This window comes from Anolis sagrei, chromosome 2 (genome assembly GCF_037176765.1).
Source record: "Anolis sagrei isolate rAnoSag1 chromosome 2, rAnoSag1.mat, whole genome shotgun sequence".
Taxonomy (NCBI): Eukaryota; Metazoa; Chordata; class Lepidosauria; order Squamata; family Dactyloidae; genus Anolis; species Anolis sagrei.
Window position 1 is genome coordinate 109,364,663 of NC_090022.1, and position 144,179 is coordinate 109,508,841.

The window sequence follows — 144,179 nt, forward strand, 5'->3', positions numbered from 1 at the left end:
TGGGAAAATAGCTTAGAAAGAAGAAGATGAAGTTAGGAGGAGGGAGGAGAAAAGCAAGGGTCTGGAGGCAGTGGGGCTTGGAAGACTTCATGCAAAAGAGAGGATGCCACTTTATTTCATTCTGGTTTGTTGCCCTTGGAAAACTATAAATACTTAACTATAAATCCATTTTTATTAGAGGCAGGGGTTGTGGTGTTCAACAACAGCCATGCCCAAAAGATAAGACAAATACATTCAAAAAGACAACCTTCTATTTATTTACATTGTACTTTTGTATGCCTTCTAACTGGATGCTGTCAATCTCCCCTGAAAAGTAGAGTATCAATCTAATTAATGTATTGATTAAGGCATTGGGCCAAGAACTCGAATCAACATAATTGCTTGCTCAGTGGCAAATGTCACAATTCCCAGCCTAACCTATCACACAGGATCAGGCTCATAATAAAATGGGCTTAGTTTCAACTATACCACCCTGGGCTTCTTGGAGATACAGCTTATTTTCAGTGGAAAGGCGTCTGACCCATGGTGTACATTCTAGAATATTGTGCTTTGCAACAAAAGCCCTTGCATTTAAAGCAACCTTTCAGCCAAAGTCTTTTTTCAGTAGATCCACTTCTTTGCCAGAACACAATCCAGGCATCACTTAGAGTTTTTTATATTATATTTTTTAAAAGGTGGGAGAGAAGCAGTTGAAACATTTCCTGAGCAAACAAAATGTCAAAATGTAAAGAAAATAGCACTTGAAAGCAACAGGCAATCTTGCTTGATATCTTTGTGTGCTCCACTCTAGCTTCCATAAATCACAATGAAATGGCAGGGGATTTCAGCCCTGTATCACTTAAGCTGTGAGGAACCAGTGACAAGAACCATGCTAAAGCCTGGTTGTTTCCTTTCACTTTCCCGGGACTGCTTCCCCCATCATGGGCCAGAAAGGGCAGAAACAATCGTGATCATTACAGGAAAACAGAGGGAAATTAGATCAACATGTCAACAGTCCATCACAGAGAGGAGGGAATTGTGCAGACAGGAGCAACTCAAGGAAGTAGGAAAAGCTATGTCTGAGTGGAGAGCAACATAGCAAGATTGGCGGGGCCACTCTTTTTTATATATCTTGTGGCTATTTAGATTTATATCTCACCTATCTCTAAATTAAAACTGGGGAGCAAGATAGCTCACATTCAGGGATATAGCTGGGGGAGGAGGAGATGAGCAAAATGCAGCCCCCCTCCCTTCCAACGTTGCAAAGAGTGAGACATTGGAAATCTTTCATCTGTTGTGTTTTTGTCTGTTCTCACTCCTTTGTTCACTTTTTCTTTCTCTAGAAAAAATGCTAGAGATTTGGGAACTGAAAGAAATTTTCCAAGGGGGGGGGGTGGAGGCAGAATTCTTATTGAGGGCATCAAGCTCATTGCTTGCAACTTGTGTCCTCACACACTTATTCAGGGGAACAGAAACTTTTCCCATGCCACATAACTGAAAGCCATGTAATGGTTTCTGTAGCAGCTGCATCTAACCTTTGGATTCATCTCTGTGTGAAAAAGGTGAGCATTTCATAATGTTTAATAAAATAAATCTAATGTATTGTCGAAGGCTTTCATGGCCGGAATCACTGGGTTGTTGTAGGTTTTTTCTGGCTATATGACCATGGTCTAGAGGCATTTTCTCCTGATGTTTCGCCTGCATCTATGGCAAGCATCCTCAGAGGTAGTGAGGTCAACAGACCTCACTACCTCTGAGGATGCTTGCCATAGATGCAGGCGAAACGTCAGGAGAAAATGCCTCTAGACCATGGCCATATAGCCCGAAAAAACCTACAACAACCCAAAATAAATCTACTTTCTGTCAGATGTTCCAGCACCTTTGTCACAATATTCCATACACGTCCCATTTTAATGCCCTAATTGTAATTATTTATTTGTTTTGGCATATGCAACACACTCTACAGATTTTCAAGATTTTCTTATTACATTCATCCATACTGAACCCAGTGGAGTAATGGGTTAAACCCTTGTGCTGATAGGACTGAAGACCAACAGGTTGGAGGTTCAAATACGGGGAGAGCGCAGAAGAGCTCTCTGAGCTCCGGCTCCCCATGTGCAACCATGAGAGAAGTCTCCCACAAGGCTGGTAAAGCATCAAACATCTGGGCACCTCCTGGGCAACATCCTTGCAGACAGCCAATTCTCTCACAGCAGAAATGACTTGCAGTTTCTCAAGTCGCTCCTGACGCACAAAAAAATACTGACTTTGGCCAGCTCTCTAACTCTAAAGCATCAAACATCTGGGCACCTCCTGGGCAACATCCTTGCAGACAGCTAATTCTCTCACAGCAGAAATGACTTGCAGTTTCTCAAGTCACTCCTGACGCACAAAAAAATACTGACTTTGGCCAGCTCTCTAACTCTAAAGACGTGTGAAACGAATGGCCCAGTAATTGGTCCAATGAAATACAGCAGCAACAAAAAAAAGGTGAGGGGGATGGGGGGGGAAAGAGAGTAGACAACTATGAGAGCTACAACTCTCTCTGCTTAATGAAAAGCTGCTTTTTTCATATTTTTGCTGTTTGAGTATAGTGCACAGTTTACACAATTTGCATCCACTCGTGTGTGTCTTGGGCTAAACCTAGCTGTGTTTGGCTATTGATACATGGAGCTAAGCAGCAGCCGAGGACTTCAGCCAAGGGGTCGCAAGCTGTGTGCACACAAAGAAGCTAAATGCATTATCTATGTTGAATTACAGTTCAACCATTCGTTTCCACTTCTCCATTCTGTCAAGATTATCCCAAATATTGTTTCTGTCTTCTTAAGTATTGTTCTCTTGCCCCAGTTTGATCTCATCCACAAATTTGATGACCCAACCCCAATAATTTTGGGCCAAAAATATTTATACATATTAGGCCTGGGTAACAACGGAAAAATTTGTTTCTAAAATCTATTTGTATTTGGGGTTTTTTTTTGTTTCGATATTTAAAATAATTACAAAATTTTCCTTTTAAAAAGTTCGATATTTACGAAATTTCGTAAATGGTAAAAAATTAACGAATCGATTTCCGAAACAATAACGAATCGATTCGTTAATGGCGGACGTGACCGCGAAATACGCTAAAAAACCTCCAAAACCTTCTGAAGCTTCCCTCTCCCTCTGTTGTTGACTGTTGGTGTGATATTATAATTTTTTTTCACTAATTAAACCATAAAACTGGCCCAGACATGCGGAAATAATAACGAAACGACCTCAAAACTATAACGAAACGAATACAATATCGAAATACGAAGCATTTACAAAACGTTTTTGAAAATTCATTTTTTTTAATAATTGCTCCAGAATGGTTCGTTATTGTTTTGTAATTGAAAAAATTAACGAATTATTAACGAATTACGATTTAACGAAACGAAACCGCCCAGCTCTAATACATATGTATAAATCATGCTGGGTCCTGAACAGAATCCATTGCCCTACTGCTCACAGCTTTTCAAGCTAACAATTACCCATTGACGGGCATCAGCTAAAAATCTGCCTAACAGTTGTTTAGTTTAGTTTAGTTTAGTTTAGCAACTTGTCAAAAGAGTATTTTGGGAGCATTATGAGAGCCCTTTCTGAAAGTCTTGCTAAATCCATGTTTCTGACAGTATATGTGGAAGTTCCACTAGTTTCCAAGAATGCAGTTTATTTGGTTTTGAACATTAATTTCTCTAATTTCATCACCTTGCCTATTATGGCATGTAACACATTCCCTTCATCAAAAACAATTTTTTGTTTCCCTTCTCAAGGAAGAGAGAGAAAGTAAATGTTGCTGACTTTGTTTGCTGACTTCTTCTTCTGTGAGTGCTAAGAAAAATATGTGTGATGAGGGTAAATGGTAGCATTTTGTAAAATTCCATTTCTCAGAATGGACACAGATATGAGAATGGCAACAGCAATGGAAAATTAATTGGAGGGGGAGTGTATTATTGGGTTAAATGATGCCAACAAAAATATGCCACGTAGAAAGAATTCAGAAAACAAATATTAGAACAAACTATGTAAGTATTGTCCAGTGCAGACATATTTTAATGCAGATATTTAGTATATTTGCTGGAAAGTCAAACTCTGCCTGAATCAATTTTAGCCCCTTTCATTGTTGCTGTCATTTAAAAATATCTGCAATGCTCAGCAATGATATTCTGTACAAATACAGTTGGTGTCAAATGGGTAATTTATGGATGCAATTGCCATAACACTATAAACAACAAGGGTGAAGTGCAAGGGCTATAAAATATGGACAGATTTCACAAGGAAAAGGCTGAATAAATTTTAGAGGTGCTCACGTAAGCTGCAATTTGCAGTCCAAGAATCCAAAAGGAGCCTTTTTGTTGATTTGAAACCCATTGATTAATTCCTACTTCTCTCTCTGTTTCACTTCTCTAACCTTACTCTTTGTTCACAACAGGTGTTATTTAGGTCATTTTAAGGACTTCTGACATGCATCACAGCGTCACTAAACAAGTAGTAGTGAGAATTGGTCATTACTGCGAGAGTTGTTTCTGTTAATGAAAACAAATGTGATAAAATGAAATAGCTTGAGGCCCCATCTACACTGAAGAAAATAATTTTGCTATGCAGATGATTACATAAGAAGTCCTGGAACTGGTTTGAGGCTCAGATGGTGATTCCACAAAGCACAGAGCATTGGTGCACATTCAGGGCCTTCTTTTGCATGCTTTTGTGAGAGTTTGTTGTCTGGCTGCCACTGTTTGAAGCTCACTTAAATGGTCAGTGTAGATGGGACCCAAGTCAGCCTAGTCTTGAAACAGGAAAAAAATAAGTGTTATCCTTGATTCATGTAAATGAGAAATTCCACATGACTTTCAGCACAAAAGGAGTCAGAAGGAAACAAAGTCCAGTGTCCATGGGATTTAGGCAATGCACAGATGTATCATAATTATTCCTGGCTCATAATCCTGAAGCTGCAATAGTAAGCTCAACACTGCCATGGTATAGACAGCTGAAAATTGCTGATTCCACTCTGAGCCGTCACACTGCTATTGCCGACTTTACTGCCTGCTCCATCTCTCCTTTGCTGTGGGGTGCCGGAACAGCACACACCAGCTCTGCCATTAACAGGTAAAGGAACAGGATAAAACAACAGTAACTATAGCAACACCAGGGTAGAGTATCTCTTTGTGTATGTACTCAAGAGCCTGCAGATTGTTCAGGATAGAAGAATAACCTTCTTGACACATTAGGAAAAGACTCCCCATGGAGAAATCCAGTTGTCCTCATAAGAATCAGCTAATAAACTCAAAGAGTTCTGTCTCAGCTGAAATTAAACAGTTAAAATGCCCATGGAAATGAATGGCACAAAGTACCACCTGTCACTTCAAACAATTAGACTATAAAATTAGACTATACAAGTTCCAGGATTGGTCATACACTTCATAAATTTGTTAGTATAAAGATAACACTATATAACATTTTTTTTCCTGGATTATAAATGTCATTTCCTAATTGGTTCTATCATAAAAACATGGAAAAGGTTTATTAAACTGCAGCACATTTTGCTATAGTTTTTCAATGAACATCTCATAGAGTCTCAATGAAGTCAACATAGTTTGTGGCAGCAACAAAAACAAAGTTTCTGGGGCATTACAAGTATGTTCAAAGTAAGAACCACACAATTAAAAAGAAAATAACATGTTTAAACCAGGAACAGATTTCCCCCCAAATTTTGTTATAAAGTGTAATATTGTGGGGGCACTGGGTGGTAATATATTTCTCCCTCTTTTGAAACCTCACACGACCTGTTGTTACATACTGTTTTAAAGTAATGTGACAAATGTTCCTTCATTTCAGTTTTTGAAAAGAGGTATTTTGAAGATCACTTGTGTTATTGTCTTTTATGAATGATGTTTAATGAATGACAACTACATGAAGGGAAAATGAGAGATTGCTTCACTTATGAACATTTTCCATTCTCAGATTAATACGGGTTTTTTTTCTCAATCACACTAGCTTCAAGATCAATCTGTACTTTGAAATAAATAAAAACATTGTAATGGGTTTTGATGACAGCAATATATGGATGAAACCCAACTCCGTTACTCCTTTCCACCCCAAGCCAAATAATCTGCCTTGGTCCTAAACCATTACCTGTCATCAGTAATGAACTTGATGAAGGATAACAAATTGAAAATACTGTATATACTCAAATCTAATGTTCACTTTTTGGGCAAAATTACCTTCCAAAAATTAGGGTGTACATCAGATTCATATAATATAGTGATCTTAGTGTTGAGCCAAAACAAAAGAGTACCTGGAACTTCTATTTGAAGGACACCAACTTTAATTTAATTGACATGGCTCAATGCTATGCAATGCTGGGATTTGTAGTTTGGTAAGGCACTAGCATTCTTTGGCAGCCTCCATGATCTCAAACTACAGCCCCATGACCTCATAGAATTGAGACAGGGCAGTTAAAATGGATTCATTCTACAGCATAGATACACCTAAGGTTTTCTTTTCAATTTCTGGAATCTTTGGTACTCTAATACATTTGTTTTTAAAGAAGGAATTATAAGCATGCAACCAGTGTAATGTACACCTTTTTGGCCAAATTACAAAAGAGTGCACTTTTTTTGCCACAGTGCATAATATTTGCCAGCAAATGCGTTTTTTGGTTTCAGGGTTTTGATAATTGAGGTGCAGATTAGATTTGATGGTGCACTAGACTCGAGTAAATATGGGTAAATTGAGATAAGATAGAGGTGTTCCTAGTCAGTTGAAATGCAGATCAGGGAAGAGGCATTCAACTTGTGCAGATCAGGTTACACTCCCTTCTGTTGATGTACTGTATCTTCAACACTTTGGTGTGCTCCTGGATTTAATTCTGAGTCTGGATGCCCAGGTTTCAGTGGTGGCTAGGACTGCAATTCCACATTTAAAGCTTGTGAATCACTTGTACCCGTTCCTTGAGATAATCAGATCTGACTATGGTGATACATGTCTTAGTTATTAGAGGTGTGCAAAATGGCTGAAATCTGATTAGTATTTGTTTCGGCAATTTGTATGGCTCTGCTTCAATTCGTAAAGATTTGGAGGTGTTCTGTTCCAATTCATAATCCAAATCTCAGAGGCTTCACAATTGTTTCATTAAGATTTGTTCCATTAGTGGCAAAATTTTAAGGCTTGTTTCTCCATCATTTTTATGGCTATCAGCATGAAACTTGGAACACTTGTAGGGAACATTTACAACTTTATGAGTGCTGTCATCCACAGATTTTTAAGGTTTTTTTTAAAAAAATTACAGTTTATTTTTTTAAAAAACTACAAAAGGTATCCCCTTGAATTTCTGCACAATGGGACAACAAAAGCAGGGTAGCAATTCTGCAAAGTTTCAGAAAGATTCGTTCATCTAATGATTTTTAGGAATTTTTAAAATTGTTTCAATTAAAAAAATTAATTTAAAAAAACCTGCAAGAGATATCCTTTCACTTTATGGGACAGTGAGACAACATGAGCAGGGCAACAGGCCTGCCAAGTTTCAGAATGATCAGTCCATCCATTGATTTTTTTAAAAAATTTCCAATTTAAACACATGTGATCAACCTACACTGGGACTTTAAAGTGGGCAGCCCCATTCTTCTGGTGCAGAATTCTAGGAAATGTACTTTTGAATACTATGTTACAAAGGTCCTTGCCTTCCCAAACAACATTTCCCAGAATTCTGCTTGCACCAGAAGAACCGGGCTGCAGTTTGTGGTTGGATATAATTTCCAAAAAGGAAGGTTATAGACTGAATGAAGGAACAGAAAGAAACAGAATTCTCAAAAAGCTACTATAACTTTAGGTTTTAAGAAACACAGAAAAACAGAACACACCTCCAAAGAACATGTCTTTATCTCTCTCCTGCAGACTCCACAAAGACACAGAGACACTGAGAGGAGTTGACCAGCTTTGCAGAAAGACATGTGATTTGGCTTTCTTCTTCTGATTGGCTGGCAAGAGAAAAAAAATAACATGCAGCTGCCTACCCCCTCTCACCCCAGTCCCTTCCCACCACAGATAATTTTGGGCAACAGAGTGCTACATTTAAAAAAAAGCTTCAAAACAATAAATCTTTACAAATCTTTCTGAAAGTTTTGGAGGCTTGTGTTTTGATTTGTAAATGTTTTGGAGTGGTCTTTTCTGATTAGTAATTCAGGAAATTTTATTTATGAATCATCCAAATCTCTGAATTACTAAATGGTGTTCCAAAGCTTTGCACACCCCTATTAGTTACACCCCAATTACTGCAATGCACTCTGTGTAGGGCTACTTTTGAAGAGCTCTCAGAAACCTCAGCTGCTCTAAAGTACTGCTGCCAGGTTGCTAACTAGGGCTGGCTATACAACACCTTTGTTGCCAAAGCTTTACTGGCTGCTGGTCTGTTCCTGGGCATAATTGAAAGCGGTACCTTTGACCTATAAAGCCCTATACATGACAGGTACAAGTTATTTGAAGGACCTAATTCTTCCTTAAGAATCAGCCCAAACTTCTGCTGGGGAGCCCTTCTCTTTGTCTCACCATTCTCAGAGCTATATCTGGTGGGAACCTAGGAGATGGCCTTCTTAGTGGCTGCTCTTGGCTCTAGATCTATCTTTCCTAGAGTGTTCCCTTCTTACTTTCTTCTTTAATGTTAATGTGTGTGTATATATATATATATATATATATATATATATATATATAATTTGTTGTTTGTGAATAACAAAAAATGATGTTGTTTGGTAAGCACTGTGTTGTTTTTAAAGCATCTTAAATATTATTATTTTTTAAAAACTAAATTTTCCCAAATATCTTTCAAAATATTTTATAGTGGTGAATAACCATTATATGATAATGCAAAAGTCTGATAATACTAATCAATATTACATTATTGTTTTAGTAACATTACTTTAAATCATAGTTCTTGTTATACATTGCGTCTGAACAAATATGTATATATCTGTCTGTGTTATTAATAGCAGGAACTGTCAACAAAAATCTGTTTTCTCTGTTTGTTTCCTACTGTTTACACCTGGATAAAAGGAATTTGTGCTGCTTTTTGCTTGCAGTTTGTTATTCTTCCTTTCCAACTAATCTCTCTTTTCAAAGGAATAAAGTGTGAAGGGCCTCTGGCCAAGAGCATGAGTATCTGCAAGGATTTTAAAGTAGGTAAAGGGAAGTATGTATATCCAAAATAACACACCCATTTACCATCAGATTGACTTTCACTTACTGATAATTCAGTCCTATTAAGAGAGACCACCAAGACACTCCGTTATTAATACCGTATATTCCGGCATATAAGACGACTGGGCGTATAAGACGACCCCCAATTTTTCCAGTTAAAATATAGAGTTTGGGATATACTCGCCGTATAAGACCACCCCTCTTCCAATGCACACCAAATAATTTTTTAAAAAAATCAGATTTGAATTCAATATGGTAATTTGAATTCAAATGCTTCTGACATGCAGGTTCCTATGAAAGGGACATTGTACCTTACATTGGACATTATAGTTGCTCTTCCTCCCTTGAATTTCATTTACGCTCTGGGTCGTTTCCATCATGCTGGCAAGTATGAAAGCAGGCTTTAAATGGTTCAGATTACATGTATGTTGGCATAGAAGCTTGCATGCAAATAGAAGTCAGGCTTTGTACGATGAGTACTGAGGTGAAGGCAAAGCATTTGTAGAATTTTTATCTATAAGCAGTCTTTATAAATCAGGACCTCCTATCAGAAGAGAGGGGCAGATTGGACCTCATCCTTCAGAAATGTAGCATTTGGCATGGCACATGTTTACTGGGTCACATCTTGACATGTCTTCATCCTTAAATCACCGTGACAGCTTGAATTGTTTTAGAGTTTCTCAAGAACATAGCCAGGTGATGTTTAATTGTTAGAAGGGGAAAAGAGATCAGAAAAGAGGAAAGGGGACCCTGGGTCAATAAGAGCTTTCCAGTTTGACTTCTGTCAAAAATGAAATGCAAAGATACAGGATGGGGGACGCGTGGCTCGAGAGCGGTATGTGTGAAAAAGATCTTGGGGTCCTCGTGGACAACAAGTTAAACATGAGCCAACAATGTCATGCGGTGGCAAAACAAACAAAAAACAAAAAAAAACCAATTGGATTTTGGCCTGCATCAATAGGAGCATAGTGTCTAGATCCAGGGAAGTCATGCTCCCCATGCTCTATTCTGCCGTGGTTAGACCAAACCTGGAATTACATTGTGTCCAATTCTGGGCACCACAACTGAAGGGAGATGTTGATAAGCTGGAATGTGTCCAGAGGAAGAGGGTGACTAAAATGATCAAGGGTCTGGAGAACAAGCCCTATGAGGAGCGGCTTAAAGAGCTGGGTATATTTAGTCTGAAGAAGAGAAGGCTGAGAGGAGACATGATGAGAGCCATGTATAAATATGTGAGAAGAAGTCATAGGGAGGAGAGAGCAGATCAAGGGTCTGGAGAACAAGCCCTATGAGGAGTGGCTTAAAGAGCTGAGTATGTTTAGCCTGAAGAAGAGAAGGCTGAGAGGATACATGATGAGAGCCATGTATAAATATGTGAGAGAAGTCATAGGGAGGAGAGAGCAGGTCAAGGGTCTGGAGATCAAGCCCTATGAGGAGTGGATTAAAGAGCTGGGCATGTTTAGCCTGAAGAAGAGAAGGCTGAGAGGATACATGATGAGAGCCATGTATAAATATGTGAGAAGAAGTCATAGGGAGGAGAGAGCAGGCCAAGGGTCTGGAGATCAAGCCCTATGAGGAGTGGCTTAAAGAGCTGGGCATGTTTAGCCTGGAGAAGGCTGAGAGGAGACATGATGAGACCCTATGTAAATATGTGAGAGGAAGTCATAGGGGGGGCACAGGGAGGGAGGGGGCGAGGAGGAGCAGCGGCAGGCTTCGCTACCAAGCTGGCAGCATGGTAGCCTACTGGGCTGTCTTCACCTTCACAGGCATTGAGTTGGGTCCGCTTCCGCCCTCCATCTCAGTGTAGCTGCTGCAGGAGGGAGCCAAAGCCATAGGGGCGGGGCCTCTCGCTGCTCCGCCCCGCCCCACCCCCGCAGATGGCCCCGCCCCCGGTTCCGCCCCCCCGCTCCGTCTTCAACTCCTGCTGCTTTACCAGGCCGGCGAGGGTGTTTGCATGCAAAGCTAGCAGCAGACCAGTGGCGGAGGGGACAGCACAGCATGCAAACACCTCGCCGGTCTGGTAAAGCAGCAGGAGTTGAAGCCAGAGCGAGGGGGGCGGGGCGGGGGCGGAACCGGGGGCGGGGCCATCTGCGGGGGCGGGGCGGAGCAGCGAGAGGCCCCACCCCTCTGGCTTTGGCTCCCTCCTGCAGCAGCTACACTGAGATGGAGGGCAGAGGCGGACCCAACTCAATGCCGGCGAGGGTGAAGACAGCCCAGTAGGCTACCATGCTGCCAGCTTGGTAGCGAAGCCTGCCGCTGCTCCTCCTCGCCCCCTCCCCCCCTCCCTCCCTCCCCCCGCCCTCCCTCCTCCTCAGGCTCCACCACGCGGGGATGCCAAGGGCGAGGGACACGAGGGAAAAATGATCCAAAAAAATTTATGCCGGGGTACAAGACGACTCCCCATTTTTGAGATGATTTTTCAGGCTTAGAAAGTCGTCTTGTACCCCGGAATATACGGTAATTTATCTTAGGTCTTGCTAACACAGAGCTATTGGCTTTCTTGATTGTTGCCTTTGTAAGACTGCTTTGAGTCCCCTTGGGGTTGAGAAGGGCAGGGTATAAATACGGTAAATAAATAGATAGGTATCCACAGGTAATGTAGTGTCTCTATTCCTGCCTCCATCCACTTTACTGAGCATTATTATATCTTTCAATAAGCCATGTTCTCTCATGATCAGTCCAAAGTAGGATAACCTAACTTTAGTTGTTTTAGTTTCTAGTGACTTGATTTCCTCTCAAATTCATTTAGTAGTAATTTTAGCAGTCCATTGTATCTGAAGAACTTTCCCTATCCACAACTTTTCAAGTGAATTGATTTAGTTCCTGTCAAAGCTTTTTTTTTTTTACTGCCCATCTTTCATAGTCATACAAAAATAAAAAGAAATACTATGAAATGAATTATTCTGATTTTGGCACTGAGTGATGAATTATCACATTTGAAGAGCTTTTCTAGTTCGTTCATATCTGCCCTTTCACCGGTATGACCTTTTTTCAGTCTCTTGACTATCTTCATTTTTAAATATTAACTGAACCATTGTATAGAAAAGTCTTTAAATTATTTCATTGTCCTTATTATACATTTTAAAGTTCTGTAAATCATCTGTGGTGAGATTTCTTCCATTACTTTTATCAATAATGGTCAAAAATCTTTGCTATTTCCCAGTTTTCACACTGATGTCCTCAGAGTTCAAACCCACTTTCCATATGATATGTTCTGCATAGAAAGTAAATATGAAAGGTGATGAAATGCCTCCTTGCCTGATCCATCTTCCAATCATATTCTGTTTCTTCATATTTTCTCCTGATAGTGATTTCTTGTCAGAAGCGCAGACCAGGATATTTAATGACATGGCACACCCATTTCTTTTAGAACACTTAATTGTTTTTCATTATCTATATAATCAAATTGTTTTCCATAATCTATAAGGGATAGGCTGTTTTTTTCCCTAAAATCCTTTGACATGCTGTATTAGCCAAAGCGCATATGCAGTATGATCTGTCATGCTTCCTCATTTTCAGAACCTATCTTGGATATCTGGTATTTCTTGTTCCATATATGGTACAAGTCTATTTTGTAAAATCATGAGTATACAGAATTTCATATAAACAGAACAAGTTAAATTGAAATGAATGCAACACTGGGAAGATAATGAACAAATTGATAAAAGGAGCAAGAAGGGGCAGTTGATAGCATGGCAGAATGATGTGTAACACATGTAAGCTATCTCTGTTGGCTAGACAAATGCCTTCCTTTTGCCCAGGCCATCCCAAGAGAAACTGACATACTGAATCATCCCAAAAGTATTTAACATTTAAGTGCTTGTTATATCCAATCACATTTTGAAGTTGAATTAAGTTGCTATTTGGTCACTGAAAGACAGCATGGTATTGTGGTTTGCGCATTGCACTAGGGCACTGGGGGACCAGGGTCCAAATCTCCACTCAACCATGGAAACCTACTGGGTAATCTATGGCAAGCCACAGTTCCTTGGCCTCAAAGGAAGGCAAAAGCAAAAACTAATCTGAACAATTCTTGCCAAGAAAATCTCACAACTGGCTCAATGTTTGGTTGTTGTGAAGATCCCTTACCTTGCCAGCCAGGGTGGCAGGGCCCAGGAGAGACAGGCTAGGTAGTTTCAGCTTAGAGGGCCTGGCAGGGAGCGGCAGGAGCCATTTTGGTTTAGGGAAAAAGCTCCAGTTCAGAGAGGGGGAGTGGCCTAGGCCTGGGCCAGCCCTGAAACAGCCATGATTGGTTTGTAGAAGGGGGCGGAGTTAGACTGTTGGAGGGAAAGTGAGAAGCTGCTTTTAGTCAGGGCAGCTCAGTTCTGGTTGATGTTAGAGATAGAGCAGGGTTAGAGAAGCTACTAGGAGTTCGTGATTAGACTAGGCAGTTTGCCTGTAGTTTGCACAGCAAAGTAGGCTGTGGCAGACTGGTTACAGCTATTTTAGAGAAGAAATAGCTGGGTTGTGTATAGGAACTGTAACAAAGATAAAACCATTCTCTCATGCAACCGATACGCTTTTAAGAACAAGAACACTTTAATTGTAACAGCCAAGCCTATTCAACTGCATTCGCTTTATTCTGTAACTTTTATTCAATAAACCTTTCTTGTTATTTTTAAAACTTAAGCCTGAGTCAAGTGCCATTTGTGGATTTAGTCCCTTTTCTTTTAAAATCAACCTCATCTGTTTTCCTACAAAGAAGCCCTTTTAATAGACAGTACTTGGTGGTGTTTTAAACAACCTTTTTAACATCTTAAATAGCTAGAGGGTGCCTGTTCATTTATTCTTATGGTGGCAGCGAAGGATTAAATAAAGGGACATCCCCTCAAGTGTTATCTAAGTGCCAAAGTGGTGTGAATTCCTTATTAAAGGAGGGACAGTTGGTGGGATCTGTTTGCCCCCTGTCCAGTTATATTGTTTGGCCATAAAGACTGCCTTTATGATTTAGTGTAGATGGTGGGATTGATCGTATTGCCATCTGACCGGTTATTATAATTGGTGGGGCAGCGGTGGGATTGCTTTACCCCTGCCCAAATAGCATAAGGGAGATATTATAGTTGTCATAACTCAGAAATGGTTTGAAGACATATAACACCAAAACCTGCCCTCTCCCCAAACAAATTCCACTTCTTTTCAGTCACAAACAATCAGACAAAGATTTCCTACAAGAGACAGCTACGTCTGAATTTGGCCTCTGTAGATTGTGAAGAATTTTAGTTTTTTTTTAATTTAAAAAAGAACTTTCCAGAATTTCCATATTTCATACTAGATATATATATATATATATATATATATATATATATATATATAGCTTATTTGATAAAAAAAATGGTCCAAAACCCGTTTCAGATGTAGGGGGCACTGGTAGTTCGATTTGGAAATTAATTCCAATTTTCATAGAAAAAAATGTTCAAAACTTTTTGAAACTTTCGAGACTTCCGAAACAGCTTCGTTAATGGCAGAGACGCATGTGCAGTTGGGAAAAAAACAGCACTGGCACTGGGGAAACTTCAGGGACTCTTCCACTCCTGACCACGGGACTCTTACACTCCAGGCCTGGCTCGGCTGTCAATGTGGAGGAGGGGGGGAGGAGGAGGCAATCCTCCTCCTCCTGTCATGTAATTCAGATGATCAAAGTAGAGGTAAAGGTTTCCCCTTGACATTCATTCTAGTTCTGTCTTACTCTGGGGAGTGATGCTCATCTCCATTACTAAGCCAAAAAGACACATTGTCCATAGACACCTCCAAGGTCATGTCACCAGCATGACTGTATGTAGCACCATTACCTTCCCGCCGGTGCCTCAAACAGCAAAACCTGATTCAAACTGCTAAATGGATACAAACTGCAGACCTACTGCATTATACATTATGGAGACTCATAGAAGGCAGCTAATCTGCATGATAGAAGTCTACATCACTGAGTATATACATAATGCAGTTTCAAGATGTATTACATGGAAATGTATATGGGGCCTGAGAGCAGATCAGGTATTCCTTCCAGGTGTTGTGGACTTCAACTCCCACCATTCCTCAGGCCCTTTCATTTTCCTCCTCAGCCACTTAAGCAGAGGAAGAGGAGGAAAAGAGTAGGAAGAAGGAGAGGAGAATGGAGAGAAAGAGAAAGGAAGTGGGGGGACATTCACCCAGGCTTTCCAGGGGAGAGGAAGGGAGGGACATTCACCCAGGCTGCTTTCTTAACGCGGCTTCCCTGGCTTGAGCCGAGGCCAGGGAAGAGAAGCGGGGAAACACTGAATTGAATCATTTCTGACTCACTTACTGCTGCATAACAGAAATGGGGGGAAAGGCTTTGAAATGGCAAGGATACTTCCGGGTTCCCAAATAAATTCGAAATTGCTTCAAAAAGCAAATCTTTCTGAATTTATTCCAAATTATGAAGATTTTGAACGAACCCAACCTTGCCTAACACACACACATACACGCATATATATGCACATACACACACACACACACATATACTCAATATAAGAAAAGCCCAGCTAGTACAGACTAGACCTTGCTAGACTTTCATTGAACATCCTCCCTTCCACAGTGATTTGTCAGATACCCCCATAAACCCCCAAAACAGAGCTAGATAGGCTATATAGTAGGAAAGGAGAGAAATAGCTACACAGCATAACTGAAGGAATGTTGTCACTATCCTGTCTAGTGTTAAACCAGAGAAATATAAAGTTCAAGTGGACTGGATGCAGCTGGCTTCTCCAAATAAGGATATCTATCTTCTAAAATACATTTTTAAAGGTTAGCTTTGGTATGCTTTTTGTTCTCCTTTATTCAAGGAGTATCACCTTGATCTACAAAGGTGTCACACATCAAGGGAGACTGTTCTTATTATGTGCAAGAACACAGAATTGAGTTAAAAATTGTTTGCACAAAAGTCCTTGCTAGAAAATAGTGCTTATTTTGAATGTAACCTATTGTTTCTCCATCTTACAGTATCTTGAATACTTTGTAATTTCTTTTGCAATTAGAAATCTGAAGTTGACGAAGAGCCTATAAGGATGCTGTAGTTTACAGTTGACATCTATAAGGCAGGGGTGGAAAACATGTAATTCCATCTGCCCTAGCTATCATTCTCTATGGTGAACAATGACTGGAGTTGATGTTTTGTCTTAAGCAAACAAAGGAACTATGCTAATCAAAGCAAACAGCTCTCTAGGCAAGTATTATGTTCACACAATGCCCAAAGACTTGCTGATAGAAAGACACAAATATGTATAACTACATCCTCTTTTTCCTTTTCTTAAAAAGCCCAGTCATATGTTCTTTAAAAACAACTTGCAGACATTTCCAAGGGAGAGTGTCCATAGCTGCAGACACTACTGAATAATATACACAATTTTCATTTCCTATATGTATCTGCATCCTCGTGCTTTTTCTCCAGCACAAAAAGTACTTTTTAAAAAAAAATCCATGTTGAACCAAAATCAGAGTACTTATATTACCAGATCCAATAATCTAGTGAAGAGAAACCAAGCATTAATGCATCACAATTTGCTAATATTTGCAGACCGCTGGATTGCAAGCAATGAACAAAACGTGATTTCTATGCAATGTGTTTGTAGGCAACATATGCAAATACAGAAAGAGGCTCCACCTAAAAGAAAAGCAATCCCATGAATAAATTATTGTTTGTGCAATATTTGCTAATCCCTTGCTGATACCTGCCCTGAATTGTAAAGTCAAATGCTTGTGAATTCAGATTTAGCAAATCACACTCCCCAAGCTCTGGAATACGCTGGTGCACAGTGCTAGCTTGTGGCAGTTTTGCTCTTTTCCAATTCTCTGTTGTGCATGAAACCGCTTACAAACTGGGCAGGCTGCCAGAGATAGAAAACCGAACATTCAGGGAGAGTGAGTGGCAACATTTATGTAATTGGAATTCATTTAGAGAGCAGTACTGTGCCACTTTCTTCAGTGGGTTACATGAAAATCCAAGAAATGTGTTACACAAGATTTAAGTCAAAGCAAGAAGCCCCCTGTGTGGTTCGCTCACATCTCGGACTTTCAAATTCTTAAATTTGCCCTTTACTGAAAAAAGTCAATGATTTCCCCAAGAAAGTTTGATTAGTTTCTTTTACTTTCTGTAATGAAGTGCCATCCCTTTTTACACTTGAAAGGATCTTTGTAATAATGCAACATTGATCTTTTGAATACAGATGAGCTAACCTAGATAATAGGATTTGGTACCCAAAGATGAGATTCTGGAAACATCTGTAAGGCTCCAGTGCCATCAAGTGGATTTGTGAGATGAAGCAACCATCCAGTCCTTAACAAAGCTTTCCTTTCCCCTCCTCCATTATGTTGGAAGTGATCTTTTCAACTCAAGGAACAGCCATAAGAAAGCAGCTGAAAATGTAATATACAAAACCTGTCAATACTGGGAAAGAGGCTGCCTAATTTATGAAGCCATCAAAAGAAAATTAGTGTATGTTGCATTTCAACTTCTCCCTTCTATTTTATTGAGCCATGTCACCGTTTTTTTAAAAAAACTGCAATGAGAATAACAGCTGAAGAAACAATGGGCCAGCTATATTTTCCAGCTAGTCTATTGGTCTACATATCAGGCAAAAATCTTCTGGGGAAAAAAACCCCAAAAACAAATCATCTTCCCTAATTACATTGCCTTCACATGGGTGGGAAGTCAAATAGGCAGGTAGTCAAATCCAACTATATGTCAATTGCTTTGTTTACATCCACCTTTCTCCCAGACTGGGACTCAAGGCAGTTTATAAAAAGACAAGAAAAGTGTAACATATAACTGTAAAGCATACAAAATTAAATTATGTGTCTCTCCTCTGAAGATCTTAAAGCTTGGACAGGCTCATGTGTGAAGGTACAATCCTTTGTATTGTCTGGGACTGAATTTTGTAAATTGTTATACTGGATGATTATGGTAATGATGAATTATGTTGAATCAACAGTTAGTCCTGATTGTGTTGTAGTTATTGTTTTTCACGCTATACTTTTGTTAGCCACCTTGAATTGCAGTTGTTTTTATAAATATTAATACATTGAAAAATAGAATAACGACCAAGCTAAAATTAATTTATCTCTACTGCTGTGAGCTCTAGGACAATACAAATAGGATCAGAATATTGTCCACCCTCTCAAAAGTGAAATGTGATAAGTAGGCAGCTATTGCTAGATTACAATTCCTATCATCCCTGACCATTGGTTCTCCTGGCAAAGACTGCAGTCCAACCACCTGTGGAAATTGATCTATTGACGACAACTACACCAGCCTCTCTGGAAGCTTAGAAACTGAGTATTATGCCCCTTATTCCTGTTGTTCTTTCTCTTGGTTGGCCAACTGTTGTTGTTAACTGACATCAAGTTGACCTTGGCTTGTAGCAATCCTGTGAATAAGATATATCTTCTGAGAATATTTCAGGCATGATTTACTCTATGACCTACTTGTTGGTCTTTTTTAAGCAATTCATGGTATCTGCAGACATCTCCACATTTCAAATGTAGATTGAAGCAGCTCTATTTGTATGCCATCTGTTCTTGGTGATTTATTTTTCCCAAGTGCTCTGAATGTAGCTTGTGCCTTCTAAAATTGTAAGTTCGTCTTCAAATGGTTCTCCCTTCAACAAATCTGTCATCCTTTCATTTCTTATATATACTTCTTCATTGTATTGACTCCATGATCTTTTTTTTTCTACTTGATGATACAATGTGTCCCCTTCCAGGTAAGAGAACATCTTCGCTCTCCATTTTAAAATTCCCTTTGATTTCTTGGATCTTATGGCATTTTTTCTTATTGTTCCTGTATTATTATTATTTTCTATATCTCTGCATTGATTAGTATATCACTTCTCATTGTCCCTGCACAAATGTGGACAGTAAAAACTAATGTTGTAGTGATTTGCTTACAAGTGACTCTAAGGCAGTTGTTCTCAATCTGTGAATACCCAGATATTTTGGCCTTCAACTCCCAGAATTCTGGGCACGGCAATTTAAGGGAGATGTTGACAGGCTGGAATTTGTCCAAATAAGGGTGACTAAAATGATCAAGGAACTGGAAAACAAGCCCTATGAGGAACGGCTTAAAGAGCTGGGGATGTTTAGGCTGCAGAAGAGAAGACTGAGAGGGGACATGATGGCCCTGTACAAATATGTGAGGGGAGGTCATAGGAAGGAAGTAGCAGGCTTGTTTTCTGCTGCCCTGGAGACTAGAAGCCCTTCCACACAGCCCTATATCCCAGAATATCAAGGTAAAAAATCCCACATTATCTGAGTATGGACTCAGATAACCCAATTCAAAGCAGATATTGTGGGATTTTCTTCCTTGATATTTTGGGATATAGGACTGAGTGGAAGGGCCCTAGGATGTGGAACAGTGGCTTCAAACAACAGATAAGGAGATTCCACCTGAACATTAGGAAGAACTTCCTGACTGTGAGAGCTATTCAGCAGTGGAACTCTCTGCCCCAGAGTGGGGTGGAGACTTCTTCTTTGGAGGCTTTTAAACAGAGGCTGGATGACCATCTGTAGGGCATGCTTTGAATGTGATTTTCCTGCTTCTTTGGCAGGGGGTTGGACTGGATTGCCCACGAGGTCTCTTCCAACTCTAGGATTTTGTGATTCTATGAAAACTATGATGGAGTTTTCTTGGTAAGATTTGTTCAGAGAGGGTTGTCACTGTCTTCCAAGGTAGTGTAACATGCCTAGGTCACTAATTGGATAGTTATGGCTGAGTGGAGATTCAAACCACACTTTCCTGCTCTAGTCCTCAAAGTGCTATGCCACTCTTCCTGTCTAAATATTAGTTGTTAATTATTTTACTAAAACCATCTCAACTACTGGTCCTGTACTCATCTCATTGTGGTGAATTCTGAATAGTGTGTTGCCTGGAGCAGTTTTGTTTATCTGGTCTACATCTATCACCCATAAACTTTGTTAGATAGTCTGAAGTTCTTGTGAGAAGACAGGGAAACTCAGTCCTTATCCTTCAATCCTATTAATAATTTATAAACCTTGTTATATATTCAATTTTCTCAATTGGGAGAAAATTGTACTCTTTCTGCTATTGTTTCTGTAATTCTTCTCCCCTCCCTTCTCCCCCAACACTATGATCCAGAAAGAGTGATCAGAGTGGTATACAGTTGTAATAGGCACATTTTCAAATTCCATACTTAGGGCTGTTCTCTTTTTAACATGCATATCAAGAGAAGCCACAAACACATATTGTAAAGTGCACAAATTTCCCAAGTATGGACTATGAAGATTGGCCATGGGAAGCAGGTTTAACCCTGTGTTTTATATCTTCCTCTGAGGTGCTAAAGTGCCTTTCTTATTCATAGTATGCAAGGAAAAAGATATCTAAGTGATGGCTACAAGTTTTGAAATGCAGTGACATGTTGGATCGCATACTTTACAACTTTTTGACACCAGCATAAGGATATCCTGAATTTGTCCCAATTTAGCAGAAGCAGACCTGATTAGTCTTCTGACATTCTAATTTTTCATATGCTTTAAAGCTAAATAAACTGTGCTCTGGCACCATGAGATGCAGAGCCAACCTTAAGAAATGGGGCCACAAAGTGGAGTCCATGACATGTGAGTGTAGAGAAGAGTAAACCACAGACCACCTATTAAAATGCAGCCAGAGCATGCAAGAAAACTTTTGAAATCAAAAGTTTTCTTGCATGCTGGACTGCATGGCTGAAGAGTGGTGTATGGATTTTTTAAAAAAATTAGAAGTAAACAACATTGTAAAGCCTCCCACGTTTTTCACTGTCAATTGAATTACACAATAAATTGGCAAGTCCCTGGGACATGAATGACAGGGATGGCTAAACAGTGTCCAGCTTCGTTTCCATCCGCTTTGGTGTGCCTATTACTGTGGTGACATTTCTAGCTTTATAACCCCTATTCTGTAATTGCTCTATCAGAGCAGAACTGAGCCCCCTTTTCAGATTCTCAGCATGTGTCAATCCGCCTGGCAAATGAAGATGAATTACCTGTTTTGCCATTTCCATCACTAAATTCCCACAACAAAATAATATGCAATGTAAAAATGGGTATTTAATGACCCATCTTGTTTGACCTGAAAACAAGAAATTCCCTTGCATTTCAATTTATTTGTATACATTGCACCCCCTATCTCTAGCAAATGGTTTGTGGGCTGTGTGCCAGCTGAGTAAAAGAAAGCTGTTTCGTGGGGCAAGGCTGACCTCTTCTGGTGGAGAGAAAAAATACTTCCTAGCATCTATTTTTATTAACATTTATCTTTCAAAATATATAATGCAGCCAAGAAAATAAATGTTAATAATTAAATTAGATTCACACCTAGCCCAACTTAACAAAAGCCCTTTGTCTCACCCTGGTCATTCCACAGATATATAAACCCCTTTTTTCCTAGTTCCAGCAGACCTCACCTCTGAGGATGCTTGCCATAGATGCAGGCGAAACGTCAGGAGAAATGCCTCTAGAACATGGCCATATAGCCTGAAAAAACCCACAAGAACTGGATTAAATTAGACCCCGCTAAAATTTTCTTCATATCTGCAACACTCCTCTTTGGATGCCAGCACAGTTTTTAATACTCAGACACTGCTTCAACAATCAGCTTGATTCAAGGTTGAATCCTTTCCTAGAATTTGCCCACAAATGGTATACTAATCAAGGAATTACTAAACCCACAACATAGAGAGGAAATCTATTTGTAAGATACCTGAATACTAGAGCAGGGATGTAAATGGTGGATGGAGTCTTGACTAGAGTTGCCCATCAGGTGCCTAAGAAGAGCATGAGGTAGTGATGCTAAAGTAACATCTAATGGGTCAATATCATCTGCTTTTCCCGGACAATTCTCAAACCAGGGGGGAAATTGTAAATTTCAAGAGCACATGATGGATCTGATATAGGCACATATTAACAAAGAAAGCAGATCTGAACCAAGACATGTTTCTGCTTGGACTAAGGAATACCTCTTCCCCCAATAGAAGCTCACTATCAGTTGATTTCTACTGGTCACAGATCAGTTTAAAGGAGAACTGCAAAATGTCTACATTTCGATGGATGTAGTAAAATAGTGACATGAACTGCCATTTCACTCTGGTCACTAATATTGGGAAGGACTCAAAGGAAGGTATTTGTGAGCTGATCTTGAAATAAGTTTGGAAGTGAAACTTCTAGTTCTGCAGATGTTGCCAGACATTTGTTCTAGATGGCCACTTAATGCCCATCTGAAAGAATTGTACTGGCTTTCAGTTTGCTTCTGAGTCATTTCAAGGTGCTGGTTTTGACCGGTGGGCACACATGGCAGGGCCTTTTCTGTAGGAGAGACTGACTGGAGCTCCCACCAAAGAAATGCAAGGTGCCTTCTTCCCTTCTGCTTTTCTGGTAAGCAGATATTTCTCTTGTCCTTCAAGCCTTAAAATTTGGAGGTGCTTGCTGCATGTGTTCTGTCTATAGTTTAAAAATTATTTTTTACAGAGAAGCATTGGTCTACTTTTAAAAGTTTTAATTATGTAATTAATGTTTCAAATGTCTTAAATTAAGTGAAAATATCCTAATTGTGTAAATTATCTTTCTCCCTCTCTACCAATAGATTTAATGTTTTTCCACAACTTTCTGAAGCCCTTTGGATTTTCTAAATATAAGGAAACATCTCATTTTAGTAATATGAATCCATTATTTAGTAATAAAAGGGGAGCAGGGAATGATCACTGCTTGAGTCTGGTCACTCAAAAGCTCTTAACAGAATTCATTGCCCTAGTACTATTCTTCAGCAAATGATTGATATTATAATTTCCCAATCCTGAGGGACTAACAAAAACAAGAAGTTGTCTTGCAAAAGTCCTAGGGAACTAGTCTTTATGTTAAGAACCAACTAGAAAATAGAATTTTTGTCTCAAGATACTCTCTCATTTAATCAACTAATAACCTAATTAATTGAACTACTTTTATGTGAAATTTCAACACATCAATCATTTTCAGTTAAAGAGGATTAAATTGAAACTTCTATTTTTTCTAATTGAATTGATAAATTATTCTAATTTGTTGCTCCTGTCACAGCCATTTGAGGCCATAATTAACAAAAAAAAAATGGCCTGGAAACACTGCTCCAGAATCAAAGATTTTCTCCAGACCTTCTCCCTAACACCCTATAACTAGAGATGTCAGAGTTTGAACCTAAAACCTTTTGAGTGCAGGGCATGTCCTCTGCTGCACTCACTGCTGAAGTGTGATATTTCCAAAATACGAAATAATTTCATTTTGAAAAGCAGTTATCCATTTGTGAATTAGGTAAAATTCTTGGCAAGCTTCTCAAACTATTACTTGGCAGCCTGCTTGAACCATTTATTGATAACTTAAAGAAAAACACACTCCTCTTCTCCTTGCAACAAAATGGTTTACAGGCATGCTCCGCATGTAAATGGGAAAACCAAAGCATTGTAAACTTTCCTCCTCCTTCTCCTCTTTTTGTCTCTTTCTTTTCTGGTCCTGTTGTTTCAAGTAGCTCGACAGTTATTATCCTACAAAGAGGGAAATGTTTTCTTCAAAACTCACAAAGTGCCCTTAAACATAGAGAGACATTCCTCTTTCCCTTCAAGCAGAAAAACGTGCAGTGAAACTTAAGTGTGCTGGGGGTCCTGGCTGGCTACAATGTTCTCACAGCCTTAGGAGCTGTAAGTAACTACAATAGTATCTCACTATACAAAAAAGATTTGCTTACGTCTGCACACAATAAAATTATTACTTTGCTATTATTTTCATCCCAGTGTTCTGTGTTCCATGCCCAAGAAAACTGGATTATTGTAAATCACAACCTTACATTACAACACAATTTATATTATAGAGACACCAAAGGAAAATGGGTTCCCCTCCTCTATGAGCTCCACAGAAGAGGCAATTTCAGTAGGTGCTGGTGTGTTTAGTTGAGGTGTGTTTAGTTCCAGTTGATCTAATTGATCTACTCCATTTGGCAAGACAGGTTGAGTATTCCTTATCTGAAATGCTTGGGGCCAGAAATGTTTTGGATTTTGGGTCTTTTCAGATTGTGGAATATTTGCATATGCATTATGCAATAGTATGCAAATGGGACCCAAGTCTAAACAAAACATTCATTTATGTTTCATATCCACCTTACACACTTAGGTAATTTTATACACACCATCTTTAATAATTTCATGCATGAAACAAAGTTTGTGTACAGTAAACCATCAGAAAACATATGTATCACTATCTCAGGTAACCATAACGACAACATTTGAACTTGGGACATTTCAAATTTCTGGATAAGGGATGTTAAATCTGTTGTAAACTGAAGGTAGGCATCTGTCTTAAATGCACACATTCCAGCTTTCCCAATTTGGCAGGAATAGTCCTAAATAATTCTGTGGTCCCGCTTTTTCAGCTGCTTCTAAAATGTCCCAGTTTCCATCTCCTTCTCCCACTATCTCTGTTTGTCTCCAGCTTATTGAAAATAAAAAGTAAATAAACAAACACTTCAGTTGTTGTAAACTTAGCTCAAAGTGCAAAAGCCTTTTGTACTCAGCTCATCAGTGTTGAGAGAAGAGGTGGTAGAGCAAGCACGGTCAAACGTCAGCCCTCCTGGTGTTTTGGGCAAAGTTTGCCATGCCTGGGGTAGAGCCTTGCCCTTCCCACTAGGTTTTAGAAAGAGCAAATGGTTGCAACCACTACCAGCTTATCTGTTTTTCCACATTAACAACTTTTCACATCTTGACTACTCTCTGATGTTGCAAGGCCACAAGTCCAGTTTTCATATTTGAAATGTTGGAATGGTATGTAACCAACAGCAGCCTCAATGAGAAGTAGCATCAGCACTCTCATTTTGCCCTGGCACGGTTTTTGCTGTGGAAAGCGAATTACTCCCTGAATGCCTGTCTCTCATCCAGGCACTGTGAGAAGTGAACTGTAACACAAAAACACAAAACAAAGTTGTTGTGCAGCCAAGTTGAACTTTCCACTTGGTCTTCCCATATGCCAGACCTGGGTCCAAGTTTCTGCAAAGCGAGATATTCAGGAAACAGTCAGCTCTATATAGCAGAGTCAGCTGTAAGTGGTGAAATACTACAGTTACCAGGACCTTGCTTTGAGAAAGGATCTTCAGCTTCTGCCTAACATGGGGATGTGGCACTTTTCTTTATCAACATCGTTGTATGCTTTCAACCTATTTCTGATCCTAAGGTAAATTTTCATTAGGTTTTCCTTGGCAATGTTTGTTGGGGGCATGGGGGGAGGGGGGCAGGCTACTATTGCCTTCAGCTAAGGCTCAGAAAATGGAACTTGCACCCACAAATTCACCCACTGAGTTTCCATGGCTGTGTGGGAATTTGGGCCCTGATTTCCATATTTCTGGATCAACATCCAAACACTATATGACAGTGCTGTTCTTCATTATTACATCCTTCTTTTTGGGTGGAAGATGGCTAGACAAATTCAATGACTGCTACAATCTCCTCCTCTTTGGGTGTACATATGAGGGGGACTTGCTTCACGCTTAAGACTGTGGGATGGCTTGGACCACCCTTGTGAAATCCCTCCCTCCTACAGTTATTTGTAGGAGTAGGGACCTAGGGCTACTTTTTCAAAGGCAGGTTCAGAAAGTTCAAAGACTTAACAGAATGTTTGGCTGGTATATTCTGCATTGATTTGATTTCTGCAAGCTCTGGCTCAGACTGACCAACACAACTCATCTATTTGCCATCATTGTTCTCTGGCCCACAGAGTTGAACAGCAAGAGGCCAAAGCGTTCAAGAGAAGACGCAGCAGGACAGGAGAAGCCATTAAAGGAAACATCCTGTTCAAGACACACAGCTTGGAAATGTTCACTGAATAGTAAATACATGAAAGGCTGCCAAAAGGGAGATAAGAGATAACAAAACTTTGTTCTTAGTAATTGAAGAGGCTTTGCAAGTTACATTTTAGATAGAATTTATTTTCATTCATTCTAGAGTTAGGCAGCGGTGGCGGGGGGGTGGGGGGGTGGGGGTGGAGTAGGGTTGGAAAAACACTACTGTAATTAAAGGTAAGGTTTTCCTCTGATATTAAGTCCATTATTATTACTGCAATTACTTAGTAATATGTTCAAAAACATCTGGATTCTATTACACATTACTCTTTTGTTGGCTGTGATAGGCATTATTTTTCTGCCACTTAAAAAAGTAGCATTATTGATAAGAGGATGACACATTTTTTAAAGTTTGATCCAAAATGCTTCTAAAATCCTATTTAAAAGTAGCCAAGAAACAATATTTGCCAGAGAAAGGTTTGCACAATTGGCACTTGTTCCACTACTTTAGAGGCAGTTTTTCATAACCCCCAAAATTAACGTAAAAAATGATACTTGTGATTTATTACTGTCATGTTCAAAATTGATGGTTCTAGAGAAAATTGGAAATTATTGGGGTTATTAGCATTGTTGATATTTATTTTGAAATGTGTTTCATACTTATGCTTCAATGGGTAAAAACAGAAAGAAAAACAAGATCAATCAGTAAACATACAAAAATGAGAAAATCAACAATGTCCATAAATATAGCTTTAAGGGGAAAAAAACTATTCAGTCAGAAATTGCTGCTCACTTGTCTCTGAAAAAACATTCCCTTTATTCTATAGGTAGCAAACTCTTTCTTGTTGTTGTTGTTCATTCGTTCAGTCGTTTCCGACTCTTCGTGATCTCATGGACCAGTCCACGCCAGAGCTCCCTGTCAGTCGCCACCACCCCCAGCTCCTTCAAGGTCAATCCAATCACTTCAAGGATGCCATCCATCCATCTTGCCCTTGGTCGACCCCTCTTCCTTTTTCCTTCCATTTTCCCCAGCATCATTGTCTTCTCTAAGTTTTCCTTTCTTCTCATGATGTGGCCAAAGTGCTTCATCTTGGCCTCTACTATTCTTCCCTCCAATGAGCAGTCAGGCTTTATTTCTTGAAGTATGGACTGGTTGGATCTTCTCACTGTCAGCACTTTCCTCCAACACTCAGCACTTTCCTCCAACACTACAGTTCAAAAGCACCTATCATCCTTCGCTCAGCCTTCCCTATGGTCCAGCTCTCACATCCATAGGTGACTATGGGAAATACCATTGCTTTAACTATGCAGATCTTTGTTGCCAGTGTAATGTCTCTACTCTTCACTATTTTATTAAGATTGGTCATTGCTCTCCTCCCAAGAAATACACGTCTCCTGATTTCCTGGCTGCAGTCTGCGTCTGCAGTAATCTTTGCACCTAACTCTTTCTTAGGAACTAGCAAATGTAAGGAATCCTTGTTTTCCAAGCTTGGGCTGTGCTGGGTGGCTGATGGGAACTACTGTCCAAAAGATTTGGATGTTCTCCATACTCATCCTGCAAATATGTTGCAGTTTAGAAACAAAAGGCTTTCTGTGCACATTGTAGTTGCACTTACCTTTTAAAAACAAGCAGCATAACAATTCTTCAGAATTCTTTAGTTTAACAACTGCAAACACTGGTTTAGTTTAGTTCAAAAGCTGCATGCTGGTTGCTTCTTTTTTCTATGGGAGCCGCTGTAAGCTATCCTCTGATCGGTTTCACATATATTAAACACTAGTTGGACATGGCATTTAATCCTGGCCTTTAATAGTCCTAATTGCCTGTTGACTCCAGTATAATGTGAAGCCTTTTAACATCTCACTTGTTCTTGTGTGCAGCACGTGACCTCTTTCAGTCAAAATAATGAGTAATAGGCTATCATCCAGGGTTTTAGCAACATCAGCACCATCCATCTTCATCTTTCTCCATTGACTTCCCACTAGCTTTTTGCAGCTTAGATATATACATAAATAACAACAATCTCCGGGCTTCATCTGCCATTTCAACTCACTCACTCTCACAGGAGACATGAAAAGTAATTTTACCTTTAGATATGCCCCCAACTATAATTGAAGGATGCCTCCAGGGATTTCTATAGCCATTTTGTTCAAGAAGTGGAAATCATAAAATGTGGCATAGGTCATGAATTCAGGCTCCCAAGAATCTGAAGTCTCTTGCTTATTTAAGAAGCTTTCTACAGCTTTTGCTATACCTGGTGAGGACAAACAGTATGTAGTAGTAGTTTGAGCCTTAGACTGTCTGACTTCCTTGGGCAATAATGTATCACAAAGATGGTTTCTTGCCATAACTTTCCTGAGTGTTCTTCCCCTTTGGCTGGACAAAACCAAATCTGGATCCCGTTTTTATATGTGGCTTGCCACAAAACTAATGGACTGTCAATATTTCACTTACTTATACCCCGCCCTTCTCACCCTGAGGGGGACTCAGGATGATTTGATGTTTTTATCATCCTTGTGGGAGGCTTCTCTCATCTCCCCACATGAGGAGGTGGAGCTGATAGAGCTCATCTGCCTCTCCCTGGATTCGAACCTGTGACCTGTCGATCTTCAGTCTTGCCGGCACAGGGGTTTAACCCACTGTTACAGATGATACACTCCAACAGAAGATCCAATATACAATATCAACCATTGATTTAGTTTAGTATCATAAACAGGTGAGAGGTAGTATGGTGTAGTTGGACTGGGACTTCGGAAGGTTTCAAATTCCTGCTCAGCCATGAAAACATACTGAGTGACTTTGGGCAAGTCACACTCTCTGAGAGCAATAGCAAGCATTCTCTGAAAAAGGGTCTTGCAGAGCTGCTTTTCCTTATCTCATACTCTTCACTGTCCAAAACTGGCAGGAAATTATGCTATTAACCCTCTGCCATCCCTTTTCCAGTTTTTAAAAAAAAATATCCCAGTATGTGTCTTATCCTCCGATTTTCCACCTTTGTCCTCTGCATACTTCTCTTTCTGCAAACTACTATAAATGCGAAGTGAAAAAGTAATTTATAATCAACTAACTTAATATCCAGGGTGGGAAAACAGATGGAATTGTGTTGACCTTTTCAGTCAGCTTAGGCAAACTCCAACTGTTGCAGCCTCTCCTAGTTGGAGTGTTCTCTGCAATAATTTTACCATATTCAACACACCCTGATGTTGCTTGGCTATGTGTCCTAGCTGGTTGGATCTTCTGTTGGAGTGTATCATCTGTAACAGTGGGTTAAACCCCGGTGCCGGCAAGACTGAAGATTGACAGGTCACAGGTTCGAATCCAGGGAGAGGCAGATGAGCTCTATCAGCTCCACCTCCTCATGTGGGGAGATGAGAGAAGCCTCCCACAAGGATGATAAAAACATCAAATCATCCAGGCGTCCCCTGGACAATGTCCTTGCAGTTGGCCAATTCTCTCACACCAGAAACAACTTGCAGTTTCTCAAGTCGCTCCTGACACAACAAAAAAAAATGAGATCAGAAAACTACCTTGCAAGGATGAAACAAGGTGTCAGGCGGGGGGTGGGTCTTGAAATAATGGTTCATCTGATGGCTTCTTTGTGCCAGATTGCATTCATTATAGTAGCTAATGACGATCGGTGAGGAAAATGAGCATTAATAGTGGCTTGTTCTGCATCAATGAGGCATTACATTTGACATTTTCAACATTTTTTTTAAAAAAACAAACATCCCAAGTTATTGCACATGGTACAAACATATTTGTATGTTCTGAACTTAAGAAAGACCTGCTGACTCTATTGGCATGCATGAAAATTCAAGTTTGAAATCTCAGCTATCTGAAACACAAGCCTGAGAGATTTTTATCACTGCTTCAATAATGCTGCAAAACCCTATTGGATAAGAAAGTGCTCGTACGCTTCAGTGCTTTCTAAAATGGCCAAGAAATGGCCTCAAGTGATTTGATTCTGAACCAGTATTCTTTTTAATATTATTATTGAACTCGCAGGAGACCAGCTTTCTGGGAAATTGCTGGGAGTTATTCGTTCACGGGTTGGAGCTTGAAAGTTCAAGAAGCCTCCTTTTCTTGACATTTTTACACTTTATCAACTCTCTGCTATGAAGTTATTGGAACGCATCCGTCTGGCATAGCTTAGGCCAAAACTTCCATTGCAATGTGACTTCGTTCACAGCTGAAGGGAGCTCTTCAATCTCAGCAATAAAGCGGAGACAATATGCAGTGGTCTTTGAGGGACAAAACGGAAGGACAGTTGTGCCCTGTCTACAAAATGGAAAAACGTGGAAACTTGGCCTCCAGAAGATTATTGGTGCAAACTTGTTTTCCAATAGGGCTTCCTCCATAAAGATGACTGCTTGGCATCCAAATTACTGCTTAGGTGTTAACTGAGGACTTTGTGATTTTATTTCCCTGAGACAGCCTTCACTAATCTAGTGTGTGTCAAATGTTTTGGGATCTTCAATGTCCTTGTTGGGGATGGTGAGAGTTGTATTCAAAAACATCTGGAGGAGATCTGATAAAAGGAGGTTCTTCTAGTAAGTTATACACAAGTACTGGGGGGTATTCGTTGTTCAAGCCTGTTAGAATGCATGTCCTTAATTCTCTTTAGGCTTTCAATTTATTTCCTGAACTATCAGTTTTACTTTAGTCATGAATAGTGTTAAAAACAGATTTTGAGCATTTATATAAATAAAACAAATTTAAGTAGACTGTCTTAAAGTAGAGGCAATGTAGAGTAAACAAAACTCGATTTGACAGGATCCTGTGGCATGCTTTCTGTGAAAGAGACAGACTAATGCAAAACATTAGGGGAATTTCATGAAAGTCACTTCTTTTCCAAAGGAGGTGAAACTGAATTATTTACAGTTAGTGATTCTGCTTGGTCTGATCATTAATCGGTCAGTTTCAGCCACTCTGAAAAATGAGCCACATACTCTCAGCTTCAGAAGAAGGGAAAGGTAAACCCCATTCTGAACAAATCTTGCCAAGAAAACCCCATGATAGGGTCATCATATGGCACATACAACATGAAGGCACACAATTACAGTGATTCCCCTGAGCAATTCTAGGTACAAGTAGTTTTAAATAAAATACAAGTACAAGGCTCCTTTAGTAGAGATGACGCAACAAAGCATCTTGCAGAATCTAAAAAGATTAGCAAGCTTTATCTGGCATTAAGTATGCTTGATCTCTAGTCCAGTTCATCAGATGATACAACAGCTGAATGAAAATGGGAACAAAACTTGAGCTACTATGCTATTTAATGAAGTTATTGTTTATTTCATTTTCACAATCTAGGATTCAACATGAAAAAGACAATGCAAGATGAAAGCGTAGAATCAATGTGCCCCAACAAAAATTGAATTTTTTCACTCTAAAATGATTTAGATTGTACATTGGCAAAGTGCAGGGGTGGTCAAAGCATATCTATCGACAGTGATGAACTACAAATCACGCCATTACTTACCATTGCCTATGCTGGCTAGGGCTGATGCAGTTCAGTGACATCTGGACTGCCACATTTTGCCCATTCCTGTCATAACTAATTTTGTTAATTTGATGACTTGGTACTCCATTCAGATCTGATTAACTAAAAAAAGTCATAGTGAATGCATGAATGAAAGTTCCCTGACTTTCAGTTAATCAGCTTTTACTGTCCAGTTTATGTCTGTTTAGTCTCACATCCTTGCCAGATAAATTGGTATTCCTGGAACATGGAAGAACACACCACACTCAAGTCCCAAGCTATGGAAAGCCAATGAAGTCAAGCAAGTAGCTAGACTACTCCCCAGAGGAATCCTGACAAGAACAAAGCTACAGGTGCATTCATGGCAAGGTTGTGTCACTCTTCCTATGTCAGGAGTTGTCACTCAGATGCTCCTCCTGCATTTTTAAGGTCCTAAAGACCAGATCCAAGATAGAGAATGAAAATAAATCATGACAGAGCAAATATAGCACAGTACTCGATCACACAATTTAAAAGAACCTAATAATCATAGGCTGCCCTGACACTATACTAAACATTTAAATAGGATGCACTTCCTGAGCTTTACTTATGTAAGTAAATTGACCATGATACAAACAGTGCATTTTAGTACAAAAAAATGTGGGAGCTGATACTGCAAAAAGGTGGTCCAAGTCTGACATGGGCATGTTGCCATGCCTTGTTCTACAGAAATGATGGAAATTTCTGTAGAATACATGCAGTCCCTCATACATGGTTGCACCTCAACTCCCAGTATTCTTTACCAAGGCTCTGCTGCTGAGACTGCTAGGACTGGCAGCTCTACAACATCTTGAAGTCCATGAGCCATCTGCATACTTAAAGCAACGATACTGATCTGTCCACAAACCTCATGGTGTTTTCCCAAATACACAAATATACTCATCATCCTATGTACCTGGATTCAGGTTTTATACTACTATAAACACAGGTTTAGGCAGGAAAAAGATGCTTATCTTTAATACTCTGAAATAATAACCTACACTATACTCTCCAAATAATTCATAACTTTTCTGTTCTTGGAACTAACAAAGGAGTTTAAACAGAATACTTACATAAAAAAAATATTTGGTTTTCCATTGAACATTCATAATGGCATGGGCTTTTAATCTCATCAACTTCCTATTAAGAGATGTGATTTTAATGGCCAGATTTCATATTTTTAACTAAAACATAACACATTATGAAAATCAAAACACCTATTTTCAAGCAAGGGACACAACAGGCAAGTGGCAAATATTAAACAGGTTGGTAAGAGAAACGCTCTGACTTCTAAATCAGACCACATTCTAAGACAGCACAGAAGGGAATGTGGACAGATTGAATTATTTTGTGTTACAACATGATGACAGATACCTAACAAGGCAAGATCAACTGATAACAGGAAGAAGCTGAAAAGCACAACCAGGAGAAACACAGATATATGTGTGTATTTATATATGCATGGAGTGTCATCAAGGCTGCATATACTTCACTTAAAAAGCATATCCCATTTCTATTTAGCATTACTGGCATGTAAGGATTGCCATGAATGAAAGTCTTTGCATGAAATTCCTATGTATCTCAGGAGTATGTTAGAACAATTGTGTAGATCACACATTATTATTGCTGTTTTCTTTTTCTTTTGGGGGAGCTTTTAACTGTGCCTTATTTTAACTGTGACTACTTTTTATTCAATATTCTCACAAGTTGAGCCTCCCTTAACTGGAAATCTGAAACTCTCCTAAAGCTGAAAGTTTCTGAGGCCATCTGTCGACTTCTACTCTTAAGGCAGCAGCTTCTGCTCAATCGTCTCCTTTCCTTTAAAAATAATTATCAATATAGCATTGGTAACATATCTCTATTTTTCCAATCAAGATGGAAATTCAGGAGTCTGGGAAATATTTCCTACAGGGAGTGGGGACAAAGGAGGTAGGAGAGACAGAAAAGGAGTGGTGGCAGTCACTTTACAGAAGCATTCTCAGGTGCCTTCTGAAACTGACTAGACTCATCAACTTTCTCTGGATTTGCCATACCCCTGGGAGACAGAAAAATGCAAGAGCTGAAGGAGAAAAGAGAAATGGGCTGTGGGTGGAAATTCCCCTCTGCTCACAGTCTTGGGTGCCATAGACTTTGTTGAGTGTACCCAAACACACACACACACACCTTCTTCTTCTCTCCTGTACTCTCTCTCAAATGGAAAGGGAGGAAAAATTTGCATTATTCTCTGGGCTGATGGTGAGGGATGATAAAGAAGGGGGAATGTTGGTTGAAGCTTACTTTGTTGAAAATCTCAGGTTTCGTAAAAGGGGGGAAAATGCTCATGCACACACCTCTCTTCTTTCCTCCCACCAGCATTACTGAGCACACATTTTTTTTTTCTTTTCAGTGTCTACCAGAAATCCCAAAGGCAAATTAAAAACAATTAAAGCAATATAAACAACAAGCAATAAACAATACACTAAGACGCAATAAAACTGGGCCGGGCCAGAGTAATGGGTACAGGATTATACAATACAATTCTTTATTGATTAGTCAATTTTGACCATATCAAAACATACAAAACATACACATACAGTAAAACCATATATGAATACGAGGCATCATGGCCTACTGGCCTGTCAACCCACTCCTAAATAATTGAGCAACTACGAGATAAAAAGGTTAAAAGATTAAAATTGTTTAATTCCTTAAAATAGGGTTAGAGTGGGGGGCATGGGTAGGTAAAACTAGTGGCGTGTCCATATTAAGTTTTTAAGTTTGAGTTTTGCTGATGGCAGCAAGGTCGCCTCTCTCTGCTTCCATCTTCTCACGGATGGCCAGCGCTTTTTGGATAAAAAGGGTCAATTTTAAAATAGAGTTTTTATCTGAACCCTGAAGAAGGATGTGCAATTTCTCCTTATTCTCTGAATAAGTATGGTTCTCCAGCAGAGGCTCTAGATAGTAAGACCGGATCCTGTTGTAGTAGGGACATTTTAAGAAAAAATGTTCTGAGTCCTCCACTTCTGCATCGGCACCCACAAGTTCTCCTCGTGTAGGGGATATTCTGATGTCGTCCCAACTTGGACTTAATGTCGAGCTGCTCAAATCTAGCCCGGGTAAAAACTTTTCTAAGATAGAGTGGAAGTATAAAAGAGAGGTAAGGTTCCATGCCCACATTACATTTAAATTTGGCCAGGTATGGAGTGGCTCTAGCTTGCGCTATGTTCATTAGATCATTTTGTGCAGCAATGTCGAGAGCTCTTTGGTATACAATTGAGCATACCTTTGCCCCAAAATTTGTTAACTCGTGAGGGGCAAAACCTAACCTACTAACTGTGTGGCCAAATCTGCTAAGCCAAGATGACCACTCTTTGTGGTTTTCTTGTTCTAGAAGGCATAGGGCTGGGAGTCTGTGTGGTTGCATTTGTCTTATTTTGTACCACCAATTGATCTGCCTCTTCAGAATTGTGGTGGAGATTGGGGGTACTCCCGTCTCTGCTCTCACTGCAGCTGACAGGGATGATCTCTCCACACCTAAGCCAATTTTCAGGTGGCGCAGTTGGAATCTCTCTACCAGTAAAGGGTCTTGCTCACCCCATATTTCAGCTCCATACAAAGCGATGGGGAACACCTTTGCCTTAAGAACCTTCAGAAACTGAGCACACAATTGAAAGGGGAGCTTTTTCTAGGCTGGTATGCAGAAGGGCCTTGAAAACAGTGATTGACGCTTTGTGTGGTTATTTCTTCAATTTGGATTGAAAAGGAAGAAACAGAAGTGAGCATGTCAGACAATGATTAAACTCGGCTTTTGCGGTCACAAGTTTGGTCTGCTGCTGTTTGTGGTTTTTTATATGAAACCAACAAGATGTGAGGCTATTTCAAAAACATACTGTATTCCAATATTTATTTATTTATTTAAAAAAAAACCTGAAACACTTCTGGTCTAAAGCATTTCTGAAAAAGGAGGCTCCACCTGTATAAGCCACCTTGAGTCCCATTTTTTTGAGGGAAGTGGCATACAAGTCAATAGAAACACAAATAGAAAAAAATATGTATGTTATGCCAACAGTTCTTTGATGGTTCAAATCAAGGGTAGCACATGACAGAGTTCATGGTTGTGTATCCCCAAAGCCTCAAATCTATTAGAAGGCTGACTGTCACACCATCAGGACCATTTCAAACAATTTCCAAGCAGGCTACATAACAGTACACATTACAGTAATTGAGTAATACAAACATCGCCTTCGGGCTGATATGGGCGGGATAGAAATAATGTAAATAATAAATAAATTTTGAATCTTCTCTGACATGGCAACCTCAAATAATTCTGCTTTGTTGCATCTGAATCTCTTCAAGACTCTATGTGGGGAGAAAAAAAACTTTACAGATACAAGTGAGTGATAATAGTCCTCAAAACAAGTAAACATAATACAAAATCCCAAAAGGGTTGCTAAAAAAGAAATGACAACACAAGATATAGCAATGCATCTTTAATATCATACTTTATTTTTTAACTTATTAAGTGTGCATCAAGGTTTCAGATAAAGACAAAGTTAGAATATGGGAAGAAACTGACAACAAAAGTGGTCTCCAAAAGACAAAAGTGAGGAATGCAAGAAAGTCATCTATAGTTTTTCTGTGAATGTTTTACCTTGAAAAGTCAGGTTATGACAACTTGCAGGAAGGACAAAAAATGAAAATGCATTGCCAAAAGCTGCCTTGAGGGGTTTATTTTGCTTGTTTTGTTTTAAGCAGAAAAACTTTATAACACATACTCCAACACTTCCAACAGAGAAGCGAGAACACAAAATTTACACAACACTAAATTAGAAACTGGATATTCAGAACAGGAAGTATTAAATGTTCCCAATATACACTTTTTTTGTTCTCATAAAGGGGATAAATATAGTATCTAAATCAGCTAACCCACCTGCTTTTATGCTTTGGGGAAGGAACTGCTGATAATACTTCTACTGTTATAGATCTCCTGACTGAAATAAAATATAAAGATTCGTATGTTATATCTGAATTATTCATTTAATGAAGAGACTTAATAATTGTCTGAATTTAGTAGGATCCAAGTATTTAAGGTAAAATTCCAGCCAGCAAAAGGCAAAGAGAACATTCACATTTCATGCTTCCAACAGACCAAAGCGGAAGCCTGATTAAGCTGATTACTGTGTATGCAGAAGCATGCATCTGTGAGAAAGGTCAATAACCTATGTTGCACTAATATTTTTTTAAAAATGCAAGACTTCTCAAGTACAGAACATTGAGAAATTATTTGAAGCATCAAAACTATATATTAGCTGCAAAAATATATTGTTATTTTAATGCATGTTTATGCAATGCAATCTCCAATGCTTTCTATTTCAATTTCAAGCACAAGAAAATAGCTTCCAAAATAAAAGATGAATGCCCTTTGCTTTAACTTTCTTCTTTTTCTTCTTCTTTTTGGCAATTAAGGGAATGTATGTTAAAGGAAATTCTGCATAGCTAATGGAAACACACACACACCTGGACTTTGCAAAAGAGAAGAAACAGATCTTCTTATCAACTATTACTGATCAACTATTACTGATGGCTGCAAAAATTAAACCACGAGATATTTATGTATGGCTAAGCAGAAAGCAATTCCAAACAAGTTTTTTTACTTGCCAGTGCCTCTTACAATTTCACTAGTGCAAGACTATATTTTTACCTGATTGAATTAAATGTCAAACATACAACACTCAATACAAAACTAGTCTTTTTCCCTGCATTTTTTAAAAAAGTGCCTCATCCCATACTTACACTACAATATTTACAAACTAATGGAAGACAGTCTGTCTCCATCTCTTGTCGGTCAGGAAAGGCCAAAGGGATTCCTTAATTCCAACTCGAAAGGGAGTGTGCTGTTCAATGCCCAACATACGAAGTCTGGAGCAATCAAGCTGAGCATTCTTTGGACGGAGCGCACCCACCACTGGGCCATCCATAATCTAAAAACAAGAACAGGCAGCAAGGAAATATGCATATATTTTGTACAGTAAAGAGTTAAGGCATTTTACACTGGAAACACACGCATATCATTGCAAACAATATACCAAATTATTAAGTATTTTCCCATTGTAGTACACACAAGTACTACAATGGGAAACACAATGGGTATTTCAAAAAGATGGACCCAATTTGAAATCACTAATTCTTTGCAACCATGAACCCCCTTAGAATGAAACTCTTATTTCTTGAAAAGGTGGGTCATACGAGTTTCAATATAATTCCTGCTAGATGGCTCTCCCAGAGCACAAACAGCCCCTAGCCTCAGTTATTTGTAAGATGGCAATAGTAGCTATTGTCAAATTGGAGATTATTAGGCTAACAAAACAGGTCAGCATTCGGCTGAATCTTATTTTATTCTAACTGGGTCAACTATTAAACTATTAGTAACTTTTTGTGTAATTGTAACATGTTATGCAATCATTTGAGTTCTGGGATACTAGTATTCCTCCACTCAGGCATGGAAACCAATTGGATGATCTTGGGTGAATCAACTCTGCCTCGGAGGAAGGCAATAGCTAATCCCCTCTGAAAAAATCCTGCCAGGAAAACCAAACAACAATGGAAGCTTTTAGGTGACCCTGAGTCAGAAACAACTTGAACGCACAGAAAGTACATCAACCTAGTGCTTCAATAAAAGCCAGGAATAGAAGGCTAAGGCCCAAAGGGAAAGTACAACCAGAACAAAATTATATCCTTTTCAACATATGGAGAGACTGCCATTTCATTTTAAGCTTTTAGTCAATTATCAGATAGCCTTGAAACTGCAACAATATAGAATCACATCCAAATACAAAAAAGCCTAGCAATTTGATGATTCATTCAGACAAACGGTAAATATTGCACCACAATCCAATATGATAACATTTGATTAAACAGTGTAATTGAACATAGGAATACGGAATAATGGATGATGAGACTGGATTCTGATTTTACTGTTGAGGCGCTAATGATTGTTATACAGATGTTTAATTATTTATGTTACAATGGTTTTTAATTGCCTTATACTTGTCTCGTGATGTTTTGTATTGATGTTGTTCACCGCTTTAAGTCGCCTGAGGGCTGAGAAAAGCGGTATATAAATAAAGTAAATAAATAAATAACAGATTGTTGTTTGACTTTCCAACTTCTGTGCAAGAGGCTTCAGAATAGGGGTGAAAGCCCTGCAAACCTGAAGGCGCTGTTGGACTGCAGATCCCAGCATTCCCACCAGAGGCTATGCTAGATAATTTGTTTTTATTTGCTATATTGATATCCTGCACTCTCTCACCCCAAGGGGGACTCAAAGTGGCTTACAACATGGCAATATTCAATGTTGCATAAAATCAAATAAAAAGCAATACATCATATATAAAATTACAAATAAAAACATAAAATACCACAACATGTAAGACAATAATTTGAGATTTAAACAACATTGACATCTGTGTGACTACATGATTCTCATTTAATTATTACAACAATTTTGACCATTACTTACTGGCCTCAGGTGGCTACTGGGAAGGTTGAATGCATCAGCCATAGCACGGGCCATTTCAAACTTAGTTAACTGCTCATTACCAGACCAGTGGAATGTTCCTTTTATGGAAGGATCCTAAGGAAAGAGACAAGTTTCAAACAGCTGGATTTTCATATATTCTCTTGTACTGAGATGCTGCTGGAGTAAAATTCTAAAAATCTCTTTTAAGGCTGACTAGAAAAGAAAAGAAAAACCCAAACAAACAGCTAATGTGTTTATCAGCATAACTCTTATATCAGGTAAGGCTGCAGACAAGAATTTTGACCCATCTATATATATAAAAATGTTCTGTGCATAATGAGTGCCTTAAAAACAAAAGAAGCAATGAACGAAATCACATGAAATTTGGCAACAAAACATCTCACAACACAAGGAGTGACCATCACTCAAAAAAAATATGTTTTTGTCATTTGGGAGTTGTAGTTGCTGGGATTTATAGTTCAGCTACAATCAAAGAGCATTCTGAACTCCATCAACGATGGAATTGAACCAAACTTGGCACACAGAACTCCCATGACCAACAGAAAATACTGGAAGGGTTTGGTGGGCACTGACCTTGAGTTTGGGAGTTGTAGTTCACCTACATCCAGAGAGCACTATAGACTCAAACAATGATGGATCTGGACCGAACTTGGCACAAGCACTCAATACGCCCAAATATGAACACAGATGGAGTTTGGGGGAAATAGACCTTGACAAACCCTTCACGAGTTTTAGCACCTTAGTCCTTCTTAATCTGTATCATCCAGCTCTAAGTGTGCTAATTATTCGGACGGTGCTAATTCCCCCGTTCTGATTGATTATTATTGCAACCTATGTGTGATCATCTTAAAATGTGCTGATCGTTCCTGATGATTGCTAATTAATTAATCTTGACTCCATGATCAATTGGTTACTTCGTGCACTTTATTAACTGCTGTGATCTTGCACTTTATACCATTAGCACTTTAACTATTTCTGGTGCACTTAGCCACTATAGCACTTTAAATTCGATTGTTACAGCTAGTGCTGAATCAGGCCTCCATGACGCACTTTAATTAATATCTAGGGTCATTTAGCCTTCGCATTTTATTGCTGCTCTACTGTGTTGCTGCTCTATTGTGTTGCTCTGTTGTGTTGCTGCTCTTCATTGCTGCTCTATTGTATTGCAAAAACATCATCTGTACCCCAACAGCACAATTCCTTGTTCCCAACTGTGCTTAATAACTACGACCTATGCTATTACCTACTTCCTGGCACCTGTTAATCTGGTTGCTAATTGTATATGTAGGTAAGAAGGAATGGAATAGCACGAGGGATCCCGAATATGACCTAACGGGACTGAAGAATGCGTGGAGGGCAAAGCTATGGCAAACTGAGACTGTAACATGGCATGTACATCGAAATGATCCCTGGTTTATTAGTATAGGTACCAAATGCGTCATGGAGGAGGGAGAGGCTTCCGTTAACCGAGGAGCCCCCATAGAAGTCGTGGTGGGGAAGGGGAGATACGGGAAAAGGAGACCTTTAATTCGGCCTAGGGAACGTGGAACAACTTTAGTAATCCCAAATCGGTCTCCTGATATGGTAAGTAGGTGTAACCAGGATGGCGGTCCCTCAGGATTGAAAGTGGTGCTGTTGAACGCCAGATCTGTCAATGGCAAAACAACTATCATCCAGGACTTAATCCTGGATGAGCGGGCAGATCTGGCGTGCATCACAGAGACCTGGCTGGACGAAGCTGGAGGTGTAAACTTGACCCAGCTTTGCCCACCCGGGTTCTCTGTGCAGCATCAACCGAGATCCGGAGGGCGGGGAGGCGGGGTTGCGGTAGTCTATAGAGATTCCATTTCTCTGACCAGGACCCCCATCCCACAGTCAACAAATTTTGAATGCGTCCACCTGAGGGTGGGTGACCGGGACAGTTTAGGGATTCTGTTAGTGTACCGTCCACCTCGCTGCACTACAGTCTCCCTACCTGAGCTAGCGGGGGTAGTCTCGGACCTGGCATTGGAGTCCCAACGGCTGCTTGTGCTGGGGGACTTCAATGTCCACACCGAGGCTGCCCTAATGGGAGCGGCTCAGGACTTCATGTCTACCATGGCGACCATGGGTCTGTCCCAACAAGTATCTGGCCCCACCCACAGTGCTGGACATACATTGGACTTGGTTTTCTGTCAGGGATGGGAGGAAGGTGGCGGTGTTGAGGAGTTATCCATCTCTCCGTTGCCATGGACCGACCACCACCTGGTCAGCTTTAGACTTACTGCACCCCCTAACCTCCGCAGAGGTGGAGGACCTATTAAATTGGTCCGCCCTAGGAGGCTTATGGATCCGGAGGGATTCCTGATGGCTCTTGGGGAATTCCCCGCCACCTCGGTTGGTGATCCTGTTGAGGCCCTGGTCGCTCTCTGGAATGGGGAGATGACTAGAGCAATAGACACGATCGCTCCAGAACGTCCCCTCTCAAGTAGCCGAGCTAAACCAGCCCCTTGGTTCACTGAGGAGCTGGCGGTGTTGAAGCGAAAGAAGAGGGAACTAGAGAGCGTGTGGCGTTCGGATCCAAGCGAGCCAAACCGAACACGGTTTGTGGCCTTTTTAAGGTCATATGCCGCGGCAATAAGAGCCGCTAAGAAAACTTTCTTTGCGGCCACTATTGCGTCTGCAAAGAACCGTCCGGCTGAACTGTTCCGAGTTGTCAGAAGCCTTTTAAAACCCACCATTCAGGATGGGTGTCCTGATGACTCGGCTGCTCGCTGTGAAGCTTTTGCTCGGTTCTTTACAGACAAAGTCGCTTTGATCCGCTCTGGACTGGACGCCGCATTAACGGCAGTCTCTGAGGATGTAACACGAGCATCTGCTTGTCCGATTTTGATGGATTCATTTCAATTGGTTCAAACTGAGGATGTGGACAAGGTACTTGGAGGAATGAGAGCTACCACATGCATCCTAGACCCCTGCCCATCCTGGCTTCTAAAGGAGGCCAGAGGGGGATTGGCCGAGTGGGTTAAGGTGGTGGTTAATGCCTCCCTTCGGGAAGGCATTTTTCCAGCCAGCTTAAAGCAAGCTGTGATAAAACCGCTGTTGAAGAAGCCATCACTGGACCCCACTCAATTGGTAAACTATCGGCCTGTTTCCAATCTTCCCTTTTTGGGCAAAGTCATGGAACGTGTGGTGGCCTCACAACTCCAGGCATTCTTGGTAGACACGGATTATCTAGATTCGGCACAGTCTGGTTTTAGGCCGGGACATGGTACCGAGACAGCCTTGGTCGCCTTAGTGGATGATCTCCGTCGGGAGCTCGACAGGGGGAGTGTGTCCCTGTTGGTGCTACTCGACCTCTCAGCGGCCTTCGATACCGTCGACCACGGTATCCTTCTGGGACGCCTCGCGGGAATGGGTCTCGGAGGTACTGCTCTGCAGTGGCTCCGGTCATTCCTCGAGGGTCGGTCTCAGAAGGTGTCACTGGGGGACTCCTGCTCTACCCCACAACCTTTGTCTTGTGGGGTTCCTCAGGGTTCAATCCTATCCCCCATGTTGTTTAACATCTACATGAAGCCGCTGGGCGAGATCATCCGGAGTTTCGGGGTGCGGTGTCATCTGTACGCAGATGATGTCCAACTCTGTCACTCCTTTCCACCTGCTACTAAGGAGGCTGTCGAAGTCCTGAACCGGTGCTTGGCCGCTGTGACGGTCTGGATGGGGGCGAACAAATTGAAATTGAATCCAGACAAGACAGAGGTGCTCCTGGTCAGTCGCAAGGCCGAACAGGGTATAGGGTTACAGCCTGTGTTAGACGGGGTCGCACTCCCCCTGAAGACACAGGTTCGCAGTTTGGGTGTGATCCTGGACTCATCACTGAGCCTGGAGCCCCAGGTTTCGGCGGTGACCAGGGGAGCATTTGCACAGTTAAGACTCGTGCGCCAACTGCGACCGTACCTTGGGAAGTCTGACTTGGCCACGGTAGTCCACGCTCTGGTTACATCCCGTCTTGATTACTGCAACGCTCTCTACGTGGGGTTGCCTTTGAAGACGGCCCGGAAGCTCCAGTTAGTCCAACGGGCGGCAGCCATGGTATTAACAGGGGCTGGGCGCAGGGAGCATACAACTCCCCTGCTGTACCAGCTCCACTGGCTACCGATCAGCTACCGAGCCCAATTCAAAGTGCTGGTTTTGACCTTTAAAGCCCTAAACGGTTCTGGCCCTACATACCTATCCGAACGTATCTCGGCCTATCAGCCCACCAGGACCCTGAGATCTTCAGGAGAAGCCCTTCTCTCTATCCCACCTGCTTCACAGGTGCGGCTTGTGGGAACGAGAGATAGGGCCTTTTCTGTGGTGGCCCCCCGGCTTTGGAATGCCCTCCCTACTGAACTAAGATCAGCCACCTCGCTAATGGCATTTCGGAAGAAACTAAAAACTTGGATGTTTGTGCAAGCCTTCAATTGATTTTTGATGTGATGTTGTTGACCATGGATTAGCAATCAAGGATAACGAATTGGACTACGATTTAAACGATGAGATGTCCTGATCTGTATTGGTGGCCCAATACTATGAATGTTTTGTATGTATTTTTAATTTTAATCTATATGCTTAAAGTGTATTGTATATTTTAACATGCTGTAAACCGCAATGAGTCACCGCATAGGCTGAGATATTGGCGGTATATAAGCGTACCAAATAAAATAAATAAATTTGGGATCATTTGTCACTGGGATTCACAGTTCACCTACAATCAAAGAGCATTCTGAACCCCACAAATGACAGAATTGGGGCAAACTTCCCACACAAAACCTCCCATGACCAACAGAAAATAGTTAAGGCCATCCAATCCAACTCCCTTCATCAGGGCAAGAAAACGTAATCAAAGTTTTCCTGACAAAGAGCCATCCAGCCATAGATAGATAGATAGATAGATAGGTAGATATGATTCACACACAGAGAGATATAGTATCATAGATTTGAAAGGGACCCTTAAAGAAGGACAATGATGTTCCAGGGTGGGCAAACCAGACAATCTCCACATCAACACTGACAAAGAAACTTCAAGAAATACTGTTTACCCACAAGCATAAAGAAATTATATATATTAGAAACCAACACTTTCTCATTACTTATTTTCCAGATCAACAGCAACACATGGCAGGGGACAGTTAGTTAAATATAAAAATTATAATTTCTGACTGGTATGAAGTTTCACTTCCAGTTTATTTATATAGCTTTCTGAAAATCAATTTAGGAATGCAATTCTTGATCTTTTTAATGGATAGAGATTTCCAATACCTACAATTATTTCCTTGACAAGAAACTAGAACCACTTTCTATGAGGCACTAGTGCACAAAGTGCACACAGACCTTCTCTTGCATCATTGTCCAAAAATGCTATAAATCACCCACCAACTGAAGTGATTATGTGAACTGCAATCACTAAATTCTGTAATAGACAAAATATATTGGAAGGGAGCCTATATATCAGTGAGTTACATTTATTTATTTATTTGTTTGGGGTGCTTCTACCCCGCCCTTCTCAACCCCCTAGGGCGGCTTACAAAAGGCACAATTCGATGCCTAACAATTACAACATACAATGCAATATACAATACACAAATTTAACACATAATATCACAGTTATAACTGATTAAAACAATCAGACAATAAACTAGCAGCAATTAAAAATACATCTTGTGATCAGTGTTCACCAAGTCCAAGTCTGTAAACCATTTAGCATTGTCATTGTCCTTTCCTACTCTGGTCATTATTGGTTGTCTTTGTCTTTCTACTATATCTTTTATTTCTTTCATTACTGAACTCTACACTACATAACTAATCATGAACACTGAAGTTCTGAAACAGCATCGGTTCCATAATGTGATGAAAGAAATTCTCCGCCTGTCTTCACTCCCTAGAAAACATCTAAGTGTTCTAAAATCATTTATTAGGAAAGACTGCCCCTTAAACTACTTACTAAATGTTACACAATCAAGATCATTATAATCACTTATGTATAAATAATATCTAGGGCTTGCTTTGTATGCATTTATGCTGGAACTTACACTCTTTGCCAAGACGTCATTTACTGTCAAGGCCAACGGGAGGGAAAAACAAATTTAAGTTCTGGATGCTACTGCCTAATGAAGTAAGTTGTCAATAAATAGCTTTTAGAAAGACAGAAAGAGAGCTGAATAACTATCACAGAGATCTGAAAAAAATGCAATTTTGGAAGATCTCCAAATGTGTCTTTGTTCTTTGTTTCATGACACTGGATTGGGTTTCCTTTGTACTTTCATGACAGAGAAGGATGTTACATTCAGAGAAGGATCCAAAAGAACTATCCTTGCTGATGAAGGGCATAATGTGTTGTAGGAGATAACTGTGCTCTCAAGGAAGTAAGACACCTAAATTGTCCCGGGCTAACACTACCACATTCATTACATTCTACCTGGTACTAGTTCATTTACTTCTCCTCCTGTAATCCTTGTCTCATTCCAATATTCAAGCCCTTATGTATATTCATATTTTTAATGAGAAAAATATCCCATAATCTAATTTACTGGTTTTATTCTGAACAATGCTGTATTTCTCTTGTTACTTATATTAATATGAAAATGTTACAAGCATTACAATACATAGATATTGCTGAAATCTTGAGTATTCAATAAAATGCTAGTATTGCTACAATTTTATAACATAAAGAGCAGCCCTTGAAATCTGGCCTGAAGCTGACTGATATAATTTCTCACCTGCATTCTCTTCTCTGCAAGCTGTCGGCAGATACTGGCTACATCCTTAACATAGGTAGGAAACCTCTGCTGCCAGTGGTCCATGTTGGCTGATTTATTGTTGAATTGTACTTTATCAAACATAACTGTCACAGCACTTTCATCCAATCGCTCAACTTCTCCATATAAAATAGGAATTCTAAGCACAGCAGCATCTAAAAGACGAGAAAAGCTATAAATAAAAATATGTATTTAGATATGATGAACTTCTCAAGCTCAGCTTGTAAAAAAGGGGCACAAAATGCCTTCAAATTATTGTAATACATTTTCCACCTTTAAATTATGCTTATTGTATATACTCGACTATAAGCAGAGTTTTTCAGCCCTTTTTTCAGGCTAAAAAACCTCCCCTCAGCTTATATTTGGGTGAGGGTCCTGGCGGGAGAGTGTAGGACTGAAAGAAGAGTCCTTTCCCCATGCCTTCCCACCAGGCTCCTCACCTCTCCTCCTCCCTCGCCCCCGCGCGCCTTTTCCTCCTCCGAGCCCAGAGGAGAGCAAGGCCATGGACAAGCCCCACAACGATGGCTCCCTCCTCCGCTGAGGAAACCTCACACGGAACGAGGAAGGAGGAGGGAAAGGCGAGCCATCCTTGGCAGCAGAGGATGGAGCCCCAGCGGCAGGCTTTTTGGCGGCCTTGCTCTCCTCACTTGTCCCATGCGTGGCCGCGGTGGCAGCGCTGGGATGAGGTAGAAAAGCCGGACTCTAGGATTCTATGAAAGTAGTCTTAGTCTACCATAAGCGGAACATGAGCCAACAGTGTGATGCCGTAGCTGAAAAGGCCAATGCCATTCTAGGCTGCATCAATAGGAGAAGCCTGACAGAAGGCGAAGGGGAACTGATGATATTTTACCCTGACTATTTTAATTTTTTAATGACAATTATTTAATGCAATTGTTTATTTCAACTTATTGTACAATATTTAGTATTGCCTTTTGTTTAGAATTTTTATGGTTTTCTGTTTATATAGGCACTGAATGTTTGCCTGTTACTATGTTGGAATCTGCCCTGAGTCCCCATGCGGAGATAGGGTGGGATACAAATGAAGTTTTATTATTTAAAAAATTATCGTTGATACCATATTGTTTTTTGTTGATCCTCCTTTTCCACTTACAGAGCTATTTTACCGTTTTTCTTTGAAATATGGTAAATATTCAAAAACATTTCACCTACTGATGCCTCAATTGATGTAATTTATTGATATCTATTTTTAGTTTTGAAATTGACCAGTAGCGGCTGCATTTCTCACCCTCAGCTTATACTCGAGCCAATAAGATTTCCCAGTTTTCTGTGGTAAAATTAGGTGCCTCGGCTTATATTCGGGTCGGCTTATACTCGAGTATATACGGTACTTGTGTGTTATCTTTTAAATAGCGTTAGTAAAAAGCAGAAATGTCAAAACGACAAGACTTTAAATGTTAAGCCACTATTCATGCAAGAAATTCAAAAAATTATACTGAAAAGCACATTGTGATTTATTATAACGACTATATTATACTTTTCATGTAAGGTGCTTAAATTCATAGAATCATAGAATCAAAGAGTTGGAAGAGACCTCATGGGCCATCCAGTCCAACCCCCTGCCAAGAAGCAGGAATATTGCATTCAAATCACCCCTGACGAATGGCTATCCAGCCTCTGCTTAAAAGCTTCCAAAGAAGGAGCCTCCACCACACTCCGGGGCAGAGAGTTCCACTGCTGAACGGCTCTCACAGTCAGGAAATTCTTCCTAATGTTCAGATGGAATCTCCTCTCTTGTAGTTTGAAGCCATTGTTCCGCGTCCTAGTCTCCAAGGAAGCAGAAAACAAGCTTGCTCCCTCCTCCCTGAGGCTTCCTCTCACATATTTATACATGGCTATCATATCTCCTCTCAGCCTTCTCTTCTTCAGGCTAAACATGTCCAGTTCCCTAAGCCGCTCCTCATAGGGCTTGTTCTCCAGACCCTTGATCATTTTAGTCGCCCTCCTCTGGACACATTCCAGCTTGTCAATATCTCTCTTGAATTGTGGTGCCCAGAATTGGACACAATATTCCAGATGTGGTCTAACCAAAGCAGAATAGAGGGGTAGCATTACTTCCTTAGATCTAGACACTAGACTCCTATTGATGCAGGCCAAAATCCCATTGGCTTTTTTTGCCGCCACATCACATTGTTGGCTCATGTTTAACTTGTTGTCCACGAGGACTCCAAGATCTTTTTCACACGTCCTGCTCTCGAGCCAGGCGTCACCCATTCTGTATCTTTGCATTTCATTTTTTCTGCCAAAGTGGAGTATCTTGCATTTGTCACTGTTGAACTTCATTTTGTTAGTTTTGGCCCATCTCTCTAATCTGTCAAGATCATTTTGAATTCTGCTCCTGTCCTCTGGACTATTGGCTATCCCTCCCAACTTGGTGTCATCTGCAAACTTGATGATCATGCCTTCTAGCCCTTCATCTAAGTCATTAATAAAGATGTTGAACAGGACCGGGCCCAGGACGGAACCCCGCGGCACTCCACTTGTCACTTCTTTCCAAGATGAAGAGGAAGCATTAGTCAGCACTCTCTGTGTTCGTCCACTTAACCAATTACAGATCCACCTCACCGTAGTTTTGCCTAGCCCACATTGGACTAGTTTCCTTGCCAGAAGGTCAAGGGGGACCTTGTCGAAGGCCTTACTGAAATTCAGGTACGCTACATCCACGGCATTCCCTTCATCTACCCAGCTTGTAGCTCTATCGAAGAAAGAGATCAGATTAGTCTGGCATGACTTGTTTTTGATAAATCCATGTTGACTATTAGCGATGACTGCATTTCTTTCTAAGTGTTTGCAGACCACTTCCTTAACAATCTTTTCCAGAATCTTGCCCGGTAACGACGTGAGGCTGACCGGACGGTAGTTGTTTGGGTCATCCTTTTTTCCCTTCTTGAAGATTGGGACCACATTGGCCCTCCTCCAATCTGCTGGAACTTCTCCCGTTCTCCAAGAACTCTCAAAGATGGTTGCCAATGGTTCCGAAATGACTTCCGCTAGTTCCTTCAATACTCTGGGGTGTAGTTGATCTGGCCCTGGGGACTTGAACTCATTAAGAGCGGCCAGGTATTCCTGGACGACTTCTTTCCCAATTTAGGGTTGGATGTCCTCCAATCCCTCATCCACTCCATCTTGCTGAGGTTGAAGACTCTCTTTTTGTGAGAAGACCGAGGCAAAGAAGGCATTAAGTAGTTCTGCCTTTTCCCTATCCCCTGTCAGCATTGCCCCATCTTCTCCGCGAAGAGGTCCTATCGCCTCCTTGTTTTTCCTTTTTCTACTGACATAAGAATAGAAGGCCTTTTTATTGTTTTTAATGTCCCTGGCAAGTCTGAGCTCGTTTTTTGCTTTAGCCTTGCGGACCTTTTCCCTACAGGTGTTGGCTATTTGTTTGAATTCTTCTTTGGTGATTTCTCCCTTTTTCCACTTCCTGCGCATGTGTCTTTTGTGTCTTAGCACAGTTAGAAGTTCTTTGGACATCCATTCTGGCTACTTTGCACTTGTCCTATTTTTTCTCTTTGTTGGCATGGTTTGCAATTGCGCCTTGAGTATTTCACTCTTGAGAAATTCCCATCGATCCGTAACTCCCTTGTCTTTTAGTATCTGTGTCCATGGAATGCTGCTCAGCGTTTCCTTCATTTTTTGGAAATCAGCTCTCCTAAAGTCCAAAATGCGGGTTTGACTTGCTTAGTTTCGGCCTTCCTTTGTACCTCAAATTGCAGGAGCACATGGTTGCTTGCCCCTAAGGATCCTACCACTTCGACCGCATCGATCAAGTCCACCGCATTTGTTAGGATGACATCAAGAGTAGCCAATCCCCTTGTTGCCTCGTCTACCTTCTGGACCATGAAACTGTCTGCAAGGCAAGTGAGGAATTTGTTGGACCTTGTACTCTTGGCTGAGTTTGTTTTCCAGCAAATATCGGGATAGTTGAAATCGCCCATGACTACTACATCTCTTCTCTGTGCCTGTTTGGTCAACTGTTGGCAGAAGACTTCATCAAGTTCTTCCTCCTGGCTTGGGGGTCTGTAGTAGACGCCTACAATGACATCTTTTTGAGTCCCAGTTCCCTTGATTCTTATCCAGATGATTTCAAGCTGGTTTCCCAGGTTGCTGTCTTGAATCTCTTCTGCAGCATAAGTTTTTGACATATAAGGCTACTCCGCCTCCTCTCCCCTTTGTTCGGTTTCTGTGAAAGAGGTTATACCCCTCGATATCTACATTCCAGCAATAGGAGTCATCCCACCAGGTTTCAGTGATCCCTATGATATCATATTTGTGGTGTTGTGCTAAAAGTTGGAGTTCGTCTTGTTTATTTCCCATGCTCTGTGCATTAGTGTAAAGACATGTGAGCCCCTGAGATCTTCCCTTGAGCTGTTTAATTGGGATTATTGTGCTTTTGGTACTTGGTCCTTGTTGTGTTTGTGCAGCCCTCCGTTTAGCCTTCTGGCGATTCCCAGACATTATGGGTAAAGTAGTGTTTGCAAGGCTGTTGTCCCCCTCCCCCGGTGGACCTAGTTTAAAGTGCGTCTAATGAGGTTTGCGAGTCTGTGAGCAAAAAGGTGTTTTCCTACTTGTGTGAGATGCACCCTGTAGTAGAATCTACCTTTAAGACGACGAGGCCGAAGCCTGCATGACAGTAGCTGTCATCTTGGAAGGCAGGCAGAGACAGGAGGAGGAGTCAGGCCGATTCCTGATTGGGTATAGCAATTGGGGGAGGAGTCGGTTCAGAGAGGGAAATAAGCTGTCAGCTTTTGACAGAGAGAGAGAAGTGTCTTGACTTCAGACACAGAAGGATGAAATGTTAAGATAGGAAGTTACAGTAGGGATCTGACAGGGAAAGAAAGTTTTAAGTGAGACTTTAGAATAGGAAATAAGCAGCAGACAAGGGCTAAGGTTACTGTATTGATAGGATCAGTAACAGAAAGACTTGTCTGTTTATACTGAGGAGAAGTATAAGAGTGCTTATTCGCCCTGTGGGAGAGTCAGATAGGGATCTGTTCTCAAGTGATACTGTGTCTAAAGATAGAGCAGTGTGTTTAAGGAATCTCACAGTTGATAAAAGCTTTACTGTCAGTGGAACTACTTGTTTAAGTAACTAAGTCTCTACAACTGAATTACGCTTCTGTACCCCTCATGCTATGAGGTGATATTTGTTCCAAGTTCAATAAACTCTTTCTAGTTCACTTTTAACTGGTGTATGCCTCAGTCTATCCATCTCCTCAGAACTAAGTCTGTCAAACTCATTTTAAGGTCCAGTCATCCAGTGAAGAAACAATAGGTGAACCAAGAGCTCAAACACACCTTACCTACAACACATTCACACCTTTGGTTCCTCAGGCCAATAGAAGCTGAGGTGGTGGCAGTCATACCTAACAAGAACATCGGTCATTGACATATTCAACTTATGATCAGCCCCTTTAATTTCCGTTATACACCCCATCCCTTGCCAGTAGGCTATCCTCCTGGAAAAGCAGGCCATGGTCGAGGAAGCCAAAGCGTTCCTCCTGACACCATTTTCTAAGCCAGTTATTGACCTGTACTATTTTTCTGGCTCTTGTGGGTCCGTGTCTTACAACAGGGAGGAGGGATGAAAAGACCACCTGTACATTACATTCTTTTAGCTTTGCTCCTAGAGCTCGAAAATCATTTGTGATCTTTTGAAACGTATGCCTTGCAGTATCATTGGTTCCTACATGAATCAACATGAGGGGAGGATGGTGATAGGGCTTGAGGAGCCTGGTGAGCCTCTGAGTGATATGGTGTATTTTTGCCCCCGGTAGGCAGCATATTTCTCGAGCCATCCCATCCGGTCTGGAAATGACAGCTTCCGTTCCTCTAAGGAGGGAGTTGCCTACTACAAAGACCTGTTTACTTTCAGGAATGACAGGGCCCCTTTTGTGCAATGTAGTGTGTAGGTCTCCAGAAAAGTGATCCTGTTGGTGTGAATTGTGTAGGTGAAAAGTGTTGTCCTCCTCCTCGCCATCCCTGGTGCATTCGTCAAGGACAATCCATTGAGATTCGTCCAAGAGCCTATGGTTCTCCTGTATGTGTTCCTGTTGCACCTGGTCTATGGTTGGGGATGGTACACCTGCACGATTGTGCAAGTGTGAATGTTGTGAAGTGTTGTCTCAGTCAGGGCTATCCCCTGCACACTGATCAAGGATAAGCCACTTATCCTTGATTGATTTGACTTGTGTTATATTATGTTTATTTACTTTAATTCTCATTTAATTTTCGGTTAGTTTTATAAGTTATATTGAGTTCATTTTATTTCACGTTTATATCTTGATTGTTGTTTGTTTTAGGCACTGAATGTTTGCCATTTTTGTTATTCTTTGGAAACCATTCTAAATCCTTTCAGCGAAAGAGGGTGGGTTATAAATAAAGTGTTGTTGTTGTTGCTATTTTAATGTATAATTGATGACAGGAGTAGCCAATAATTTTGATTTAATGAGCAGAAGAGATACAAGATGACAAACACTACTTTGAATGGCCCTCTATCCAAAACCAAACTGCCTGAAAAATCAAGGAATTGAGTATAAGAATATTCTACAATTGCTCTTCAAATGTGGCCCAGGGCAAATTATTATTATTATTATATTAATATATAATTGAAGACAGGAGTAGCCAAATGTGGCCCAGAGCAAATAATGATTTCCAAACCAGCAGACTATGAAAACCCACTGCTAATCCTTCCCACATCATTTAAATAATTGCAATATGCTTGGAAAAAGCGACCCTGATTATGAAGCTCTCTAGCTTGTTAATTCCTACAATGACAATACAAATCCAAAATATGGCAGTACTTTCAGTGATAACCCCAGCTATTGTTTGCAATGATCATCCAAACCCATGAAACCTATTGTCCTGTACAATTATAAAGTAGTGCTTTTGGTCAGCTAAGTTGGTTACTGGGAACCTCTTAGATCAGCTTTCAAGTTCAAAACCCTACCTCTACAGAACACATATACCTAAAGACAGTGGTTATGTATCTTATTTTAAATCAAAATATAGGGTTTGTGGCTTTTTTTTGTCTTCACCAAAGAAAGGTTAACACCTTTTTCAAAAATAAAATTGTCTTTTACACCTTTCTCTGTTCATTATCTCGCTGCTTTTTATGGAGCAAGGCTAGATCTTTCCAAGTCACCAGTCTAAGCTTTATATAGCCTTTGCTACTCTATCACATAGCTTCCTGAAGGAAACTGACTCTCTGCATTCCCTCACATTTTTCCTATGGAAAAATTAACAAAGGTAGTTATGTTGATCTATGAGAAAAGTATATTTTGTTTCTTATAAACACATAAAATGTTTGTATGTTCTTAACACTTCAAAAGCATTTTCTTATGTGTCTTCTCAAAAGCATATGCAAATGAGTGCAACACTTCTTTCTCCCAAGTAAATGTGTACAGAATTTCAACCACCTGGATTTAATTGGCAAGAAAAAAACATGCTAGCTCCATATGTATACTTACCTTTATTGTTCTGTAGAACTGCCTTTTCACCCTCTAATTTAGTTCGGCCATACAGATTTAGAGGATTAGGTACATCGTTCTCCTTATAGGGTGGATCTGTTCCATCAAATACATAGTCTGTACTAATGTAGACCAGAAATGCTCCTACTTGTGCTAGCATAAGGTGGAAAAAACATAAGCAGACTTAATGGTGCACAACACAGCAGTTACTCATCTTTCCACCCCAAAATCTGTCACTAGTCAGCAAGACCCTACTATCAATCTCTTCTATCATTTTTTTTTATTATAACAATTAGAGATACAACTATTTGAGGTCAAGTGGACAGCCCATACCTCTAATTCCATATAAAATAATGATACACCCCAAGAATAAAAGAAAATCTACTTTTTACCTGCTTCTTTTGCTATGTTTCCTGAAGCAATCACATTGAGCTGAGAAGCAGCATCTGGCTGACTGTCCACAACATCTGGCCTTCTCTCAGCAGCACAATGTATTATCACATGAGGCTGGAAATTAAATATCCATATGACTACAGAAGAAAAATGTAGCTCTAACAAATCTACGTTACTCAGATAAGGGGCATAAATGGGCCCACATTTCAGTTTTCAAGTAAACTACATAAGGAGAGCTACAATGGGGATGGGGATGTGTGACAACCCAGATGTTGTTTACATGACCCTTGCTGGGCTGATGGAACTTGCAGTCCAATAACATCTGGAGGCTCACTGCAGTGTTCTGATATTACAAAAAGAGATTCCTCTATCAAATATAGCACAGGATTTACATAACAGAAGAGGAGCAATTTTGTGACTGTTTTCTTCTAATTTTCTAACTTACGTTAGCAGTGCTATTCTAAAGACTAATTCCCAGGTTGGATTCATAAATACAATAAAAGGTAACTAATACAAGGCCATCTCTTCCTACAACATTAGTGTTTCTTCATGTAAAATATTTAAGAAAAATCACAAAAATAATCAAATATAAGACAGGCATCCTTTTTCCTGTTACGTAGGCTATTTTTTTAACATTGGTTTTTAGAGATAGAATAACTATACGTAAAACCAAAGCAGGTTTCTTCTGCGTCATTACAAGTAAACCTCAGTTAACAAAATAGGTATGTTCCTAGGCACTCTTAACAGAAAATTTGGTACCGGAGGCAGAAATACCATGGAGATGAGAGATAGGTTCCTACACCACAAAACAGGAACAGTTCAACATGTTTTAGCAAAGATTTATCTAACTGAACAAAATGCACAAATGAAATGGAACCACCAGATCAGCTTTTTAAATCTATTTTATATCTCGCCTTTCTCTTAGGAACCTTGTATTAGTACCCTATATACACATGTGTAAGCCTAGAAATTTTAGGAAAAATAAAGTCAATCTAAAAAAAACTGAGTCAGTTTATCTGTGGACGAATGTAAGTACTGTACTTTAGTTCTTATATAAAAAAAGGAATAATCCCTTATCCTTGGTGAAAAGCAAAAGCTTAGGCTGTTCTGGGAGAATCTTAAAAAACACCCCTTTCTCTTTGTTGTGGAACTTCTTCTAGTCTTTCTGAATGCTTGGATGAGGAAATGACAGCAGCAGGAGCCAAATGTGATTGGCCCCTTGAGATGGCATTAGTGTTTTCCCCTCTCCACAGAACAATTTATTTATCCATAGGTCACATAAAAATCTGTAATCAAAATCTGCTGTCAATTTATACGCAAGCCTGACTTACACATGAGTAGTTACACATAGCAAGCATTTTGAACTTCTAGATCAGTGGTTCTCAACTTGTGGGTCCACAGGTGTTTTGGCCTACAATTTCCAGAAATCCCAGACAGTTTACCAGCTGTTAGGATTTCTGGGAGTTGGAGGCCAAAACATTTGGGGACCCACAGGTTGAGAACCACTGTTTTAGAGTCTATGTCAGTAGTTCTCAACCTGGTGTCCTCAGATGTTTTTGGCCTTCAACTCCCAGAAATCCTAACAGCTGGTAAACTGGCTGGGATTTCTGGGAGTTGTAGGCTAAAAACATCTGGGGACCCCAGGTTGAGAACCACTGGTCTATGTAAAAACTTCTTCTCCATAAAAAATAATTGTTTACTTCACCTATTGTAAGCAGAAACACACAGCTGTGGTGTGATCAGATAAAGCAGAATCCCATTATTTCTCAACTAAAGCTTTTTATTGTTTTTTGCATCCATACTGCTGCAACCTGGAACTGAAAGATTGCATTTTTCCAGCCTTCCTTCCTCAGGTTACCAAGACTGACACTGCTTAAAAAAAATTCTAGCTAGATAGAAGAAAAGGAGAGTCTGGTGGACGTAAAAGGACTTTTTATGAAATAACGTCTTTGGCAGACACTTTATTAACTGAGATTTAGCTGCATTTTACTGATAAGCCTATTGACCTGAGAGCACCTTCTGAGCAATGGGATGACAACAACTTCCCTCCATTCTTACCTGAAAACCCTGGATTAGGTTATGAACAGCAGTGGCATCCAGAAGATTAACTTGCTCAAACAAGGGACGAGCTCTACTGTACCCACAACCGACGGCATTCCACTGATTCACTTTAAATTCCTTATATACAGCTCTACCAAGGAGCCCAGTGGCCCCTGTAACCAAAACACGTCTGTTGGGGATGTCAACATCCTCCTGTAAAATAAATACACATGCGTTTACTACTGTCAATTACTTTTCACTATAAGCAAGGAACACATTTATCATACCTGTTTGGTTGTGTTTCCTCAAAACAATTCTGACATTGGCATTGTTATCACAGGGTTTTCTTTGCAAGCCTTCCTTCCCCTCAGGCTGAGAGAGTGTGACTTGTCCAAAGTCACCCAATTGGTTTCTGAGGCTGAATGAGATTCAAACCAAGAAGATTCTGTTCTCGCTCTCTCTGCCTCTGTATGTATGTATGCATCTCCAGGGAGGTTTTGCTCCCATAGTAGCATGGTTATGTTTGCAAGAGGAGGCTTTACTGGCTGGCTTGGCTAAGTGATGGGAGTTGCAGTCTGACAACATCTGGAGGACCAGTGTTTTTCTACTGCTACAAATGTTACGTAGATCCTGTGCCAAGAAGCAGGAAAATCGCATTCAAATCACCCTCAATAGATGGCCATTCAGCTACTGTTTAAAAGCCTCGAAAGGAACCACCAACACACTCTGAAAATTCCAAAAGAAAATTTTGAAAATTTTGATATATCTTAACCGAGATATAGATATTTGAGTTTGCAATTGTGTTTGTAACTATACTTGTATTTGTACAAGTGAAACCAAAGAAAAAAGCAAAAACTGTGAAGAAATATCGCAACTGGTTTTGTAATTATAATGATTTAGGAAATGTAAATGTTGCAAGTATTGTAAATACTACAAAACTAAGTATGTCTCATTTGATTGTAATTGTTAACAAATGTGTTTGTAGTATGTATTTATTATAATAAAAATCACTTATAGCCACCACACTCCAGGACAGAGAGTTCCACTGCTGAACAGCTTTCACAGTCAGGAAGTTCTTCCTAATGTTCAGGTGGAATCTCCTTTCCTGTAGTTTGAAGCCATTGTTCCCCGTCCTAGTCTCCAGAGCAGCAGAAAACAAGCCTGCTCCCTCCTCCCTATGACTTCCCCACACATATTTATACATGGCCCTCATCATGTCTCCTCTCAGCCTTCTCTTCTGCAGGCTCAACATACCAAGCTCTTTAAGCCGCTCCTCATAGGGCTTGTTCTGCAGACCCTTGATCATTTTAGTCGCCAATTAATCCAAACTTGTCCAATACAATACACTAGCATTGAATTCGCTGTACCCAATGCTTGTGCTGCTTCGTGTTGTTGTCAGGGTTAAGCCCCTTTAGGGACGACAACTTCTCAATTAGGTCAGAGATGAAAAACATGCCCTCTCCTCCCCAACCGGAAGTCGTAGGACTACAGCTCCCATCGGGCGGTGGATGATGGGAGCTGCAGCCCGACCACCCTGGGGAGCCCGGAAAGCGGGGAGAAGGGGCGCCTGAGGGCCGAGCCCGTCTTCCTCCCGGAAGGGGGCGTGGCCCGGGTTTGTTTACTGAGAGGCCCTGAGGGAAGAGAGAGCTCCGCCCCGCCTCACCTCCTCGAGCCAGCAGCTCCCCGGCTCAAAGTGGATCCGGAGCCCTTTCTCCCAGCCGACCATCCCGCTCGGCCCAGCACAGCAACCGTCTCCTTCTGCGGAAGGCGTCTCGAGTCCACCCGACAGCCTCAGCGACCTCTCCCTCGCCCCCTCCCCCGAGGAGGCGTGGCCTGGTTAGTCCACGCGGCGTTGATTGGCTCCTTCCTCCTGGAAGGCGGGGCTCTGCCGACCTCAGAGCGCTGCTGCTCCGGCGCTTATTGGCTGCACCGGGACATTTCTCCCAGCATCCTCCACGGGCACGAGCCCTTCTGGAGCCGGCCAATGAGGAAGAGGCGCCTCTTGTTGTGAAAGGAGAGGCGGAGGGAAAGGATCCCGGCTGGTGGTTTGCGGGCAGGAGACTCCGGGGAGAGCGCGGATGAGCTCCCTCTTGTCAGCTCCAGCTCCTCATTCGGGGACATGAGAGAAGCCTCACACAAAGGTGGTAAAACATCAAAACATCCAGGCGTCCCCCTGGGCAACGTCCTTGCAGACGGCCAATTCTCTCACACCACAAGCAACTTGCAGTTTCTCAAGTCGCTCCTGGCACGACAAAAAAAAAACATTAAGTGGCAGGAAAACAAGAGGGTGGAAGCCTTATCTAGAGATTATTCAGGATAGAAAAAAAGTACCTGAGCTTGTACCACAGGACTTTTTCTATGCAGTGCAGCTCTCCTATCCACAGATTCTATATCCACAGTCCCAGTTATCTTTCCTCCCAAAAATATTATCCCCCCCCCCCAAAAAAAAAGGGTTTGTGTGCCTCTCCAAATCCAGTGTGAGTCTGTTATGGGATGCTTCCAGCCTTAAGTATCGTCAGAATACAGAGTGCTTTTCTTCACTGCTTCAGATATTATTTTATGTTGGGATCAGGTATGTTGTAATGCATTCCCCTGAGGGTATGGGAATTGTCATGAACTGTATTGTGTTATTCCTGCATACCTTCAAAACCTACACAATTTATGGCAACACTATAAGGGAGTTTTCTTCGATTTGTTCGGGTTTTTTATTATGACAGAGCGAATTGAGAATACCATTGCAACCCACAAAGTTGCAAATTTAGCATTATGCTAAATTTTCTTTGACCAGAAGCGGATCACTTGGAGTGCCTCTGGTGTCACTGTGAGAAGGTCCACTATTGTGCAAGTGGCAGGGCTCAGGTTGCATTGTAGTAAGTGGTCTGTGGTTTGCTCTTCTCCACACTCGCATGTAGCCCCATTTCATAAGGCTGGTTCTGCATCTCATGGTGTCAGAACGCAGTCTGTACAGTGCCGTCCTAGTCGCCCAGTCTTTGTGTGCCCAGGAGTGAGTTTCTCATCCAGTATCAGCCAGTGACTGAGGTTCCAGGTTTTAGCATGCCACTTTTGGATTCTCACTTTTGGATTCTCGCAGCGACCAAGCACCGGTTCAAGGTCTGAACAGCTGTTTCAGTGCCATGTCCCGACCTAAAGCCAGACTGTGCCGGATCTAGATAATCAGTGTCTACCAAGAACCACTGGAGTTGCGAAGCCACCACATGTTCCATGACTTTGCCCAAGTAGGGAAGATTGGAGACTGGCCGATAGTTGATGAATTGAGTGGGGTCAAGTGATGGTTTTTTCAATAGCAGTTTTATGACAGCCTTAGGCTGGCTGGAATCTTGCCCTCCTGTAAGGAGGCATTAACCCCCTCTGGCTTCTTTGATCAGCCAGGATGGGCAGGGGTCTAAGATGCATGTGGTAGGCCTCGCTTCTCCAAGGATCTTGTCCACATCCTGAACCAATTGAAAAGAATCTATTAAAACCGGACAAGCGCAGGTGCTCGTGTTACATCCTCAGATACTGCTGTTAATGTGGCTCCAAAGTCTGAACGGATCAGTGCAACTTTGTCCGCAAAGAATCTAGCAAATGCTTCACAGCAATCTGCCGAGTTGTCAGGGATCTCGCTCTAGGGCGGATTTAATAGTCCTCTGACAACTCGGAACAGCTCAGCCGGACGGTTCTTAGCGGATGCAATATTGGCTGCAAGAAATGTTTTTTGTGCAGCCTTTATTGCCGCGTCATAGCTCCTTTAAAAGGAATCTAGACGTGCTTGGACTGACCAGCTACACTTCCGTCACCACACGTGCTCTAGCCACCTCTTCTTTCGTTTCATCGCTGCCAACTCCTCAGTGAACCAAGGAGCTGGTTGAGCTTGGTTAGTGATTGTGTTTATAGCCCTGGTCATCTCCCTGTCCCAGAGAGAGACCAGAGCCTTGACAGGGTCACTTACTGAGGAGGCGGAAAAATCCCCAAGAGCCGTCAGAAAATCATTTGGATCCATAAGTCTCCTGGGACGGACCATTTTAATGGGTCCACCACCCCTGCAGAGGTAGATAGGCGCAATAAGTCTAAACCTGATCAGGTGGTGGTCGATCCATGGCAATACGTCCTATGCACAATTGTCAACTGATAGTTTTAAAAATACAATAATTAGCTTAATTAGCACCTGCAAAAAAGCACCTCGGATTATTATTATTAAATTCACCAAATGCTTCCCTGCCCCACTAAAAGTAATTGTTATTGTATAAGCATTAAAACAAATAAAACACATAAAATAATTTATAAATATTCATTCAGAATCAAGGCAATAATCTGTTAAAATAATCTGAAAAAATTGCTGTTAGATCAGTGTTCTCTTTAGCTGCTGGATGAAGTCTGCCAGACCTCTCTTTAAGAGTGCTTATAATTTCTTTGTATGAGGACGATTGTCTTTTCAATGCTGGTGAGGGAGTCACTTCCAGTAGACCTTGGTCAATGGACCAAATAACGGCATCTTCATTAACGGTGAAGAGAGATACATTCTGCTTCATCACTATCATCTCTTGCTTTCACTGTAACATAAACAGTCTTTATGGTACTTGCTCTGTTTAATGAATTCTTGATTCAACTGGTGTTCACTTGTTCTCTCTCAACATTTTTTGGGTAATAGTATTCTAAAACTGACTTTTGAACTAGGGTAGGCAGAGTATTAAGAGCAGAGGCTTTGCATATCTGGGTCCGTGTAGAGACCATCATATGGCATTAAAAGTTTAACTATGCCTAAAATCAAAATTGTTTAATACTCCTGGGCTTTGTACAATGATGATACTACTTTTATTTTCAAATTTTATCCTTACAATTTTACAGTTGTTGAAGTTATTAAAAAGCAGGAAAATATGTTCAAGAAATAAGTCTCATATTGAATTTAAAATGTTTGTTTAATATAGTATAATTATAATACAATTAAAATACAGTTTGAAAGGTTATGCTTCACTACTTTATTATATAAACAGAAATCTTAAAATGATAGCTACATTATCCATTTAATTTGAGACAACCCAGATATATTCACAATGTTTCATAGAACAGGTCAATTACTTTCTTCAAAAGCAAAATCCTTGCCTTGAAGCTCCTACATGGAAATTTGTTCCTGATGAGTTGAAAGCAATTTGGTTGTTTTCCTTCCATTACCTGTTATAGAGTAAATAATACAGTAAGTTGCAGAGAAGAAGTTCTATGTTGCCATAGACAGATAAAAATTATTTAAACACTTGAAAAAAAGTCAAGTTTATGAAATATATTTAGAGACACTCACTTTCTTTAAAAGGTGTTTTGGGAGGAACATTTTCCTTGGGAATGTGCTGGAAAGCTTTTGAAGGATCAAATCGTTTCACCCCCTGAATTCGATGCATTTTCTCCTGGAGCTCTTCCTGAACTTGTTTCTCCTTTGCTAGCTGGCAGCGCAACTTTGATACTTCCTGAGAATAAATGAGTATCACAATGCAAAATTAACTCTTATATTGCAAAATGTGACATTAAAAAAATTAGTCCATATTCATAACATCTGAAACCTAGGTCTACTTTATGGATTTGTTTGCCATTATATTAGAACTCTTTCACAAGGGGCAATTCCCTAATTTTTTTCTAACATCATATAGTCACACAAACCTGTTTCAGGTGGGTGTTCTCTTCCTTCAGTTTCATGACATGTTTGATTTTCTGCTTCTGATTTTGATGGCCAAGCAGCTTAGCATATGCATCACTGATTTTGTTCAGTTCTTCTTGGGCAGCACCATGCTCATTCAGAAGGGCATTCTTTTCTGCTTCATATGCATCCAATTGTTGCTGAATGTAACATTTGACACATGTTGAACAACAGTCATCAACACATCATGGCCTCATTCCAACATTTTCTCAGCAAATTAATATCTGCATGTGAACTTGTGGCATACTGAGCCATGCCTAATCCCCTTGAAGCTCCTTTGCGTGGCCATTTTATACTGCATGGTGAGCAACCAAGCTTGGAGAAGCAACTAGCTACATCTACAGACACAGAATTACATCTGTGCTGAGACACTGTGGGTCTCAACTCTGCCCTGGTGCAGGCATCCTCAAACTACGGCCCACCAGCTGTTTGGGCTTCCAACTCACAGAAGCCCTAGTCAGCTTGTTCAATGGTCAGGTATTCTGAGAGTTGAAGGCCCAAATAGCTTGAGGGCCATAGTTTGAGGATGCCTGCCCTGCTAGATCTCTGAGCTGATTTCATGATTTCATGGTTAGGCTATGGGGAGGTAATCCAAATGTTTCTCTGATTCTGCCTGCTTCCAATGAAACATGGAATATCCATGCAAAGCAGCTTTGGGGCTTTATAATTTGGGATGGGAGATTAGATGCTACAGGGGAAGGGAATACTAACTCCTATAGTCCTTTAAAAAAGGACAACTGCAGGTCTAAGGAACATTTAAGCATACATATGTCCATAATGGAATTCTAAACAAATAGGGTTTTTAAAAAATTGGATCCCATTAGTGTTGCTTCACTGGTTAAAAGCTCTTTGGTCCAACAGTGACTTTGGGGAGCAATGTAACATTGGGGTGATGCCATATAGTCTTTCAAGCCCATGCCTCACTACAGCTTACACTGTCTTGGAAAGACCTCCCTACTCCACAAAGCAGATATGAAAGGCACAGGCCATTATAGTAGGAGGAGAAATTGCCATATGTAGATTTCTTCTTCTTCACTGCCGAAGACTGTTAATCAAAAATCTTTTCATTAGCAAGGGAAGAGTTTTGTTCCTATGAGATAAGTAATATAATACAAACACTAACCATAAATATATACTGCATATTAGTAGAGTTAGGTTTCAGGAGCATCTGACAGAAGCATAAACTTTCCAGCTTACATTTAGTAAGTCTGGGGGTGCTGAATCTGTGCTCAAGGACTAACCTGGAAAGGTCTTACTTTATTAGCCAGGGCTTCATATTGAATACGCCAGTATTCTGTGCTCTCTTTATAATCTGCTTCTAATTTTTCTGCAATAGTTTTCCTAAGGAAAAAAGAAGAAGAATATACCGCATATGAACACATCTTTTTAAAAAAACTTCTATTTGTTGAGTCCGTTGACAATCCCAACTCATTTGTCTTCGGATATTTTGATTGGATGACCCAAAACAAGACTAATGGAACATGCCTTTCTATTTCAAGTTGTTTCTTAAAATCTTCACTTTGATCTTCTAATCTTGCTTGTAGATCACCAAGCTGCATTGCACTTGATTCTTTGATTCGTTTTATTTCTGCATCTTTCAATGCTATTTTTGTCTGAGCATCCAATAGCATCCTAGTCATTGGAAAAGAGAAGAAAAACTTTGTATTTTAACATGCAGGTGGACATTAGTATCATCTTAGGCTGAAAAACACAAATAAAACAGTGCATTATTAATTGAATAAATTACTCAAAATAAAAGTAGTTATTTATCAACTACTGAAATTATTGGCTAGACCCCTAAGGCCCAGGTTCAACTTTTACGGACTATTTCCACATTGCAACATGGTGTGAAGGGAAATAGGAATTATGCAACATATATTAAGTATGTATATTTATATTTACTAAAAATGCCCTTATATTTATGTGCAGAACAAATATATTATCACCTGAAACCAAATTCAATTTAAGCTTTGGATAATTTTTGTCAGTATTATGACCTGGCTCAATTAAGAGACAGGTTTCAGTCAGAGGTATAGAACACAAAAGACTATTGTGACATGCCCTCTATTATTATTTTCTTCATCAAAACCACATAGTGCATTGCTTATTGCTGCCCATACCTTGCATATTCTTCCTCTGCCTTCTGTTTAGCATGCTGCAACTCTTGCAATGTTTCAACCTTCTTATGGATTGCTTTACTCATCTGAAGTAGTTTTTTCTCCATAGTAATTTTCTCTTCCTTGAGGCATGCAATTTTCTTTTCTGCACAAGCTTTGAAACTACAGAGATTACAATATTTACATTCCTTTTTTTACTGTCTTCATACTACTTCAGATCTACTGTCTGATAAATTCTACCTGAACCAAACCCTAGTCCCCAATTGATGTGATAGTTGAAAAATTCTATATCCGGCTGATGCTTTGGTGAGGTTGTCATTCACTGCCCAACATCTTCAGGTTCCTGGGAAGAGCAGGGTGAACAAAGCATGCTTGCTGCTCAGTACAGCAACAAAGCCTTTGCTCCCAGATAGCTCCTGCAGGAGCAATTAGGGAACTTGCCTGATATATTTTCCTTGGCGGGAGATTCATTAATTATGTACTAGGCTTTAGGACATCATGTATAGGCTTCTTTCAGATTGTAATATTATAGCACTTAAACTGTCATGGCCTCATATTATGGAGGCCCGGGATCTCTAGTTTCCTGTTTGTTTGCTTGTTTTTTAGAATTCTCTGGCAGAGAACTCCAGTACTGCCTCATATATAATATATAAATCCCATGATTCCATAGGGTATAGTGATGACAGTTAAAGTGTTGTGACTAATCACTGTACAAGAGACCTTGTTGTAAGCATAGGAAAAGCAATGCAAAAAGACTGAGAGATGGGGTGAAGAGATCAGGTCTCTGTTCCTTCTCTGGGAGAGCCAAATCACACGATTCTCCTTGGAGATGACCCTGATTACTCCTGGTAATATTTGAAATTGTTTCATTGATTTAGTTACAGTTATTTCCATTTAACTAGTATACAACACTGGAAAACACATCTTTTAAAAAAGCAGTATAATTTAGAAACTCATAACAGTGCCAAACAGGTGGGTTTTCATTAATATTATTCAGATATTGTGTGAGTGGAGGGCAGGAACAGGCTAGCACTATTTTGAAACAATTCACTGTCTTTGGTGAGTCCCATTTAGAAATTGGAGACTTCTGCACTTCAGTGAAAAATACTAGTTTATCATCAATTAGCTTCTCAGACCAATTTACAGGCTGTTGTGTTTCCTCCTCCTTGTAATGGACGCTTGAATTATATGTTGGCACCAAAAGAGACAACAAAACAAAGGAATGCATCCTGGACGAGTACACTATTGGCAAGTGCTGTTGTTAAACAAAGTGTTATTTACCTAACAACTTTTATGAAATTATCTTGCTCTAATAAATGTACCTTGACTGATCAATGTAAAATGCTTAAAATAAATAAAATGTTAAGCTATTTACACAAATGAAAGCAAACAAACCATTCTAAAAAAAACCTTTTTAAATTTTATTTAAGAAGCTAAGCCTAGTTAGTGCCTGCATAGTGACCTGGCTATGTCATGCAGTCTCACATAGGGCTAGGAGAGAAACCTGCCCAAAACTGCTGAACTGCTATGACTTAGATCTATCAATATTGGGTTAGGTAGGTACAATGTTGTTACTGAATGTATAAGACAACTTGCTGCATTCCTATGATGAGAATGGCAGACAAGAGTTTACCTCAGTAACAAGAATAACCATAAACTCCAGACAAAAGCTACTCGTAACAAATGGCCATCACAGACCAAATGTGTGCAGTATGTAAAGCTTCATTAGAGAACATAAAGACCACTAACAAGTGAAGTGTCTGAAACAGTCATCTGTGAATAGTATCTATGAGGAGAAGGACAGGATTTTTCAAATGTCCACCACTACCTATAGTAACAGAAGTGGAGTCAACCATTTCCTAGTCAAAGCCTTACATACATTTCAAGTTCAGCAGTGGTCTCATCCAGTTTACACAGGACAGTGCTATACTCTTTTTGTTTCTTCTCGATGGCATCACTGTGTAGTTCTATCATTTTCTTTAACTTGTCATTTTTCCTGCATGGAAAAAAAGGTAAAATAAACATTTTAAGAACCCCAAGATTTATAGACAAAATGAAAATTATTTTTATATTTTCCCCATCTGAAATGGGATATAATACTTAAACCAAAGGCTGCCTTGGACTCTAAGACTGTTGACTGAAGGTTCTGGCTTGTAGAAATTATCTGTATGCACCTAGCATTTTTGACATCTCTCATTCTAATTTTAGTTCTTGTCTGTAAATAAAACCATCTCTAAAGATTTGAAAATTTGCGCTAGAGTAAATGGGAAAAAATAGAAAAGGTCTACAGACAGGTATCAGTGCACAAGCCTTTGGCTAATAGTCTGTGGAATAGCTGGGGCCAAAGGACACAAATGTGGTATTTGTCCCTGGCACATTTGGGAAAAATAGACACAACAGAGAAACACTACCAAATCATTGTAATTCCTGGTCCTGTTTGCATTTCTCAGTTCTTTTTATGAGTGTGTTATGCTTGCTTGACACTCCAGAAGAATTGGGAAGAGAAACTACTTTTCTTTTTTCTTTTTTTAAATCTCTCTCTCTCACATTACACATTTGTTTTCTTCTTACTAATTTTGTTTTCTTGCTTGATTCTCCTAAAGTAGTGAAATCAGAGTCCCTTATAATTCAGATGTTCCTTAAAGTTCTGGACCTTATAGCTCCGTTCATAAGAAAAAATGTTTTCTAAAAAGAAGAATCAACTAGTAATTATTGTCTGAGTAAACTGTATTTTAACATATCAAGCATTATAATTTTATGCCAAATTAAGTTATACTTATAACATTTTACATTCCTAAAGCAATACTTTCAACCAGTAGTGTGCTAATACTGTCAGGGACTCTTCACTTGTGTCAGGGAGCCAAATACCTTCTTGCTATGAAGTGGTCTCTACAAGAACACAGACACAAAGCTGTTTATTTCAACTGGAAGAAGGCTTTTCTTTCTTTAGTTGTAGCAATAGCACAAACAGTATTTACAAAATGTACAACAAATTCTATCTTCATCCACGAACCTCCCACCCTCATCTAAATAACACAGGGTTACTACAGCCCATATACTAGTCTCAGCACTGGCTACCACACCCCAATTATGACACCTGTGGTTAGGCCTGAGGCACTAATCGTGCTATCACTTAAAGAAATGTTGTGTAACTTTAAAATCCTGATAAATACTGCATGTTTTCATTTTCCCAAACCTTTTATTTTGGTGTATGTGCATGTGTGTGTGTGTTTAGCTCCATAATTTCCAGAATTTTTACATCTCCAACCATCTTTAATTTTTGGTTACTTCTTGGTTGTCAAATATTGATGTTGTTTTATTTATTGTTTTTGATGTGATTTGTTGCTTGTTTTTTGGCATTGAATGTTTGCCATTCTTTTTGTTACAAACCACCCCAAGTCCCCTCAGGGAGATAGGGCGGGTTACAAATAAAGTTTTATTCATTCATTCATTCATTCATTCATTTATTTATTATTTATCCCAAACCTAATTTTTGTTTATTTCTTGTCCCTAGGAAGACAGAAGGGGGATGACACACATAAACATGAAAAAGAAAAAATGGGGCAATTAAACACTTTGCAGCTAAATAATGGAAGAGAGAATAAGAAATACTCAAGAGTGATTGGGTAGAAAAAAATAATAGATCATATACAGATCGCCAAGTGAACAAGGATGGAAGTCCAAGGTGGTGGGTGTGGGGATGGAGGGAGTGTACTGTCTGTGTTTGTTACTCTCTCTGTTGTGTGCTCTGTATATCACCATTTTTCCTTTTTTAAAATAATTTTTTAAAATAAAATAAAATAAACTTTGCAGGCAACATTATAAGTAAGCACACATGTACATACAAGCATGGCTAATATTAAAAGGCATGTTTTCCATCCTTCAAGAATAAAATAATTAGTTTAATTAACAATCACAGGTTAAGTTTAAAAAATTAAGCTGAAGAACCAGAATTTAAAAGAAAATTTGAGATTATCCCAAATCCTTGTTCATATGCAGCACCAACAATTTATATGAGTTTAATTCTTGCTTTGACAGTTCCTGCCCTTAGGCTTAGTCTAAATGAGACATGACAAAAAAGGAAAGGGATGAGGTCCTGCAGAGTCTGGTTGCTGTTCTCTCCCCTACATCCCATCCCAGGCTGCATCAGTGGCAATCAGTAGTGAGAATATACTATTCCTCTATACAACCTTGTCTGCAATTTGAAATGTTTAGTTCAGACTTAGGTTTCCCCCATCATGTGCTCTTTATGAGAACCATGGGTTTTATCTTCATCATGCAAGTGACCTTTTTCCTGTGCAATTCCTCTCTGGGGCTTCATTTAAGGCCCCTTCTACACTGCCATATATGAAATCCAGGTTTTGTGCTTTGAACTGGATTATATGGTAGCGTGACTCAGATAATCCAGTTCAAAGTAGCTAATGTGGATTATCTGATTTAATAATCTGGGTTATATGGCAGTGTAGAGGGGGCCTAATTTTCCAGCACAAATGAACAGAGTGCAATGGGTGAATCTATTATCTTGGCAAACATTCAGATCACTGTCTTTTTAACATACCTTTCTAGTTTTGCTTCAAGCTGTGCTATTATCTCAGCTTGAGATTCCACCTTTTCTTCCAAGTCCTTCAATAGCTTCTCAGTTTCACCATCTTTAGCATGCAGTTTATCCACCTCATCCATAGTTTCTCTCAGTTCTCTTTCTAGAATCTGTCTCTCTTTCACCATCTCTTCTTGGAGAGCAAACTGCTCCTGCTGTGTAGTAGCCGAGATCTGCTGAAATACATTAAGCAAAAAAGGAGTGTTTGTGTAGAGTGAATTAACTATTATCAAAAATAATTTGTCATCCTGCCGTAAGGAAAGAAATGACAAGAATCCTGTTGGAAACATATGCCACCATAAAAATAATTGCACAAACAGTTGTGCTTTCTTAGAGGCTGAGTATATGCAAATCTTTATGTGGCCAATTAATTCTCATCTCCTCCCCAATTCTACTGTTCCAGCAGTGAAATTCCATCATTCCATTTTTTCTAATGGATGTTATTTTCTATAATAAATTGTAGGAAGTTTCCAAAATAGCCAGACATCCTATCTATCTCTATACACTACGATTTTCATCTGCTTGATCATATTCCCATTACTATTGAGAATGACACACGATAGGAAACCTGAAGGGAGTGTGGCTAACATTTATCCTACACCCTGCCTTCATCCCCACCCAGATTTTTGTTTTTCTGTAAACAAAATAGCTAGAACAAGTCCTTAGTAATTTGCCTTATTTACCTTATAGGCTTCTTTCTGCTTTTGCTGTTCCTGCTTTTCTAGATTCAGTTGTTCTTTCAAGTATTCTATCTCAGCATTCAGAGTTTGCTTGTTTACTTCATATTCAGTTAGCATTTTCTCTGAAACAAAGATTACACAAAGTAGGTTGACAGGGAGAAAATAAACACACAAATAGAGATATTGTGAATCAGAACACGTGCACACTGTGGAATACATCAAACCGTTATTCTATAGGATGGAGCCATCTAATAGAATAACAATTTGTTGTATGCCACAGTGTATACTATGTATACTATTCTGAGAGTGCCTTGGACCACAAGAAGATCAACCAGTCCATACTTCAGGAAATAATGCCTGACTGCTCACTGGAGGGAAGGATATTAGAGGCAAAGATGAAGTACTTTGGTCACATAATGAGAAGACAGGAAAGCTTGGAGAAGATAATGATGCCAGGGAAAATGGAAGGAAAAAAGATGAGAGGCCGACCAAGGGCAAGATGAATAGATGTCATTGTTGAAGTGACTGGCTTCACCTTGAAGGAGTTGGGGTTGTGACGGCCGACAGGGAACTCTGGCATGGGCTGGTCCATGCAGTCACAAACAGTCGGAAGTGACTAAACGAATAAAGAACTATGTGGCAGACAGCACTTTTTCCTTCTAGAGTTCTGAATTCTCTCTTTTGAAAATAAAGAGGTAGCAAGTACTTTGACTGGTTCTATTTCTAGTATCAAATTTACAACCACCTTAAAACAATCTAGAACTTTAAATGTTTCATTTGTTTTCTGTTAAAGCAACAAAAATTCTTTTCTTATTGTTTCCTAATGTTTAATCATTGTATATGTCCAGAAGAAAGTTATTATGAAAAACAGCAATATTAACTCCTTTTGAAATTCAGTATACATGAGACATTTCAAAAGCCAAAACATGTCTATGGGTTAGCATAGGACTTTGATTGAGTGCAAATTTGAACAGAAGTTTAATTTGGGCATACAGCATTGCAAACAATTAATATATATTGGTTTCTGAGAAAATGTGTTCCAAATCTATGTACACCTTACAGCCCATACATTATTATTAGTGAAATTATATCCTTGAAATTCAACCCTAATCGGTGTCAACATTTTAAAGGCATCAGTTAGGAATTGACATTCATTTTGTTAAAGAATGTTTGATAAACTGGGCTACTTAGCATTTACATAGGTGCCTTCAGTGTTAAAGAGGATTTGATGGTGAGTTTTTGATGGAAAAGTGAAGAATAGAGTACGTACAAACTTTAATGTATCTGCCAGCTGAAATTCAAAGACTAACTAATGGAAACCAAATTGACCTTTCTTTAAAACAGAAAAGGTTTCACCAAAGCACATTATATATTTGAAGCCACCTTTTTGTTCTTCATTTATCTTGCATTTCTTATTCATCTCTTCTACTTGTGTTGATAGCATTGTTTCTTTCTGTTGAAGAGCAGTTTGCAATGCTTCAATGTCCTTATTCTTGGCTTTTATTATTTCCTCTAAATGGGCAATATCTAGATTGTATTTATTATCCGCTTCTTCTGCAACATTCCTGTTGGAGAAATAAGACGCATAATAGCTTGTTTCACTGTAGTTTATGATCTCCTTTCAGTGTGCTTCACTTTTCTGTCTTTTTCCATCATTAATCCTGACATTTTTCTCCTGCCTCTCATCATATAATTCTTACAGCGCCCCACTTTCTCTCTCCACCTATCATCATCCATATGCAAATATATTCCAACCATGCCTCGTGCACATTTCCTGCCTGCTATGTTCATGATTTATATGGTATTATAAGAGGCAATTTTCTATATCCTGAAAGCAAATGTATCAACACAAATCCAGTTCTTATCTTGGTGAAAGTCAGAAACTAATGTTAGGACTCACACACAGTGTCATAGCTTGAGGATATCACTGCTATGGATGCCCATAGATTTACTCTTCAACAAATGAGCATGTGAAAATGTAATCATAAACTATTTCTATGTATGAAGGAAGTCCTAAGATTGTTTTAATAAGCCAAATTAGGGTTTTAGTACTCTTGACTTACCCAAGCTCTGTAATATATTCCATAAGCTTTGCTGAATCATATTTCTCTTCGGCCTGTTTATAAATTTCCACCCTAAAGTGAAGACAAGAAGAACACAGAAATATCCTTTAGATTGAGTAAAATGTATTTTAAGTTCTAAGTTGGCCAAATGGGAGGATCAAGTCAGTGATAGCAGTCCTTCAATAAAAACTGAGAAAATATGCATAGCAAAGAATCAATTTAAGAAGTGACTCTCATATGAATGCTATTGTGCAGCAGCATCTTTCCCACTATCATACACTGTAATTGTTATATGCCTTATCAGATTGCATTAGGGCAGTGGTAAGAATTATAGCATCTTCAAGTTCATGTTAGACTGCAACTTCCAACATAGCCTCCCATTGTTTATACTGAAAGTAACTGTGGAGGTAAATCAAACAACATCTAAAGATTACATGATCCCCACACTTGCATTGGGATAGTATACAATGCAGCATATTGGTAAGTATGAGCTAAAGTTTTCAACTACTTGTCACAGCCTTCTAGCCCCACACACAATTAAAGCCTGAAATAGGTAATGGGTAAAATGATATTTCAGTTCCAAAAGGTGGCTAGATAAGTATGGCTATTTCAGAAACCAATGATAATTTGCCATATTTATCTTTGCCTTTATTAGATTATAATTAAGACAAGACTTAACATGGAAAATGTCCCCTTTGACTTACAATTGCTCTTCCAGCTGTGCTACGTTTTCTTTTGAATGTTCCATGGGTTCTTGGGTTGCATTTGGTTTCGACTCCATGTCTCTCTGTCTAACAAAGGTGACCTGAAAGCACATTGACAGGGATTACACAGAAGGCTAGAACATTTACGTTGTATCATTCATGGCATTTAGACTTCAGAGTGGCATACATTTAAATTTTATATCAAGATTAAGATCATGAACAATTCATTGAGTCTGCCTACGGTCATGCAAATTTTGTTGAGCCGGGAAGAAATCTAGCAATATCATTGCAGAACAGAGTTTCTTGAGACCCAGTAAATTATTGCCTCAGTAAACACTGCCTGTCTCAGATTCACAAAGGAAAAAAAACAAAAAAACAAAACAGAGGTTCTAGCATGCCAGCACTGATTCATGCCATCTATCAAACTGACCATAGATGATGTAACAGAAATAATTAGTAGTTCTACTGTAACCTCGCTCCCTAATAGTTATTCCCCTTGCTCTTTCTGTTGCTCAATGACTATTTCTCGTGTTATTTTTAAATAATTCAAATTGTTTATATGTCTACTTCTCATGCCAGCCTGACTCAAAGCAGCATGCAGATGTTATAAAAATAGGTACTTGTCAGAGTGAGACACCTGGGTCATGCACAGAGTACTTGAGGTTTCCAGATCAATTATCACACTGCAGACTTCTTAGGTTTCAAAAACAACAAACTTTACTGAAAGCGACTACATCTTGATGGCTGAAAATGGCGACTGACAAAAGTACAGCTCTAAACACACAGACAAAGAAAATCCGCCCTCCTGTCTTATGTTCTGGCTGGTACACTCCCTATTTTTCTCAGAGCAAAGGAATTCATGTTATCACAGTTTCAAAGATTCTACTGTCTGGCCTGTAACTTTGTAACAATAACAATTTGCTGCACATGTGAACAAAAATGAACATGACTGAATACATCTTGAAATACAATACTAACACATTGAAAAACATATATAAAATAATTGCAATTATCCTGACAGTACTCACCTTTTTTGCATTCAGACGGTGTCTGAGTTTCATTAATTCTACCATTAGAGTGCTCATTTTTTTCTGTGTCCCACCTTCAAAACACTTAAATGGGAAGGGGAGGGAGAGGAAGTGGGGGAAAGAGAGACAGGGAAAGTTTTGCTTTCAAATTTCTATCTGACCAAATCATTTCAGAAACAGCCTTGAGAAGAGATTGCGAAGGACAATCAAGCCAATGATAACTGTTTGCCAAACCACTAACTTCAGCATGGGTAAATTATTTTATTTAAGATTAAGTCCCTTGGTGTTCAGTGACATTTATTCCCAACATATGCATGTGGAACTGAGAAATTAAACATATGTAAGAACATGTATGTCTCTGTGTTATGCCATTGTTTAATGCAGGATGACAATTATAGAAATCTCACCTTGAACTTCAACATTAAAGAGAAACATGAAGTCTGTTGGTCATTATCTGTGGTTGCAGCTATGTAAATATACTCAAATGTTGACTTACATCCATACATGTACGAATCCCTTGTACATGTAGATAGCATTTTTCAAGCATTGCTGGGGTTGTCATTCCATTTCCATCGTACCCAAAGTTTACGTAACAGTTTTACTGTTCAACCTACAAAGCCACCACACAGACATTCTGTGCTTTGCAGTAAGCAGATAGGATTACAGAAATATCCAGTCATGCTCCCCAGTAGCCAGGCATGAAATGATGACAACAGTGCCAATATATCCCAAGTGTGACAGGCTATTTTAACAAATTAAAGACCCAATCGCATTTGGCTATTGGAGATGGGCGAACTTCGCTCCTCCAGGTGTTTTGGACTTGAACTCCCACAATTCCTAACAGCCGGAGTTGAAGTACAAAACACTTAGAGGGCCGAAGTTTGCTCATGCCTGAGCTAGATGCTTCTCTGACCCTGTCTGCTCACTGCAAAGCCCAGAATGACCAAAAAGTTTCAGAGGCTATTCAGTACTGTGCAGGGTATAAGGCTTTCAATAGTGTAGTTTCACCTGCAGACATTTACACTATGCTGAAGGAATGAGGGGTTACTTGGACTAAATATTACCATAACTGATCCAATTCATTGGGCAGCTTGTAATGGAATTCTGAGTGTTATCTGAATAATAATATTTTCAAGCTAAGAAATCAACAAATATAACAGTGCCAGCAAGGAAAAAAATGAGAAAGGAATGCATATCCCCTTTGAAGTAAAAAAGGAATTAATCAGGCTTCTGAAAAAAATTCACTTATTTGTGCCAAGTCATGCATTAACATCAGTGGATTCTTTCAGGCACAAAGTGTCAGAAATTGTGAAGAGAAAGTAGCTACTTATGCTGCTAGCAAACACTACAGGAGTCACAAGGACCTTTATTATACACACCTTTGTTTTGAGAAGTTCATTGGTTCTGCTCAAATCTAGAAGCTGCTTTTCCAAAGAAGCAACATTTGCCAAGAGAGATGTCTTCTTCCTCACTACAGCACAGAGTTTTGATTCAGCCTTTGCTAGGTCTTCCTCCAGGGCTCGCAGCCTTTTATCCTGCTGGCTTCGTTCTCCAATCAACAATTGTATCTACACAAACAGGTGTAAAATTATTAAATTACTATAGAAGGAAAATGATCCTAAGCATTCTACTGTGTGTTATGTGTGCAAAAGAGCAGGTGGCACGCAGTTTAAGTCCTACCGCTAATCCAAATAGGTAGACTTAGTCAATCAACTGGTAAAACACTTAAGGAATCCCATTCCTTCCACTGGGACCAAGTCCTTTTTTTAAGACACTATAAATGAAAACAATAGGTTCTTGTGGGTTTTTTCGGGCTATAGAGCCATGTTCTAGAGGCATTTCTCCTGACGTTTCGCCTGCATCTGTGGCAAGCATCCTCAGAGGTGTGAGGTCTGTAGAATCAGTGGCAGAATATCTTGTCCTACCGTGCCATTTTACAGCTGGATGAAATCATGAGTCAGCAATTTGAATCACAGTGTCATCAATATATTGATGGCACACGCCTGTGTTTAAATAGTGCTTGGATTGTGCACAATCCAAGCACTATTTAAACACAGGCGTGTGCCATCAATATATTGATGACACTGTGATTCAAATTGCTGACTCATGATTTCATCCAGCTGTAAAATGGCACGGTAGGACAAGATATTCTGCCACTGATTCTACAGACCTCACACCTCTGAGGATGCTTGCCACAGATGCAGGCGAAACGTCAGGAGAAATGCCTCTAGAACATGGCTGTATAGCCCGAAAAAACCCACAAGAACCTAGTGATTCCAGCCATGAAAGCCTTCGACAATACAATGAAAACAATACATTTTGAGAACTCTGTAGTCACCCGCTGAAAGTAATCATTGTTTATCTCTCACATATATACACTGCTGTTTCTCAGTAGCTTCAAGATGGTTTACAAAGAAACATAACAAGTAAAAACAAGAAGCCAGATAGATACGGCAGAACTCAGGACAGCCTGTAACTGTTCCTCTTGTGTTGCAGAAATTGGTTTAGTCACTTATTTATCCATCATATGAAAGCCAGAAGAGAATGGGAATAGCCTATGAGATCTGGTATACTGTGTTACTACCAATGTCAAGATAAACATTTTAATTCCATGTTGATTAATTGTGAGATTTAAAACTGAAAAGAAAAAGCAGACAACCATTATGTATAGGGATTCCAAGAGAATTAAATTATTGATGCCTTAGAACTGGAGACAAACTTAGCTGTGAGTCTCATTAAAGGAGACAGTGTCATTACCTCTTTTTCTAGCTCCTTTTGTTTCTTCATATCTTTCAAGACAGTCAAATCCTTTTCACCCTTCATTCCAGAGCTATTTAGCTTTGAATGAAAAAAGATAAACTAAATTAAGATTAATATTTAAAATACTAAAAATGAATATATATATCTCGTACATTTCAATGAAGGCAACTTTAAAAAATATAAACAGTTTATCTAGAAGGAGATCTCCAACAGTCAGACCAATGTTGGATTTGTTTAAAATCCACAGAAATGAAACTCTACAAAACTAAAATGTGTCAATTATCTCATCCAAAATACCTGGCAAGGGTGACCAGGGTGGGGGGAAGGGTGATTCTCCTACTCTTTCCAAACTGGAAAAAAACAGGGAAGCCTGGCAAGGGAAGAAAGGGGCTTCTCCCTTTCTTTCCAAACTGGAAAGAGGGGAGAATGCAAGGGAAGGGCAGCGAGGGCTGGAAGAGGCCAACTGAGAAGCCGGCTCCGCTCCTCCATCAGGGCAAGGCTTGTGAGTTTGCTAGTCTCTGCCTAATGGAGGGGCAAAGTTTTGGCATGTGATTGTAATGCACAATAAAATGTAATACACAACTTTGTCTCAACTAAGCAATTTAGCCAAAAAAGATGCACATTACATTTGAGTTAATATGGTAAATTATGGATTAGGGTACTGTCTTCAACCATATTAGTTACCTAAAATAATGTATTTGTATGAATTTTGTCTGATACTTTATCTCTCCACATTTGCCTAACAAATTACTGTTACCAGAATTTTAGCTATTATGTTTCAAAAATATGTTAATTGTTACTCTTCTAAGGTACCTTGTTAGGGTGACTTGTTATTTTAACAGTGCTTTGTTATTAATGCACTAACTTTCAAATTTAAAATATTTTATAAAAACCTTTACCTCAAAAGTAAACATTTCAGAAGTCAAGAATAAATGTATGTCATTTCACTTAAAATAAAATCAGTAACCACGTAACCAATGTAGTATACAAAGAGTTTTCTAAGTTCTATAGACTGCCAAAACAAATAAAATTCTGACAGCCATCACTAGAAACCCAAATGACTTATATATAATAGCCTCCATTTATATTATGGGAAAAAGTAAATTATTAGAGAGAAAAATAATGCTGGTCATAAAACTGGGAAAAGTTGGAGGTAAGAGGAAAAGAGAAAGGCTTAATTCCAGATGCAGTTGCTAGAAATGACAACCTTCTTCAAACCTTCTCTAGTAATGTCTATCAATGATTCTGTTGCTTACTGTTTCCTGTATGTATGTCCTGATATGCAGATTTCTTTACTCTATGGAGATATGATAGCCATGTATAAATATGTGAGATGAAGCCACAGGGAGGAGGGAGCAAGCTTGTTTTCTGCTTCCTTGGAGGCTAGGGCGCAAAACAATGGCTTCAAACTACAAGAGAGGAGATTCCATCTGAACACAAGGAAGAACGTCCTGACTGTGAGAGCCGTTCAGCAGTGGAACTCTCTGCCCCGGAGTGTGGTGGAGGCTCCTTCTTTGGAAGCTTTTAAACAGGGGCTGGATGGCCATCTGTCAGGGGTGATTTGAATGCAATATTCCTGCTTCTTGGCAGGGGGTTGGACTGGATGGCCCATGAGGTCTCTTCCAACTCTTTGATTCTATGATTCTATCCTGAGAAGTTATAAAAGGGGTTGCAGACCACATGATCAGTACAGACTACTTCAGACCTCAGATCACACGCATCCTGGCCGGATGGCACAGAGGATTATCTCAAACATATCTGAAACTGGACTGATAAGTTTTGTATCTGTGTATGCTGAACACATGAAGGTTATAAGTAAACCGAATATGTTATTTTTTTTCTTTTTTGTCCCTTGAGTGCATGATATAAAACAAGTTGTTTTATGGGTATGTGTGTGTGTATAAGATCCTATTCTAAGGGGTTTTTGGTTCTTCTCTAAAAGGTCATGCTTTTCTTAAAAAGTTATGATCTCCAAAAAGTGTTTTTCTAAAAGGTTATGAATGCCATTTTCCAAAAGAAGTGACTAAAAAAATAATCTTTGTTTCTGAATTGGAAAGTGCTAAGAATTTGGTTAAGTTCTGAACTTTTAAGAGCAAAAATGCTTGGAAATATCTTGTTCATGGGATCCAAAGTAAACTTGATAGCAAATAATAACAACAAGCTCAACAAGTTACACCAACTTCTATTGTCTGGGTGTTATCCATTATGTTCCAAGGCAAATTACAAACTTTTTAAAGGGACAAATTACTTCTATCTCTGTCAATTTTAAAGGCACAATAAAGGACAATGGCAACAAAGAAAAAATAGCCATAATTAATCATACTTTTTTTGGTTTCTGAAGTGTCACTTTTCTTCCATTTGCTGGAGAAGGTGGAGGCTTCATATGACCTCTATTCGGCTGAGTTTCAACATCTCCTATGAAAGACAAAGAGGCACCTATGTGAGACATTTAGTTATTCATTATCAAAATATTACCACCAGATTATATTCCAGTTGCTCACTCTGTAGACTTAAATGGGAACGCAAAAACACTAAGTACAGTGGGTCTTCAGTATCTGCTATAGTTTAGTTCAAGGACTTCCATGGATACCAAAATCCATGGTTGCTCAGGTCTTATTATATATAATGGCACAGTAACATTATGTCCCTTTCATAAAATTACAAAATGTTTTTTGGAATATTTTCAAGCCATAAATGTTAGAATGATTTCAAATTGCAAGAAATGGGATTCCACCAAAACATTAGGAGAAGATAGCTGCTGAACAGTGGAATATGCTGCCTCCTCGGAGCATGGTGGTCTCCTTCTCTGGAAGTTTTAAAAACAGGGGCCAGATGGCCTTCTGTCTGGATTGTTTTAATTGTACGTTCCTTCATTTGCAAGATGTGGTTGGACTGAATGGCCCTTGTGGTCTCTCCCAACTTTGTGATTCTCAGCAGATTCCAAGTGGACCAAAACAAGATCAAAGAAGTTTATGCAAGAAAGCAGTCTTAGATATTTATTATTAATTTATTTCAGGCTTTTATATCCCGTCCTATCTCAATTATATATAATGGCACAGTAACATTATGTCCCTTTCATAAAATTACAAAATGTTTTTTGGAATATTTTCAAGCCATAAATGTTAGAGGGACTGCAGAGGGACTGAGGACGGTTAACAAATCAGCACCCCATGGCGCCCACATCAGAAAACATAAATATACAATTTAACAGCAATATAATAACAGTATAAAAAAAACATTCAAGCAGTCAGTGGTCACCACGCATTAAATTATTTAGAGATACAGCAATTAAAACCAACACCTGACTTCTCAAATCTTCAGGGAAAAACTTCCTCACTTCCCATCATCACCACCACATCTACATTTGGTGAGAACACAGGAGTCTTTCAAGTGATTTCTCCCAAGATATGGAAGTTTCTTCTATGGCAGATTTGGTTGGCTACTTTTCTTGTCTCTTTTTACCACCAGACTACAACCTCTTAAGCTCTTAATTTACTGTAGATGAAAGATCTTTATAGTAATGTGTTATCCTTTTTACTTTGTTTCAGTGTAATTTTTAAACTGTTTTAATTTGTTGTAACTCATCCTGGGTCCCATGGCCAGAAAAAGGCAGGATACAATTTAATAACCAATTATGTTAAATTATGTCCATCATCTGAACTGACCAGGATTCAAAGGAAAACAAGTTGATGATTTACAGCACTGGACACAGTTACTTCAAAGAGAGTAAATCTTATGATAGTCCTACAGAAAACTGCAACCCAAACTGGAAAGAGACATGAAGATTTACATGAAAACAATGCACGTATTCAGAAACACAATGAAAGTTCAGAATGGAGACTCTCCATGCGTGTCAAAAAACCAGAAAACAGAAATGTGTTAATGGTAAAGAAGCAACGACACTATGCAAGGGGACTTGCCATTCATAGTTTGGTTACTCACCTGTTTGTACTCTGAATCGTTCAGACTTTTCAAAAGATACAGGTCCTTTTGAGGGGTCTGAAGTTTTAACATCGTAAGAGCCTGGTGGTGGTGCACAAGCTAGAAAGAGTGGGCAGGGGTATAAATATTAATCAAAATCAGTGATGAAGCCTCATTGTTTTAGATGTGACAGCAAAGATGCACACTTTAATGAGGTGGACAGCAGCCAGCGGTTATTTATTAGTGCTGTCAACAAACATGAAGTTCTCTTGTACCAGGCTAGATTATGTGTGTATTTTGCCTGATGGCAACAAAGGTTTATGCCCAACATCTGTGCCATCACTTGCTACCCAGTTCCCTGGAGCAAGACACACCTAGTGTTGGATCATCTATGGGCAAATCACTGACTTCTCGAATGAGAAATTGCCCTTCCAGTATATACATGATCGATTCTCCTTAATAATAAAATAATAATTATTGGCATACTACCCTATGTACCCAAAGGGACTCAGGATGGCTTCCAACATGTAAGGCAACATTCAATTGTCAGAAAGGAACCATACAGACAATTTCATCAAAATAACACCTAATATCCTTATAAACTTAATAGACAAAATAACAACTAAAAATAACATAAACATCATAAAAATAGAAAAAAGTAAAGAAAATTCTGCTAAAATACATTGCAGATAGAAACATTAAAAACCCGTTTCATTGTAGCTCCATCAGTGGAGGTTCAGGAAGACCTCCAAGGTTATTAAATGGATGTGGGCTATCTATAAAAAGGCTGGGTATGGGATAGTGCAAATAGCAAATTACAGGGAAGGGGGAGTGGATGAAGTGCAGGACAGAGTACTATTTGATCACCTGGGAACTGTGCCTAGGGACTAATCATTCTCAAAAACCTGCTGGAACATCCAAGTTTTCAAGTCTCTGCGAAAGGAGGATAGAGTGGGAATCTGCCTAATCTCCTTGGAGAGGGAGTTCCAAAGTTGGGGTGCCATCACCAAGAAGGTTCTCTCCCTCGTTGCCACCAACCTTGCTTGTTGCGGTGCTGAAAGCATGAAGAGGGCCTCCCTGACAGATCTTAGAACCCATGCCGTTTCATAGGGGAAGATGTGATCCTCAAGAAAGGCAGAGCCCGAACTTTTTAGGGCTTTGTAGTCATAACCTGCACCTTGAATTGGGACCAGAAACTTATCGGCAGCCAGGAGCTGCTTTAATAGGAGCATTCTCTATAATTGGCTCCTGTTAGAAGCCTGGCTGCAGACCTTCATGCCAATTGCAGTTTCCAGGCCGTCCTCAAATGCAGTCCCACATAGAGTGCATTGCAATAGTCTAATCTGGATGTAACCAAGGCATGGACCACTGTGGCTAAGTCCAACTTCTCATGGTACGGTTGCAGCTGGCGCACAAGCTTTAACTGTGCAAAGGACCTCCCGGCCACTGCCGACACCTGAAAATCAACCATCAGCACTGAATCCAGGAGGATTCCCAAACTTCACTTCTTAATTAGTCGCTTTCTCCGAGCGACTTACAATTTAAAATAGCATTTACACAATATAAAAACATTCAACATAAAAACATACAACAGTGACTATTTGGCAAATTAGATCTGAACATTTTATTTAAATGTACAAACTGCCGACCTGTGTCCTCAGGGAGTGTTACCCCCTTCAAGAACAGGTAACCACCCAATACCGTGATGGGCCTCATGACAGGAGGACCTTAGTCTTCTCTGGATTAAGCTTCAACTTGTTAACCCTCTTCCAGTCCATCACAGCTGCCAGGCACTGTTTCAGGATCCAGGTGCCTTCCTTGGAATTTGGTGGAAAGGAGTAGTAGAATTGAGTGTCCTCTGCGTACAGATGGCATTGAACACCAAACCTCTGGATGACCTCACCCAGTGGTTTCATGTAGATATTTAAAAGCATGGGAGATAGAATATAACCTTGTGGGACCCCACAAGTCAATGGCCAGTTGTCTGAGCAGGTGTCCCCCAGCTTCACCAACTGGATGCAATCCTCCAAGAAGGTACGGAGCCACTGCAAAGTAATGCCCCCCAAGACCCTTTCCGGAGAGTTGCCCTAGAAGGATAACATGGTAAATGGTATCAAAAGCCACTGAGATGTCCAGGAGAATCATCAAGAGCACACTCCTCCTGGCTAGCTCTCTGTGGAGGTCATCCACCAAGGCGGCCAAAGCCGTCTCCGTACCATAGCCAGGCCTAAAACCGGACTGCGATGAATCAAGATAATCAGTATCACCCAAGAATTCCTGGAGCCGAGAAGCCGTCACTCACTCTAGAACTTTGCCCAGGAAGGGAAGATTAGAAATTATGGTATATACGCGTTACATGTTAACAACATTTGGAAATATTTATCCCTTTTGGGACATGTTCTAGCCACCTGTGTATATTATCTTTAGATCCACCATTTCATTGTATTCTTATCCACCCGAGGAAGAATTATTATTTTTGAGAACTTGATGTCCACTTCATTGTACTCTTCACATTTCTCCACCTGAGGAAGACGTTAGTCGAAACCGGTCTGGAAATCTTCTACATGGATATCCTCTTACAAGGGACTGGAAACTCCACTCAAGAGTATCTTTCTCTAAAGTAAGGGATCTTATGCCCTTAAGAGAAGTCTGCTTTACAGCAAGAAAGACTCTACTCTTGTTACTGATGTAAAATCACTGTGTACGAACCCACACGATCTCTTCGATCATCTGGAGAGGCCCTGCTCACACTCCCACCTCCTTCGCAGGCATGATTGGTAGGGACGAGGGAGAGGGCCTTCTCGGTGGTGGTCGTTCGACTCTGGAATTCACTCTTTAAGGACATTAGACATGCCCCAGCGCTGGCTGTGTTTAGGAGGAGCCTGAAAACATGGTTGTTCCAGTGTGCCTTCCAGAATAAGGAAAACTCTAAGCAATATGTCCTCAAATGCACTTTAATATTGATTTAGGATTGTCTGCGCGCCCTCAACTTTCTTTGAAAACCCTATCCTAGTTTACCCTACCTTGTTAATGCCCAGCATTTTAAATTTTAATTATTACATTTGACCCGGCCATAGGTTTTTAAATGCTGTATGTTATTGTTATTGTTTATTGTGTATTTTTTGTTTTTGAGTTTTATTTTAACTGTTTTGTATTGATTATTTGTTATTGCCTTTGTTTATTGATGTGCTGTGGGCTTTGCCTCATGTAAGCCACACTGAGTCCCTTGGGGAGATGGTAGCGGGGTACAAATAGTATTATTATTATTATTATTATTATTATATTATAAACAAGTTTTTTGTTCATGGTATATTGCTCAATGCTGCATCATATAAGTTGGTTATACATTTAATATTGTATTATATAAGCTGGAAAAAAACATTTTCCTTTGTGATTTATGTACTACGACTTGTAGAAGATTTGTGTTTGTTAAGATTAGAAATTAGCCAGTAGTTATTCAAAACCATGGATTCTAGGGACTTCTTCAACATAGGTCTCACTATTGCCTTTTTTAGGCATGGTGGTATTTTGGAAAATGGTAACAGTGCTCCAGGCAGTCATGCTGACCTTGGAGGGACAATGCTGCCTTTTCGGCTTAGAAATGGAGATGAGCACCAACCCCCAGAGTTGGACACAACACTGGGATTTACTTTCAAGACCAAAATCTATTATTTACAGTGGCAAGGGAAAATAGTGTCACAAACATATTACCTTACCCCTTCAAAGGGCTGGGCACAGAGTTTCAAATAATGACGGCTTGATGCTTTTCCCAGCGCACTGACTGCCCCAAGCCTGTCATTTGCAAGATGGCAAGGTCAGCTATTCTCAAAATGGCATACAGCTGAATCATCCAACAACAGCAGTGGAGTTAGTAAATAATAATTCATTAAACCGTTTGTAACTTTGTTGTGTAATTGTAAGAGGGTGAAATATACTTGCTTTGAAACACCCGGCATATTACTTTTACTTTTAAGCTTTTTTGGTATTTATATTTAAATTATTGTATGTTTACTTTTAAGCTTTTTTATCGTATTTCTATTTGAATTACTTCTAAGCTTTTTATTGTATTTATATTTACATTATAAAGCAAATAAAATAAATAAATAAATAAATAAATTATTATACCATGTTTATTATTGTATGCTTGAATTGATATGTTAATTGTTTAAACTGATATGTTTTGTTTATTATTATATGTGTAATGTGGCATTGTATGCCATGGATTGTAAGCCGCCCTGAGTCCCCTACTGAGGTGAGATGGGCGGGGTATAAATGTAGAATAATAATAATATCTGTATCTATTTCTGTATTAGGAGGAAAGCAGGGTAAGACTCACCCCTCAAGCGAGGCCACTATTTCAGGCAGTGTTATATGGCTTGGGCGGGACACAAACCTACAGAGACCGCAGGTGGGTCTGCTACACTGTAGCATTAATGCAGTTTGACACCACTTGAACGGCCATGGGCTCAATGCTACGGAACCCTGGGAGTTATGGTTGCACAAGGCCTTCACGCTTCTCTGCCAAAGAGTGCTGGTGCCTTTCCATAGCGTTCAAGTGATGTTAAACTGACTTAATTTTGCAGCGTAGACGCACCCGGCAGCAACGTCTTGCCCAGCGTTTCCCCTTCTGAAGGCGAGGGAACAGAAGCCCCGCTGGCTTACCGGGAGCCTCGTTGAAGCGGCGGAGCGGGGCCCTGGGGAAGGACATGCCGGGGCCAGGCCAGCCAGGTGGGGCCCGCGGAGCAGAGAGAACGGATTTCAAAAAGCCACACTGCCGCCTCCTTCTCTTAAGTGGGCCCAACCAACCAATCCGAAAGCTCAAGCGGCGGCACGCTCCGCAAATCAGAGGTTAGCCCTGGAGCATGCGCAATAGGGAACTGCGGAAGTGAGGCGGTACCCTCTTCTCCAGCTTGGCGTGAGGTTTCGGGGCGTGCCGTGTGTTGTTTTTGCCTAGAAGAGGGAGGGAGTAGGGTGCCGCCTTGAGGGGTGTCCAATCAACCTCCACCTGCTTAGAAATTAATTTTAACAAGAACCCTCATTTAACCCTTGCCACGCGTTGCTGTGGCCCAGTCTGTTGATATGGAAAATAAAGTAATGAGAAAGTGTTGGTTTCTAAAATATGTATTTTCTTTCTGCTTGTGGGTAAACAATATTTCTTGCTGTTTCTTTGTCAGTGTTGATGTGGAGATTGTCTGGTTTGCCTACTCTGGAATATGCAAATTGTCCTTCTTTAGGGGTCCCTTTCAAATCTATACAGTCTCTGTGTGTGTGAACCATATCTATCAATCTATCTCTCTATATCTATGGCTGTATGGCTCTTTGTCAGGAGGGCTTTGATTATGTTTTCTTTCCCTGGTGAAGGGAGTTGGACTGCATGGCCTTAAGTATTTTCTGTTGGTCATGGGGGTTCTGTGTGGAATGTTTGCCCCAAATCTGTGGGTTCAGAATGCTCTTTGATTGTGGGTGAACTATAAATCCCAGCAACTACAGCTCCCAAATGTCAATGTTATTTTCCCCAAACTCCGTCAGTGTTCACATTTGGGCATCTTGAGTATTCGTGCCAAGTTTGGTCTAGATTCATCATTGTTTGAGTCCACAGTGCTCTCTGGATATAGGTGAACTGCAACTCCGAAACTCAAGGTCCATGCCACCAAACCCTTCCAATGTTTTCTGTTGGTCATGGGAGTGTGCCGCGTTTAGTTCAATGCTATCGTTGGTGAAGTTTAGAAAGCTCTTTGATTGTAGCAGGCATGTAGAAGGGGGGGGGGGGGGGCTTGAGGGGCTTCAGCCTGAAATTCTCATGGTGGTTCACGAAAAGGCCTTACTGCTGCATTATTTAAACTGTTATGTTTATTCATATCATGATCTGATCACCATACTCAATATATCCCATATGCATGGAAGTATTGGGGTAATGATACAAAAGGTTTGCTAGGCTAGACCCTCTTTCACTCAGAATCACACCCCCCCCCCCTGAAACTCAGCCCCCCCCAACCCCCCCTGAAAAAAATCAGCCCCCCCCCCCAAACGAAATCCTGGCTATGGGCCTGGATTGTAGGTTAACTATAAATTGACAAAATCAATTTTTTAAGTGATGGTCACTCCTTGGGTGAGTAGGTGTCTTGTGGCTAAATTTCGCAGCACTTTGTCCAGTGTTTTTTGCATTATGTTAATCCCACAAACGAACATTACATTTTTATTTATATAAATATACTAGCTGTACTTGCCACGCGTTGTTGTGAACAATCTTCCCTCCCTCTTTCTCTCCTTTCTCTTTCTCTCCTTCCTTCCCTTTTTTTCTTTTTCTCTCTCCTTCCTTCCTTCTCTTCCTCTTCCCTTCTCCCTTTCTTCCTTCTCTACCTATTCTTGGACTGCAACTCCCAGCAGTCCTCTTGATCGATTGATCTATGTTATCTAATCTATCTATCTGGAGGATTGCCGGGAGTTTCATAGGAAATTGGAAATATGTAGGGATTGGGATACTCTCAAAGAGATCCAAGGAGAAGAAAGCTTGCATCTTGAAAGCAGTGCATTTGGATCATCCTCCTCTCCTAAAGGGCCTGGTCTAGGAGATGCTGGAAGCTCGGAGCAGTTGTCCAAAATAGAGTGTGGATATGCTATTGTTTTGTTTGCCAGGGGAGTCATTTTTGCATATTCACTGTAGTGTCTATTTGCTTTTTTGGCTTTTTAAGTCCCTTCCGCTGTGTTTTTCAGTATTTTTATGAGTGATGGTCACTAATTGGAATGATAGGCGTATTGTGTCCAAATTTGGTGTCAATTCATCCGGTGGTTTTTGCATTATGTCAATCCCACAAACTAACATTACATTTTTATTTATATAGATATATATATTTTCAAATGAGGGCTTGTGTTAAAATGTATGTCTAAGCAGGTCGAGTTTGCTTTGACACTCCTCAAGACACACACACACACACTGTTCGGAAGCTTCAAATGGCCAAAGACTGGCAGCCAAGTTACTAACAGGAGCGGTGCCCAGGGAACACACTACTCCTCTGTTGTGTCAGCTCCACTGTATAGTTTATAATTCACGTTACAATGTAATATTACCTTTAGCCACTAGGGCTGGGCAACCACGGAAAAATTTGTTTCTAAACTCGATTCGTTTTTAGGGGGTTTTTGCGTTTCGATTTTTAAATTAATTCCGAAATTTTCCTTAATTTTTTTTTTATATTTATGAAATTTCGTAAATTACGAAATAATTACGAAACGATTTTGAAACGAATACGAATCGATTCGTTAATGGCGGACGCGACTGCGCAATACGCTAAAAAACCTCCATATGGGACAGGGGGAACTTTTGAAGCTTTCCTCTCCCTCTGTTGTTGACTGTTGGTGTGATATTTATAATTTTTTTCCACTGATTAAACAAACAACAGCTATAAAACTTGCCCCAGACATGTGGAAATAATAACGAAACAATTTCGAAAAGATTTCGAAACGAATACGAAACGAATACGAAGCAATTACGAAACGAATTGAAAAATTCGTTTCGTTTTTTAGATGCTCCTGAATGGTTCAAAATCGCTTCGTTATAAAAAAACGAATTTTTAACGAATTACGAAATTACAAAACGAAACCGCCCAGCCCTATTAGCCACTGTCTATGTCTCCTTAGGATCCACCCCTCCAGAAGACTGTTGGTGAATTTCTCACCTCAAAAGCTGAGCTTTTTGTGATAATTTGAGTAAGTGGAGTGTCTGTATATATTCTTACAAACTTGATATAACAAATTGTTCAATTGTATGTGTGTATTCATGATATGTGTTGTTTGTAGACCCAACCGCCTGACGAAGGCTCTTGTGAGTCAATACCGGTCGCAGGTTGGAGTCGATTCATGTGACTTCTGGAGTCTACTCATATGTAATAAAAAACAGGACATTTACTCACACAAAGACTTTGTTTTATACTTCAAGAGAAGAACCAGTTGTTTCTACTTAATGTGAATGTGACAGCGAATTGTGCCATTCTGTAACCCGCCTTAAGTTGCCATATGGCTGAGAAAGACGGGCTATAAATACTGTAAATAAATAAATAAATAAATATTCATTCAATGGGTTCATGACTGACACCTCTGTTTTGGGGGTGGATCTACAGTACAGGATTAAATGTAGTGTGACACCACTAAAGTGTCACTCTAACTACCATGGCTCAACCACATGGAGTCCCCGGATTTGGAATTTTGCAAGGCACTCCGTGCCAGAGAAGGCTAAAGACCTTGTAAAACCAACCAGAACCCAACTGGCAACCAACACCCAGAGGACCTTTTATCAGCCACCCCAAGGCGAAGTGCAAAGTGTTTGGTTTTGACCTTTAAAGCCCTACATGGTTTTGGTCCAGGTTATTAAAGGATTGCCTTCTCACATGCAACCCACCCCACACACTTTAGTCTTCTGGGGGGCATCTGCTTCAGCCTGCCAGGACCCGACTGGCAACCACCACTCAGAGAACTTTTTCATCAGCCGCACCAAAGACTATGGACAACCTGCAGCTAGAGCTCTGACAGCTAGATCGGCTGTCAGAATTTAAAAACCATGTAGACCTATCTCTTCAGGCAGGCCTACACAGACAGTCTTTAAGCATGACTTTTAAGTGTCCTATTTGATCTGCTTTGTGTATTTTAATATGTATTTTGTACAGATAAGTTTTGGTGTGTAGCTTTTATGGAGGTACATTTAGTGTGTGTATTTTGTAGTGTATTTTGTAGAGAGGGCGGTAAGAAATAAAATTATTATTATTATTATTATCATTATTAAAACTACAGCTCCCATATGGCTATAGTATTGAGCCATGGCAGTTAAAAGTGGTGGGTCAAACATTAGTTTTACACTGCAGGACTAAGATAAGGCAACGGGAAAACCCATTTGGCTAAATTTTGATAAGGAACTCCCCTTATAGGGTTGCCATAAGTTGGAAATGATTTCAAGGCACACCATAAAAATGCAATAATACATTTTAAATGTCCTATTTGTTCCACAGTTTTGAACCATGGTGGTGAACTATATTGATTCTCAGTGTTGATGGAGGTTTTCATGGCCAGAATCACTGGGTTGCTATGAGTTTTCCAGACTGTATAGCCATCCATGTTCCAGAAACAGTCTGTCCTGACATTTCACCCACATCTATGGCAGGCATCCTCAGAGGATGAGAGGTCTGTTGGAAACTAGGCAAGTGAGGTTTATATATCTGTGGAATGTCCAGGGTGGGAGAAAGAACTCTTGACTCTTTGAGGTAGGTGTGAATGTTACAATTGGCAACCTTGATTAGTATTTAATGGCCTTGAAGCTTCAACACCTGGCTGGATGCTGCCTGGTGGAATCTTTCACTGGGAGTTGTTAACTGGCTCTGCTTGATTCATGTCTGGATTTCTCCTGCTTTTTGAGTGTTGCTCTTTATTTGCTATCCTGATTTTAGAGGGTGTTTTTTTAATACTGGTAGCCAGATTTTGTTCATCTCCTCCCATAAAGGATTCCCCCAAGCAGCAAGCAGCCAAGCTGCAAGGCCATTCAATACTAATCAAGGTGGCCAATTGCAACATTCACACTTGCCTCAGGCAGACAAGAGTTCTTTCTCCCACTCTGGACATTCCACAGATGTATAAACCCCACTTGCCTAGTTCCCAACGGACCTCTCAACGTCTGAGGATGCCTGTCATAGATGTGGGTGAATCGTCAGGACAGGCTGCTTCTGGAAAATAGCCATACAGCCCGGTAAACATACAGCAGCCAGATGTTTTCATTCTGATGCTGATTTTTCTAGCTCTATGGGCTGCTGCTGGCGGAAGTGAGCCTTCAATGAGGCTTCCACGCCTGCGATTCGATGCCATTGAGAGGCAGTGCGCATGCGTGCTTCCTCCCCGACAGAGCGGGCCTGGCGTGGCGGCCGAGGGGCGGATGTCGGCGCCGTTCGAGGAGCGGAGCGGGCTGGTCCCGTGCGCCACTCCCTGGGGCCGCTGGTACCAGACCATGGAGGAGGTCTTCGTGGAGGTGGACGTGCCGCCGGGGACCCGCGCCAAGGCGGTTCAGTGCCGCCTCCAGAGCCGCAGCCTCTCGCTGGTCGTGGCCGGGAAGGAGGTGCTCAAGGTAGGCGGTGCGAGTGGAGACGCGGCTCCTTTAACGGCCGCGGCCCGAGGCTAGGGCATTGTGGGAGTTGTAGTCAGCTGGGGCAGCGGCACGCATGAGCAGAGGCGGCGAAAGGCTTTGTGGAACTACAACCCCCAAGAGCACTGAGCCATGGCTTTCGAGTGTCATTCACTATACACTCTGAAGCTTACTTAACTCCCATGTAGGTCAGATAGGAAGGAAGCTTCTTGCCTCCTATATACTTTTTCCCCCTCCAATCTTTTTTAGGTTTTTTGTCTTCTCCAAGCTTTCCTGTACTTCATCTTTGCTTCAAATATTTTATTTCTATCCCGCACCTGTCTCATAGAGGGGACTCAGGGTGGTTCCCAACAAAAGAATGGCACACATTCAATGCCGGAACAAACCAACAAAAACAAATAACCCAAATCCCAGAATTAGGTGCCTTTAATGTATTTTGGGGGTGCTCAGCTCTAAAAATAATAATAAAAATGTAAGTTATTTCGCAAATTTAAAATTTTTTATCAGCTCTGCTGTCACTCAGTTTTGATTAAGAATAATTTCTTTTACTTCATGCTGAGCATCCCTTTTCTGTGAAGTTGATAATGTGTTATAGTTTTGTGTTATATGTGGATTTATTTCTTGGATTTGGATTGTCCCCTCTGGGAGGTAGGTGCGGTATATAAATAAAGCATCATCATCATCATCATCATTATTTGAATCACAACAAGATGAGTCCACAGCAGACACTGCTGGCTGTTGAATTGGATCACACTTCGGACACTTCCCAAATAATGCGTGCAGATCCCAGTAAGGTGGTAATTTTGTCAGCGCCGATTGTGTTTAAGTGCAGGCCAAGGTCTGCTTTGTGAAACCACTGGGACCACCTTGACTGGCTTGTGCCAGAGTCTTTGCAGTTCGATCTTTAAATCCTCATATCATGTCAGCCTTTCCAGTTGTTTCTCTGCAATCCTGCTGTCACTTAGGATTGCAACATCGACGATCCATACTTTGTTTTTTAACACGATTGTGAGGTCAGGAGCATTATGCTCCAAAACTCTGTCTGTCTGAATCCAGAAGTCCCAGAGGAGTTTGGCGTATTCATTCTCTGTAACCTTTCCTGGCTTGTGATCGCACCAGTTCTTTGTTGCATTATTATTATTATTATTATTATTATTATTATTATTATTACAAAGGCATAGCGGAGGTATTGACACCTTTCTGCATTTTAGTCTGCATGTTACCAATGGATTTTAACTTGTAATTTCTTTGTGTTTTGTTGTATGTCTTTCAATTCTTTATCTCTTGTTTTAATGATGTTGTATTCCACCTTAAGCTTCAGGGAGGGGTTGATGATAAATTCATTATTATTATTATTTCTGAGGTTTGGTGCTTTATTGTTTATTCGTTCAGTCGCTTCCGACTCTTCGTGACCTCATGGACCAGGCCACGCCAGAGCTCCCTGTCAGCCGTCACCACCCCCAGCTCCTTCAAGGTCAAGCCAGTCACTTCAAGGATACTATCCATCCATCTTGCCCTTGGTTGCCCCCTCTTCCCTTTTCCTTCCCTTTTCCCCAGCATCATTGTCTTCTCTAAGCTTTCCTTCTCAAAGTACTCCATCTTTGCCTCTAATATCCTTCACAAACTTTATTTTATGCTCAAAATTATGAAAACTATAGTGGATAACAACCTGAAAAAATCCAGACTCCAGCACACTTCTGGTCCCATGCGTTTTGGATACTCAACATGTTGTTTCATATAGATGTTTGTGTTTCATATCAGTGAACTAAAGTTTTTTGAAAATCTATTAGAAAACTTCAAATTGCTCTTTACTCCCCCAAGAAATCATACTCAGCCACAAAGTAAAAATGTCAAAACAAGTACTGGTAGTTAAAAAGCTGCACGTGGTGGATCATGTCTGAGATCATGTTTGGATTTAGAATACCAAATTTCTTTTTTTAATGTATACATTTCTTAGAAATTTTTATAACCCTCAGTTTTGCAGGCTTGCATTATTAGTTATTGCTTCCACCAATTGCATTCAGTTCTTTTCGGTGTCAAACGTATTGTCATCCAGTTAATGTTTTCACATTTTGTCCTTTGTCTGGCACAGATTCTGGTATTTTTGACAGGACATTGAGGTTTTCTTCTACTTTTAATATTGAAGAAAATAAAATTATAGAACATCTGCATGTCATCAGATTGATCTTGAAGTACAATGGCAATCATGGGAATGTATTGTCGAAGGCTTTCATGGCTGGAATCACTCAGTTCTTGTGAGGTTTTTTTCGGGCTGTATGGCCATGTTCTAGAGGCATTTCTCCTTACGTTTCGCCTGCATCTATGCAGGAGAACGTCAGGAGAAATGCCTCTAGAACATGGCCATACAGCCCGAAAAAACCCACAAGAACTGAATCATGGGAATGTTGGGTTGGGATCCAGAGTGTTTTTTGGTAATTCAGTCTGACACATCAGTAGAATTAATGCAGTATTACATTATGTTAACTGCCATGGTTCAATGTCAAGGAAACCTGGGAGTTTTACGATGTCTTTAGCCTTCTCTGCCAGAGCATCCTGTTGCCCCATCCAACTACAAATCCCATGAATCCAGAGCATTGAGCCATGACAATTAAAGTTCAGTCACATTGCTTTAATTCTACCATGTAGATACACCCCAAGTTGGAGAAGGTATACTTCCCTTGGTAAGCTGTTTTGGGTATGTCATGATTCTTTAAACAGGGATGGTCTCAGAAATTTAGTTTTTATCTTAGGGCCCTTCCAGACAGGCACTATATCCCAGGATCTGATCTCATGTTTTCTGCTTTAAACTGGATTATATGAGTCCACACTGCCAGATATTCTGGGAAAACGGAAACCTGGGATCCGATCCTGGGATATAGGGCCTGTCTAGATGGGCCCTTATATTCATATTTTGGCATAATCTTTCCATAAAAGTCTATGTTGCCTGTGTACAGGTTCTTCCTTGCCTCTTAACTTTTGCAACATAACCCTACTTATATTCCTTTCTACATTCCTCATGTATAAAGGAACAGCTGCCTACTTTTATAACACATGGATCTAGATGATCAAATGATTTGAAAGATAATCCCTCCATTTGCCTAGAAAGAGTGCAAATACATGTGAAACATATGGTTGAAGCTCATAGTTGCAATATTTGGTTGTTATAAATATATTGAAATCCTTGCAAACTAGAGAATTACACAGCTGTACGATACCCACTGACATTTTTAAAGCATGTTCTGTTGACTGCAGTGATAATCATTTATTACTTTAGGTTCAAAAAGTAATATTTTATAGGGATGAATTTGAGAAATTTGAAGATATTAAGCAAATAAGACTTGCTTTTGTAATATGGATCATGCTGATTTTTTGAAGAAAAAAATGATATTTATTTCAGGGTAAACTCTTTGATTCTACAATAGCGGATGAAGCAACATGGACACTAGGTAAAACTTTTTTCAGTGAACTTTGCAAAAGTCAGTTTAAACTTCTGGTTGATGTTTTTCTTATGTTTTAATAATGAAAACCTTACTGTGATTTGATCTTCAGGAGGATTTCCATAGAACTCAGCAGAGTTCAATAATTAATTCCTGCTCCTTTCATTCCTCAGGCAGTCCTTTAGAAACAAAATCTGCACTTATATCCAGCCGATATAAAGAGTTCTTGTCTATGTTCAGTTATGGTTTTGAAAGCATAGAAAAGCATAGAAAAGAGGCTGAATGGCATATGGCAAGTATATAGAGGCCTCTCGTTCCTATAAAAACCTATTTTACTGCTTGGAATCAGAGGTGTGTGTTATTAAGTCTGCATGGGGCATGATTGCCAGCTCTTTTGTTAGACCCTTGTAGACATGATGTTCATTTTCAAGATGCCACTTAGTAAAAAAAAGCTTGTTTTATATGCAAGAGTCAACTAAAAGTATCTAAGTCCACATAATAGAGTTCTTTATAGTAGGGTGAATAAGTGAAGCAAAACCAAATATCTTAGAGAAGTATACTTATTAAAGTATTATCTACACAGTTAAAACCTATGATAACTAAGTTGAGATAGTTTTTTGTTGACTATTTTAAAAAACAGTTCTATATGTTGGAGAGGGGAGGAGTTGTCAGTTGTGTGTAAGTGATCATTTTTGTTTTTCCTATTCTCATGTAAAGAGGACCAGAAACTAATACGGATCATCTTAACAAAAACTAACCGTGATGCTGGAAATTGTTGGCGTTCTTTGCTAGAGAATGAATATGCTGCTGATCCTTGGGTCCAGGACCAAATGCAGAGGAAACTTACTCTGGAGAGGTTCCAGAGAGAGGTGAGTCCATGGACATCAGTTAAAATTATATTGAAGCCATATTATCAGGAAAGTTACACATTTAAATTTCTTTTCTTTATCCTTCCAAATCTTTCATCACCCAACACAGTGAATTTAATTGAATTATATGTTAGTTTGAAATATCTATTCAAACACTTGAAAGCACTACCTTAAAATGCCACATTAATAAAAACATTAATATCAGCACCTCCAATTATTATTATTATTGTTATTATTATTGTTATTATTATTGCTGCTACTATAAAGGCAGTTGGAAGGTGGTTAGCTCATTCACACTGGAAATATTCTGTATTCTGGGAGCAGCCTGTCATATTACAACAATAGAATTATGCACTGCTATGAAACAAGTTATTATTACGAATATTGATTTACTTACATATCTGCTGTTGCAGCAGCTCCACTGGCTGCCAGTCTGTTTCTGGGCACAATTCAAAGCTCTGGTTATGTCATTTAAAGTCCTAGACCAGTGGTTCTTAACCTGTGGGTCCCCGGGTGTTTTGGCCTACAGTTCCCAGAAATCCCAGCCAGTTTACCAGCTGTTAGAATTTTTGGGAGTTGAAGGCCAAAACATCTAAGGACCCACAGGTTGAGAACCACTGCTAGATGGTTCAGGTCCAGACTATATGGCTGACTACATTCCCTTGTACGAACCTGCCTGGACCTTGAGATCTTCAGGAGAGGCCCTTCTCTTTGTCCCACCTCTATCTCAAGCTTAGTTGGTGTGAACGAGAGAGTAGGCCTTCATTCTCGGTGGCCGCCCCTCTGGAACTCCCTTCTTCCCAGGGAAGCCTGAATGGCCCACTCCCTGCTGTCCTTCCTTTTTATTCAGGCAGGTTTTTTAAGAAGAAGGTTTTTAAGATCATGTCAGGGACTGCTGTGGTTTTATATGTTTTTTTCCCGATTTAATCTGAATTGTTTTAATACTAATGATATTTAAAACTGTCTTTATATTTCTATATTTGAAATTGTATTGTAATGTCTTTAATGTTAGCAACTTTGAGTCTTTTTATGGAGAGAAAAAGCGAGATATAAATCAACATAATCACCATCATCAACATCATCTCTGGCTTTACAGAATGAATAGATGCCCTTTCACACTTTACTCACATATATGTGGGTCTGCACCCCACATTTTGTGCCCTTCCTGACCCCTCCACAGATATATCTGCATTAGCATGACCACCTGCAAAGAAAAAGTCTACTGTGAACGGTTACTTGCGAATATGTTGCCACATGATTGGGACAATATATTTTCTTTACAGAAAGTGTGTTTGGGATACAACTTTTGTTTCAGATTATATGTTTCTGTAATTAATTTGCCCCAAATTTCCCAATATCCTGTCTTTTCTTTATTTCCTTGGCTTGTTGTGCAACTTGGAATTTATCAGAATGTTCAATTTATATTCCAATCAATTGTGTGGAATTTTCCTATTTTGATAACTGGACTCTTAAAAACCTTTCTGGGATCAAGTTTAATTGAACTCAGTGAAGTTGGATTCTGCATAGTTGTGTGTAGAGGCCTGCTATATATATGACTGAAGATTCAGAATTTTTGATGGTGGCTTACACTAGGAATGGTGGTCTTTTATCAAAGACATTGAAGGTGGTTTTATAATTTAGTTTATGGAAAACAAAATATGAAACAATGGGGAAATAAAAAGTGATGCTTGTTCTTCTTGAAAATAATTATATTCATTGTTGAGATGTATCACTCTTGAGTGGCATTATGCACTATTTCTGTTCTACAGGTGTAAAATCACAACTATCTTCTTTAATGTCATGTAAGGAGGCCTATAGAACAGCATTGCTTTTGAAAAGGATTGCAAGTCAATTCTCAATATGTGCTTCCACAAGAAATCTAAATCAAATCTGTCTCTTTTGCAGAACCCTGGGTTTGACTTCAGTGGAGCTGAAATTTCAGGGAACTATAGCAAAGGAGGGCCAGACTTCTCCAGCTTTGAAAGATAACTTGATGCCTTTGACTGTATTCCTAGAACTAAAACAAACAGAGGCTGCAAAGACATATATTGTGCTGAACAAGAATTCATCTGTGACACTAACATTGGGCATGGATTTTTTGTTATTCTCAACAGCTTTAAATCACAACATGAGAAAGGCATTTATTTAACATGTGCTTGCACAGTAATGAAAAATAAACACTGACGTATATATATACAAATCAGTGCTATTTGTATAATAAATGTTTACCAAGATGAAGGACACATTTTCAACTGAAGTAAAACAATCTGGTAAGAATTTAATTGCTTTTCGATAAGCCAGCAAGAAGTTCTTTTAGAAGAATCACAAAGAACTACATCCCTTGAAAAGGAGGGTACTATTTCCTAAACACTTCTGAGTTTCATGTGTGGCAAGTAATTAAACCAAATTTTGAAGGGACAACAGTGTTTCTCTGCAGATGTACTTAACTGTGGCATAAAGGCACATTCTTTTAAAAGGCTACATAGTTTTTTTAAAAATGATTTGCCATCCTATTCAAACTCACTTTTATTCACGAGAAAGGACTCTTACAGATGCCATGATGCTAAGTTTAACTGGCATGATAATTTTGTGCCATGTCACACTGTGAGCATCATGGATTTTAAAAAAAAACCAACAGGTTGGGCATAATGGTGTTCATCTAGACCGTTCTAGGGAAAGGCCAGGTGTTTTTGAACTACATGTACCATAACTCTCAAGCATTAGCAGTTATTCTTAGCACCGATGAGCGTTACTGTCTGAAATCAACTGAAAGCATGTGGAGTTTCAAAAACAGCGATGTTTTTTCTTAATGCGTTTGTTTGTGAAATATTGGTCTAAATCAAGCTATCTTGAGTATGTGGAACTTGGTCTGCTTTATTCTAATTACAGTGGCTCTCAACATTTGTGGGCTTCATTTTTGCAGAATTTATTATTTCATTTTTTGCTCAGCATCCAGCAGAAGTTGGCCATAGTATTGCATTGAAGGACTTAATGATTCCCAAAGAGGTGTTCTTTCAGGTAGAAAATGGTATTTTATTAATTTTTGGATTTTTCACTTTTGATGTGAATGAGGAGGACTGGCTGTACTTGAATTCATTGGTACTAGGAGGCCGGTAAAATTAATCATTTGGTTCTTTAAAAAGGAAAAAAAACCCTCTTTATATAAACATAAGTATGAAATATTTCCTAGGCAGTTAGGAAATGTTTGATTGTAACTTAATTATAACAAATTGTAGGTACAAACATGTTTTTTTAACTCAAATTTCAGTTGTACAGTATTTGTAAATACACACAATTAACTGAATAAATTTCAATTATAGTTTGCCTGTTTTCTTCCTTAACCATGCATTTTTATGTCTATAAATATTGTGTCTTTTAACAGACACTTGTGTTTGCCTAAGGGAAGAGCCTCAATTTTCCATGTTTGAAAAAACATTGCTTAAAACTTGTTACAATTGATTGGTTAATAGTAGTTTAAACCAAGCATTAATTCTTCCAGAAATTCAATGCCGCTATTTTTACCACTGAGACAGAAAACTGGAGTGTTTATATATAAATAATCAAACTGCCTTCAGAAATTTGTTGGGGGAAAGGAGGTTGCTGAAACAAACAACCTTTATGGAACAAAAGAGACTGGAAATGATGAGAGTTGTGGGGAAACCTTATGTTGATTTAAAAGTAGTGATTGTAAAAAATAGAGCTGCACAGTTGAAAATAGAAAATAGAATAGAATTTTCAACTGTGATTCATATTTTGTATTTTTACTGAGAAAATGTATCATTAATGTGACTGATATTTTTGACAATGGGAAAGCTATCCTGCTTATTTCAATGTGCTATGCAGCAGAAGTGGCCAGGGAATGCTTTACAATATTTTAGTTTAATTCTATTATAGGAGAACAACAGAAAGACATACTCACCGAAAGCCAGATATGTAGGGAGCAAAACCCAGATCTGTTTAAATGATAGATGTCATGCGGCTAAACATGACTTGAGTAATTCTCAGCAGCAATATTTAGTAAGCTGAAATCCACAAACAAAAAAAGGAGGTGCAGAAATGAAAGTATTACCGTTATTCCTTCTAGGCAGCCTTATTGATGGAAGGAAGGATAGTTATAATACAGTGGGCTCAGATTTCACTCACTGTTCTTTTAAACTGCAATGGCCTAGTCAGTCTTGGAAGTTAAGGAATCAAGTAAGTTGTAATGTAAGTTCCTACCAACAGCAAAAGCGCAACTTCTCTTTAAAACAGGATGAGGGTTGTGGCTGCATTTGCTGTGTGAGGAATGAACCATTGGAAGTTGCAGTGCAACATCTGGTCTGCCATCCCTTGTAGAGGTAAAGTAGCCATTTACATTCAAGAAAACAGAATTGCATCTGAAATTCCTGTATCAGCCTTATATTGCTGATTCTTCAAATCTGCTTTGACCCTGCAAAATCTGTCCTAGACCTTTAGAAAATTGATTATTTCTCCTGCTTCCCTTTAAAGATGGGTTCATCCATCTACTTTGATCTTGAGAATGACTAGGATTTGTGTTTTCCCCATTCCTTTACAGTAACAAGGAAACGGTTGTAGACACTGGCACGATGCCAGTTTATAACACCAATGTTACTACAAGAGCAGAGAAGCAAAAGGCTTGGTCTTTATAGAAAACGAGTCAGATTTTCTTTTTAATGTCAAATTCGATTGAAACAGTATAAAGCCACATATACTAAGTTGTTCTAGTTTTTCACAACAGCTGCAATGTGAAATCAAATTGTTTTGAGCATCCTGTCTTACATTTGAATCTGAATGCTTTGTGTCCAGTTGAAAAACGTAGTACCAATACAACAGAGTTAAGAGTTTCTGATGCTAGGTCTCATCTTTGCTACTTGTGAAGACAGTACTAGGGTATGAAGAATAGTGGTGTCGTCCACTGGCTTCTCTTAGAAAATATAGATAAAATGTCTAATTCCAACAACATCTTACAATGTGTTTTTTAAAGCTGATGTTTATAAAAATGAGACAAACCAATTCATACAATTTCATTTCAAGGTTTTATTGAAAGGTGCACTTGTTGCTTACAAAATACAATGACACTTTTGATAATTACAACACTTTTCCTTTCACACTGAATGCTTCCTTTTGCATTCCCATTCTCTCCCAATCTATGTACAGATGGCAAAGGCACAATAGAAAGTTTTAACAAGTACGGTCACTTACAAACCCAAACTAGCTGCAGGAAACATCCTACCAGTTTGTTTTAACAAGCAGGCTTTAATGAGGTAGAAGTGTAAAGGCATGCTGGATTACACCTAGGTCAGTGGTTCCCAGTCTTTGTCCTCCTGGACTTCAGCTCCCACAATTTCTTAACAGCTGGTAAATTAGCTGTGATTTCTGGGAGCTGGAAGTCCAAAACACCTGGGGGGCAAAAGGTTGGGAAACACCTAGATGAACAAGGAGTCATTACATCTGTTTATTTGTCAATATTACAGTAATTCTGCTTAGTATCTCTGGATCCTTCCATGCAGATCCAATTGTAGTCCATCACATTGAATTCTGGGGCTTTTTGGTTGAAAGCATCAGAAGAACTCTTAGCTGCGAACGCTTCAATGCCCCTTCCTAAACTGCAAATCCCAGGATTTCATAGGTTGCCATGGTGCTTAAGGTGGGATGATAGCACTATAATTAGAAAGTGGGGAAAGACCCTCAGTCACAAGTGAGATGTAGTAAGAGTAAATGAGAAAGTCTTAAAAGTGTTGAGAGTGTTACACCATTTTTCCAGAGGTTTTCAGCTGGTCAGGTTAGCATAACGGAGAATTGCCTATACAAGAACTGAGATGATACGACACATTTAAATACAGGTAAGTTAATGTAATACTGTTTCAATGTTCAGATAATCACAATGCTAACTCTTAGCTTCCCCAGATCAGCATTCAACCCAAGTTAAAAATGGACTGGTTCAAGAAGAAAGAAATCTTGGCGATGTTTAATTTGCATCTAAAAGCATTTTCTGGTAGAACTTCCTTCACAATTATGGTTGCAGCATACAATTTACTATCAACTAGGAATTTTTGAACTGAAAACTGGCATTCCATTAGTTATACTTTCTGTGAGGTGCAGTACTAAAATCAGTGATTAAAAAAAAACCCCCAATTTAGCCTAATGGCTTACTACAAATCATTAAACTGCTGCCTAAAAGCCACTACCATGTTTGCAAAAATGTGCTGTGGGGAAAATATTAGATTACCTCTACCACTTTCAGCTGCAAAGGCTTTGAGGTAATTATAGCCTCATGCAAACCAGGATTAGATCCTAATTAAGCTAGCCCAAGAAAAGGCCTGCTGAAATTAGTGAGACTGAAGTCCAGTCACAACTAACTTGACCCAGTGTTTTCAATGACCACTCAAATTACTTTAGATTGAACCTGGAATGTGCAGTTACTGAGTTTCTATATATACATATATCTCCCAGCTCAGATTGTATCATCTATCTGTTTCTATTTTAAGATGCTGCCAACACTCTCAACTGGTGTGTGCCCTACAATCTTAACTAAGCTTATTTTTGTCTAGTTTCTTTATAAAAGAACTAATTGTACTTGCAAAGAGTTTTGTTTTGCTAGAATTTGGAAGAGATTGTGTCTTCTGATATTACATAAAGAATGCTTAAGATTTTAATATATTAGTGTTGTGTAAACACACTACATATATTTGAACATTCCATTTTAGCTGATGTGATCTTATTCAATGCTGATATAGAAGTTGAATAATAGTTTCAAACTTCTATAGCACATAATTGACCCAAGCAACTATAGCATTCTGCATAAAGTAGATTTTTTTGGCTGTCTTCTAACATTTATTTTTAAATACTGTGGGGCCTAGAACGCTAGGACTTCTCTAACCTCTAATGTACTCTGTACACACTTTTATATTGCACTAGTCCAGATCTATATTACCATGTCAGATTGCGCTCATCCATTATCAGCCAATAACTAGTTCATAAGGTGCTGTATAAAGCAGAAATGTTTTGAACCAAACAAATTATTTGGTAGGTCAGCATGAAACACTGGACTAGCTGCCATATCTATGTCTGAGATTGAAGAATCATTCTGTATGTCTTCAATGTCTTCATTTGAAATCCCAAGGGGGAATAAAAACAGTCTTGCTTGAGTGTGCAGTAGAGCCTTATGAGTCAAAGGCACTCAATACGTGGTGACAGTTAATGGTCGGTTGCATCCAATATGGTCTGCTTTAAATAAGATCTTAGCCCTCAAGGTTGCACCCATGTTGGCAGTCAGTGATGCCTCTTTTCTTCTTCAGGTCTGTCACTAGCCAAAAAGAAAAAGAAAACTGTCATTACAAGTACTTATTTACACAATATCACTTACTAGACATATATAAATTTTAAGACAAAATGTTACAGCACAAAATTATCTGCACAACCTTTTCTGCAATTTTATTCATTCTGGACAACTTTTTTCCCCTCTACATCCAGTTGATCATTCCCACCAGACTTCCCAATCTTTTGGACTTCAATTCTTACTGGCCTCAACATGATGACTGGTCAGAAAAGCTGAGAATTGTAGTTCAAAATATCTGGAGGTCACCAAACTAAGATGGGCAGGGATGGGCTGCATTTCCTTTTATGCTAAAATATTACCCAATGTCTTACAAAAGTGCAATTGGTATATTATGCAAAAGCATAAGCAGGGGTTCTTCTCAAATTGTAGCTCATTCCATCTTACAGGGTAAGGACAGTTAAGGATTCTACAGAAATCATGAACAGCAGGCCTCTGAAGAGGGCTCTTGTATGCTATGGCCCAAATCACAAAGCATAATTTTGAAAAATCACTCACCTTTTAGAGACCACTTTCAGGGATAGTAGGAAGATGGGCTATTCTATAGTAGCTGTGCTTGAGCTGCCTTGCTGTGCGACCAGACACTATCCACTTCAACTTCTGAACATTTGGTTTTGAGCACTTGCTTGAGGAATACTCTGAGAGGCACTTTGAGACAAGTTCCTTCCAAAGGGAGAGCTCTCTGCCGCTTATCTTGAAGGCAAATGTGAAAATCAAGGTCAGTCAATGCCACATACAAAAACACCAGGAGGAAACATGCTGACAGCTATATGCATGCTTATCCTTATAATACAAACTAGGCAGTCCTTTTAGTTGATACCAGCAATGTAACTGGCAGGTGATAATATACACATTTATACTCGGCAAGCTTTCTAGGCCACCCTGTGCATATCAAGCTGCTACATATTTGATGTCCTTACTCAAATAGCATTACTGGCCCTAAGAAATGTCTGAACAAGTTATTGCAAACATACTTTCAGCCTAAAGTAGTATTATATCTTGAAATATTATCTCCAAAGTACAACTCTCTTGAGCAAACAGGAACCACAGGATTTGTGAAATACCGGACACTCTAGAGATCAGTACCCATTTCATGTTAACTAACAAACCATTCTACAAGCAGTAAATATTTCCAGAAGAGTTGAATGGTGTCATAGATGGTTTAGTGCTTAGGGACGTGCAACACAAAACAGTTTAATATTAGGAAGCCCTATTGCATTGCAAGTATTCAGCGAGGTACTGATTTTTGTTTTAGGCAGGAAAGGAAAGGAAAGCTGTGGAGAGACATGAAGGAAAGGAAAAAGGGGTAGAGATACAAACACGTCTTAGCTGAGCATTACAATTTCCTGGAAGGGAGGGAGAGGATAGGCCTGTTCATAATTAGGAGTTGTATGTAATATTGGATGTTCATAACTGGTGGTTTGCCTATAATCGAAATTATGCTGTATAAATGCAAGTGAAATCTTAGCAAATTAGGAGACAAAACTCCACATTCTAATAGATCGGAACGTTAAAAAATGTGTGCCACAACACATTAGTGTGTTGTGCAAACATAATGAGAAACCTCTGAGTAGCAGTTACACATTTTTGTAAAAAAAAAAAATCTTGCATAGACTTATGCTACTCATAAATGACACAAGTCTTGGAAATATATGTCATCTCTCTTTCTCACACACAGAGATATATATGAAAGATTTTCATGAAATATATTGTATACACACAAAAACATCTAATTATTACAATTTATGTTTCTATATCTTATTAGGGATTGGTTTGACCTCTGGTTTGCTAGTAAAACTGAATTACTGTGTTGTAAAATAATGTGTGTCTAAAAAGTGTGTCACCAACATGAAGTGTTTGGAAAACTATAATAGATGATCACTTGCTTCCTTTGTTTTAAAAGGCTTCATGTGTTTTGGCCACAAAGTCAGCTTTTTTTCAGTCACTGCACTGTCAAGAAACACACAGAGGTTTTTAACAAAAGGAAGCTTTCCAGCAGAAGAAAATATTAAGTTGCAAAACAGTAATTTTGAGGATGATGAAACTATCAAAGTGATGCAATCTTACATCATTTCTCGATGTAGCCTACCTTGGAATGTGTTCGGAGACTTTCCATCATTTCCACCAGCTCCAGCAGTTTTTCTTCTTCAACTTCCAGGGCCATTATTGAAAGAGCCAATACTGACGGCTGAGGAAGAACAGACAGTGCAATTGAAATTAAATGATTAACCAGTTCTGTCAAGCTCTGGCAGAATTTCTGAAAGGGCTGATCGGGATTCTTACCCTTGCTTTAGAAAGAACAAGCCTGCAGTGGCATGCCTTCAGCTGGGCTTCCAGTCTCTCTAAGTTAAGGTGACTTTTCCTGTGAGAAAAACATGGCCTGGTTCAATGGTTTGCAAGAATAGGGTACCTTTGATCACTTTAGAACTAATTCACTGAATCAGATCTCCAAGTAGCCATCAGGATTTTCAATATGCGCCCTAATATTACAGTTATGAAGTAGCAACATAAATCATTTTATGGTTCAGGGGTCACCACAATATGAGGAACTGTATTAAGAGGTTGTGGTATTAGGAAGATTGAGAAACGCTGCCCTAAATAGTTCTGGCCTAATTTACCTGTCAGAGCATATCTCTCCCTATGAACCAAGCTAGAGTGTTAAGATCTGCCAGGGAGGCCCTACTCTTGGTCCCACCTGCATCGCAAGTGCAACTGGTGGGGACGAGAGATAGGGACTTCTCAGTGGTGGCCCCTCAGTTGTAGAATTCCCTTCCCAGTAACATTAGACTGGCCCCCTCCCTCCTGGTATTCAGGAAAAAGTTTAAAGACCTGGCTATAGCACCAGGCATTTGAGGAATAGTGCAATATGGAATGTGACACAAATGTAGCAGCACTAACTATGACTATTGGTCTAGGCACTATGTTTTAATCTGCTTCAATTGTATTTATATGTTTTTATTGCTCCATATGTTTATTTGTATTTGTAATACGGCATAAAATTTTGGCATAGCTGTAAGTCACTCTGAGTCCCCTTTGGGTGATAAGAGCGGGGTAAAAGTATAGTAAATAAATAAATAAATAATTTTTTGCTGTCTGCAGAATTTAGCCATTTTGACTTTTGACTTGCAGAAGGTATTTGGGAACTTAAAAAAATCACCAATAACCCAAAGTTAAAAATCAGATAGCAAAAAACCTTGCCTCATTTTGCCTCATTTCCTGGTTTTATATCTAGTTAAATTGCAACAATGTATATTAGCAATATAACACATGGAAATTGTTCTCCAGTTCCATGCGTTCCAACTTCCTTAAAGTAATAGCTAATACTTGATTCATTCTAAAAGAGAGACTGTACCTTTCACAGCTTAGGCTACTGTGTAGGATTGAATGAAAAAGCTGCAGAAAATGGAAGGCAGTTGTTGCCTTCACTTTCCTACAAAGCTTCTCCAGAAGGATCGCCTCCATCCTCATGAGGTCTGAAATGGTGAATTGATATTGGCTGATTCTGATTAAGTCAGTGGCTAGTGGAACATTTCTCTCTTCTTGGGTCACTTTCACAGCTAAGTAGAAGCAACTTAGCCCAACACATCCCAAGTGTTTCGGCTGCACCTAGAAGATAAAGGGAGACAAGAGCTGAAGATTTTTTCAAGGACAACTATGTGCAACTTTGACTGTTTTACAATATGTCACATCTCCAAAAACAGATTCCTAGAGTTAATTACACTACATGCAATAAAAATTTTGATTCAATTCCATAGGATTGTCAAAGTACAGCAGTTTCTTTTTATAAATAGTCTGGTTCTGGCTTCTTGAAACACTATGTGCTGGGCAGAACCATCTTTGCCAGCAGTTTAAATAATTTCATAGTCTTCATATGTGGCCCCGGAAGGCCAACACACACCGACAGAGGTATCCTTCACATAAAATCCCTTTATTCTTTTTTCCAAGAACACAATGCAATCTGGTAATTTACAGTAGGTACTAATTATACACTAAGAGGCAAGCTGCTCACATACAACCAGGTTTTTCAACAGGACATCTATCACAAAGTCTACCCTCCAGTTTTATGCCAAGATAGATGGTCACACTGAAAGTCAAATGCAGCATCATTTGAGGCTGAAGTGATTTTGAAGCAGTTCACCCAGGTTCCCACTTTGATCCCTTCATACTTTAAAGGAAAAGGCATACAAAAATACTCAGCAGTAGTTGACATGTGAGCTGAAATCAAGCACTGCCACACAATATGCCAACTTCTAGAGTTATCTGTTTGGACATTTTCACTGTCGTCAGCTCTTCATCCACTGTCTCTTTAGTGTTGGAAATTGTCCAAATGGCCTTTTTAGGAGGCCTGTGATTATCTGCTGCATAGCCTGTAACCAAGAATGGCCTTTTCAGCTCTCCATTTCCACTGCTATGCCAGTGCTAGCACTGTAGTGATCCAGGAATATGGGAGTTGTAATCTAAAGTATCTGAAAAGTGACAGGTTTTCCACTTCTGCTGCAATGCATCTTCCTCTTGAACAAAGAGATGTTAAAATGCAAATTGAAATGCTGGTCCACAAAACCATTATGAAGGTTACCAATAATTCTTGACCCCATATACCCTTCCAGGTCAGACAGCAAATGAACCCCTGAGCCATTTGTGATGACAGATATCCCAAATCAAAGTTGGTGCACACTCTACTCAATAATGTGCATTTTTGTGTTCAAAATCAAGCTGTACTTGGATACCTGTTTTCAAGAAAACTAGAAGCACAATTTTTCAGACACTGTACTTTACTACCGGGACTGTGGTGCAGCTGGCTGAGAGTGAGCTGCATTAAGACCACTATTGACCAAAAGGTCATGAGTTCGAAGCCAGCCCGGGTCGGAGTGAGCTTCTGACCAATTGTGTAGCTTGTTGTCGACCTTTGCAACCCGAAAGACAGTTGCATCTGTCAAGTAGGAAAATTTAGGTACCACTTAAATGTGGGGAGGCTAATTTAACTAATTTAATCTCCAACAAGCATGCGGGAAACAAGGAAATACTTCACCAGTGTCGCAGATGGATGGTGACGGTGAAGCGACAGCTCCCCTGGTGGCCAGGAAAAGTTGGAATGTTAAATAGCCTCTTACTGTCTATCTATATGTGTTGTGTGTCTATGGCACTGAATGTTTGCAATGTATATGTACATTATAATCTGCCCTGAGTCCCCTGCGGGGTGAGAAGAGTGGAATATAAATACTATAAATAAATAAATAAATAAATAAATAAATAAATAAATTTACTAGTGCTTCATGGGGAATTTATCCAACACTTCTTGAAAGAGACAGAGGACATAGTTTTGAAAAAGCCAAGCCTTGATTCCAGTTAATAGGATTGATTTACACAGCACAACTGCACGCAAGATATATCAACACTGCATTGAATGCAAGTCTCCCTGGCAGCTGAAGTCTTAGAAACCCATATATTTCAGAAGCCTTATACAGAGGCGGCGATAAATTGGCTTATAACTTAGTAATCTGAAGACCTACCTTCATTTTTGATAAAAACCTGTCCAAGAAATTCACAGCAAGAGAAAATGTCTCTGTACCAAAGCCAAAGAACTGAGTTAAACTAAGGAGATCCTTCACTTCAAAGTCTCTCAATCTCGCAGTCATTCGAAGTCCGTTATCATGAGCAGATTCAATTATTCTTAGGCCAGAAAACTTTGGCTGACATCTTAACTCCTGTTCCAGTAACACATTCAGCTGATGCAGCAGTTCTTGAGCTTCACTTGTGGCAAATGTTTCGATCATCTGAAATACAAGACTTGGTTTAGAATAACTGCCTACAGCAAAGCATGTACATGTCAAGCCGCATGAGAATCATATTCAATCCCACAATCAAGTTTCAAGGCAACTGACAAGAGACTACAGAAACCATTCTGCAAACCTATTCCCTCCAGATATGCCAGGCTACAATCCCCATTATCCCCAGCCAGTATGGCTCTTGTTTGAGGGTGTTGGGGCCATGGTCCAACATATATGCAGCAGAGCATCAATACTGTAGAGCTAGAATGGTAATCATATGGACCCCAGATATTGTTAGAGAGCATCTCCCAATATCCCTAATCAGTGCTCAGGAATGCTGGGAGCTGCAACTCAACAGGAGGAAAGAAAAAGATTTCTGTTCTTACTGTACAGATGTCACCCAAAGGTCATAATACCTGTTTTATTGGGTTTCCAGACTTGCTTTCCAAAGCCACAGTGACCAAGATAATATAAAAGATAGGAATGAAAAGACAACTGATAAAAGTTCATTGGTGAACTGGCAACAGCTTTTAAATAGCACCAACATTCAGTTGGTGCAGCTTTTGTGGATGGCTAGAAAGTACATGAGTGCTGTAGAATTGATGCATTTTGACTCTATTTTAATTGTGATGGTCCAATGCTATGAAACCAAGAGAGCTGTAGTTTTACAAGGCCTTTAGTCTTCTCTGCCAAATAGCTCAATGTAATGAAATCACGGGTGTTAAGTTTGATGACACTTCTCTGCATCAAACTTCAACCCCCACGATTTCATTACATTGAGCTATGACACTTAAAATAGTGAACTGCATTAACTCTACAGGGTAGATACGCTCGAAGGACAGAAGTAACCATTCTAATGGCCTTGCCTCAAACAATTCTAGCACGTGCTCAGAAATGGCTTCCATGTTAAGTATTACAATGGCGTCCTAAACTTTTATTTGTAATGCAGCCTCCAAGAGTTTTCTATCAAAGGGTCACTCTGTGACAAATGGGTTATATGGCTTCAAAATTTCAAGGACTGTGAAGAGTGCTCACATCATAATCTACGCAACTGTGGAGCTATAATACTACTTTTATTACCTTTCTTACTTTAACTACCAAGGCAATCTTCTAAGATCATCTTTAAGATCGTCTGGGGAAGCTCTGCTTTCGATCCCACCTTATTCATAGGCATGTCTGGCGGGGACAAGAGACAGGGCCTTCTCAGCGGTGGCCCCTTGGCTATGACACTCCCTCCCTAGGGATATTAAATCGGCCCCCTCCCTCTTGACCTTCTGGAAAAAAGTAAAAACTTGGCTCTTTGAATAGATTTTTGGAAATGCAGGGCAATAGACAAATATGGAATTATGTAAGTTTGAAACCTGGAACAGCTTAGACGATGCTACTGGAAAATGTGATTAACAGGAAGACATTGGGTATTTTTGTTTTTAATAGTCTTGAAGCTATGAAAATCAGTCCACCTTACTTTGCCCAGCAGAAGCACCATCCCATGTGCATTGCTTTTGAAGGGCACGTTGTGAGTAAGTTAAACTAATGGTAATAAAGGATAAGCAAAAGAGTCGGACACGACTGGACTAAACCTTTACCTTTACATAACCTATTTATAGGATTTGCTGTCAGGACTCCTTCCACTTGTTGAACTGGATTCCAATTTTTGGGTCTGGAGATTCTGCTCCTGTGGGTGCCCAACTCAAAAGTCTGAGTGCGTCTATACAAGGCATCCTCCAACTGCGGCCCTCCAGCTGTTTGGGCCTCCAACTCCCAGAAGCCCTAACGAGTTTGTTCAATTGTCAGGAATTCTGGGAGTTGAAGGCCCAAACAGCTGGAGGGCCGCAGTTGGAGGATGCCTGGTCTACACTGTAGAGTCAATGCAGTTTGACACCACTTTAACTGCCATGGAATCCTGAGAGCTGTAGTTTGGTGAAGCACCAGCCCTCTTTGGCAGAGAAGGCCAAGGGCCTTGGAAAACGACATCCCCCGGGATGCCATCGCACTGAGCCATGGCAGTGGAAGTGGTGTCAAACTGCGCTCATCCTGCAGTGTAGAAGATGCACGCCTGCGGCCCAAGGCGAGGAAAGACATGCCCGGACTTGCCCTCCTGGCCTTTCCTCCGCGCTGGAGGCCCCTAGACGACCCACAGCCTCCCATAACCTTCCTGATATCCCACAAAAGTAGAAAAACAGCAGTGAATTGCAGCAAGATGGGTAGTTTCCAGAATTAAGAATAAATTAATTTAAATTAAATTAAAATGAATACAGGAGTAGCACACACACTGTACTAATAATCTATATTACAGACAAACAAACCAGTTCACCTTGAGTCTCCTTTTCCAAGCAACGCAGGAGAAGAGTTGTCCTCTCGCTGGCAGGACTTCCCCGCCCTTCCAAAGTTACTCCTTCTTCTCTTGCCCATTCCAGCTCAATCTAGTCGCCGACCCGCAAGCTCCGCCCCCTGGCTTGTAGCACCGCCCCCATTGGCTGATTGCGCTCCATACGTCAGAGGCGAATCCTCACTTTCTCCGGCAGTGGCTTCAAAGGGAGAGCGGGATCATAGAGAAAGGGGAGGTTGCGAATTAACAACGCCCTCTAACTTCTGGCTCTTAATCGATGCTTCTAACTGCTTCTGTTCTAATGGTAGGATCGCAATGCGCATGCGTCTGCCACTTCAATTTTGAGGCGCTCGTTTTGACATGCAAAACAACTCCTGAAGACTATAAGCGCATCTATATTGTAGAATAAATGCGGTTTGACACCACATTACCGCCATGACTCCCTGCCATGGAATCCTGGGAGTTGTAGTTTGGTGAAGAACCAGCACTCTGTGGCAGAGAAAGCTAGAAACCTTACAAAACTACAACTCCCAGGACTCCGTTGTATTGAGCTATCACAGTTAAAGTGGTATCAAACTACATTTAGTGTAGTATCTAAGGCTTTCATGGCCGGAATCACTGGGTTTCTGTGAGTTTTCCGAGCTGTATGGCCATGTTCCAGTAGCATTCTCTCCTGACATTTCGCTCGCATCTGTGGCTAGCATTTTCAGTGGTTCTGTTGGCAATGAGGCAAGTGGAGTGCCTGTTTAACGAAAGTATAAACAGAGAAAGGGCTATTTCTCCCACCCTGGACATTCCACAGGTATGCATACACTCCTCTTGTCTCACTGCCAACAGACCTCTGAAGATGCCAGCCACAGATGCAGGCGAAAGGTCAGGAGAGAATGCTACTTGAACAGCCCAGAAAACGCACAGCAAGCAAACGTTTACTGTGTGGCTGAACCCTGTGTTTTGCTTTCCAGTCGCCTATTTACATATTAACAGCTTGTTTGAGAAAAAAAGGTTTCCAGCAAAAGGAGAGCAGGGAAGGGGCCAGCCTGCCCCCCATGGAAGGGAGTTAGTTCATCCCTGAAAAGGCTCCTTCCTGTGTCCTCACCAAATAGATCTGTGGTGCCAATGAGAAGTAAAGCTATCAGTTTTATATAGGGCAATGTTTCTCAACATGGGGGTCGGGACCCCTGGGGAAGTTGCAAAGCGGGGTGTCAGAGGATTGCAAAAGACCATTCAAAAACATATACTGTATATCTGATGGTCTTAGGAACACAGTGCTCTCCGGAGTTAGGTGAAATACATCTCCCCTAAATCACTGTCAATTCCAACCAAATCACTCCAGTATTTTCTGTTGGTCATGGTGGTTGTGTGTGTGGGAAGTTTGGCCCAATTCTATCATTGGTGGGGTTCAGGGGGCTCTTTGATTGTAAGTGAACTATAAATCCCAGCAACTACAACCAGGGCCGTAGCCAGAAATTTTTTTTGGGGAGGGTTGAAAATTTCGGGGGGGGGGGGGGTTTGAACGTTTTTTTTTTGGGGGGGGGGGTAGGGTCACGCTGAAACAAAGAGCACAACCCCCCCCCCCCCCCCCAGCTACAGGCCTGACTACAACTCTGAAATGCCAAGGCCTATTTTCTCCATACTCCACCAGTGTTTACATTTGGGCATATTGAGTAATCATGTCAAGTTTGGTCCAGATCTATCATTGTTTGAGTCCACAGTGCCCTCTGTGCCCACCAAACTCTTCCAGCATTTTCTGTTGGTCATGGGAGTTCTGTGTGCCAAGTTTGGTTCAATTCCATCATTGATGGAGTTCAGAAAGTTCTTTGATTGTAGGTGAACTATAAATCCCAGCAACTACAACTCCCAGGCGACAAAATCAAACCCCTCCCCAACTCCACCAGTATTCAAATTTGGGTGTATCATGTATTTGTGCCAAATTTGGTCCAGTGAATAAAAATACATCCTGCATGTAATGTAATATTTACATTACAATTCATAACAGTAGCAAAATTACAGTTATGCAGTAGTAATAAAATAATTTTATGTTTGGGGGTCACCATAACATGAGGAACTATGTTAAGGGGTCGCAGCATTAGGAAGGTTGAGAAACACTGTTATAGGGAGATCCAGTCTTTCAAATCAACTGAACCTAAGAGTTATAAGGCTTTGTGGGTCATGTCCAGCATTTTTAATTGTGCCTTTCACCTGACCAGGAGCACCTCTGTCTTCCATGGATTAAGTTTCAACTTGCCAGCTCTTTTTGTTGTTGTTTATTCGTTCAGTTGCTTCCAACTCTTCGTGACCTCATGGACCAGCCCATGCTAGAGCTCCCTGTTGGCCATGGCCACTCCCAGCTCCTTCAGAGTCAAGCCAGTCACTTCAAGGATACCATCCATCTTGCCCTTGGTTGGCCCCTCTTCCTTTTTCCTTCCATTTTCCCCAGCATCATTGTCTTCTCTAAGCTTTCCTTTCTTCTCATGATATGGCCAAAGTACTTCATCTTGGCCTCTACTATCCTTCCCTCCAATGAGCAGCTGGGCTTTATTTCCTGGAGGATGGACTGGTTGGATCTTCTCGCAGTCCAAGGCACTCTCAGAACTTTCCTCCAACACCACAGCTCAAAAGCATCTATCTTCCTTTGCTCAGCCTTTCCTATGGTCCAGCTCTCACATCTGTAGGTTACTATGGGGAATACCATTGGTTTAACTATGCAGATCTTCGTTGTCAGTGTGATGTCCCTACTCTTCACTATTTTATCGAGACTGGTCATTGCTCTCCTCCCAAGAAGTAAGCGTCTTCTGATTTCCTGGCTGCAGTCTGCACGTGCAGTAATCTTTGCACCTGAAAATACAAAGTCTGTCACTGGCCCCACATTTTCTCCCTCTATTTGCCAGTTATCAATCAGTCCAGTTGCCAGAATCTTGGTTTTTTTATGTTTAACTGCAACCCAGCTTTTGCACTTTCTTCTTTTACTTTGATTAGAAGGCTCCTCAGCTCCTCCTTGCTTTCAGCCATCAAAGTGGTATCATCTGCATATCTAATGTTGCTAATGTTTCTTCCAGCAATTTTACCCTAGCCTTGCATTCATCAAGCCCTGCACATTGCATGATGTGTTCTGCATACAAGTTGAATAGGTTGGGTGAGAGTATACAACCCTGCCGTACGCCTTTCCCAATCTTGAACCAGTCTGTTGTTCCATGGTCAGTTCTTACTGTTGCTAATTGGTTGGCTCTTATCTAGTCCATTAATGACAACAGACATTTGTTCAGAACCTTGGAACGTGCAGGGGAAAAAGAGAGGGTGAGTTGGTATATTCAACACACTGGTGACACTGAAATCCAAAACTTTGGATAACATCTCCCAGCTCTTTCATGTAGATGATGTTAAACAGCACAGGGGACAAAACCAAACCAGGAGGAACTCCACAAGTAATAATAATACACTTTGTATTGAAGAAGGCTTTCATGGCTAGAATCACTGGGTTGTTATAGGTTTTTTGGGCTATATGGCCATGTTCTAGAAGCATTCTCTCCTGAAATTTCACCTGCATCTATGGCAAGCATCCAGTGTGTAACTTTCCAAAGGTCACCCAGTGGGTTTATATGGCCAAGTGAGGATTTGAACCCTGGTTTCCAGAGTTGTAGTGCAATGCTCATGCTACCTCTGGTGGTACATACAGTAAAGTCTTGCTTATCCAACATAAACAGGCCAGCAGAACACTGGATATGTGAAAATATTGGATAATCAGGAGAGATTAAGGAAAAGCCTATTAAACATCAAATTACGTTATCATTTTACAAACTGAGCACCAAAACATCATATTTTACAACAAATTGACAGAAAAAGCAGTTCAGTACATGGTAACATTATGTAGTAATTACTGTATGTACGAATTTAGCACCAAAACATTGCAATGTATTGAAACAGCTGTGGGAGGCCGACTGCGTTGGATAATACAGAATGCTGGATGAGTGGAGGTTGGATAAGCGAGACTCTATTGTACTTCTGAGCAAAAATGCACAGCGTTGTCCTGCTAGCACTCTGAAACATTTGGAGAACCAAAGAAGGCAGTCACTGGAAGTTGAACTTCTTTTTGCAGCTATAACTGGCATCTTGTGAAGGCATTTGGTTCAGCAAAATATGAAAGAATGCTGACAGCGCATACTCTATTACAGACTGTGGTTCATTAGGGTTAAGCCGTAATTTCCCTCTTTGGAAGAGAATGACAGTTTCTTAGCAGTGCTCTGAAAATGAGGATTGGCTAATAAGTTAAAAATGGATATAATCAAACAGCTGCAGTCTTAAAGTAGCAATTCTGTAACTAGCAGCTGTGATTGCATATAATTCTGTCTTTCAGCTGTTAAACACCATTTACGGCAGCTTTTCTTATGCCTCCAAGAACACCATTTGCATTGAAGGAGACTAGAATCGAGCACAATTAAGTTATCCATTTTACTTCCTGAACTGAATTTTGCCACAGATAGTCATGTGTGCACATGCATGCGCACAGAGGGCAACAGTTGGGCTAATTAAGTAAAATAAAAGAGAGTATTATCATTAGGTTTTATTGGTAATGGGCACAGCCCTTTGAGTAGTTGTTTTGGAGAAGCTCCATTGTAATGAATGAGAAAGTGTTCTTGTGCATGAAGAGCCCAAGGCATTTTGCTGCTTGAAGCAGAACAAAAAATGACATCCCCAAGTAAAGCTTTTAAGGTAGAACGCCTCACAAGCATCTCTCTCTTGTTCTTGCAACATAACCTCCAGCACTGCCCAAATAAAGCATGTGGTCAAGCAATATTAGAATTGTGGTCACTATGGCAGAAAAGTTATGGTCAAGGAAGTTAACACACATGTTTATTTATTATTTATTTATTTACCCTATTTATACCTCACTTTTCTCTACCCCAAGGGGGACTCAGGGTGGCTTACATATGGCAATGCCTTAATGCCTTAAACGCATATAAACATTAAGCTTAAAATCCATTGGATTAAAAGTAATACATATAAAACATTTAAAATTATATTCAATATTAAAACACGCCATCCAAAAGCAGTAATCAAAGGCTATTCCGTAGTCATTACACATATTCCAATTTTATTATTGCACTGCTTCTTGAAAAGCCTGACCCCACAGCCAGGTTGTTACTGTCTTTATGAAGGCCAGGATGGAGGGGGCCGATCTACTGTCGCTAGGGAGGGAGTTCCACAGCCAAGGGGTCATCACTGAGAAGGCCCTGTCCCTCGTCCCCGCCAATCGCATTTACGAAGAAGGTAGGACAGAGAGCAGGGTGTCCCCAGAAGATCTTAATCTCCGAGTTAGGAAAGTTAGGAAATGCTGCAGCAGTTCGTTTTTTTTCCTGAGCCGACTGGAAAGGGCAAGTCTCCACACCCTCCTCTATTCTCTTCCCTGTTGAGATTATTGAGTTCAAAATATGTTTGCATTTTGAACTCAGTTTGCAGCAATTAAAGTAAGCAGAGACGAAAGCAGGAAAGTGAAAGTAGAAAAGAAGAAGTGGGCCATTTTTAAAGCAACTGAATCATCTTTGTTGTTATTCTGTGCCTTCAAGTGGTTTTTGATCTATGGCATACCTATCACAGGTTACAGCTAAGAATTTTTTTCCAGAAAAGTCATGACTTCCTCTGAGAGCTGGGCTTGCCCAAAGGTACCCAGTGTGTTTCCATGCCTGAATAGTGATTTAAACTCTGTTTTCTAGAGTTGTAATCCAATACTCAAACCATTACACCATACTGGCTGTCAAAAATGTATAAGTTTATCCTAGTAGGAAACCGAGTAGCTTGAAAACCAGTAAAGAAAATCACTACAAGTTGAATTTATTTGAAAACACACATGGTAGGGGATTATCCTATATACTCATGTATAAATCTAGAAATTGTAGTAAAAAAATCACCACCCAAAATCTGAGTTGTCTTATCCATGGATCAATGTCAGTACTGCACCTTAACACTCAGTGCAGTGGCAAAAGGCACGGTTTTAGGCCAACCTGGAAGAACCTAAAAGAAGCACCAATCCTTTTACTCTACTCTACTCTACCCTGCTTGCTGGCTCTCTCTCTCTCTCTCTCACTCTCTCTCTCTATATATATATATATGAATGCAATTTTCCTGCTTCTTGGCAGGGGGTTGGACTGGGTGGCTGACGAGGATTCTTCCAACTCTATGATTCTATGATTCTACTTTATTAATTGCGTGATCTTAGCACTTTACTCTATTAGCACTTTAGATTACTATTCTGTGGCACTTTAACCAACTTTAGCACTTTGATTGATTTGATACATCTAGCGTTGAATTAGGCCTCCATGACGCACTTCATTAAGCACTTTGGGGTTAATTGTTAAGCCACCGCACTTTAATTGTTATTCCATCGTGTGTGTTGACATAAGTCTCCATCTGTACTCTAAGAGCCTTAACCAAACCCCCTGATTGTGTTTAACAGCTGCTATTTATGTCATCATCCACTCCCTGGCATTTGTTAATCTGGTTGCTAATTGCATATGTGGGTCAGAGGGAATGGAATAGCTCAGGGGGACCCGAATATAACATAATAGGAACGGGAAATGATTGGAAGGCAAAGCCATGGCAAATTGGAGCTGTAATATGTCAAACAGTCTACAATGATCCTTGGGTTGTTATTATGGATGTTGAATGCGTCATGGAGGAGGGAGAGGCTTCCGTTAACCGAGGAGCCCCCATAGAAGTCGTGGTGGGGAAGGGGAGATACGGGAAAGGGAGACCTTTAATTCGGCCTAGGGAACGTAGAACAACATTAGTAATCCCAAATCGGTCTCCTGATATGGTAAATTGGTGTAACCGGGTTGGCGGTCCCTCGGGATTGAAAGTGGTGCTGTTGAACGCCAGATCTGTCAATGGTAAAACAACTTTCATCCAAGATTTAATCCTGGATGAACGGGCAGATCTGGCGTGCATCACAGAGACCTGGCTGGACGAAGCGGGAGGTGTAAATTTGACCCAGCTTTGTCCACCCGGGTTCTCTGTGCAGCACCAACCGAGATCCGGAGGGCGGGGAGGCGGGGTTGCAGTAGTCTACAGAGATTCCATTCTTCTGACCAGGACCCCCATCCCGCAGTCAACAAATTTTGAATGCGTCCACCTGAGGTTGGGTGACCGGGACAGATTAGGGATTCTGCTAGTGTACCGTCCACCTCGCTGCACTACAGTCTCCCTACCTGAGCTAGCGGGGGTGGTCTCGGACCTGGCACTGGAGTCCCAACGGCTGCTTGTGCTGGGGGACTTCAATGTCCACGCCGAGGCTGCCCTAACGGGAGCGGCTCAGGACTTCATGTCTACCATGGCGACCATGGGGCTGTCCCAACAAGTATCTGGCCCCACCCACAGTGCTGGACATACATTGGACTTGGTTTTCTGTCAGGGATGGGAGGAAGGCGGCGGTGTTGAGGAGTTATCCATCTCTCCGTTGCCATGGACCGACCACCACCTGGTCAGCTTTAGACTTACTGCACCCCCTAACCTCTGCAGAGGTGGAGGACCTATTAAATTGGTCCGCCCCAGGAGGCTTATGGATCCAGAGGGATTCCTGATGGCTCTTGGGGAATTCCCTGCCACCTTGGTTGGTGATCCTGTTGATGCCCTGGTCGCTCTCTGGAATGGGGAGATGACTAGGGCAATAGACACGATCGCTCCAGAACGTCCCCTCTCAAGTAGCCGAACTAAACCAGCCCCTTGGTTTACTGAGGAGCTGGCAGCGTTGAAGCGAAAGAAGAGGGAACTAGAGGGCGTGTGGCATTCGGATCCGAGCGAGCCAAATCGAACACGGTTTGTGTCCTTTTTAAGGTCATATGCCGCGGCAATAAGAGCCGCAAAGAAAACTTTCTTTGCGGCCACTATTGCGTCTGCAAAGAACCGTCCGGCTGAACTGTTCTGAGTTGTCAGAGGCCTGTTAAAACCCACCATTCAGGATGGGTGCCCTGATGACTCGGCAGCTCGCTGTGAAGCCTTTGCTCAGTTCTTTGCAGACAAAGTCGCTTTGATCCGCTCTGGACTGGATACCATATTAACGGCAGTCTCTGAGGATGTAACACGAGCATCTGCTTGTCCAATTTTGATGGATTCATTTCAATTAGTTCAAACCGAGGATGTGGACAAGGTGCTTGGAGGAATGAGAGCTACCACATGCATCCTAGACCCCTGCCCATCCTGGCTTCTAAAGGAGGTCAGAGGGGGATTGGCCGAGTGGGTTAAGGTGGTGGTTAATGCCTCCCTTCGGGAAGGCATATTTCCAGCCAGCTTAAAGCAAGCTGTGATAAAACCGCTGTTGAAGAAACCATCACTGGACCCCACTCAATTCGTCAACTATCGGCCTGTTTCCAATCTCCCCTTTTTGGGCAAAGTCATGGAACGTGTGGTGGCCTCACAACTCCAGGCATTCTTGGTAGACACAGATTATCTGGATCCGGCACAGTCTGGCTTTAGGCCGGGGCATGGTACCGAGACAGCCTTGGTCGCCTTAGTGGATGATCTCCGTCGGGAGCTCGACAGGGGGAGTGTGTCCCTGTTGGTGCTACTCGACCTCTCAGCGGCCTTCGATACCGTCGACCACGGTATCCTTCTGGGACGCCTCGCGGGAATGGGTCTCGGAGGTACTGCTTTGCAGTGGCTCCGGTCATTCCTCGAGGGTCGGTCTCAGAAGGTGTTACTGGGGGACTCCTGTTCTACCCCACAACCTTTGTTTTGTGGGGTTCCTCAGGGTTCAATACTGTCCCCCATGTTGTTTAACATCTACATGAAGCCGCTGGGCGAGATCATCCGGAGTTTCGGGGTGCAGTGTCATCTGTACGCAGATGATGTCCAACTCTGTCACTCCTTCCCACCTGCTACTAAGGAGGCTGTCGAGGTCCTGAACCGGTGCTTGGCCGCTGTGACGGTCTGGATGGGGGAGAACAAATTGAAATTGAATCCAGACAAGACAGAGGTACTCCTGGTCAGTCGCAGGGCCGAAAAGGGTATAGGGTTACAGCCTGTGTTAGACGGGGTCGCACTCCCCCTGAAGACACATGTTCGCAGTTTGGGTGTGATCCTGGACTCATCGCTGAGCCTGGATCCCCAGGTTTCGGCCGTGACCAGGGGAGCATTCGCACAGTTAAGACTCGTGCGCCAACTGCGACCGTACCTTGGGAAGTCTGACTTGGCCACGGTAGTCCACGCTCTGGTTACATCCCGCCTTGATTACTGCAACGCTCTCTACGTGGGGTTGCCTTTGAAGACGGCTCAGAAGCTCCAACTAGTCCAACGGGCGGCAGCCATGGTACTAACAGGAGCAGGGCGCAGGGAGCATACAACTCCTCTGCTGTACCAGCTCCACTGGCTGCCGATTAGCTACCGGGCCCAATTCAAAGTGCTGGCATTGGCCTTTAAAGCCCTAAACGGTTCTGGCCCAACATATCTATCCGAACGTATCTCGGCCTATCAGCCCACCAGGACCCTAAGATCTTCGGGAGAGGCCCTTCTCTCCATCCCGCCTGCTTCACAGGTGCGGCTGGCGGGAACGAGAGACAGGGCCTTTTCTGTGGTGGCCCCGCGGCTTTGGAATGCCCTCCCTATAGAGATAAGATCAGCCTCCTCGCTGATAGTATTTCGGAAAAAACTCAAGACATGGATGTTTGAGCAAGCATTCGGCTAATCCGATGCGATGAAATCTCTGATCAAGGACTGGCAATCACAGACAACGAAATTGGATTATGATTTTAATTTAAGAGATGCATTGGTCTGTATTGGTGGCCCAATACTGTGTATTGTATATGTATGTGTTTTATATTTTTAATTGGAATATTGTTGTTTTTAAATGTTGTAAACCGCAATGAGTCGCCGTTTTAGGCTGAGATATTAGCGGTATACAAGTGTACTAAATAAATAAATAAATAAATAAAAATAAATATATGCTGTCTATTCTATCCATAGCATTACTTCTGGTTTTTTTGAATGCCTGGAAGAGGAAATGCAAGAGGCAACTGAGCCAGAATTGGTGCTTTCCCTTTTTTGCAGAATAACTCTCCATGTGTTGTACAAAAATCCATAATTTTGCCCCCCAAATCTGCCCTTGAACCATATACAAATTTGACTTGTACATGAATGTATACGGTAATTGGAACTGTCCCCGAATTATGACATCTCAAAGGCATGTTGTCATACAAATAAAATAATGATAAAAGCAAGGAATTGGTGCTATGCTACAATGGCAACTAGAATGTTACTTGAGATTGCACCTCATGACTCTACCAAATGATAGGCTCAACCTTGCTCTTGTGCAAATACTGTTCATTTTTCCTGAGATGTAAGAACTTTTCAAAGGATTGCACCCTGATGGTGGAAATCAAGTTTCAAATGCATGTTCCTTTAGTCTGCATAGCTTTTTATGTTTAAAATTATCTTTGAGCTCACAAATTACTGTTTGCATGTGTTCGGACCCCTTGACAATTCATTGGATAGGTTTTTTTTGTTCAGTGTGTAATCTGAACTGTTTGATTATTTTTCATCTGTGCATTGATTAGGAGCGACAGGCCTGTTTTGAATTCTAAATGTATAATTATTTCCTAGTAATTGCATCTATGCAAATTATTGTTCTCTGTGATTAGTCAATCAAGCCATTGTTATTTCTGTGTCAGGGACAATTGTTAATAGACTGAGAGCAGTTTAAGCAGCAACTATAGCCCCCTTTTCCTGGAATATCATTTCTATGACTACTAGTAATCTTTAATATACACCAGTTACTCTGGAAATAATGATTTTTTGCTGTCTGTAAAAAGTATGGATGTGCTACTTAGATGAACAAAGTTCTTTGGACAGTTAGACCTAAATCCAGTTGTTAGACCAAACTATAGTAAAACTAACACAACCACAGGAAATTGATAAAGCAAGACTTGATTCAATGGGTCTTCTTCAGTTGGAATTAAATCTCTCTTAAGCCTCCGTTCCTAGCAAGCAAATACACAAGATCCTTGAGAAAAATAAATACCCATGCAATATTTCCCATAGATGCTTATTCATTTTTGCATTTTGATGTGAGTAGTGCAATCAACAAATATGAACAATAACTACAGCCTATGGATTTCACCATCATAATAGAAAGATAGAAGATGGATGGATAGATAGATCGATATAGACAGATAGAGAGATAGCCAGACCAACAGATCGATGGAATAGACCCCCACTTGCTATTTTCACTTTCTTTTTGGGGGGTGGGGGGCTTATAAAAGAAAACTATGTAACAACCAGGCACATCTTAACAACTCTCAACAGAACATTTTCCCAGGCTCAGCCAGGCCTTCAAATGCTAATGAAGGTGGTCAGCTGAAACATTCACACCTAGCTTCAGCAGAGAGCTCTGTGCCCCACCCCAGTCATTCCACTGATATATAAACCCATTTTCCTATTTCCAACAGACCTCACTACCTCTGAGGATGCTTGCCATAGATGCAGGCGAAACGTCAGGAGGAATGCCTCTAGAACATGGCCCTATGGCCCAAAAAAAACCTACAAGAACCTAGAAAACTATGTATTTACTTATTAGTTGTATTTCATGCCTTTCTCCCAGAATGGAACTGAAGGTGTCTCATAATTATCCTATCAACTTTTTGTTTGCTATTTGCTTTTCTCATTCAAATCCTTCCTTGGCAGCTATCTTGCACTTGAGCTCTCAGTGTATATTCTCAATACGAAATATATGTTTGGAATAGGTATTTCAGATATATGATATTGAACTGAGGATGATTAGGAAGGAAATAGAATACATGTCCCACCCAGTGTCACTTTTCTGTCCACAACAGGATGAAAGATTTGTATATAACTGTTTGCCTGTGTCGTGAAAAGCTTAGAGAACATGCCATTCTTCTTCCAAGTCTAGAATTCGATTGCCTTTTCCCAGCAAGAACAGAAGGGAAACAACATTGCCTTGCCAAATTTGGAATGCAAGGCACTCACCATCTGTTGCCTGGTAGAGCGTGGGTACACATGTTGGAGGACCAAGAACCTTTCAAAAGTAGGGATAGTTATTTCAGCTGTCATCCTATCTCTGACTTTCCCTGTTCTCGTGCTCTTACATGCAATCCTCCTAACAGTAAAGCAAACTTTGTTTTTCCTCAAGGGACACTGGAATTCTGTGAGCTGTCTCCCATTCTAATGCAAAGTGATTTCAGATGTCTAGATCTTGAATCCATGATTAAAACCAGAGACATGCTTATCTGGTCATGTAGAAATTATACTTTAACAAAGGAGTATAACTAACCATCTCTTGTTATGTCTCATGAACTTTAGAAAAACTCTATTCTTCAAGAGCTGACTTGAGTCAGATACCAGGAGAAAGAAGGGATGAAAATAAAGTAATAAATTAATACATAAAGTGAAATAAAAATACTAATACTTACTCAATTTCTTGAAAATGGTTTATTGATACGAATTAACATTTCTGTCTGCATATCTGAATGCTCTTTCAAAATGCCTGGCACTTGCTATTCAGAACTACTCACTACGGGAGTCCATGCCCCAGGTCAGGGCAGATAAGGAGGCACTGGTTACTTCTCTTTTGCCCCCACCTATAAATATCAGTCAGTAACTATATCCAGGGGGGTTTCCTACAGGTTTGCCAACCGTCTTTTTTCTTTGTGTAAAGACCAATTCTTATTATTTACTTGTTCTCTCTCTCTCTGTAACCTAAAGCTTCTGTTAAAGAAGTAATGCTCAGGTACAGTAACTGAGGAATAATATATATGAACAAAGCAATACTAGCATACTGTCCATTTATTCATTTATCTTTCATGTCTACTCTTCAGGCCCACCATATTTTGTACTGGGTGTATACCACCATATATTAAAAACATGTTTACTGGAGTTAATGCCCCAGAAAAATTGCCAGGACCTAAGCATGACTAAGCATCATGCAGTTAGATGACCTTTATTTGTCCATAAAACACAATTTAACGGCTCAGTAGATAGATACACACACTGTGTCTGATTAGTAGATATATGCCAGAAGCAACTACTTTGTTCATAATCTGAGTATATAGGAACCCATATCCAGCTCAAATGGGATATGTTATTGAGCACAAAAACCAGATTCTGATTTCTACTCTCAGAACCCACTGTTGTGATGGGATTCATCCAATAGCTAACTGAACATACCTGAAATTAATATGAAGAAAAAGTTGTAGCAGAAACCCCAAGACTGCTAGTTTGAAATACAAGAAGGCCATTAAATCAATTCCTGAATGGCAGAAGATTTGTTTGTCTAAACTGAAACATGATGACTTGGACATATCATAAAACTATGTGAGTCACTGTAAAAATGAGAAATGAAAGCAGCAGGAATTGAGAGACCACACTAAGGGTGGGCTGATCCAATCAAGGAAACCATGGCCCTGAGTCTACAAGACCTGAGCAGGGCAGCTGACAACAGGGGGTCTTGGAGGCCTCTCATTCATAGGGGCACCTGAAGTTGAAGTCAACTTGACAGCATGTAACAAGAATGATAGAGGGCCAGTGTACTGTAATGAGCTTTGAACTATGACTCCGTATTCAAGAGTTCAACATGCTTGGCCATGGAAACACAAGGAATGACCTTGGGAAAGTCACATACTTTCAGGCCCAGCAAATCCCATTATAGGTTCACATTATGGTTACCATAAGTCAGGAATGACTTGAAGACACAAAACAACAACAGCAACAAACGTTTATACAAATCTCATTGATTCTAGTTGAAATGAGCAATTAACCCCCCTGAGCGTTACTGCTGGAGACATATCCACATTTTAACTTTGATTTAATTTCAGTTGCTGCTTTCACTAGAATACAGGCTGCTGTTTAAATTTATTTTAAGTAGAAAGTGGTTTGCCAGTTTAATGAAGGGAGTTGCTAAAACAAAATCTAGGCAGGGAGGAACGATGGAGGAGGGAGGTAGAATCCCACATGTGCATGCAAAAAGAGGTCAAGCATGGACATTAATATTCATATCTCATCTTAGGCATCTATTATTTATTAGAGATTGGTAGCCAAGTGCTTTAACTAGAAACTAGTTTACCTTGCTCCCCAAGTGACTGTCAAAGTTTCAGAGATTATTCCATGGCATGACTGACAGATTTCTTACTTTCATAAATGCTGGGAGATTGGGTGGGATAGATGACTTTAAAAATATAAATATGGGAGAAACGTACCAAAATCAATCTCAATGCAGCTTCCCATTTTCAAAATTTACAATCAGATAGCAAAGCCTTTTGCGTCTACTTCTTCCCTTGTCGCATTCCAAAACTATTCATAGAGAGAAAAATATGTAGTAGAAGAATATCTTCAGTACGTGGCTTAAAAGCACAATGTATTCCAATAAAGAACAACCTGTAAGGGTCTTTCACATTACAAAGTTATGGTGTGATAATTTCACTTTAGTTGCCATGATTCCACCCCACTGAGTATTGGAATTTTCTCTTTTGGAATGGTATTTAATTTTCTCATATGGAGAGCTTCTCTGGTGCCTGTGGCCATACTACAAAGCCCAGGTTTCCATGGCATGCAGCCACAGCAGTGAAAATGAGTCTATAACTGTGTGAAAGGACATTCAACCTCCATAGGAGTCAGGGATATATAGAATGGTAGAAAGGTATCCCAGTGTGTGAGACCAAATTTCATTAGGTTAGGCAACACTTTGGTCTTTTTGAATGCTTGGGCAGGGGAATTACAATACTGACACTGGACAGGTGGCTGTTTGAAGTGGAATTATTCATTTCCACTCTCTGTGGAATGACTCTCAACTTATGTATGAGTCATATCAAAATCCATAATTTTGATCCAGAAATTTGCCCTTGAATTATACATGAGGTCAACTTATACATGAGTATATATTGTAGTTTGGAGCCCCCGGTGGCACAGTGGGTTAAAGCGCTGAGCTGCTGAATTTGTTGATCGAAATTTGTTGATTTTACACAGCAGAATGGTACAAATTTGTTGTACCATTTGTTGTACCATTTGTCAAATTTGTTGATTTTACACAGCAGAATGGTACAAAAACTTAGTCATTTGAGGCATTAAATAGAAACAAAAATCCCATCACTCCTGTATTTCAATCATGACAAATGTTAAGACTATAAAGAACAGAAATGAGTTATGTTACAATCAGGGCAAACTTCTGGATCAAAATTATGGATTTTGATATGACTCATACATAAGTTGAGAGTCATTCCACGGAGAGTGGAAACAAATAATTCCACTTCAAACAGCCACCTGTCCAGTGTCAGTATTCTGGGGAGTGGTGTGAGCTTCCATTGTCATCCCCAGCTTCTGCCAACCTAGCAGTTTGAAAACATGCAAATGTGAGTAAATCAATAGGTATCGCTCCGGCGGGAAGGTAACGGCGCTCCATGCAATCATGCTGGCCACATGACCTTGGAGTTGTCTACGGACAACGCCGGCTCTTAGGCTTAGAAATGAAGATGAGCACCACATCCCAGAGTCGGACATGACTGGACTTTTACCTTTATCTTATACAGTAGTTCACACCTATAATCCTGGTATTTGCGGTGTTTGTATTTCATTGGTCACTTTGTCCTTTTACTTTGGAAGGTGAAAATGTATTTCTAAATGTTCAATTGAAGTTTTAAGTGACTGCAATGCTGGAAATTTCAGAACTGAAGGAAACTTGTGTTTGTATTTTAGGGGGCAAAATTTATACGTGTGCATTATGGAGCAGCAAAAAACCAAATATTCATTGGTTAAGAAAATCCTATACAAATTATGGAGTTGCCCTTTGTTGACAGACGACTTGAAGGCACATTTATTTATTTATTTACAACATTTATATGCCACCCTTCTCACCCCGAAGAGGACTCAGAGCGGCTTACAAGATATATATACATACATACAATACATTATATTATTAACATAGTACAATATCAGTATTATATATTACTATACTGTACTATACCATTATATTGTAATATTATTAGTAATATTACATGTAATATAAAATATATAATTATAATAGTAGTAGTAGTATTACATTGTATTACATTATAATATTATAAATATTATATATATATATATATATATATATATATATATATATATGCAATATTTTATATTATATTATTAGCATAGCACAGGAGACAAGGTGGAACTGTCCCCTGGCCCCCTCTCTCTTCACTCTAGCCCAGAGCAGCCATTGGTGTTGGGGGGAGGGGTCCCTAACTGATGACATGTGCAGGAGACAAGATGGAACTGTCCCATTGAATATTGGAATATATACACACACACCTCAATGATGAGTTCCCCAGGGCATTATTTCCTTAACAGAAAACTTGGCACCAGAGACAGGGATAAAATGGGAAAGAGAGGGGTGGATTAGCAGTCCAACATGTTTCAGCAAACTTTTCATTCAAAACTAACAGTATGTACTTGCGAAGCAATCAGGTCGGGTAAGATGTGCATAATTAAACAAAAACATTTTGAACCTTTTAGAGACCTTTTAAAGGCTTCTCTCAAAACACCTCCTGGGATAATTGTTTGAAAATCTACACTTTCTTCTTTTTTCCATTTTGTAAGGCCAAACATTGAGCTGTATGTTTTAAAAAACAGCATCTGGTGAGGCAGGTTCACCGCCACCACCCTTTTATTTCCTTTTTGTTCACTGTATACTCAGTTTGAGATTCATCAACAATTTAAGATGGCTAGACAACACCATGCTATTAGTAAAAACCAACAAAGACTTGAAACAATTATGAAAAAAAAGTCAAGGAAGAAAGTGAAAAGGGAGATTTACATTGAAAACAATAATGAGAACAGACTAAATGCATAACTTTAAATTAGTGAATATTGTTTGTGATTTGTCTTACCTTGGCTCAATCATAAAACAGAATGGAGACTGCAACCAAGAAATTAGAAGACTAGGGGTGCATCTAAACTGTAGAATTAATGCAGCTTGATACCACTTTAACTGCCATGATTCCATGCTATGGAATCATAGGAGTTGTAGTTTTACATATTCTTCACTCTTCTCTGCCAAAGACTGCTGGTGCCTCACTGTGCTCCAAATTCCAGGATTCCATAGCATTGAGCCATTACAGTTAAAATGATATCAAACTGCATTAATTATACAGTATAGATGTAACCTAGGACTTGGAAGGGCAGCAATGAAGTGAATAAACCAAATTCTGAAATGTAAAGACACTGCATACTAATAATAAATAAATAATAACTTTATTTATACCCCGCTACTATCTCCCCGAAGGGCCTCCGGGAGGCTTACATGAGGCCAAGCCCGTCAAATACAAATGCAACAATATATCAACAAACAAACAAGCAAGCAAGCAAATAAAACAATATAAATAATACAGTTGAAAATATAAGCAATAAAACATTAAAGATTTGGAAAAATTATGGCCGGGCCAGATGTAGATTAAAATTTTAAAACCCTGGGCATGTACAGAGTAGGGTATGTCTAGACATGGGGGATTTAAAGAGTGATATGGGGGGATCAATCCAACAGATAGATAAAGTGCTTCAGTGGACATATAGAAGGAAATTGGTCAGATCAGGCATTATTTCCTTCATTCAGGGAAGGCACACTGGAACATTTTCAAGCTCCTCCTAAAGATAGCCTCAGGCCCGCTCACCTCCTTGGGGACCAGCTGGTTCTCCTCGTGGTGCAGACAGGCAGGCGGGCCAGCAGGCAGAGGGAAGGAGAGCTCATCAGCAGCAACCGCAGGCCTCCGCCAGGCAAGCATGCTCTTTCCCTTCCTCCCTGCCTGTCCAAGGAGCTGCTGGAGCAGGAAGGAGGAGGCAGCATGCTTCCCTTGTTCTCCTGTCTTCCCTCCCTGCCTGCCTGCATGCCTGAGGGCCAGGCCTGGCCTTTTCTCAGTGGCCTCGCCTCAAAGCCCATCAAAGTCGATGGAAATTTAGGAAGGGGGAAGAGGAGGAGTGGAGCCAGGCATCCCTACATCGTGGATGTTCACCCATCGCTGGTGTTCCTGGAATGTAACACCCGCGATAAGTGAGGGAACACTGTACTTTGGACATGACTAACTAGTGACCTTATCACACTGGCCACAGATCTTGGGGGTTGTGGGGGAATCTGTTGACCCATGCCCCGCATCGTGCCACTTCCCCCTTACCTTATCCCACTGGGGGAAGTGGCCCAGGCATGGCTCCCCTGTTGATTCCTATGCAACACAGGATGCCTCCTATGTTGTGCCGTGGGAGCATGCACCAGTTCCTCTCTATTTGTGCCCTGGATCCCCATCGGAGGTAGCTCTACATCAAGGGATGGGAGCTCCGTAGGGCAAATGGAGAGGAATGCTACTGATTTTAGCCCATCTGATGTGGCTTTAGAAAGGGCAGTAATGCTTGGTAAGGTGGAAGGCAGTAGGAAAAGGGGTAAACTGGAATCCAGATGGATACATTCATCAAGAAATTCACATTCCTGAATCTGCAAAACCCAAGGAAAAATGTTGATGACTTGGAGGACTGTTATTCATAAGGTTGTCTCAAAGTCGACTTGATGGTAGTTTAAAAGAAAGTTTGGGGGGAATCTCTTTTCTTGCTTTGAATGTGATTTTCCTGCTTCTTGGAAGGGGGATGGATGGATGGCCCATGAGGTCGCTTCCATCTCTATGATTCTATGATTCTAATTTGGATCTAATCATGTTCTTGTGTCTTGAATAGCAGGGAACAAACTGGCTCCATCCTCTACATACTATCTCCCAAAATATTTAAAGATAGGTATCATGACACCCCTCAATTTTTTCCTTCTCCAAGCTAAACATACTCAGTTTCCTAAGTTATTCCTCATAAAACTTAGTTCTACATTTGTGATCACTTTGGACACATTTCAACTTGTTAGTTCACTATCTTCTGTTCACTATACTGCCTACATCTGCTCTTTGGCCTTTGTTGTGAAATTAGAAATTATCTGAGGGCCCTTCTACACTGCCATATATCCCAGTTCAAAGCAGATAATGTACTGGGACTGTGGCGCAACTAGCTGGGTGTCAGCTGCATTAAGATCACTACTGACTGAAAGGTCATGAGTTTGAAGCCAGCCCGGGTCAGAGTGAGCTTCTGACCAAATTTGTGTAGCTTGTTGTCGACCTTTGCAGCCCGAAAGACAGTTGCATCAGTCAAGTAGGAACATTGTGGGGAGGCTCCTCACAATTTACGAGGCCATAAAGATCAGCGAGCATGCAGGGAATGAGGAAGTACTTCATCAGTGTAGCAGATGGACGGTGAAGCGACAGCTCCCCTGGTGGCCAGAAAAAGTTGGAATGTTAAATAGCCTCTGACTGTCTGTCTATGTGTGTTGTGTGTCTATGGCATTAAATGTTTGCCATGTATATGTATATTGTAATCTGCCCTGAGTCCCCTGCGGGGTGAGAACAGCGGAATATAAATACTGTAAATAAATTAATAAATAATGTGGGATTTTATTCAGCTGTGTGGAAGGGGCCTCAATTTCAGTGCTTGTGACCTCTTCTGAAATGGTGCATCATGAGTTTGCCTCCCCTACACTCTGGAAGAGAATACCTGCTACCAAGTAAAAAGCTGTTCTAATAGGCAATGTACATTTCTATTGTTTTATAATGGGTTTATTACAGGCATCTTTGTTGTTTTAGAGGAGGGAAATCGAACTCTGTCTCATTTTGTCGCAGTGGGAAACCAGCAATCACCCTTAAATGGTGTGACTGTATTGCAGCACTTTTTGCTGATGACTCATCTTTCCAACAAAGGGGCGGGGGGGGGGGGGGGTCTTATCTACATAATTAAAATTTATAAAGAATGTATCACCTGTTAGGATAAATTTTTCCAATCTGCTGTGGAAGCCACAAATCACTCCATCCTCTTTAAACAAAAATTGCAGGTTCTATTTCTAGAGTATACCACTAAAAAAGTTTCTTCCAGAGGCTATTTTTTATTTTTAGTGCTTTCAGATTATTCTTAGTGCTTTCCATACACTGTCATACACTTCTGAATATTTAACTTGAACTGAAGTTAGGTTCTTTCTGGAATCTCAGAAAAGTTTTCCTAACATCATATATTTCTGTTCTTACAATTTTCAGAGAGCAAGGGTTCAGAGATTCGATAGAGCTTCCATTATTAGAAGAATATTTTGATTGCTGGATAATGAAATCAAAACTTTCATAACTTCCTTGTGAGTGTCTAAGGCCTCTTCCACACAGCTGAAAAAAAATCCCACATTATATGCTTTGAACTGGAATATATGGCAACGTGGACTCAGATAACTCCGTTCAAAGCAGATATTGTGGGATTTTCTGCCTTGATATTCTAGGTCATATAGTTGCGTGGAAGGGTCCTAAGAGGCAAGTGGCTAGTTACCACTGAATGCAGAATGCTAAATGAAATTTCACATTGGTTTCATCCAGCAAGGTCATATTTTAAATATTCACTTATTTCCTTGTACACCTTTAGGGAATCTTAAAGCTATTCTACATTTTATGTGGAATCAATACAACGAATTATACAGGACATATTTAAGCAGAATGTTCTGACTGTATTAAAAACCTAAACTTGTATATGTGTGTGTGTGTGTGTGTGTGTGTGAAAATATGGATAAGGTGACTAGATGCAACAGGAGCTAATTTATTGTGATATCCAAGGCTTGTCCATATAGAGCTAAGATGCTTTATGTTTATATCACATTCTGAAATATGTGTATACAGAACTGCATCCTTACATCTATCTTTACATCTGTGTCAAGAAGGACAAACTAGGAGCCATTTACTGGAATTGCTTTTTCTACACAGTTGTCAAGGGCATAGGAATTTTGACCCATTTAGTATTTGATTGCTGAATCTGCAAAGATTTGTATAATGTTTGGCATATCCAAACATATAGTTATAGCAGTTTGATCTCTCTTTAACTATGTTGTCTCCATACTATAGGGTCTTGGGATTTCTAGTGTGGTGAGGTGCTTAGAATACTATATCAGAGAGTTCTACTATTATAATGCAAGAGAGGTTTTTTTTACATGTCAGGAGTGACTTGAGAAACTGCAAGTCGCTTCTGGTGTGAGAGAATTGGCTGTCTGCAAGGACATTGCCCAGGAGACCCCCAGATGTTTTTGATGTTTTACCATCATTGTGAGAAGCCTCTCTCATGTCTCCACATGGGAAGCTGGAGCTTACAGAGAGAGTTCATCCATGTTTTCCCTGGATTCGAACCTCCAACCTGTCTTCAGTCCTGCTGGCACAAGGGTTTAACCTATCGTGCCACCGGGGACTCCACATGCAAGAAAATGAAACAGATAGAATGCTATGTCACTTGTTGTTGTTAATTGCTGTCAAGCTGACTTTGACTCCTGGTAAAACTATGAATAGATTTAAGACTTCTCCAAATTATCAACAGCCCTGCCAATTTAGAGCCATGGCTTCCTTGTTTGAGCCTATCCATATGGAATGTGGTCTTCTTCTTTTCCTACTTCTCCTTTGCAAAGCATCAATGCCTTTTTTACCAAGCCAATACTTCTAATTATATGTCTAAAGTATGTCATTTTGGCTTCTGGGAACAGGACACCCTCTCCCCCACTCCATTCTTCCTGTCTTTTTGACAGCCTAGGATATCTACAGAATTGAATGCCTTCCAACCTGGTGTTTCATCTTCTGGTGCTATCCCTTGTTCATTTTGGATTGTCTTGACATGGGGTTTTCATGGTAGGAGTCATTCAAAAGATGTTTACCATGCCTACTTCTGTGCAGCACAGACACATAATAACAGTACTACTTCTGTTGTTCTTGAGACATCCACCATCAGTGTCATCTCCCTCTAATGTTTTTGCCCAGTAGTTGTTTGACACATTTAGTATGGCTTCTCAGCAAAAGCCTGGCTGACATGAGAGACCCTTCCAGCAACACTGCTGCCATCAGCCCAGCCCCTTGCCTCACAGGATCACACAATCACACCACCATGGAAAAATATTACCTTGGTGGTAGGTCACTCACCAAGCTACAAATTCAGAATTCCCTGTAACTTAAATTATGATCAAACCTCCATAATGGAATAACATGGGGGCATCTTCAATTATGCTTCCTTGAAAACGTTTGGAGTGATCTACAAATTGAGGAGTGGTCATGCTTTCAATTGCAAATTTTAGGCAGCCCTTTTGCTCCTGTTGCAATAGCTTCTAAGTCTCAGTGGCAGAGATAGTTGCATCTGCTTTTAGACTGCTCAGTTCTTTAAAAGGGTGGCAAAAAAACAAGAATCAAACTGGTATGCCCTCTCCTTTGGAAACAAAAACAAAATCAACCAAAGACAACAATTTCACATGTTTTACTATAGGTTTATGGACACCCACAAAGAAAACACCTGAATGGTAATTCTAATAGTCACAGTGATGCAGAAAAATAGATTTTAAAAAGAAGAGAGAGAAACATCCTGATTAGGCGAGGCCCAGAATTACACATTCTCTAAATGTATGCCTGAGCTCTGTGTAATCTGTGCGCAGAAAATAAATCTGTTCCTTTATCTGAAGGAAATTGCCTTGCCTGGGGAACAATTTTAATGTCCTTGGATTTTTATAGGTGAGTTGGGGGCTTTTGATTATAACCTTGTATACTTGATGTGCGGTAGTAAAAGTAAAGGTTGAAAACCACAGATCTAATTTTTTGCAGTGCATACAAGAAGTGAATCCTCTGCCATTTCATTTGATCTGTTTTCCTCTTGCCGCAATGATTCCTCTATCCTTTGCCTTTTTGCATTCTGCCTGGAGATGGCAGCATTGTTCCAACTTTTGAATGTTGGCTTGCCCTAGGGAACCATCAATCTAAATTTAGGTAGGAGGGAAAAGCACTCCCCAAAAGAGTTTAGTCAACAGTGCCCTCCTGTTCTTCTCTGTCCCACACATCCACCTGTTTGGAGTCCTCCCATAAATCGTGACAGTAAATGTTCCTGCTGATGTTCTCCAAAAGCGCTGTGAAAACCACATAGGCACGAGCTTTAATTAAGCTCACCGATAATCTCATGTTCGGCTTGGAGAGTGAACAGAACTGAAAGGTTTTCCCATTATTATTTAATGGATTGCCGTGACATTAAGTAAAACTCAAGAGGGGCCCAGAAATGCTTCAGTCCAGGAGGGCTAAATAGCAGCTGGAGGAAAGGAACTGGAGTTGTGGCTCAGAAACTGTCAATTAAGGATGGATGAGAGCTTTGCTTTTGGTTCTCTCTGTCAGTTTTGAATGGCCACTGAAAACATGTTGTGGTTAGTTCGCTGAGGTAACTGTGTTTTTGCTTTTCAGCCCTACTTTGTCCAGAGGGCAATATGAAAAACCACAATATATATTGTTGTATTCCAATACGTATCATTTGTTGTCCTATCTATAACAACAGTTTTCTGCTTTTCTAGCAGTTTCCACACCCTGGCTGTCAGGACCAGAAGTTGTAAGGGTCAAAGATGGCACATGTTCAATTAAGGATGAAAAGCATGCTTAATAGCATTGCTTGTATTCAGGAAACAAAATCAACACCCGTAAATGGGAAACAGTGACCTTGCATCCCTTCTTTCCTGCAACAAAGGTTGGGAAAACACAGGGCAAACAAGGGCCCTTCGCTCCATAGAAACACCCCTCCTGAAGCAGCATGATATTATTTATTTATTTATTTATTTATTACTTCGCTTATATACCGCAATTCTCAGCCTAATGGCGACTCATTGTGGTGTACAACATGGAAAAACAGGTGCAAAAATACAACATACAAAAAATAATCCACAGTACATCATGATCAAAACATCTCATCAAAAACATCAAGCCATTCCGAGTCGTCTCATCGTCAAGTTCACAATCCAATATCATTTCCGTTGTTCCATTCCTATGGTCGAGTTACCCGTCATTGCACTACTATTCAAATGCCTTCTCAAACAACCAGGTCTTTAACTTCCTGCGGAATATCAACAGGGAGGGGGCTAGCCTGATGTCTACGGGAAGGGTGTTCCACAGCCGAGGAGCCACCACCGAGAAGGCCCTATCTCTCGTCCCCGCCAGCCGTGCCTGTGACGCAGGCGGGATCAAGAGCAGGGCCTCCCCGGAAGATCTCAAAGTCCTCGTGGGCTCATAGGCCGAGAGGCGGTCAGTTAGGTATCTTGGGCCGGAACCGTTTAGGGCTTTATAAGCCAATGCCAGCACCTTGAATTGAGCCCGGTAACAGATCGGCAGCCAGTGGAGCTGGTACAGCAGGGGGGTTGTATGCTCCCTGTGCCCCGCTCCTGTTAGTATCATGGCTGCCGCACGTTGGACCAATTGGAGCTTCCGAGCCGTCTTCAAGGGCAACCCCACGTAGAGAGCGTTGCAGTAGTCTAAACGGGATGTAACCAGAGCGTGGACTACCGTGGCCAAGTCAGACTTCCCAAGATACGGGCGCAGCTGGCGCACCAGCCTGAGCTGTGCAAATGCTCCCCTGGTCACCGCCGAGACCTGGGGCTCCAGGCTCAGTGATGAATCCAGGATCACACCCAAGCTGCGAACCTGATATCTTCAGTTCTGCTACTTGGAATGGAATCAGAAGAAAAAAAAAGCAAAGTGGCCATCCCCAGTGCTTGCAGAAACTGTTTTTTCATTATCATCCCCAGTATCCCACAGCAAACAGGGTCACTGGGATTCTGAGTGTCATCTGCAATAGTTAAGGAATCCTGGGAGATGTAGAGCAAACCTTTCCAAGCTTTGGATATTTCCATACTTACTCTCCCTTTTGAACTTTTTCACATTACCCAGTTCTATTACAGTAGGTCCTTATGTCCATTGGGGTTTGATTTCAGGACTTCCTGTGGATACCAAAAACAGTGGATGCTCAAATCCTGTTATATACAATGAGATAGTAAAATTATGTCCCTTATATAAAATCAAGATGTGATTTTGGATCAACCATGGATGGTTTAATCTATGGATGCAGAATCTGTGGCTATGGAGCATTGATGACTATGATTTTGTATTGTCAAAGGCCTTCATGGCCTGAAACCCAGACTATGATTTTACTTTAATCACCATGCTTCCATTGTGTGAAAGCTTTGGATGGCAGTGGAGGGATGGGCCTTTAAGTCCACAGGCAGGAAGCTCCTCTGGTGCCTCTGAGTAAACAAAAGGATCCACTATTCCATAGGAGGCAACCAGGACAAATAAAGTAGCATGAGAACATATGAGGAGATATCAGGACTCGTCATACTATCACCCTCCTTCTAGTCCTAGAATTTGGAAGGCAATGATGAGAAGAACAGCAGCAACTGTTCATTTGGCTAGTCACCTGGCAACAGAGTGATGCTGGAAACTCAGCATGTGCGAGGAACAGGTATAAAGACTGAGTCACCAGGAGAAGGGAGAAGGCGAGAGAAAGTGTATGTTGGATTTTCCTTGGCAGCCTGCTCCAGCAAGTGGCAGTTGAATAGGATAGCTAACAACCTGTCCAGAAGGCAAGGGCTTTTCTAACAAGCCATCTACACATGCCAAATGTGCCAGTGAATTGACTCTATGGTATCCACATGATACATGAGGACCATTTGTCCTAATGAGGAACAAGTCAGTTTAATGTGCCCTTGTCCATGTTAAAAGAAGTTGTGGGATACTCTGGAGCTTCCTGGAGCTCAGAGCTTGCCTTTACTTTGCTGCTATGTGAACAGTTGGACTGCTTGCTATTTCAACAGTTGGACTGCTTGGTTTTCACATGGCCAACCCACTTTCCCCAGATTCAGATGATCAGGGGAGAAGGGATGCCAATTACCTTTCCCCTCTCATCCTTGACTTAGCTGTGAACACTGGATGTGAAACTGCCATTGGTCATTTTTCATTGCATCCACTGACAATGGCTAGAGCAGCACAGCAAATAGAGAAAGGAGAGGTGAAAGAAGAGAGCAATTCATCTTTTTTTTCTTCCCTTTTCTCGCTTTAGTTTGTCCAGCATCAATGAATGCAACTATTTTGCACCCTATGGTCACTACTAAGCCAAGGACAAGAAGGAAAAAGTAAGGGTGGTGTTTCAGTTCGACCAAACTGGAATTTAGCACCACTGGGCCATGTGGACTCCATCCAAGCATCAGGGTGGCTCAGTGCCATGCAGTACTGACACCTGCCAACTACGCAGTTGTTCATGTAGACTTCTGCTTATTGATACAGAGTACCCCTCTCTGGGTCAGCATCACTGTATATGGCTCATGTAGTTGCACACTCCAAGAGAGGGGGAAGAGGCTAAAGAAGAACTTGCCCCCAAGGTTTGGCATCTTGAAGCTCTGCTTGTCAAATTTATTCAATCTCCTGAGCATTTCTAGAAAGTTAGGAGAGACTCTTATCGATTCCAAGCAGCCCTCTCCATCATTCCAGGAAAGATTCTGAAGTTCAGCAACAGCAACAACAAAAGGAGTTGGTCCCACTAGTCCTGAAAAAGATCTAGAGATTCCTGTCCACCTGCTACAGGTTTGATCACACTGAGGGCCATTACTGACAAATGCAGTCATCGCTAATAGTCAACATGGATTTATCAAAAACAAGTCATGCCAGACTAATCTGATCTCTTTTTTCAATAGAGTTACAAGCTGGATAGATGCAGGGAATGCTGTGGATGTAAAGCCTGGATTTCAGTAAGGCCTTTGACAAGGTCCCCCGTGATCTTCTGGCAAACAAACTAGTCCAATGTGGGCTAGGCAAAACTATGGTGAGGTGTATCTGTAGTTGTTTAAATGGAAGAACCCAGAGGGTGCTCAACAATGCTTCCTCTTCATCTTGGAAAGAAGTGACGAGCGGAGTGCCGCAGGGTTCCGTCCTGGGCCCGGTCCTGTTCAACATCTTTATTAATGACTTAGATGAAGGGTTAGAAGGCATGATCATCAAGTTTGCAGACGACACCAAATTGGGAGGAGAGAAAGCAGAGTGGAGAGAAAGCACACGCTGCTGTCGTGTGACAGGAGAGTAGAGGGAGATTTATTGTTTATTTCTCTAAATTCTGCCACCAACTGGTATAGTGGAGGCCAATTGTTATATGTAATCTATGGTAACTGCCACCAACGTGAGATATGAGGTATTACTGTGAGATATGGCAATACAGATGCAGAATGGATGGAGATGAGACTGTCTCCAACAAAAGATAACTGGTTTATTGAATACAAAGCGTGTGGTTACAAGTTGTAACTTAATTTATAGAACTTTGAATAATACTTGGTTAGTTAAACATTTCACTCTTCCAGGTTACACAGTATCTCACTGAGGTGAAGCTCTTATTACTAAACAATGTTTCAGTACAGGACTATCTTCCCTATTTGATCTTTCCTTGATCAAATAAATTAACAAGCTTATCCTTTAGCCTTTCCCTTGACTAAAGAAAACTGGCTATGTTTCTCCTTTTAGCCTCCTTAGACTGAGAAACCTCCAGTAGCTATTCTGGCTTCCCAAAGCCACAATTCTTTGCTTCACACTTCACTCTCCCACTCTACTCTTCACTTCCACTCTTTTACTTCTCTCAGATACAAAATCAACTCCTAACTGACTCTCAAACTGTTTTCAAAACTTTCTCAACTTGGCTCCTCCCACTCTTCCTTCTGCCAGCTTGCCTTGGTCTCCATGGTAACGCTGACTGAGGATCTCTGAAATAGGCTGCTCCAGTGTTACTATAGCTAACCCAAACACACACATATATATATACAGTTTAAAACATGCAAAGTATTAATAACTTCTGCACAGGAGGGATAGCCAATACTCCCGACGACAGGAGCAGGATTCAAAATGATCCTGACAGATTAGAGAGATGGGCCAAAACTAACAAAATGAAGTTCAACAGTGACAAATGCAAGATACTCCACTTTGGCAGGAAAAACGAAATGCAAAGATACAGAATGGGGGACAATGCCTGGCTCGAGAGCAGTACGTGTGAAAAAGATCTTGGAGTCCTCATGGACAGCAAGTTAAACATGAGCCAACAATGTGATGTGGCGGCAAAAAAAGCCAATGGGATTTTGGCCTGCATCAATAGGAGAATAGTGTCTAGATCTAAGGAAGTAATGCTACCTCTCTATTCTACTTTGGTTAGACCACACCTGGAACATTGTGTCCAATTCTGGGCACCACAATTCAAGAGAGATATTGACAAGCTGTAATGTGTCCAGAGGAGAGCGACTAAAATGATCAAGGGTCTGGAGAACAAGCCCTATGAGGAGCAGCTTAAGCCTGAAGAAGAGAAGGATGAGAGGAGATATGATAGCCATGTATAAATATATGAGAGGAAGCCACAGGGAGGAGGGAGCAAGCTTGTTTTCTGCTTCCCTGGAGACTAGGACGCGGAACAATGGCTTCAAACTACAAGAAAGGAGATTCCATCTGAACATGAGGAAGAACTTCCTGACTGTGAGAGCTGTTCAGCAGTGGAACTCTCTGCCAAGGAGTGTGGTGGAGGCTGCTTCTTTGGAAGCTTTTAAACAGAGGCTGGATGGCCATCTGTCAGGGGTGCAATATTCCTGCTTCTTGGCAGGACGTTGGACTGGATGGCCCATGAGATCTCTTCCAACTCTTTGATTCTATGATTCTATGACATGGCAGAAACCCAAGAAGAAGTGGGTTAAAATAACTCATTTCCTCCCAAGTTTCTGTCCCCAACCCCCAACCCAAACCCCAGGCTTTTCCTTGAGCGGTAGCTAGATGCCATCCTGGGTAAACCACAATTGACCTGAGATGGCATCCAGCCCCCCTCTGGCCCCATTTCCTCTAAAAATCTTACTGGAAGGGCCTCGCAGCAGCACAGACCTCTCTGCATGCATGAAAATTATGTCCAGGGGTGGGGGAAGGGGAGAGAAGGGAAATCCCTCTCCCCCTTCACCTCCTGACACACTATTTTCATGCATCAGCAGTAGTCTGAACAGCAGCTTTTTTTAAAAGAGGGGAATGACACCGGGATTGTGGCGCAGCTGGCTGAGTGTCAGCTGCATTAAGATCACTCTGACCAAAGGTCATGAGTTCGAAGCCAGCCCGGGCTGGAGTGGGTGTCCAGCCATTGTGTAGCCCGTTGTCGACCTTTGCAACCCGAAAGACAGCTGCATCTGTCAAGTAGGAAAATAAGGGACCACCTTGTGTGGGAGGCTAAATTTAACTAATTTATGAGGCCATAAAGAAAGAAGACTCCGGGGAATGTGGAATGCGGAAGAACTTCATCGGTGTCGTTGATGGATGATGAAAAGCAGCAGCTCCCCTGGCGGCCAGAAAAAAGTTAAATAGCCTTTGTCTGTTAAATGTTGTTTGTCAAACTGGCATTGAATGTTTGCCATATATGTGCTTACTGTAATCCGCCCTGAGTCCCCTGCGGGGTGAGAAGGGTGGAATATAAGAACCAGGCCCGTAGCCAGGATTTCGTTTCGGGGGGGGGGGCTAAAAAATTTTCAGGGGGGGTTTGGGGGGGGGGCTGAGTTTCGGGGGGGGCTGAGTCTGAGTGAAAGAGGGTCTAGCCTAGCAAACCTTTTGTATCATTACCCCAATACCCCCATACATATGGGATATATTGAGAATGGTGATCAAATCATGATATTAATAAACATAACAGTTTAAATAATGCACCAGTAAGGCCTTTTCGCGAACCACCATGAGAATTTCGGGGGGGGGCTGAAGCCCCCGAGCGCCCCCCCCCCCCGGCTACATGCCTGATAAGAACTGTAAATAAATAAATAAATAAATAAATAAATGAGGGACTAGAGGGGAGGGGTTGAGTACCCTCCAGCTCTTTTAGGCTCCAGGGGCATGAAGAACTGGATGGCTGTGAGGGTTGCAGAAGCAGTGCTGGGAGTCAATATCCACAGGCCCAGTGCCTGAAAAGATCTGGACCTTAGCTTAAGGTCCAGACCTTTCCAGGTGTCAAATTAATGTGGAGCAAACTGGGAAAACCCAATTTGCTCCACATTAGGTCACTTTTACCTGAGGTGTAATTTGGACACCTCAGGTAAAAGTGAGGCATCCCATGTTTTGGCCTGTCTGGAAGGGCCCTGAGACTGGAGAACTCTGGGAAGGCTAATGGTCTTCAAACCTACCAACCTTCATACAGCTGATACTGCTATTCATGCAAGGGGAAAGCTTAACAGGCTTTATCTCCATTCTGACCCTGTAAATAATGAAGGGTGAAGCTGCATTGCATTGATTTGAGATTAGCATTTGTGAAATATAATTCTTGGTTATACCTCATTGCTCAGGCATGGACACAGGGGGCTATAATGTTCCACTTCCTAAGGAGACAATGGAAGATGCCACCCAGAATTGTACAGTGTGAAAGGGCCCATACCCTCTTTCAGCAGCATCTTTAGGAAGGTCTGTTCTCATGGTGCTGCTCATACAGAAATCTTAAGCAACTACCTCTGCCTCCTCCTCTTCCTCTATTACAGTAGTTCCCAACCTTTGGGCTTCTAGGTGTTTTGGACTACAGCTCCCACAGTTCCTAACAGCTGGAAAACTGGCTGGAATTTCTGGGAGTTGAAGTCCAAAACACCCGGAGACCCAAAGGTTGGGAACCACTGCTCTAGTATGACACAGACCACCACATCTGTCATCTTTAGAGCAATGTATTATCTGAACATTCAGACTGTATACTCCTAAACCTACTTGTTAGGGAGTAAGTCCCATTCAACATGTTTGGACTCCTTTACAAACGTGTGTAGGATCCAAAGCAGTGAGTTTTTAATTTGGAAGCTTATGGCAGGAAGGCAACTTGAATATAAATAATGGAGCACTCCACCGGGACATGTTTAATAGCTAATCAGGTGTGATTTAGGGAAGACCTTTGACAAGCTCATCATATCCCAATATTGTACTGCCATCGCTGAGCAATAAGCCTTGAAACATGTGGGAACTCCCTGAGGCTAGCACTTGGCAATAGGAGAAGATGAGTATCTAAATGTTTTATCTGATACTTATAAATGCCTAGCATTTGCAATCCAGAAAGACTGGACAATTGCCTAGTACCCAATGGCTGTTATAATTACTATTATGAAGATCACTCAGAACTTGAAAAAAAATACTTTGCCTTTGAAATTTCACCTCCCCAAATAATGTGTTGCTGCTATAGTTGCAGTTTTTAAGAAGTACTAGCAAAATTACCTTAAAAAGTATCAAAATTAACTTTAAAAAGTTGTACTTTTTAGTTATTAGAAAAGTATGCTCCAAAAGCTGGTCTGTGACACAAAATATATCTAACTTGTCTAAGAATACATTAAAAATAAACAAACACCACCTGGAATAGGATGTGTGTACACTACATAAACATAGAACTGATAAGCATATGGTCTAACAGTACCCTTAGATCCTCATTATTCTGCATAGATCTAAGTCTTGAACATAAAGGGCTTAACATGAAAACATTCCACAAAGAATGCTTCACCTGTCTGATGTACACAGAGAGTGGAAACAGCAGAGTACAAAAATCCATCCCATTCATATTTACTCAAACGTTTTCTTTAAAAACTGGACTATTCAGTATTGAACATGAGAAACAAATTCTGAAAACATTCTAAGTTGTTCCCCTTGCAGAGAGTGGAGCAACATATGGTCCATATGGGCACATGTCCACCTGGTTGTTTTGAGGACCAGTCCTAGAACTCCCAATTGCTGCCAGTGAGAAACTAAGGAAAAATGTGCATCGGGAACACAATATTTTGACTTAAAATCAAAGTAAAGCTTTATGTAAAGCTTTCTACCTTGACACTAAGTCTAGTCATGTCAGACTCTGGGTGGTAGTGCTCATCTCCATTGTCCATAGATACCTCCAAGGTCATGTGGCCAGCATGACTGCATAGAGTGCCATTACCTTCCCACAGAAGCGGTACCTATCGATCTACTCAGATTTGCATGTTTTTGAACTCCTAGGTAGACAGAAGCTGGGGCTAACAACAGGAGCTTACCCCACTCCCTGGATTCGAACTGCCAACATTCTGATCAGCAAGTTCAGCAGCTCAGAGGTTTAACCTGCTGCGCCACTTGGGGCTCCACGGTAAATTTAGGAACTTATTTTAGTGTAATTATCCCTGCAGATTTTTTTCTTGAGTTGAAGCAGAGCATATTTTGGGGGCATGATGTGGTATTATCATATTCTATGTGGTCAAAATGATTCCTGAGATCTACTGAAGTTGGCTCCCATCCCCCCTTTTGCATCAAACAACAGTAGCTGCTGCCATATAACACAAAAGAGTTATTCTCTGAGAAAAATCCCTTCTGACCCACTTACACAATAATAGAAGTAACTGTAAGGTAACCTTTCAAAGTTACTATTACACCATAAAGGGAATGTTTGTCACTCTTCAGGTTAACAATTATGGAGTAATTTAGTTTTGTTTAATATTGTGGATATTTAATAAATAAATTGATTGCAATTAACATTATTTGTGCCCAGTAACATCCAGGCTCTGGCCCTACCACCTCCAGGTGTCCAGAGTGCACATATATATTTGAATTTCATGCCCAGCAGAAAGAAAAAAACATGTATTTTTCATTGGATACAAAAGCTTGTCTCCTCCCTCTGTTCTGAAATTAACATTTAACATTTTACTTTAATTTCCTTATGTCCGTGATATTATTTTTAAGCAAGCAGTAATGTATTTGGGACAGGGAAATGTTCCCCATTGTCACTTCTGTGGGCCATTTCCCTTGACAAGAACTTTAAGAGTAAATCAGATAAGACTATATTGAAACAGAGAGTGGTGCACAGAACCCACTTATGACAGCTGAGTCATACATGTGATGTAAGGCTTAATGTTTCAGGTTTCAAGTCACAAAACTTCAGTGCCACTGCATTAAATAGGAGGCTGGGGAAGTGGGCTGATTATGTCTCCTTGCATAATGTTGAAAACACATAGAGTCCTGTGGTGTCTTGCTTCCCCAGTTCTGCTCTTCATGTTCTCAACATAACCTACTTTTCTTTCTCCAGCATCTCTGTGGAGAGCTTCTCATTTTCTCTGAAAGCCCTGAGGTCTGCAGTACCTAGCAAAAAGCAGGTCAATCAATATTTGTGCCGAAGATAAAAAGATGTAACTTCTTTAAACTGTGTCTCTTAGGATGACACCATCAAAAGGGCATTGCATTTTGTGCTTCTTGTGATCAGTGCAGGATCACTGTGGATTGCTTGCAAAAGCATCATTACCTCTGTCATCACAAAAATACGCATATAATCTTATTAACTATGGCAGCAATTCTCTATGTATTTATTTCATTGAACCATGTGCAGTTATTAGCAGACCATTAGATTACAAATAGAGATCAAAACTAAAAAACAGCAGCGTGCATTTATTTTCCGGACATCATTAAACTAGCATCAAATGCGTGAAGTAGTTTTTCTTCACTCGATATTGAGTTGCTATAATAGGATTGTCAGCCTCAGCTCTCCATCTGCTATCGAAATGAGAACTTGATTGAACCTGTCTAAATGAGAACTTGGGTGAAGCTGTCTAAATAATAATGGTAGGAAATCAACCTTCATTCCCCCTCATATAATGAAACCAGTGAACAAGAAAGGAGCTGTAACTTAGATGGCGATGTCTTTGTGGATCACATTTTAAAGAGTAGTGTAATGGGTAAGTCGTATCTCCAACTTGTTGGCTGATGACTGAAATCTCTTTAAAAACTCACAATTGTTACATTATTAGAAAAAGCTGAAAGTTACCCTAGGTGTTAGGAATACCTATAAGCTTCCCATTTTTTAAAAAAGGGGCATTACAAAATACATTTGAGCTAAACTGCATGTTACACTCTGTCTACCAGTCACATCTTTGCCCCCAAGCACTGCACAGAGATTTTACAGCAAAGTGCATGGAATGGAATGGGGAGCAAGATGCAGTATTTCGTTGAAAAGAGAGTGAGAGGGCCATTCCAGTATCAAATAACAATTCCACATAATCCATGTTCATGTCTTGTCCTGTTTACTACCCAAATGCTTGGATTCTTAACTCATTAGTTCAGGTTAATATAATTTTTCAACCAATTTGCCAAAATTGCCAAGAAAATGTTGGCATCTTGGATAATTAGAGAAATAGGGTGATAGGAGTCTAATAATAATTTATTTTCCTAGTTCCTTGGTTTAGGTATTATTATTATCCTGGTGTATTTCCATGAATTTGGTAGGGGATTTCTCTGGGGCCTGTCTATATACCCATCTCATACCTTCTGGACTCCTGGGCTCCAGAGATGCGAGGTGGCCCCCAACCCCTCCCCAAAACCCCCAGAGAAGCCCTAAAATGGTGAAGAACTTACCAGGTCACAATTAGGCCTTCAGCACACTTCCTGGAAGCAAGGGGGGGCCCAAATCGCCCCCCCCCCCGGCCTCCTTGCATGTACTTGGTACATTCCAGGAAGTGTGCTACAAGGCTTAATGGCAGCCTGGTAAGGTCTTCATCCCTTTTAGGGCTTTTCTAAGTATTTTTCTTGGTGTCTGGGTAAGTTCTTCATGTGGACCCCCACCCCCCAGAAAACACATGCTTTCTGAGGTGTGCACATTTTAAAAATCCGATTGCAGTCACATTAAAGTGATGTTTGGAACTGTCCATAGAGGTTGCTGTTCATTGTTGTCCTACATTTGAAGTAATGAAACAAAATCCCATCAGTTATGGCCCAAAACTTTTAAAACGTTTCCCTCTAGCTAGCCAGTCCTTTACACCTGATACATTTTTGTGTGATCCCCAGATATACAAAATAATTAATTTACTGATAATAAATTGGCATTTGGAAGGGTTGCTAAACAGACTGATTTTCCATTCATTTTCTGCGGAGTCCACTGTAAACACTGCATGTTGCTGCTAATAGATTTGTATGAATGGGTGTTCAGAAACCTCTTATTTTTGCCATTTTTGTGACCCCAACATTGAGCTAAGAGACTCTTATTTGGGGTCGAGACCTATAGTTTAAGAAGCAGTGCTATAGTATAGACCACCTGCTACATAATTGATTACCAATAAAATGTTTCTCATGATAGGTATATGCTTAGTAACAAATGAAGCCTTTAAGAAGCCTGGAACTCATCTTAGATTCAGCACAGAAAGCCGGCTCACTGGTTTTGTGTTAGGAGGGAGTCTACGTTAGTTTTCTGCAGGAACATGAAGGGTTGTCCCAACATATCCAGTCC

The 144,179-nt window shown here is 40.5% G+C and overlaps 4 protein-coding genes and 1 long non-coding RNA gene across 10 annotated transcripts; 2 read left to right on the top strand and 3 right to left on the bottom strand.

The window, feature by feature from the left end:
- Positions 1–35,929: 35,929 nt before the first annotated feature.
- MAT2B (methionine adenosyltransferase 2 non-catalytic beta subunit) lies at positions 35,930–57,525 on the bottom strand. 2 transcript variants are annotated; one of them, XM_060764990.2, is made up of 7 exons: positions 57,349–57,525; positions 55,704–55,898; positions 53,645–53,759; positions 53,253–53,405; positions 45,730–45,923; positions 38,972–39,085; positions 35,930–37,433 (listed from the first exon to the last, which is right to left on the bottom strand). In XM_060764990.2, exons 1-7 carry the CDS (start codon positions 57,409–57,411, stop codon positions 37,263–37,265), a joined length of 1,005 nt encoding a protein of 334 aa, XP_060620973.2. In that variant the 5' UTR covers positions 57,412–57,525; the 3' UTR covers positions 35,930–37,262. The 2 variants fall into 2 exon arrangements, with proteins under 2 accessions (XP_060620973.2, XP_060620974.2); XM_060764991.2 differs by lacking the exon at positions 57,349–57,525 and adding an exon at positions 56,940–57,248.
- Positions 57,526–59,959: 2,434 nt separating this feature from the next.
- HMMR (hyaluronan mediated motility receptor) lies at positions 59,960–84,038 on the bottom strand. 5 transcript variants are annotated; one of them, XM_060764987.2, is made up of 18 exons: positions 83,901–84,038; positions 79,260–79,358; positions 77,641–77,732; positions 75,315–75,395; positions 73,937–74,125; positions 72,558–72,641; positions 71,530–71,630; positions 70,826–70,897; positions 70,146–70,327; positions 68,766–68,884; positions 68,044–68,255; positions 65,365–65,481; positions 63,489–63,647; positions 62,854–63,000; positions 62,610–62,709; positions 61,332–61,508; positions 60,979–61,141; positions 59,960–60,854 (listed from the first exon to the last, which is right to left on the bottom strand). In XM_060764987.2, exons 1-18 carry the CDS (start codon positions 83,944–83,946, stop codon positions 60,796–60,798), a joined length of 2,199 nt encoding a protein of 732 aa, XP_060620970.2. In that variant the 5' UTR covers positions 83,947–84,038; the 3' UTR covers positions 59,960–60,795. The 5 variants fall into 5 exon arrangements, with proteins under 5 accessions (XP_060620970.2, XP_060620969.2, XP_067319829.1 ...); XM_060764986.2 differs by having other exon boundaries at positions 68,044–68,258; XM_067463728.1 differs by lacking the exon at positions 83,901–84,038 and adding an exon at positions 81,647–81,689 and having other exon boundaries at positions 68,044–68,258.
- A 2,512-nt stretch (positions 84,039–86,550) lies between these two features.
- On the top strand, positions 86,551–87,309 carry LOC137096399 (uncharacterized). The gene is made up of 2 exons (XR_010909440.1): positions 86,551–86,942; positions 87,033–87,309. It is a non-coding gene; the product is annotated as an uncharacterized lncRNA (long non-coding RNA).
- Positions 87,310–89,087: 1,778 nt separating this feature from the next.
- NUDCD2 (NudC domain containing 2) lies at positions 89,088–96,980 on the top strand. Its single transcript, XM_060764985.2, has 4 exons — positions 89,088–89,337; positions 92,753–92,801; positions 93,510–93,661; positions 95,567–96,980. The coding sequence occupies exons 1-4, from the start codon at positions 89,149–89,151 to the stop codon at positions 95,648–95,650; spliced, it is 474 nt and encodes a 157-aa protein (XP_060620968.2). The 5' UTR covers positions 89,088–89,148; the 3' UTR covers positions 95,651–96,980.
- A 1,698-nt stretch (positions 96,981–98,678) lies between these two features.
- Positions 98,679–109,219, bottom strand: CCNG1 (cyclin G1). Its single transcript, XM_060764983.2, has 7 exons — positions 109,080–109,219; positions 106,508–106,771; positions 104,350–104,603; positions 103,281–103,359; positions 103,087–103,185; positions 101,496–101,690; positions 98,679–100,967 (listed from the first exon to the last, which is right to left on the bottom strand). Exons 2-6 carry the CDS (start codon positions 106,769–106,771, stop codon positions 101,499–101,501), a joined length of 888 nt encoding a protein of 295 aa, XP_060620966.2. The 5' UTR covers positions 109,080–109,219; the 3' UTR covers positions 98,679–100,967; positions 101,496–101,498.
- Positions 109,220–144,179: the final 34,960 nt, after the last annotated feature.

What these genes read in the sequence shown, in the direction of transcription:
- MAT2B (XM_060764990.2), bottom strand. Translation starts at nt 57,411, where the DNA reads ATGGTCGGCTGGGAGAAAGGGCTCCGGATCCACTTTGAGCCGGGGAGC. An exon ending in GGAGCTGCTGGCTCGAGGAG is followed by an intron (nt 55,899 to 57,348) that starts GTGAGGCGGGGC and finishes TTTATTTTACAG; the next exon opens with GAGGATGTTGACATCCCCAA. An exon ending in TTGCAGAGAAGAGAATGCAG is followed by an intron (nt 39,086 to 45,729) that starts GTGAGAAATTAT and finishes CTCTTTCCTTAG; the next exon opens with GATCCTTCCATAAAAGGAAC.
- HMMR (XM_060764986.2), bottom strand. Translation starts at nt 83,946, where the DNA reads ATGTCCTTCCCCAGGGCCCCGCTCCGCCGCTTCAACGAGGCTCCCG. An exon ending in AAAAGGAGCTAGAAAAAGAG is followed by an intron (nt 74,126 to 75,314) that starts GTAATGACACTG and finishes CTGTTTGTGTAG; the next exon opens with ATACAATTGTTGATTGGAGA. An exon ending in AGAACACCCACCTGAAACAG is followed by an intron (nt 61,142 to 61,331) that starts GTTTGTGTGACT and finishes ATTTATTCTCAG; the next exon opens with GAAGTATCAAAGTTGCGCTG.
- NUDCD2 (XM_060764985.2), top strand. Translation starts at nt 89,149, where the DNA reads ATGTCGGCGCCGTTCGAGGAGCGGAGCGGGCTGGTCCCGTGCGCCACT. An exon ending in CCGGGAAGGAGGTGCTCAAG is followed by an intron (nt 89,338 to 92,752) that starts GTAGGCGGTGCG and finishes TATTTATTTCAG; the next exon opens with GGTAAACTCTTTGATTCTAC. An exon ending in TGAAGCAACATGGACACTAG is followed by an intron (nt 92,802 to 93,509) that starts GTAAAACTTTTT and finishes TCTCATGTAAAG; the next exon opens with AGGACCAGAAACTAATACGG.
- CCNG1 (XM_060764983.2), bottom strand. Translation starts at nt 106,771, where the DNA reads ATGATCGAAACATTTGCCACAAGTGAAGCTCAAGAACTGCTGCATCAG. An exon ending in GGTTTTTATCAAAAATGAAG is followed by an intron (nt 104,604 to 106,507) that starts GTAGGTCTTCAG and finishes TTTATCTTCTAG; the next exon opens with GTGCAGCCGAAACACTTGGG. An exon ending in GTCTCCGAACACATTCCAAG is followed by an intron (nt 101,691 to 103,086) that starts GTAGGCTACATC and finishes TTTGCCTTCAAG; the next exon opens with ATAAGCGGCAGAGAGCTCTC.